Here is a 144,179-nt window from a genome sequence, read left to right as displayed (position 1 = left end):
AAAAAAAAAAACAGGAATGAACAAACACTGGTCATTAATATCACTTAATATCAATGGTCTCGATTTGCCTAAAAAAAAAAAGACACAGGCTAACAGAATGGGTATGAAAACAGAATTCATCCTTCTGCTGCATACAAGAAACACACCTCAACCTCAAAGACAGACATTACCTCAGAGTAAAGAGTTGGAAAAAACACTTTCCAATCAAACAGACTTAAGAAACAAGCTGGTGTAGCTATCCTAATATCTAACAAAATAGACTTCAAACTAAAATCAATCAAAAGAGATGAAGAAGGGCATTTCATATTCATCCCAGAAAAATCCATCAAGAGAAAGTCTCAATTCTGAACATTTACGCCCCAAATACAAGGGGCATAAATACACCTACATTTGTAAAAGAAACATTACTAAAGCTCAAATCATACATCAAACCCCACACACTAATAGTGGTAGACTTCAACACCCCACTCTCACCACTGGACAGATCTGCCAGACAGAAACTTAACAGAGAAATAAGGGAACTAACAGTTATTATGACTCAAATGGACCTAACAGACATTTATAGAACATTTCACCCAAACACAAAAGAATATATATTCTTTTCAGCACCCCATGGAAACTTCTCCAAAACTGACCACATACTCGGTAACAAAACAAATCTCAACAGATACAAAAAAAATGGAATAACCCCCTGTATTTTATGGGACTATCATGGCTTAAAACTAGAATTCAACAACAACACAAAATGCAGAAAGCCTACAAACTTATGGAAACTGAACAATGCTCAACTGAATCACCACTGGGTCAAGGAAGAAATAAAGGAAGAAATTAAAGAATTCTAGAATTCAACAAAAATGAAGGCACAACACACCCAAACTTATGGGACACTATGAAAGCAGTGCTAAGAGGAAAGTTCATAGCACTAAGTGCCTACATAAAGAATTTGGAGAAATCTCACACTAGCAACTTAACAGCACACCTCAAAGCTCTAGAACAAGAAGAAGCAAACTCACCCAGGAAGAGTAGATAACAGGAAGTAATCAAATTAAGACTGAAATCAATAAAATAGAAACAAAGAGAACAATATAAAGAATCAATGAAACAAAGAGTTGGTTCTTTGAGAAAATCAACAAGATAGATAGACAAACCCTTATCCAAACTAACCAAAAAGCAGAGAAAAAATATCCAAATTAACAAAATCAGAAATGAAAAGGGGGATATAATAACAAATACTGAGAAAATCCAGAGAATCATTAGGTCAGACTTCAAAAACCTGTACTCCACAAAATTGGAAAATATAAAAGAAATGGACAATGTTTTGGATAGATACCACATACCAAAATTAAATCAGGATCAGATAAATAATTTAAATAGACCTATAACCTCAAGGAAATAGAAGCAGTCATTAAAAGTCTCCCAACTATAAAAAGCCCAGGGCCAGATGGTTTCAGCGCAGAATTCTACCAGAATTTCAAAGAAGAGCTAATACCAATACTCTCAAAATTGTTAGAAACAATAAAAACAGAAGGAATATTGCCAAACTCTTTTTCTGAGGCTACAGTTACCCTGATACCCAAACCACATAAAGATGCAACTAGGAAAGAGAATTACAGACCAATCTCCCTCATGAACATTGATGCAAAAATTCTCAAAAGAGCCAGGCAGTGGTGGCACATGCCTTTAATCCCAGCACCCAGGAGGCAGAGCCAGGCAGATCTCTGTGAGTTCAAGGCCAGCCTGGTCTACAGAGTGAGATCCAGGATCAGGCACCAAAACTACACAGAGAAACCCTGTCTCAAAAAAAAAACCAATATGTATATCTTGGGGTAACTCTAACCAAACAAGTGAAAGACCTGTATCACAAGAACTTTAAATCTTTGAAGAAAGAAATTGAAAAAGATATCATGCTGTGAATATCATTCTGTATAAATAAAACACTGATTGGCCAGTGGCCAGGCAGGAAGTATAGGCAGGACAAGGAGAGAGAAGAATTCTGGGAAGTGGAAGGCTGAGTGGGAGAGACACTGCCAGCTGCCGCCATGACAAGCAGCATGAGAAGATGCTGGTAAGCCATGAGCCACATGGCAAGGTATAGATTTATAGAAATGGATTAATTTAAGATGTAAGAACTAGATAGCTAGAAGCCTGCCACGGCCATACAGTTTGTAAGCAATATAAGTCTCTGTGTTTACTTGGTTGGGTCTGAGCGGCTGTGGGACTGGCGGGTGACAGAGATTTGTCCTGACTGTGGGCCAGGCAGGAAAACTCTAGCTACAATATCAGAAAATGGAAAGATCTCCCATGTTCGTGGATAGGTAGGATCAACATAGTAAAATGACAATCTTATCAAAAGCAATCTACAGATTGAATGTGATCCCCATCAAAATCCCAATGCAATTCTTCACAGACCTTGAAAGAACAATACTCAACTTCATATGGAAAAACAAAAAACTCAGGATAGCTAAAACAATCCTATACAATAAGGGAACTTCCAAAGGCATCACCATCCCTGACTTCAAGCTCTACTATAGAGCTATAATAATAAAAACAGCTTGGTATTAGCATAAAAACAGACACATTAATCAATGGAATCCAATTGAAGACCCTGACATTAATCCACAAGCCTATGAACACCTGATTTTTGACAAAGAAGCCAAAACTGTACAATGGGAAAAAGAAAGCATTTTCAACAAATGGTGCTGGCATAACTGGATATCTACATTTAGAAGAATGCAAATAGATCCATATCTGTCACCATGTACAAAACTCAAGTCCAAGTGAATCAAAGCCCTCAACATAAATCCAGTTACACTGAACCTGATAGAAGAGAAAGTAGGAAGCACTCTTGAACACATTGGCACAGGAGATCACTTCCTAAATATAACACCATTAGCACAGACACTGAGAGCAACAATTAATAAATGGGACCTCCTGAAACTGAGAAGCTTCTGTAAGTCAAAGGACACTGTCAGTAAGACAAAAAGGCAGCCTAAGAATGGGAAAAGATCCTCACCAACCCCACATCCAATAGAGGGCTGATCTCTAAAATATATAAAGAACTCAAGAAACTAGATAGCAAAATATCGAATAATCCAATTTAAAAATGGGCTATAGAGCTCAACAGAGAATTCTCAATAGAAGAATCTCAAATGGCTGAAAGACATTTAAGGAAATGCTCAACATCCTTAGCCATCAGGGAAATGCAAATTAAAAAGACTCTGAAATACCATCTTACACCTGTCAGAAGGGCTAAGGTCAAAAACACAGATGACAGCTTATGTTGGAGAGGATATGGAGAAAGGGCAACACTCCTCCACTGCTGGTGGGAATACAATCTTGTACAGCCACTCTGGAAATCAGTATGGTGGTATCTCAGAAAATTGGGAATCAGCCTACCTCAAGACCCAGCAATACCACTCCTGGGCATATACCCAAAAGATGATCAATCATACCACAAGGACATCTGCTCAACCATGTTCATAGCAGCATTATTTGTAGTATCAAGAACCTGGAAACAACCTAGATGCCCTTCAACAGAAGAATGGATAAATTAAATGTGGTACATTCACACAATGGAACATTACACAGTGGTTAAAGAAAAATGTCAATGTCATCATGAAATTTGTAGGGAAATGATGGAACTAGAAAAAAATCATTCTGAGTGAGGTAACCCAGAAAGACAAACGTAGTGTGTACTCACTTATAAGAGAATATCAGATGCAAAGCAAGGGATAACCAGGCTATGATCCACAACCCCAGAGAAGCTAGGTAAAGAGGAGGACACTAAGAGGGACATACATGGATCGCCCCGGGAAGGGGAAAGGGTTAAGATCTCCTCAGTAAACTGAGAGGGGGAATAGAGGGGAGGGGAGTTGGGAACATGGGAGAGAGATGGGGAGGGAGAGCAATGAAAGAGATATCTTGACAGAGTGTATCATTAAGGGAATGGGGAGAAAGCTGCAGCTAGGGAAAACCCCAGGAACTCACAAGATTGTCCCCAACTATGACTCATAGCAATGGTGGAGAGGGTGATTGAACTAGCTTTCCCCTACACTTAGATTGGTATCTACACTAATTGTCATCATAGAACCTATATCCAGTAACCAATGGAAGCAGATACAGAGACCCACAGCTAAGCACTTGGCCAAGATCCTGAAGTTTAAATGAAGAGGGGGAGAAAGTGTTGTAAGAGCAAGGGGGTGTGTCAGAATCATGATGGGAAAAACCACAGAGACAGCTGACCTGAGCTAGTGGGAGCTCATGGACTCTGAACTGACAGCTGGGGAGCCTGCATGGGACCAAACTAGGCCCTCTAAATGTGGGTGAAAGTTGTGTGATTGATGTGTTTGTGGGTCTGCTGGCAATGGGAACAAGACTTATCCCTGGGTACAAAAACTGGCTTTTTAGACCCTATTCCCTATAGTGCGATGCCTTACTCAGCCTTAATGCAGGGGAGTGGGGCTAGGTCCTTCCCCAACATGGTATGACAGCCTGTGTTGACTGCCCAAGGGAGGCCTTACCCTCTATGAGGAGGGGATGGGGGTAGGATGGGGGGAGATGGGGGGAGCAGAAAAAGGGAAGGGAGGGCAACAGGAGTTGGCATGTAAAAGGAAAGAAAAAAAATTTAATAAAAAATTATATACGAATAAATAAATGAATAAATGTCAAGATCTGCAAGATGATGATTAAGAAACAACTACACCTGATAGAGAACACACCACAACCAAAGGCACTGTCAGACACTAAACAGAACAAGACGACTAGGAGGAAAACAGCCAAGGTTAAGATATATTTTGTTTCATGTTAACTTGCTGGTCTTTTTTTAACTGTAGTAGTGTTGTCTGAGTTGCTAACATTGGGAAGCTGGGTGAAAACTGTATTATGCTCTCTGTGCTATTTTTGGCACATCCCTGTAGGTATGCAATTATTTCCAGATAAGGCATTAAAAAGCAGGGAAATAGATCAGAGTCTCCAAGTGACACCTTCATTAAAGACTTAAGCAAGAAGCACTTTGGGAGTGTTAGTTTGACTCTTTGAGAGCAGAAGAGAGCTGAGAGGTGGACACTTTGCCTCTGTAGAGTCCTCAATGCTCTGTCCAACCCAGTGACATTATGCTTTGATTGATGTCATTTCTGCTTCTCATACATGTTGTCCTTTCTCACATGAGGCTGTGAAGGTGACTAATACCAGGAAACGCATGTCACTTCTTTCTGACTGGATCAGGGCACCATTTGTCCAATGTCATTTTGGAGATGCCCATCTCTTGACCCTTAATCTCCAGCCAAATCAGGCAATCACCTGAGATATCTTTCTCTTCCTCTTCTTTAAAAAAAAATTGTCAAAATAGAAACAGTTCACAAATCTTTCTGTCAAAGTGTATAGCCTAGGCTAGCCCTTGCCATGAACATCTGAGTTTGACCTTCAGATGAACCCATATAAAGAAGGAAATAAATTACTGATTGCATAGAATTGTCCTCTGACTGCCACACACGTGCATACCCTGACACACAATAATAATAAACTTTTAACAGAATGTGTGAACTTCAGCATAATTTGAGCTGCTTGGTTAGGGGGTATAAACTGATATTTTAGGAGTATCTTGGCTTTTTATAGACAAGAGATATGTTATTAAATGTTCCATTATAAGCTATCAAAAACAAATAAACAAAAAGGCCCTGACTACTGCACTTGACAATTGCCATAGAGCATCCTCACCATGGCAGATTTGGCTGTGTTGAGACAATACCAGTGACGGTGGATTCGACCAGTGAAGCCCACACCAGCATGGCACAGCTCAAAGGTCTACAAAGATCCCTCCTATCCCCTGTAGGAGGAATACAGCCTATCACAGGATCCTGTGGGGTGATTACTGTGTCCAGGTGGTTCTGTGCCTCTTATTCTCAAGGCCCCATTGCGATTCAGAGTCCTGATTCCATACATGCTGAACATGCTTCTCAGCCCGTGGATACAGACAAGGGATCATCTCTTTCTGCATGTCCTGCAGACAAGCTCCACTCATCAAGAGGACTGTCTACACAGTTTCTGAGCTGTTGTGGAAGGCATGCAGCTCCTGTAACTTAAGAGTTTTCTGGGGATACTTTGAGCCATTTGGTCCAGGCTCTTTTCACACATTGCTGCCTCCACCTCTGACCCCTCTGCCCACCTGTCCTGGCCCTATGGTGGGCTAGTGGGCCTCTTCAACATTGCCCTGGGTGATATTCCTACCTTCCAGCCTTACTATTAACCAAAGGGGGTCACAAAGGTGTGTCGGTGACTTAGTTTGCTTTCTATTGCTGACCAAAAGCAAACTGGGGAGGAAAAGCTTTATTTGGCTTATACATCCATGCCACAGCTCCCCACTGAGGGAAGTCAGAGCAGAAACCAGGAGGCAGAACTGAAGCAGATCCTCAGAGGAGTGCTTCTTACTGGTGTGATCCTTAGGCATACATTCAGCTACTTTCTTATACCTACCTGGACTACCTGCCCAGGAGAGGCACCACTCACAGAACTGGACCTTCCCACATCAATCATTAATGCAAAACACACACACACACACACACACACACACACACACACACACACACACACACACACACACACACACACAAAATGTGCTACATAGACTTGCCTAGCTCAATCTGGTGGAGACATAATTTCAGTTAAGTTACATTCTTCCAAAATGACTCTAGCTTGTGTCAGGTTGACAAAGAAACTAACCAGCCCACCTAGTAAGTAGATGATTCCCTTGATAAAAAAATAATTACCAAGAAATTACTAAGGAAATGCCCTACAGGCTTGTCTACAGCCTGATCTTATGGAGGCATTTCTTAACTGATGCTCTCTCCTCTCTGATAACTCTAGCTTATGTCAAGTTGACATACAACTGACCAGCATAGTTACCCAATCTCAAATGGCCAGCCCTAAACAAATATACACATGAACAACAATATATAGACTCAGCCATGAATAGATAGATAGATAGATAGATAGATAGATAGATGATAGATAGATAGATGATAGATAGATAGATAGATAGATAGATAGATAGATAGATAGATAGATAGGGAGAAAGACAGACAGACAGACCGACAGACAGACAGACAGACAGACAGACAGACAGACAGACAGACAGATAGATAGATAGATAGACAGATAGATAGATAGATAGATAGATAGATAGATAGACATAACTAAAGAATCATCAAAGAAGAGCTCAAAAATTTAAGGAGTTGGGGGACATGGGCATGGGGGGAGTCAGGGGGAAAGGAAGGGTGGAGATCATATCAATATAGCACTCATGTATGAAAATTTCGAAAATATTAATAACAAAATAAAACCACTGAAATTGTCTATCCTTTTAAATTGTTCTCTTGGGTATTTGTTGCAGCCTTTGCTTCCAATAATTCTGGCCCTTCTCTCTCTCTTCCTGGACCCCAAGTACTGCATGTAACTTGATAGATAGTGGGGAAGCCAATCTAGGAGGCCCTCCTGTTGTTTGTAAGAAGTGTTTAGGCCTCATTAGGAAAGGCTGACCAGAGTTTTCTAGTGTTTCCCCTCTGAAGCCCAGGTTCACGAGGCAAGGCAGCTCTGTCCCTTCAGTATCAGGCCGTGAGACCCCGAAGCCACCCTCATTCCTTCAGAACCATTTGCAGTCTCTTGTGTGATCAGAGGCACAGCAATGGTTGCTGTATGTAGATTTGTCACTAGCTCTTGGACACATGATGGATTTAAATCAGATCTCCCTCAGGTAGCTCCTAGCACCCATCTCAGGTAGAGACACACACACCGGGGCTCACATCCCAGACTCATTGCTTACTGACTGTGTGGCATTGGGGAAGACACCTAACCCTTTGTGAGCTTCATAGTTTCATGTCATCTCTCCTCCCACTTTCTGCCACTCCACATTAGAACTGGGGTGACTACTCCTGCTGACCAATTTATGATAGCCACACTGAATAATACTTTCTTCACTTGGTGGTGAAAACTGTGCCTCAGATGTGTGTGTGTGTGTGGGGGGGCTCTGTTAGGATCCTGCCCTCACTCCTGCACATGCGCAGCTTGGGGTCTTGTATCTTACATCATCGGGGGCACTGATGACTACGTACGCATGGCATGGTCACACAATCTGCTCCTTAAAAGCCGGATGCAGACCCCACGCTCTCTCTGATCTCTGCTCTGCTCCCCACCCCCCACCCCCACCATCTTTCTCTCTCACCAGGCCTGGTCCCCTCTCCCCCAACTTTTCCTCCTAATAAAGCTCTGAATACTGATACTGGGTTCTGTCATGACCATGACCTTTCCACGCTGCAACCAGGGCTGCCACCAGCGCTGATTATCATCCTTTGATTCTCACTCACCCATATGGGCATGTATAGGACCAGAAGTTAACATCAGGTTGGGTGGAAGGTGTAGGTGTGTGTGTGTGTGTGTGTGTGTGTGTGTGTGTGTGTGTGTGTGTGTGTACATGCACATATACATGAGAGAGAGTGTTCAGTCACCCATGTGGATATGTATAGGGCCAGAAGTTAACACTAGAATGCCTTCCACAATGACATCTCCTCCTTATTTTTTGAGACAGGGTCTCTCACCGAACCTGGAGCTCTCTGTTTCAGTTAAACTGGCTAGCCAGCAAACCCCCAGGATCTGCTTCTCTCTGCCCTTCCCTCTCCCACTGTCCTGCCCAATGCCAAGGTTTCAGACACACACTACCATGCCCAATTTTTATATGTGTGCTCGGGAGCCAAATCCAGGCTCTCATGCTTACACAGCAAGTACTTTACCCACTGAGGCATCTCCCCAGCCTGAACTTGGCGTTTTGAGTTTCCATTCTTCCCAGTGAGCAATCTACAGTAAGGTACTCTCGGTGCTGTAGTGAGAGGCAGCTGCCAGCTTGTCATCTAGGTACCCCTCCTGAGTCAAGAGGCATCTGCATTTTGTTGTAAATCTCCTTGGGTTTCTTTCTACATGCCTCTTGGGTCCTCTATCTTTGTCAAATGTATCTGAAGGCCAGGAGATCATGAATGTCACCCAGTAGCGGAAGAGGAAGGAGCAAATGAGAGTTCAGCAGGAACAAGCTCTGGCTGCCTCTGTAGGACATCTGTCTCCTATCAGCTTCTCCTGGATGGGGCTGGGCAGCCATCAGTAGTAAGGATAGCCATCCCAGAGGCTCAGATTGGCCCACTGTGGGAATAGGTGACATTGGCAATCCCAGCACTGCTGGCCTGGCCCTCCATGCTTAATAAAGCTGGCTGTCAAAACCTATTCCATTCCTAAATATGGTGCAATCCACTCACAGACCTGGGAGGGTGAGGGCAGCCAGATCCAGCTCTTAAGCCACTGGTTTTCAGCATCAAGGAAATTGCTCCTCGGCACAAACTGTTGAGGAACTGATAACAATCTGTTGCTGAGGTAACTATTCTTCCAAGAAGATCAAGTGGAGAAATTACTCAGATGGACAATAACGATGTAATTTCGAACCCCTTGGCCACCTGGCTGCAAGTCAAGAAGTGGAGCCAAAAGCCTGTGCACACAGTTTTCTCTGCTTGCAATTCTCTTAAGAGTTCAGGCATGGGAATCTCGCCCCCCTCCCCTCAACCCTTACAGCCAGAGGGAGTAGCAGCATTTGTCACCATGCCTGGGAAAGAAAAGAGGGCCTTTGTAAAGCGACTGGAGCCGGCTTCTGAGCCAAAGTCTCCCTTTCCCGGCTCTTGTCAATGCTCCTGCACAGGGGAGCCCAGGGAACAGCCTGTCAGTTCTTCCCAGGGCTGAGAAAGTCAGGCTTTCTGTCACCTTGGCTGGGCTAAGGAACTTGGATCACTGGTCACCAGCCCAGGATTTATACAGAGAGGGAAGAAAAGAAATGGGAAACGTCGGCCCTTTCGCTGTTTGAGAATAAGGGACTTTCAGAGGTGGAGGAGACTGTGGCGGTCCTCAGTGGAGCCGCTCTGTCTTTGATTGATGAGCGATGGGGCCACACTACAGTCACACAGCTCAGGCCTAGGGATCTTGCTTGTCTAGAGGCAGCATCTGTGGGTAAATAAAGGCTCTAGACTGATATCTCCATGGTGAGCTGGTCACTGCAGCTGCCCCACTTTGGCAGTTCAGCTCCTCCAAGCTCTTCATCCACCTCCATCCAGCTGCCATCATCATCCACCTCCAGCTGCCACCACCATCCACATCCAGCAGCCACTATCATCTACCTCCATCCAGCAGCTAAGATCACTGCCAGCCCAGTCCTTCATAGCTGGTTCCAGAGGGACCAGATCCCTTGAAGAACAATTGCAAACTCTTTGGGATGGTATTTAAAGCCATCTGATGGTGAAAAAGAGCAGCCTTTAGAATTACCCAGACAGGGGCTCAAAATTCAACTCTTTTCTTTCACTTTATATTGGTCATGTGACTGAAGTTTGCTGAGCTTGAATTACCTCTTCACAGTAAAATGGAGCTAGCAATCCACCCAAGGAAAGTTTTAAGAATCCCAGAAGAATCTGCAGGGTGTATGGAATTGGCACAGAGAGGCATCTGGTAATTGGCAGCTGATTCCCTCTTGGTCCCTCTAACTGACCAGGCTGTTTGGCAGCTCCCAGGAAAGTCATTTGGCCACTAGCTGTCTGTTTCATTTGGTGATTCTGGATGTAACTGTTTCTCATTTCAAGCAAATTTAGTCTCTGAAATGTTTCTGGACCATCATCTGCATGCAGAGCCCATCCTGAGCTCTGGGATTGAAGAACCTGCCACTTGGGAGCCCAGGGAAGGCTGTAGGCAAGGTAAAAACACCAACCAAGGAGATCAGGTGAGGGCTAGAGTACGGCATAATTTAATTTGTCACCTCTCCTCTTTCATTCCAGCAAGAATTTGAGTCCCATTCCCACACCAGGGGTCTAGAGGCCAGGCAGAGAGCTGCAGTTGCCCTGAAGGCTGTTAAGGCGTAGAGTCCATGTGGGACAGATGTGCTGGAGGGGACACCTGAATCAAGAGCGCATCAGACTGTCAGTCACGTCACAAGTCCCAAGGAAGCCTTGAGCAGGAATTTGGTGCATGTGTTTTATTAGGGGGGCCACTCTCAAGACGAGGAGCTTGGGAAGGGAAGTCGAGGCCAGACGTGCAGTCTCAGCCAGAATCTAGCTCTGGTCTTCACATAGGTGCTCTGGAGCAACAGCAGGACTGAGTTGACTCTGTGAGACAGAGCAGCCCTGTTCCTATGCTATCTGCCAGTAGCTCTGGGTTCCAGACGATGTGGGACACCTAGACCAAGACAACTGTGGAGAACCGGCAGATCTGAGCCCTAAACAGCCCTTTCTGCCAGCAGTCCTGGAAGGCCAGTGGCCTGCCACCATACTGTCCATTCAGAAGTTCTAGCCCAAAGAAGCTAGACGAAAGCACATCCATGGGTACAGCCACAGGACATCTGGAAACAGGGGTGTTAGAATCAATCATACCTTGGTCTTGGACTGTGTAGCTTCCAGAACTGTGACAAGCAAAATGTTGCTACAATTGCCAAATTTGTGGTAACATGACAGCAGCCAAAGAGGCTCAGTGTTGGGAGAAATGATACCATGCTCTTGCTCTACTGTGTGCTTCAGTTTCTCTTTACCTGGCTCTTTGTCAAGGCGGTGAGAGCAAGCATCTTTGAATGGTGAGAAGAAGTCTCCCTCCCAGACCAAGAGCATGCTGCTCTAAGGCAAAGGGCCCCTCCCACCTCCTGACCTCATGTTCCTTTCCTAGGGTAACTCACTGGGTGTGGGAGAGCTCTCATTCTGACCCACCTGTGAGCTCAGGGTGACCAAGCTGACACTGCTATTGTCATGAGTTGGGAATCCTTTGATCCCTGACACGGCCTCCCAAGTTCTAGTTGTATATGTGCACAATCATGCCTAGTTGAGCAGCCTGTCTTCTGCGAGCACACATGTAACTGTAGCAGGCCAGCTCCTTGGATTGCAAGGAAAACCTCAGCCCTTCCATAGCCCTTGGCATGTGGCATTGGTCACTACCACTTCCAGTAACAACCTGTTTATTACTGTGCCCACAAAAGTGAAAAGTCCCTCTCTTGGGCTCTTGCCAACTCTCATAATACCCATAGATCTCTTGGTCTGTCTTGTGGCTTTCCTACTGTCAAACCAAATAGTACCTTGTGTTTTCATTCCCGTTAGGTATCTCAATGGAACTTCTTGCCTCTAGCTTATGGATGGCAGATAGTCCCCACACAGCAAAGTCTCTGACACCCTGGGATGTCCTCTACCTACTCTCATGTCCCTGACTCTGAGTTCTTCCTCACTAGAAATATGCACAACAAATGAACTTTTAATTTCCTAAGTGTGTGCCCTGCTGTGTCATCCCTCCCAGCTGTAACTGCCTCATTCTCCAAGATGTCATTCTAGAGCCACAGTTGGAGGGGACTTCCCTGGGTCTACTGGCTCAATTGAGCTCCCTGAACTTACCATTCTTCAATGTGCACTACACATCCAGTACCACAGTGCTCACCCCAGTGGTGAGATCCCTGGAGAAAAGACCTGATGTCCTGTGCACACAAGCATATATACTATGCTTAGCTGGGGGAGCTTCTCAGCAATTTGTTCAATTTTAGTAGATTAATGGATAGATTTTTTTCATTCAGTTCTGAGCTCATGCTGATTGGTATGTCTATGTCTAATACCATAAGCAACTCAAATTCCTGGGAAAACATTTTCTTCTCACTTCCCTCTGTCAATTCGTCATCTCTGAGTAGGTTGCAGGAAATGAATTTATTCAAGACTCAACAAATATTTATGGAGTATCTAATAACATCTCCACCCTGGTACCTGGATGGTGTCCCAGTCAATGCATGAGTAGAGAATGGCGCTCTGACTTTATTTACAGGCTGGGAGGCTACACAAAACCTTTATTCAAACCCTGAAATACAAGCTGCCAAGTGACTGCTGTGAAAAATCTGTGAATCCAAAGACTTCGTAATAAACATATGGGTGAAGGATGGTTCTTTGACAGATCAACTTAGAATGCAGATTGCTCCATCCCTCTTTCTCCACTCATCAGAGCCCACTCATTCTTCCAGAATGTTCCACAGCTCAGCTCAGGAAAGGGCTCTCTATAGACAACAGGAAGGGCAGCAAGTCTACATGCTGGACTGATCTCCTGAGCAACAATGCAGGAATCCTATGTGAGGAGAGGGCTGAGCTTCCTTGGCAAGTTATTTCAAGGTCTTTCCAATTCTACCTTAGTTTCTTGGGAAACAAACATGGACTTCTGGGTTCTCTTGCCAATTCTGTGTTTCTGAGATGGAAAATAACATGGTGATGGGGTTAGGGGTGCATTAAATTTTCAACATACCACCGAGAGGTCCGGTAGGATCTGTAGTTTGAGACATAGGTTTGGACATGGGTGATAAAATTTTGGGAAGGGGACAAACTTCCTCGCTACCCATTCCTTTGTCTCAGCCCCCAACTCCTGCAGGCCCTCCCTGGGAACCTGCAAGCCAGAGAAGCAAGGAAGCCCAGGAGACAGGAAGGGGATCTTCAGCTCTGCACTCTCCTTCTTTTCCTTCAAATTCAGTCTTCCAGTCTCATCCCCAGCTCTGTAGAAAGCCACCTCCTGTGGCCTCTCCTCTTCCTCTGTCCCCATTCCTAAGAGACTGAGCAGATTCTAGTGGCTCACCCTGCTTTCCTCCCTGCTGTGGGCCAGCTCAGCACCCCCTTCTAGCCCAGCTCCATTCTTATGTGTCAGCTCCAATTACCTAGAAACACATTCTCTCCAGAACCCCGAGTGGCCACACCTGGAGGGATCTCAGAAGCATTCCATATCAGGCAACCCAGTGGTGAACCCTTTCATCTACAATGTCCCACCTGCAAGATACGCTAGGGCATTAGTGGCACAAATCTTGTGGGTTAACCAAGCAATAACTGATTTGGTATAAGGCCCACTCCACAAGACGGAAGGGCTCAGCAAAGAGCGGTAGCAGAGTACGATGATTCACAGCATGGTTCATAAAGTCAGTCAGGGAACCATCTGGTGCTGTTTATTGCACTTGCTAGTGGGGAAACACTGATAAGAAACTTGTATTTCTTTCAACTACTTTTTCTCAGCTGTGAATCAAAAAAAAAAAAAAAAAAAAAAAAAACCAAACCCTAATCTGCTTTAGTCATATGATAGACATCTACTGATAGAATGCCTTGGTCACTGAAGGGCTCTCATAGGGCTGAGCATGGCAAAGATGGCTCTGGCAGGTCTTGCCCTTACCCCGTACTCCCTGCTTTGCAAAACTGTTAGATTACATTCCTAAAGCTAGCCACCAAGGTCTACTCCCTTATTTGGCCACTTCCTCTTCCTGAGACTGACTACCAATGGTCAGCTATCAAAGTATTGAAGTTCAGCAGTCAAAAGCCCCCTTTTGGCTGCCGTAATTAACATGTCCAGTCAAAACAAATCAACTCATCCAAACATGGAGTTTCCCCTTTTCCTTTTATAAACCACCATTTGCCTATGGGCCACTGTCTATTTCCTCTCTATCCAAGGTTAGTCCTTTGTCCCTCTGGGGCAAATATCCCTTCTCCATCTCCCTTGTTCCCTTCCCCTTCTCTCTCATCCTCTGTCTCCTGTCTTTGTCTCTTATTCCCTGCCTCCTTTCCCTCTTGGGCAAATAAATCCCCTTTGTGCTGAGAACTTGGTCTTGGGGTGTCTTGTACTGACTTCGAGGACCTTTCAGTCACAAGAAAGGAATCACAAAATGATCTTGCTTGGTCAGCTGGTCATCGCAGAGAGGAGGGAGAAAAAGAATGTGGAGCTGAGCCCTATAAACATCCTTTGGCTGGATAATGGCATCCTGTAGCTGAGTCCTGGGAAGCCCAAGGAAAGGCAGAGTACAGAACGACCTTCGCCACTCATAGATGCAAACACTACCTTCACCCCGCCCCTACACAGGGTCACTGCGGCCTTTCCCCACACAGGCACCCTGTCCCTGGGAAGACTGTTTGTCCTTCACTGTTTTGGAATAAACAGTCCAGCCTACGGAGACGAGGCTCTAGTTTCTTTTTTGCCTTTGATCTTCTTACGCTGCCTGAGATCTAGCATCTACTGCCTCAATTCCCTTACTCCTCTTGAGCCGCTGGAACACTTGTGTGGCTTTCTCTGATGCCCGGGCAGCACTGTGAAGAGGAGCTGGCCTTTGATCTGTGCTGCTGAGAGGCTTCTTTACAGAACAGGGAGTATATGGGTGCGAGGACTTGGTCTTGCTCATCTCTGCTTGAGAAGGCCGATGATTTTATTTTCTGCTTTCCTCTACCCCTGACCAGCTAAAGATGATTGTACTATCGTTTATTCAGAATTCTTTCCTGCCCCACCCCCCAAAGTTTAATCTTAACTAACTATATTATTTATTTTTTCACGTAACTGTGACAAATGTTTGCCTTGCGCGATGGGAGGGGGACGGGCTTATTTGGGCTCAGTTTCCATCCGTTATGTTGGGGAAAGCATGGCGGCTGGAGTGACTTGGTTTTTGGTGGTGGGAGCTTGCAGCATAGCTTACCTAGTTGGATCGGGAAAGAGAGAGCTAGATTTGAAATGGAACTGGACTGTAACCCTCAAAAGCCCATCCCTACTGGCCTACATCTGTTAGCTGGGCCACATGCCCCAAAGGTTCCATAACCTCCCATAACAGTGCCACACCAGCCAGGACCAGGTGTTCAAACATAGGAACCTGTGGGAGAAATTTCAGACTCAATCCATAAGACTAGAGAAGACACAAGATGTTTGTGATACTCTGGAAGCAAGGCAGAGGAAACAGGATCTTGTTGGCAGGAGTAAACAGGGCAGGGTATAACCAGTGGGTAAGTCACACTGTGTGGAGAAAGGCCGTAGGGCCTAAGGAGATGGGACAGGAAATGGAGCAGGGAGGCCCAGCAGGCCGGTCATTGCAAAGAGTCCTGAGAGAATAACCTTAGGTATTTTCTATTTGCAAATGACGTTTTGAAAAGGTGTAACAGGTTATGAATCTCTTTCTCTGTTAATATTTTTTGCAACATGCAAATCAAAAATATAACCTGATTTCAATTAAGTTTAGTGGTTTTGGATTGACTTTTCTTTCTTATTTTTTTAATAACTCTCACTGTACCCCTGAAATGTGTCTGGTTTATAACCCTCTCTCCTGAGCTAAGATATTTGACATATGTCAGGCATTCCAAATGGTAGTTTAGACTGAATGCTTCACACTGTGGCTGGGTAAACATGACTATATCTTGTTGTCTGAGTCACTCCCATCATCACAGCCACAGTGATGCCACAACAAAGGCAGCTATTGTAAAGGGCACAGCAGTTTGGAGCGACATACTCAGTTTGATAACAGATTGCTGTGGGGCAGATCTTCAGCCCTCAATAATCAGCAAGAGGCTGCCTTTTTATCAGATGATAACAGCCTCCCAGCCAATTACTCTGTATGAAGATAACCAAATTCTCCTTCCTTCGGCCTGGAATTGTAACTAAGGTATTGGTCTCATATTAAGCTGGATCCTGGAGTGGGTATATAAAGCCCCTGGGTCATGAAGCAGCCATTTGGGTCCCCCATGCAGTTCAAAGCAGTGTAAGCCTGTCTGTCTGTAGAAAGAATGAGGAAGACAAAGAAAGCAAGAGAAGATGTGACAAAGAGACTCATGCACTGGGTTTCTCAGAGATCGATTTCCAGATGTCTGGCTGGCTGAAGCCAGTTTGAGGCAGGCTGCTCTGACATACAACCAACTGAGCTTGACCAGACGCATGACATTAGTATCTTGAGCCTCAAGGCTTCAGCATTGCTGGCTGTCATTCTGCCAGCTGTTGTGTGACACTATTCCTGAGGAGACATGAACATGTCTACTTACCCCAAACAGGGAAACAATGACAGACCAAAGTCCAGATACCCCCAAAGTTCAACTTTGTGAACCAGTAAGCTATATTGGGCTTGCTTACAGGAATATAGGCAAATGATTTACTTACAGGATCAGAAATGTCTCAAAGACAGCTGTGTCACCAAGAGCCCACAGTTCCTCATGTTGTCATGACCCCCAACTATAAAATTATTTTCATAGCTACTTCATAACTATAATTTTGCTATTGTTATGAATTGCAATGTAAGTATCTGTGTTTTTTGATGGTCTTAGGTAACCCCTATGAAAGAGTCGTTCAACCTCCAATATGATCACAACCCACAGTTTGAGAAACACTGCCTTATAGCTTGTATATGTTTGGGGAGGGAGGGGCCTAGTGAATCTGATCAATTTCATGGACTTCCTGAGCATAATGAGTGTCCCTGCAGGATGTAGTGTTTCACCTCCCTTAGCACAGCCTGTTGTTTCATTTCCCTGTAAATATCCTATGTCTCAAGGAGCTTCCTCCTCAGAACATTGTTGTTTTATATCCCCTTTAATGTCCTGTGTCTCAAGGAGCTTCCTCCTCAGAACGTTGTTATTTTACATCCCTTTTAATGTCCTTTGTCTTAAGGAGCTTCCCTTTAGAACATTGTTGTTTGACATCCCCTTTAATGTCCTGTGTCTTAAGGAGCTCACCAAGGCCCCAGCCCTGGGCATTGCAGAAAAACACCGGCGAAACTCCACCAAACCACAAGGGCTTCCCAGGCTGCTCCGTTACCCTGTCATCACTTGGTACTTCCACCTTAGCCAGGGGAAGAAAACAAGAGCCCCTATCAGCTCCATCCCCACTTGACACCAAGGAAATGAAAAATCAGAAAAATACCTTCTTCTAAAAGGTCATCAATATTTTTGTAAGAAGCTTGAAAACACTTTTTGAGGGTGTTAAAGATAATCAGACAAGAAAATAAGCGTTAATGAGATGCTAGCTTTGGCCTCAGGAAAACTGAAGGTGAAAATCTAAGAGATTTTCTGAGGAATCCATGAAACTGAAGCAGCCATCCCCTCTTATAACAGGACTGACACTAACTGGGCCAGTTTTTTTTTTTGGTGGTGGTGTTTTCTTCCAGAGGCCAGCTTGCTAAGACCTCTGTTTCATAGTATCCCACCATCCTATATTGACTCATGTCTGGCTTTAATCAGACCCTCAGGAAGTGTGTCCAGTCTGGTAGCCAGTCAGGGCCCTACCCGGCCACAAGCAGGAACTGTTCTTGCTATTTTCAGTCAAACAGACCCCTGACACTGCAAACAGACCCTGGCACTGCAACCACATGACCAGATTTCATGAGCCAATCATAAAGTGATTCCTATACATAAGGGTCTATACCCAATCACTTCAAAGTACACTTAACCACAGCCAGAATTCCCCTAGCTGTGCTTAAAAGGAGCCTGCAAGCTTCTCTTGGGGTCTCCATTTTACTACTCTGTCAGATGGTTTGACCCCTGTGTGCTGGAATTTTTGCTCTCAAGAATTAATCACTCGTGTTGATCGCATACGTATCTGGTGGTCTTTTGGGGACTTTTTGTGGACCCCAACAAAAATGAGTCAGTGCTGTCTGATTGCCAATATTTGAAGTTGGAAAAATAATTAATTTTTTCTAGTGTGTTTTTATTCTTATCTGATAGTAACAGGGAAAAAATCCCCACTGGTAACTCTGCACCCCCGTGTTCTGAGTAACTCTACCCTAAGTGGGGAGATGCTCATTGTGCCTTGGAGTCCTTCCTTTGAAAACAAAGCCGGAAGTTCACAACATGAGCTTGATTTGTGTGTTTGTGCATTTGTTGGGGGAAGGGGCTCTGCAGACTTTCATGTGTGGCAAGACTCAAAACTGGAAGACAAGTCCTATCTTGGACTAGGATCACAAGAATGGAACTTAGGTGGGCTTTGAAAATCTGTTCTCATGCTGGCCTTTGGCCCCTGGGTGTGGGCTTGTGTGGATGTGGTTTTTGTCCTGTGCCCAAAAGCTCAGCAGTAACCTTGACTGATTGAATTGTGAGGGACTATGATTTATGAAAACGTTATGTGACAGAATGCAACATTCTTAGATTTAAAAATCCATAATACTAGATACTTTTTAATTATTCTAAAATAATTTTCTATAAAATACTGAAAAAGGAATAAGATCTTCTTACTTATTTGTGTTCTTTGTGTGGTGCTAGGATGAAACAGTTATCATTCAGAACCCCGGGTGACCTAAGGTTCCCTGCAGAACTCCACTTCACACCTCACAGACCTTCAGGCCCTGTGCCCTTGACTCCTGTTTTCACTGTGGGCTTTGGAAAATGACATCACACGCCCTGCTCTCTCTACTGAGCATTACTTTTTAAAGATGGGGGGGGCACGAGTGTGTGCCACATGTGTGCGAGTGCCCAAGCAGGCAGTTGTCAGCTCCCTGACACGAGTGCTGAGAACCAAACTCTGGTCCTCTGAAAGAGCAGAAAGTGCTATTAACTAAGGACACACCTCTCCAGCTCCTTAATTGGGCATCTTAACATTTAACCAACACCTATTATGTTTCTCAAAAGCCCCTCAACAGGTATAAGTCCCTTTTCATCTATGAGTGTGTGTGTGTGTGTGTGTGTGTGTGTGTGTGTGTGTGTGTGTGTGTGTGTGTGTGTTCTGGTTTGGTTTTGTATATTGGAGCTTGTTTAAGACTTTTTTTTCTAAAGGAGTATTGGTGCTAAAAGTAACCTTAGAAACCCTTCAGAACACTGAGGAGGACAGAGATGTTTTTCAGCTCCTTTTAATGTGTTTACATTTTCTGAAATTAAAATATAATTACATTGTTTTCCTCTTGCCCTTTCCTTTCTCCAGCCTTCCCCATGCACCCCTTGCTATCTCCCATATCGATAGCTTCTGGTTCTTTAATTGTTGTTTTACACACACACACACACACACACACACACACACACACACACACACACACAAACACACACACGTAATATATATGTACATATATATATATACATTTACATATTTAGGAATATATGTGCATATATATATTCCTAAATATATAAATACAGCCTTCTTGGTCTGTATAATGTTACCCCTGTGCATATTTTCAGAGCTGACCATTTGGTACTGGATAACCAGTTTATGTGCTCTTCCCTAGAGAAGACTATCTCTCCCACTCTCAACATTCCTTAGACGCCTGTAGTTTTTTTTGTGAAGGACTGAGGACACATGGTATTTCCCCTTTCACGTTAGCAGGCCTACTGGTGTCCTCCTCGGTGAGATTTCAAGGGTGTAGCTTCCCTGCTGTAGCTAGAAGACAATCTCCCAGCAGACTTGATTCTCTGGTTCTCAGACTCTTTCTGCTCCTTCTTCTACAACGGTCCAGCCTGAGGTGTAGGAATTGTAGATGCATCCATTGGGGCCGGGCATCCCAAGGTCAGTTGTTCGGAAATGTAGTTAGGAATCATGCTAGTTTAGTTAAGTGGTGATTGTAGGTTCTTCTCCAAGATCTAGCTCTTTATTAGAGCAGGGAGTTGGCCAGGATTCACCTGAAACCTGAACTTCCCTTTGGTTGAGTGGGCCTTAAGTTCAATTAAAGAAGCTACATTGAAAAGGTGGCTAATTCTCAAAATTGCCTTAATTTGCATTTCTTTAATTGCTAAGGATGAGGAACACTTTTTGGCATATTTCTTGACCATTTTTATTTATTTATTTATTTATTTATTTATTTTTATTGAAAACTCTGTTTAGATTCCTAACCCATTCTTAAATGGGGTCATTTTATCTTTGACTCTTTGTTTTTTGAGTTCTTTGTATCCGGATATTAATCCTTTCTCAGATATACAGCTGGCAAAGATTTTCTCCTAGTCAGAGGATTTCTTCTTCATGAAATTGATGGGTTCTTTTTCTGTCAGAAGCTTTTTAGTTTCATGAGGTCTCAAAATGGCTAAGATCAGCAAAACAACTTAAAACAAATTCTGGTGGGTTTGTGGAGACACAGGAACCTTCCTTTACTGTTGGTAGAAAGAAAACTGATAATCCTTGGGTCTGGAGAAATGGCTCAGAGGTTAGAAGCACCTGCTGCTCCTGCAAAGGACCCAGGTTCAATTCCCAGCACCAGCTGTGGCTCACAGCCATCTGTAGCTCCAACCCCAGTGTATCTGACACCCTCTTCTGACATTCATGAACATGGTGCACAGACATACATGCAGGAACACGACTTACCCGTAAGATAAGTTAAATAAATACAGTTTAACAAAAAAAAAGAAAGAAAGAAAATTAGTAATCCACCCTGGAAATCAGTAAAGTGAATCCTCAAAAAATTAAATATAATGACCCAGCTATATACCACTCATTGGCATATGCCAAAGGTCTTGACATTTTACTCCATAGCTACTCTATTCACAATAACCAGGAAATAGAAATAATCTAAATGTTCCTCAGCAAATAGACAACGAAAATGTGATATATGTGTGTGTGATGTATATATATACTGTTCAACTGTCAAGAAAAATGAAATTATGAAACTTGCTGGCAAACTGTGGGAACTAGAAAAGGTTACATTGAGTGAGGTAGCTCAGACCTAGAAAGACAAATTCCACATGTTCTTTCTCTTTTGCAGTTCCTGGCTCCAAATCCTCAGATGTGAGTAACAGCGTGGAGTAACCATGGAAACCAGGAAAGTATAGAGTGACCATAGTTGGGGGAGGGCAGGAGGGGAATGGCCCCATACAGGTGATGTGAGTGGGAAACAGAATGATGGGCAGGGGGCTGCAACTGGGGAGGAGGAAGGTGGTCAATACAAAAGGAGAAGGCGGGGGTAGGGACAGACAACACCAAGATTGTGAAGAAACCTCAAGGAATCATCTTATAGTTACCTAAAATTATACACCCTACATATTCTATTCATCTGTGAAGAAAATGAAATTTGCAGGTAAATGAATGGAACAGGAACATGTACTGGGTGAGGTAACCCAGACCTAGAAAAACAAATGTTACATGATTTTCCCCCCTTTGCTTCTTAGCTTTTTACATGTGATCGTATAATCTGGTGTGACCTCAGAAACCAGGAGAGTAAAAAAAGACTATGGGGGGGTGGGAAGAGTAGGACACAGGAACTATGAAAGAGGAAATGAAAGAGAAAAACCAGGGCTTTGTGGAGAAGAGAAGGGAGGGCAGTACTGATGTAGAGAAGGAGGAGATTGAAAGAGCACAAAGGGTGATTGAAAAATCCACGCAGAATCATATTGTTTCGTGTTTACTTAAAATTGTGTGTGTGTGTGTGTGTGTGTGTGTGTGTGTGTGTGTGTGTGTGATTTAAACAAAGTTATGCCACTAGGGGTAACAATGTTCCCCTAGGAGTAGATAGATATCTAACAAAATCTCCAGTTCCGGGCAGGGAAAACTCCCTCTGAGTCATTGGTCAGAGAAATCCAGGCGCCTCCCACAGTAACAGAAGGCATTGCTATCGTCGCCTCCCAAAACTCGAAGGTAAGACCCTATTGCCACAGACACCATGCAATTTATACACAGGACTTGGAGAAAACAAGCAGGAACTGCCCTGGAAGCCTCCTCCCTAAGCACTGTCCAAAGGTGCTATGCAGGCTGCCAAGAGAGAAAAAGCAATTAAAAGTCCTATTCAGCTATAAAATCCAGTCCTGCAGTTACTTTCTACTGCTGTGATCAAACACCATGACCAAAAGAGACTTGGGGAGGAGACAGTTTGTGTTGTTTATATGTCCTGATCACAGCACATCATAAAAGGAAGCCATGCAGCAGAGGCCATGGAGGAGTGCTGCTTACTGGCTTGCTCTTCATGACTTGCTTAGACTGCTTTATACCACCCAGGACCACCTGCCCAGGGATGGCACTGCCTTCAGTGAACTGGGCCCTCCCATACCAATCATTAATCAAGAAAATGCCCATAGCCTTACCTACAGGCCAATCTGATGGAGGCATCTTCTCAATGGAGGTTCTACTCAGATGACTCTAGTATATATCGATTTGACAAATCAGGACACCTAGAAACCACAACAATGACAAGCATGACAAAATATACCCAAGGGTGCAAGAGTGGCACTTGTATCTCTGGGGTGACCAACAGCCACCTAATTGCACTTAAGGCCTGCTCAGTAGGAAAGAATTATGCCTGGTACTGTAAACCTAGCCAACTACTTGGGCTGGGGAGGTCGTGGACCCTAGAGAAGAACCTGCTGCTGCCATGTTCCTAAACTAGTGCAATTCCCAACTGCACATTAAATACTTGACTTAGAGCCACAGATTAGAATCGTTTTTCAGCAGATGAGGACCACCACAGAAATCCACAACTGTCAAAATGCAATTACAGCTGACCACGGGACGCCCATCCCTAACTACATCTACAGTACAAGCCCTACATCTAAGGCTCAGTGCAGCACGAATCTTAAAAGTTCTTATTAATAAAAATCAAACCTGGGGCTAGGTATTGGAGTGAACGCTGAATGATCAGAGAAACAGAACAAGTCACAGCCACCTCACCTTGCCAATTGCTCAGCTGATCCTGTTTCCTCAGACTGGAAGCCTCTGAGTCCTCATCCAGAACGATTCTCAGCTGAACTGCTGCTAAAAGCCTAAAAGCTTAACCAGCCAAAAACCTCTAGTTCCTGGTCCTCACACCTTATACAACATTCTGCCTCCTGCCATCACTTCCTGGGATTAAAGGCTCTTGTTACCACGCATGGCTGTTTCCAGTGTGGCCTTGAACTCTGCCTCTGGAATTCTAGGATTAAAGGCATTTGTGCCACCATTTTCTGGCCTCTATATCTAGTGGCTGTTCTGTTCTCTGACCCCAGATAAGTTTATTAGGATGTACAATATATTGGGGAACATAATATCACCACAGCTCAGAGGACACTGCAGAAAGGATGTGAGAGCCAGAGGACCAGGACATCTGCTGTGAGATCGTGCCTTCTACAGATGAGAGCGTGCTGTACCCATGAAACTGTAATAATGGTTACCAAACAAGAGCTGTCAATGACAACACCAGTTGACATCCCAGTGTAGACAGGGAACTCTCACAAGGTCCCACCCCTAGATAAAGAGATTCAGGCAGTTACTGACTGCTAAGAGAAAGAGAATCAGTCTTCTCCAGGGTTGAGCCCCCAGTGGGTTATCCAGTCCAAAAAGATCATCCCTAAATACATGTACATGTATATGTGCAACAGTAAATGACTCAGGAGGTTGTATTTATATATACACATGTGTATGTGAACAGGAGTTGAAGAAGAGGTCATGAAAATGAGAGGGAGTGGAAGGGGACTCGGGAAAAGTTAGAGACAGGAAAGTATGAGGTTGGAATGATGACAATACAATACTCATATAAAATTCTCAAAAAAGAATAAAATAAATGTTTCCTTTAAGAAAAAGCAGGCTGAGCCGGGCGGTGGTGACGCACGCCTTTAATCCCAGCACTCGGGAGGCAGAGCCAGGCGAATCTCTGTGAGTTCGAGGCCAGCCTGGGCTACGAAGTGAGTTCCAGGAAAAGGCGCAAAGCTACACAGAGAAACCCTGTCTCGAAAAAAAAACAAAAAAGAAAAAAAAAGAAAAAGAAAAAGCAGGCTGACACAAATGGAAATACCTAGTTTCTCATATGAGTTGTGAGAGAGGAAAGGGTGGGTAGATGGACTGGGAAAGTGAAGAGGGAAATAAAAGCCAGCCTGGGAGACCAGCAAAGCACCATGACAACAATTGGGTGTTGTCTGGATCACTCTCTGTACTATGGGATGGGAGTGAAGCGCCAGACAAGGTGGCCCAGACTCTCCCTCTGTTACCACCATCCCTGGACAAAATCTGTGTTGTTCCTGGTATGGACAGTGTGAGTAAGAGAGGACTGTGTCGCCAGCCAGGAAGGTGAAACCACATGAAGAGATCAAGGAAGGGCCCAGAGGTAGCTGGAGGCAGGGGACAGATGGTTTGGGGGCAAAAATCTCCATTCTCATGCCTCAGACATAGCAGGGTTCATATGAGGCCTCTACTTTATGTAGGAAAAGAGTGGGGTTTATTTTGCACATTAAAAAATTGGTGATTGGAGAGGCTGAAGAATCAGTTCTCATCTGCTTTGCAGCTCTGCTTCCCGAAGTCTTTATCCTTCCTTTCTACCTCTGCTTTTGATGTCTGTTGTCTTTGTGCAGAAATGGTATATTTCGCAAACTTGGTAAGAGCAAACGAAGCCCAAACTTTGATCTTTCTCTCTTGTCTCTCAAGATGCACGAAGCAGCTACTAAATGTTGCACTGTTTTCTCAGCTGTGCCCAGTCACAGACATTTATGTGGACAGTGAAGGAAACAGCAAGGGAACAAAAACACAGGCAGAGGAAGCAGGGGACAATTTGCTGTAGGTCCTCAGCAGGCACCCTAATAAATCCTGCCTTCAATTTACTATCATATCATATATTTGAAGTGAGATCTCCCTCTGTGTGTGTGTGCATGTGTATGCATATGTGTGTGTTTAAGTCTATGCATGCATGTATGTGTATATGTGTGTGCATGCATGAGTATGTGCATGAATGCACGTATATGTATGTGTGTATGTGTGTTCATGTGTGTATGTGTGTGTATATGTGTGTGTACACTTATTTAATAGAATATCATAACAAAGTAAAAAGACAATCATGGCATGAGAGAAAATGTTTTTCTGGATTTTATGAGTAGCCAAAGGATTCTGGAAGCTGAGGCAAAAGACTCTTGATAGACATCCTGACACATTCTATAACATGCAGAGACTTGGAAACACACTAAGGAAAAGAACTGTTGATCACATGGCCTCATTTGTCTAAACTGTCCAGAGCAAGCAAGTACCTAGAAACAGAAAGGAGCTCTGTGGCTATCAGGGCTTGGGGTCAGGGTCATGAGAACGAGTGCAGGTAAGTTCTAGTTTCCATGTAGAATAATAAAAAAAAATCCAGTGTTAACTGTGGTAAAGAGTCTATGAATCGTTAAATAACACTTTGGATTGTGAATTGTGTAGTATATCTCAGTAAAAATGTAGGGGAGATGCTATTTTCTCATGTCTAAGCACTTGGGTTTCTCTGTACAGTTACCACTGAATTCTAGCATTATATGTTCAGACAATGTTGTCAAAACAATTTCTTCGGACTAAATTAAAATGTCTTGTGACTAGTTTATAATCACTTGTATTACTTGATTATGGTTTTTGAAACACAGAGCACTTAGCATGTCTGGTGCTGAACTGAGTGCTTAATAGGCTGCAGATCTGCCTCATCTCAGGGCGAAGGTGCAGGGGCCGCCAGAGTCCAGCCCTCCAGCGTGTGAATGGAGGATCTGGGAACTGAGCCCAAGCCACTCTGGCTCCCAGAAGCCTGCTCACCCCTCTGTCACATGTTCTTTCAGAATCAGCTTTTCTTTATGCAAATGACCTCTCCTTTGAGAAGAGCGGTGGGTCATTGGGCCCCTCGAGTCCAGCCCGTACAGCTAAAAGACCGTTTTCCTGAAACATTTCCTTCTTCACGTTTTGTTTCAGTTCAGCAGCTGAAACTCAACAAGTCAACCAAAGGGGTAGAACGAAGAAAAAAGCCAAACTGGGGCCTGTTGGGGCCCATGAGATGGCTCAGCAGGTAGAGGAGCTTGTGAGCAGACCTGACAGTTCAAGTTCAAGCCCCGACCCATCCCCTGGATCCCACAAGGTGACAGGACAGAATCCACTCCAGAGAAATGTCCTTGACCAACACATGTGCACTGTAGTGGGTGCATGTACCAAAACATTCTCTCTCTCTCTCTCTCTCTCTCTCTCTCTCTCTCTCTCTCTCTCTCTCTTTCTCTCTCTCTCAGAGGGAGAGAGAGAATATCAAATAATAAATAGTTTTGGAAGTAACTATAAAGAAAAAAGGCAATTGTTCTCTCTAAAGGTGTGGGTAAAAGGAGAGAGCACACAACACAGCTGGGCGATGGGTTGAGGTGGTTCTTTTGTTTTATTTAATTTGGTGTTTATATGTGCATGTGTCTTCATGAGTTTATGTGCACCACATGCATGCAGGTGCCTGTAGAGGTCAGCAAAGGGCATCAGATCCTCTGGAACTGAACTTACAGGAGGTGGTGGTTGTGAACCACTATGTAGGTGCTGGGAACCAAACCTGGGTCCTCAGAATACTCTTAACTGCTGAGCCAACTCTCCCGCCCTGGATAACAGGCTGACCAGGGAAAATCCTATCAGTTCACAGAAGTTAATCCAAATCATACTTTTACTGCTGTGAAATTGTTTAAAAAAAAACTTGCCTAAATAATCCAAAAACTCCTCCAAAAGAAGAAGGCATAATTTGACTAGCTTTTTTTTTTAAACTAGGGGAAATGAGCAGGTCTTGTTCTACCTAACATTAAGCAATGTTACAAAGCTGTGCCAGAGTTGCTAGAAACAGGGCTGGGGAGTCAGCAGTCAGTAAACTGTAACCATGTAACCATGTAAAACATATGTAGCCATGAGGACCTGGGTTGAGATTCCCAGCACCCATGTAAAACGTCATACACAATGGCCTATGTCTATAATCCCAACACTGAATGGGGGAGAAACGGACAGATCATACACACATACATCACACACAGATACACATACATAGCACAAACATGCACACACAATGCTAAAAGCAGGAGTAGAAAGTTGGAACCTATTCCATAGGACTATGTGGAAGAGGTTCCACAGGACTGTGTGGAAGAGGTTCCACAGAACTATGTGTGGAAGACGTTCCACAGGACTATGTGTGGAAGAAGTTCCACAGGACTATGTGTGGAAGAGGTTCCACAGCACTATGTGTGGAAGAGGTTCCACAGGACTGTGTGGAAGAGGTTCCACAGCACTATGTGTGGAAGAGGTTTCCACAGGACTGTGTGGAAGAGGTTCCACAGCACTATGTGTGGAAGAGGTTCCACAGGACTGTGTGGAAGAGGTTCCATAGGACTGGATGGAAGAGGTTCCACAGAACTATGTGTGGAAGAGATTCCACAGGACTATGTGTAGATGAGGTTCCACAGGACTGTGTGGAAGAGATTCCACAGGACTGTGTGGAAGAGGTTCCACAGAACTATGTATGGAAGAGGTTCCACAGGACTGTGTGGAAGAGGTTCCACAGGACTATGTGTGGAAGAGGTTCCACAGGACTGTGTGTGGAAGAGATTCCACAGGACTGTGTGTGGAAGAGGTTCCACAGAACTATGTGTGGAAGAGGTTCTACAGGACTGTGTGGAAGAGGTTCCACAGGACTGTGTGGAAGGGGCTCCAAGGGGCAAAGCTTGAGTGACAAGCCAGACAAAATCAGCGTTTCCATCACAGGAATGCGACAGCGTCACAAATGAGGACCAGTCAGTGATTAGAGAAAAGGGTGAATCAGACCCTCACTAGTCAAAACTTAGAAATTTCAGTATACTAAAGGCACTTTTTGTTGTTTTGTTTGTTTGTTTTTATTGTTTTTCTTTTTTTCAAGATAGAGTGTTACTATGTAGCCTCGGCTGTCTTGGAACTCACTATGTAGACCAGGCTGGGCTGGAATTCACAGAGATCCGCCTGCCCCTGCATCCCAAGTGCTGGGACTAAAGGTGTGCACTACCACACCCTGCTTAAAGGCACTTTCTTAGAAATTAAAGACAAATGTCTGATGAGGGAAAACTTTTTACCAAATATGCTACATGTCTGATGGTTTTCTTTGTCATAGGCTCTTATGAGACAGTAAGGAATCTGCCATCTTTCAATAGACAAAGGACACATCAATAAGTGGGCTTTAGAAATTAAATATAAACCTATAAAATGAAGGTCAATCTTTGTACTAATGTAAAGTAGGAATAAAAATGATAGCCATCAATCCAACTGTCAGAACGGGCAAACTTTGCTATGTGTTGGGTTTTTGTTTTTAATTTGTAATAAATAGTTTTGCAAAGTTTTAGGGTAACGAAGTTTTAGGCTAACACTATGCTGATGTTATCTTGGATATTCTTTCTTTAGAAACCAAAAAGGGAAAGAAATGAACACCCAGATAAGAGGTTGCTAAAACACCTAAGCACACATCCATATAACCGCTGCCCAGTCGTTAGGAAGTTGTCGAACAGAACTGGCAGTGTGCTAGCCCAGCCTTCCACAGAAGGCTGCTGGGGTGGCTTCCGAGTGTTTATCTAGGTTGGGGCAAAATCATAGTTGACGGGTCATTTCCATCTGTGCTGTAGAAAGCTCTATGAGGACATGGAAAGACGTTCTATGTCTGCCTGTAACTCAGCTCCAGGGGATCCAATGCCCTCTTTGGGCCTCCATTGACACCCACACACTGGTGTGTACATACCACCCTCCTGCATGGAGACACATCGATAAACAGTGAAATAAATCCTTTTTCTTCTTTGAAGGGTTTTTAGGATTGTTTTATTTTATGTGTATGAGTGTTTTGCCTGCATGTGTGTCTATGCACCACATGTGTACCTGATTCCGCAGAGGTCAGAAGAAAGCTCTAGATCACCTGAAGCTGGAGTGACCGATCACTATAAATCTGTCAGCCACCATGGGGGTGCTGGGAATGGAACCCAAGTCCTCTGGAAGAGCAGCCAGTGCTCTGCACCACTGCCCTGTTGTTCTGGCTGTGAAACCTGTGGTTTGCAGCCACGCTAGTTTCCTAACTTTGTCAACTATGGCCTGGTTTTTGTAAGATGCTATCATTACAGGAAGTTGGTCTAAGAGCAGATAAGAATTCTCTGTGCTACCTTTGTACCTTTTTGTGAGTCTGAAATTATTACAAAAAATGTGTAGACAGGGAATACACACAAAGCTTATTCTCAAGCAAACCTTGAATGTGGCACAATGCTGTTGGAGATAATTTCTCCAATCGTCCACAAAGCAGTCAGTTCTAAACAGATACTAATAGTGAAAAACGATGCTAGTGCAAGACCATGATGAGCAATATTACTTATATGTCATGTGTTTTCATGTTCCCTTCCACGAATGTGTGTATGAACAATTACTTCTAAAAGTAAATATTACTTTAAAGAGTATTTAGAGGAGAAGTGGCTGGTTCTGGTTTGGATTTGGGACAGACCCCCAAGGCCAGTGGACTGCCCCATTTTCACCCAGGCTGGCACCAAAAAGACAAAGAAATGCCTGCTGGAGAGGAAACAGAGAGCTTTCCAGGAAAGCTGGGCATTGCCATGCAAAGTGTGTCCAGCTCTGACACCACAGCGGGACAAAAAAAGCCTTCAGAACTGTTGGCAGACACGCACTTGGTGCATGAGCAAGACAGGCATGGTGCTGCCGTCTCTCTGTCCTTCCTGCTCCATCAAGGAGGCAAGGAAGGTTTGCCAGGCTCGCATGGCCGGCCGCCAGTCCCTGAAATGGGGACAACTGAAACATGATCTGGATGCCAGTGTGAACAGGACAACTGTGGTGAGCATGGGCAAGGCAGGCAGAGCCGCTCCTGAGTGGCTACTCAGGGGCAGAAGGGAAGGTCAGGACGTACAGACAGTGAGGTCCTGCCACCCATCTTGTGGACCCTCTGTGCTCCAACCCAGTGCTAAGATTAGGGAAAAGCAGCGAGTTTACCCTGATGGCACACAGCCTTCTGGGGACGATGAGATGCCTAACCCACAATAAAGGTATAGAGTGATTTCAGTGACAGTTGTAGGAAATGGGTACAGAGGGGACTGTGGGGGCCAGTCTGAGCAGCCAAGTACAGCCAGATGGTGTATCTCTTCCCCACCTCCAAAGGCCTCAATAATGTCAGGTCACCCACAGAGTGTATGCTTTCTCCCACAATCAGGCTGAACTCCTGTGATCAATCAGAGACCAGGGATTTAATTTCAAATTCGAACTTCAGTCACTCTGCAACTCACAGCCCGGGACTTAGACAAACAAACAGTGGTAAGTCTGTCATGTTCCCTCTCCCAATTCTGGCAAAATGGTATGTATCCATTTATCATTTCCTCCACTTACCACACCCATGCTTAAAACTCTGGGCCACAAGCACCTACTGTGCTCAAGTTAACAAAAATCCCAAGGAAGCCAAAATGTGCACAGATGCAGACTACAGCCTGGCTGTGGAGGAAATGGAGATCCACCTGAGGTACACCCCAGCCAACAGTGTGACAAACCCTAGAGAGATCCCAGGCAAACCGGATACATTGTATCTAGTGTAATATGGACACAGGTTTTCTAGATTTAAACAAAAGAAAGGAGGGGGGAGGGAGATCAACCTATGACAAAGGTCAGATTCTCAAAACCAAAAGAAAAATTTAGAGCCAGGGAGATGATGCATCAGATAAAGGCACTTGCCCCCAAGCCTGATGACCTGAATGTAAACCCCAGGATCGAAGTATTAGAAGGCGTGAGCCAACACGTCATCCTTTGTTGTCATTTGACCTCAGTACTTGTGCTACATAGCACATGCATGAGTGAGCATGTGTGTGTGCGTGTGTGTGTGTGTGTGTGTGTGTGTGTGTGTGTGTGTGTCACACACATGCACTCACACATACACAATACATAAGTAATATTTAAATAGTAAATAAATACAAAAAAAAACTAAGCAATTGCTTTGGGTTTTAAAAGGAACAACTTAGAGTTTGTAGTGAGTTTGTGAAATTCTTTCTGCTTTCTGCCAAGCTTTTTCCAAAACACAGAAAGCCTGAGTATCCCTAGAACTCAGTTTTTGTTCAGGCTGCAAGAGACCAGATTAGGATTTTGTTAGCGTGAGACATTTTAGACAGTGAAAAAGGCCCTGTTCATAATCTTGCTAAGACAGCAGATCATGAGGTCTGGCTGTGCCAAACTCAGACACGTCTCACCTCTTATGCAAACAGCCAAATTCTAATCCTTCCTCCTAGGGTCGGGGTAGTCAACCAAGGGCACACATACGCTGTGTTCATGCATTGTGCAGTGGTTGATGAGTGATTTTTTTCTTTGACATTACAATGGCAACAAAGAAATAAGCTTTGAGCAGAAACCACACTTCACATTTGGAGCTTTGATTTTCTTTTCTAGGTCAGTGATAGGAGCCTCTTGTTATGGTAAGCAGCACTGAGCCCAGCTCCCACTTACCAGGGCAGCCAAATGAGCCGCTTCACTGTCTTGCCAAGCTGCTAAGTTTGGTAGTAGATGCTTGAGAGTCGGAATTCCCACTCTACCCAGAACAAGGGATCTTCTGTGACATGTTCATGGAGGCCAAGCGGAAGTCTGGTTCCTTCCCTGGTAGAGATTCGCCAGGGCCGTAGCCAGAGCTGTGCTAGGAGAGTGTTACAGCAAGTCATCTAAAACAGACTGGCTGGGGCCACAGCCTCATCACGTAGTATGTAACGCCCAGTTTCCAATTGAAAATTCACTGATGTATGAAGAACTGAAGCTCTCCGACCACAGTGAGAAGAGGCGAGAACTAGCCGTCCATACCTGCAGTTGGCTTAGTGAGACAGCCAAGGAAATGAAGCTCTGGGCATGCCTCTGTTAGATTAATTGAGGTCTCACCCAGAAAGTGGGCAGCACCTTCACACAGGCTGGGGTCCTGGACTGAATGAAAGTAAGGGGGGAGCTGTGCAGCAGTCACCCCTCTCTGCTTTGGAGCAGAAGCTCTTGCTCCCTTGGAAATTACAAGGCTCTGGGTTTGCTCCCCAGCACCGAAAGGGAGACGTATAGAGAAGAGGGATTTTAAAGAAACCACAATAAAACACAAAAAAGAATTTTAATTTTTACCCCACAAAGACTTGTTCTAAAAAAAAAAGAAAAGACAAACCACAGAATAGAAGATATTTGAAAATCATATCTCCAAAAACTGATGAACATCTACAGTACATTTTTTATAATTCGCAAAATGGCACAATCCCAAAGAAAACAGACAAGTAGGAAGTGGACAAAGGCATGAAGAGACATGAGGAAGACATACAGATGTCCACTGAGACCTGGACAGATGGGCGACATCATTAGTACAGGACTACAATGGGAACTTGTGGCTCTCCGGTGCCCCGGCAGAGTGTCCAAAAGAAACCACAGTGTCAGCACGCAGCAGCTTCCAGGGAAGACAGGCTGCATCACTCCTGCATGGCTAGTGAAACAACCACTGGAAAAAGTCGAGAAGTTTTTTAAAAAACTAAACATTCATTCAATAATTGGTTTTCCAGGCATTATCTCAGAGAAACGTGTACGTCCATATGGAGACTTATGCATAACTTTTATGGCAGATTTATTCATAATAAATAGTCCTAAGTGGAGACAGCTCAGATGTCTTTCAATGGGAGAATGATTAAACAAACTGTGGTACTTCATACCATGGAATACTACTCAGTATATCACTTATGTGAACAACCCTGGGATGTCCCAGAGAATCATGTTGAGTGAGAAAATCCAACACAAAGTGACATACTATATGATTCCATATGTGTAACACTCTTAAAAGGACAAAATTATGAAAACAGACACAAGATTAGTGTTTTCCAGGTGTTAAAAGAGGGGGTGGGTCAGGGAAGTGGTGGTGGTTTGAAAGAAAGTGCCCCCAAAGGAAGTGGCACTTTTAGGAGGTATGGCTTTGTTGGAGTAGGTATGGTCTTGTTGGAGGAAGTGTGTCCCTGTGGGGGTGGACTTTGAAGTGTCCTATGCTCAAGCTACCCCTCAGTGTCACCGTTCACTTCCTGTTGCCTGCAGATCAAGATGTAGAACTCTCAGCTCCTTCTCCAGCATCATGTCTGCCTGCATGCTGCCATGTCCTGCCACGATGATAATGAATTAGACCTCTGAACTGTAAGCCACCCAATTAAATGCTTTCCCTCTAAGAGTTGCTGTGGTCATGGTGTCTCTTCACAGTGATAGAAACTCTAACTAAGACAGAGGTAGAACAGTTATACACAACAGTGCAAGGAACTGTGCACTGACAGAAGGGTGCTGTCTTGACTATTGGTACCAACACTCTTCTTGCAATGCTGTAGCGACATAGCAGGGGCTCTGGGGAACACTGGGTAAAGGGCACCCAGACCTCTGAATTAATCACGTTTCTTACAATGGCATGTGAATCTACATTTATTTCACAATCAATAAAAAGCCACACGTTATAATTTCAGTTATATGATGTCCCGGTTAGGCTGTTATCACAGCCTGGAATCATACAAGAAGAAAACTTCCAGTGGGGAATGAGCTAGTTCAGGCTGGTCTCTGGGCATGTCTGCAAGGGATTCAGTTATTACCTGATGTAGGAGGGCCCAGCCCACTGTGAGCCTCGCCATTCCTCAGGCAGGGGGTCCCGGGCCATATAAGCTAGAAACATGAACAGAATTCCTCCATGGTTCCTACCTCTCATTCTCACCTTGAAGTCCCCTGACTTCCGTTAATGAAGGGCTGTGAACAGGAAGCTGTAAGATGAAATAAACCCTTTCCTCCCTAAGTTGCTTTTGGTCAGAGTGTTTTGTCACAGCGGCAGAAATGAACCTAGAACACATCGGACATGCTTAGAGACAAACAGATCTGGCTCCTATTTGCCAAAAATACATGAAATCCTGCTCTTGCTGATAAGTCCTGAGAAAAACTGTGACAAGGCAGAAATTAAAAAGAAAAAAATGTAATTTTAATCGTGAAGAATTACAAAAGTTTTGTTTGTTTGTTTGCTTTTATGACCGATGCTTGTTGATGTAAGTGGTATGCTTACTCACCTACCAATTATGAGCAATTTGGCAACATCCCAGCATACCTGTTCTTTTGTGCTCTTTAGTATTCTTCAGAAGTCAAAGTTCTGGAAATGCATGCCACAGAAATTCCCAGACAAGTTCATTAAGATATATGCACAGGATGTTTCTTTCCTGAAATAACTTAAAGAGATAGCTCCAAAGTAATCAAAATCAGTCAACAAATATTGAAAAGATGAGTGAGTGGCCTGCAGACTGACACTGGAAAATGAACAAGATGTATTAAGTTCAAAAAGAAGCAAATAGCAAAAGAGTATGTGTAGTGTGCTCTTACTTTGTTTATATCAAATGTTGGCCCTTTAAGATAATAGATACAGAGAAGTAATTTTAAAAGAGCATTTCTACAATAATCTTGGAAGGATTTGTGATGGGCTGTCATGTCCTGTGTAATTCATCTCTGTGTGTTCAAGATATCCTGAAGCTAGAGTTACAGTTGTAATCAGAAATAAGAAATTCTGAACTGATCATGATACAGGGCCCACGGACCTCCCACAGGGGCCTCAACACGATGCTTGGGAGACAAGTCCTTCCTTCTTGAAAATGGGGGATTTCTTCCCTTGTGTTATTGTTCAAAACACCACAAAGGGATACTCACAAACCAAGCTGGTCTTCAGTTCTCAATCAAGATTTTCTCCCCTCAGGCTAGTCCTGTCACCTCGACTGGACAATCCAGTTGACCTGCAAAGGGCTGAAGATGAATTTGATGTTCAAGTCAGGGCTTAGGGCACAGGGATGATTGTGGGGTTTCATAAAACCACCCCCAAAAGATAAGGCATAATATCTACAAAGTGCCAGTCAGGAGCAAATGTGTAGAAGAAGTACTAAGGCCCCTTCTGGCCCTTCACTTTCTCAGTGGCCAGGTGAGAAGGGCTAGGTTATGGAAGGGAGTCTGAAGAGCACCGTCAAAAGTCTGGTGTGGTGTGTTATGACTCCACACCACCTGCTGGCCTTCCCCTCTGGAGTCCCAGGAGAGCTCTTAGGTGAGTCACTGTGTGACTTGGAAATGGCTCCCGGAAGACTGCAGGAGGCAAGCAGATGTTTGACGACAGGAACTCCCCAAACTCTTTAGGGCAAATGACACAACATGACATCTCAGGACTATGGGGCAAGGACTGCCAGGTGTTATCAGATTCTGTCTGATAGGCAGCCCAGAGAACAGAACAGGCAGAGGCAAGGCTGAGGGATCCTTTGGGATGGGTGAGCAGCAGCAACCAGGCAGCTAGAGCCACAATGGAGAACCCTGTGTTTATGGACAGAATCTCAACAAATCCAGGAAAGAACTCTGTGTTGTAGGTGATAGCACACTATCTAACACCATATATGGTGGGAAAAACAGAGCCACTGTAAACAGTAACCAGGGACACAAAACGGGAAGCCAATTTACGGCATCCCTGACCCTCCCCTCTCCCCCAGAGCTCTACCCCTGGAGGGGTCAAAATGAAGGCAGCTGGGTAGAAAGTTGAGCCCCGCTACTTCACCAACTGAGATCTTTCTTAGGCCTTAGAGGAGAAACTAGAGGACCCCTCAATGTTGGAAGAATCCAAGACTGTGATATAACATGGAAGTGAACTTTTCTGGACACTAAACTGGATCTGTGATGTCACATGGATGTGAACAATTCTGAACACTGAGCTGAGCCAGAATGTAAGAAGTCAACTGTGTCGTGTAGTTTCCTGTTAATGTGACACACACTAGAATCACTTGGGAAGAGGGAACCACCATGGAGAAAAATACCTTCATCAGATTGGCCTGTAGGCAAGTCTGGGGGACATTGTCTTGACTCATGGTTGATGTGGGAGGGCCCAGCCCACTGTGGGCTGGTCGTGGGTCACAGAAGTAAACAAACTGAGCAAGCCATGGAGAGCAAACCAGTAAAAGGCGAACATTCTTCCATGGCCTCTCCTTCAGTTCCTGCCTCCAGGGTCCTACCTTAGGTTCTTGTCCTGATTTCCCTTTTTGATGGGCTGTAAGCTACATGATCAAATAAGCCCTTCCTCCCTAAGTTACTATTGGTCAATGGTTTATCACTGAGCCACAGAGCAGCAAACCAGGATACAACTTAGTACCATAGAGTGGGCTATTGCTATGACAGACCCAACCGTATTTCTTTGAGGAGGATTGTGGAAGTAACTGGAATTTGGAGCTGGAAAAGCCATTGCATTCTCAGAGATTACTGTGCTGTTATGGGATCCTGGAAGATAAGAATGCTAAGAGAGTACAGACGACGAAGCATTGGCTTGTGAAGTTTCAGAGGAAAGCAAAGATTCTATCAGGGTCAGTTGTGTGATATATTTAAGAAAAAAAAGTCTGTGATTTCTGGCCAACCGGATCTGAGAAATCAGCTGTGATTAAGAAGAAACCAGCTCTGCTAAAGTAAAACTTGGTTTTCCTGGGGCAATTGATGACTCTTAGCTGGGGTTGAGAGACCAGTGTAGTTCAGAAGAGACCAGTATCACTGCGGCAAAATCTGGGAGTACTTCTTCAGCATCAGCACACAGAGGCTGTGGTCCAGAGGGCATCAAGACTGTATCTCAAGCTGTCACCCAAACTTACCAATGTGTAAAATTCTCCCACATGGTACTGGCTCTGAAGGTAATAAAGGGGTCATGGAAAGAAGCTGAGGCTTGGTGAGGCCAGGAGAGGCCACTGGTGAAGGTGTGACTTCAGCTGCCATGGAGAGCCCAGCGTGCTGGGGATGCCAGGCCCGTGGGACAACACCAAGGACAGCAGCGGGTGTGAAGTGGAGCTGGTCTGAGCAACAGAGAAGCCAACCGGAACATTAACCAAACGTTGGCCCTGAGCATGAAATCACAGCTAAGTGTCCTGGGGCCAGGGGAACAGCTCCACAGGGAAAAAAGTGCTTCCCTCCCAAGCCTAGAGACCCGACTTTGATCCCTGGGACCTGCATGAAAAGCCTGATTCAGTGGCACACATATGCAACCCCAGCATTCCCACTGGGAGATGGGAGGCAGAGACGTGACGGCCTCTGGATGCTCACAAATCACCTAGCCTGTAGGACAGCAAAGTACAGCAAAATCGGTGGGAGAGAGCCTGCATCGAGGGGGAAGGCAGGAACCTACTCCCGAAAGTGGTCCTCTCACATCCACGCAGAGCCATGCAATGCACACTCACGCACTTTAAAAAACCAAGTGGCTCGGCTCTTTCCAGGCCTGAGCAGGGAGAGGACGGAGAGGGCTCCCTCCCAGACCTCCTGGTCTGGTGGGGGTGAGGGGCACAATCAACCATGAGTCTCTGGCGCCGGCCACCCAGCGAGTGCCACGCCTTGAGGCTGGGGTAGGCAGGACTCAACCACATGTGACTTAGCCCGGGTGTCCGATGGTCAGGCACCATTATGGTACTTGAGGACAAGGAAGTGGAAGAGAGAGAGAGTCAGAATCGTCAATGGCCTGGGAAGACAGGTGGATCTGAAGAGGTGAGAGTCATAAGGAGCAGCATGTGATGATGCAAGTGGCCTGCTAGCCATGGGAGTCCAAGGTGATGTCCAGACTTGGGCTATCTATCGCCAAGGGCCAGGTCTTAGTCTGAGGCCCTGAAGCCACCGAGGGGGCCTGTGTTGGTGTCTGTGGTTCTTTTCTCCACTGAGGGCTGTGCAGAGGCCTGTAGTCTGAGCCACCACTTGGGGCCATGTTGATATCTGAGGACCACGCTGCCATGGGGGCCACGCCAATGTAAGTGGCCTGTGCTGCCACCTGGGGCCATAGTGACATCCAGGCCCCAGGATGCTGCTGAGGACCATGTCTGAATCAGTAGTCCCACCACAGCCCAGGTCTGTATTGATGTCTGTGGCCCATGATGCCAGCAAAGACTGCACGGATGCCCAGGTTCTAGGCAGCAAACCGTGGCCATGAGGGTGTCTGAGGACTGTGCCACCACTGGGGCCAAGATGATCTGAGTGACCTGCCCTGTCACCTGGGGCCATGGTGTCATCTGGGCCAGGGCTGCTGCCGAGGGCCATGTCTGGGTCTGTGACCCTATAGCAGCCAGGGTCTCAGTTGAGGTCCACGGCTCCTGTTACCACCGAGGGCTGTGCAGATGACTAGGGTCTGGTCTGTCATTTGAGATCATGTTGGTGTCTAAGGGCAATGTTCCCACCAGAGTTATACTAGATCTGGGTGGCCTGTGCTGCCCCTGGGGCCATGGTGATGTCCAGGTTGAGCTCCTGCTAAGGGCCATGTCTAGGTGGTCCTGCAACAGCTGGGATCGGTGATGATGTCCACAGCCCATGTTAGCACAGAGGGTCATTGGAACTGTGCCATGTTGAGCCAACCCTGCCCTTCACTGGCCCTGGGATGGCTGGCCCTGCCCCATGCTGGATTCTGCAGCAGGAGGTGGCACCCCTCACTAGGGAAAGACGGCCCTACCCCTCACCACAGGCATGCACCTCACCTGGGCAGCTCACTAGAGCTGACCCTGTGGTCAAGGATGAAGGTGAGCTGACCCTGAGTGTGTGAGAGCAGAACTGGCTCTGACCCCTCACATGGCATGTGTGAGGGAAAGATGCCCTCCCCCCTCCACCCCTTGCTACCTGCAGCAGGCAAGAGAGCTGACCCCAGGCTCATGAGAGTAAAAGAACTGGCCCTGCCTCTCACCAGCTGCAGCACGCAGGAGAGCAGGCCCTGCACCCCACCCCGCCTGGGCAGCACTCTAGAGCTGACCTGTTGTTGCGGAGCAGGTGAGCCAGGCCCAAGACATGACAGCCAGAGAGCTGGACACCTCCCACCCACCTCCCTGTATGCCCCCTGTAGCAATCAGGAATGAGGGCTCTGAAACTCTCCTGGGCAAAACAGTAGAGCTGGCCCTGGTGGTGTCAGCGTGGGTGGGCCAGATCTGAGGGCCTGAGAGCAGAACAGGCCCTGTTCCTTGCTGTTTGGGTGAGCTAGCTGAGGCAGTGCTGGAGAGTTTGCCAGGGTAGTGACCATGGACGAAAGCTGGTGGGCTGGCCAACCCAGCTACCACCCCGGCCCAGAAGCAGGGCTATGAGTTGGCCCACCCCAACATCCACCTCATCTATGAACTGTTGGAGCATGTGAAGGGGACAGACCTACAGATTCAAAACAGCAGGATCTCCATGACACAGGGCAACAACAGGATATCCAAGAGGAGCCCCAGTGAGAGCCCATTATCGGTGCTGTAGCAGAAACCGGTGGCCTCCAGCCAGATCAGTGACGTGTGGCAATGAACACTTGTAAGTAAAGATGAATGGACTAAAGAGTAAACTGTGTGACTCAGCAGACCACACTACAGTTTCCACAAGAAGATTCTTCTTTCTTTCTTTTTTTGTTTTGTTTTGTTTTTGTTTGCTTGGTTGGTTTGGTTTTGGGGTTTTCTTTTAAATTTTGTTTTGTTTGTGGGGAGGTTGCAAGGGCAGAGGGCAGCTGCAACAGAATGGACAGATAAGTGGGATGATAATGCATGATGTGAAATCCACAAAGAATCAATAAACTGTTTTTTTTAAAGCCAGATAAGTACTCCTAGTACCCACAAGTCATGGTTCACTCAGGCACCAAGAAAAGGAAACAGCAGATGCTAACAAACCCATGAGTTACGTTGTTGATTAAGCTGTGGGAGAGCTCACAGATTCAGGGGTTTCAGATAGATCTGCACGCTGACCTGCAGAAAGCAAACCCCAAGTCTGTGTTCACCCACAAGGAGAAAAAGAAAGGCAGTAAAGACAAGTCATGCTGCCTGGGGGATAAATCAGACCACTGAGGAAAAGCTGGCTTCAGTGGGCATTTCAAGGTGGAATCAAAGTTTGCTAGTGGAGAATGGGGCAAACCATGTGTCAGGAAAAGACAGGATGTGCACAGAGGCATGGAGAGAGTTCATTTAGTTCCAAGTGGTCCGATGTGTCTATAGTCCAGAGTGCCATAGGAGAGAGCAGACTGGGAAGGAGGTAGACAGTGAGCACGCAGGAGCACAGGAATACTGGTGTGTGTGTGTGTGTGTGTGTGTGTGTGTGTGTGTGTGTGTGTGTATGTGATGTGTGTGTGTGTGTGTGTGTGTGTATTCATCTTTGTGTATGTGTTTGTGTGAGAGTGTATGGGCTATGTGAGGGGATGTCTGTGTATGCCTGTGTATGTTTGTGTGAGTGTGTGTATGTGCTTATGTAAGAGTGTGCAGGTGTGCATATGTCCTTGTAAGGTATTTAAAGAAGGGTAGACAAATGAGAATGAGAACTCCCTTGAGCTTCAGGGATTAAATCAGCTAACAGGAGAATCACAGCCTGGAAGAGGAGACTGGGAAAAGCTAGTTAGGAAGCTGACAGTTTCCAAGGCCAAGACAGTGGCTTGTGATTTCTGTAGCATGAATCCAGGCTACTCACAAAGTCCAGGGCTGAAGTCTTGGTCCCCAGCCTGTCATATTGGAAGGTAGTGAACACTTTACAAATGTGGACATAGTAGGACATCTTCACATCACGGGGAATGTGTCCTTGAAGGAGACTGTTAGACCCCAGTTGTTTTCTCTCTCTTTCATTCCCTAGCCTTTAGGTCAGTAGTTCTGATCTACCTCAAATTCCTGCCTTGATGAACTGCCCCACTGCAGACATAAAAGCAACAGAAGTTACGTAGTCATGGGATGAAACCACCAAAACAAGAGCCGAAGTAAGGCCCATTGTGTTGCATGTTGATTACCTTAAATATTTGTTACAGTGGCCAAGTGCTGACTGGGAGTATCCCCAAAACTACTCAGCTGTGCAGTGGGGTGACTATGTATGTATGGATTCTACCTCAATTACAGAAACAGTGAAGGCCTACCCTAAGATGATGGAAGACAGTGGAAAGAAGGGAAGAGATGGCAGGACATCTTAAGCAGTGCAATGGTCTTAAAAGATCAAGCTCATGAAGCTAAAGATGCTCCAAGAACTGCCATTCAACTGCAGGCTCTTGTCTGTTTTCCATGCCCACAAAGTGGGGTGTTATTTTCTTAGCAGCTATATAATGGGAAGACCTCAGGGAACTCTCCATAGGGCCATAGGGAGTGTGACTCCCTCACACTACATGTTAGTAACATTTTTTCCTTTCTCTTGAAATCTGATGAAGTTGACAGGCCTCTGTTGGCTGCAGGGGTGACAGGCTGTAGTAATATTTTACTTGTTCATTATACATCGGGAACTACACAAGTCTATTTATTTATTTTGAGGTTTTTGAGACAGGGTCTCACACGACTGCCCAGGCTGTCCTGGAGCTAACTGATTGAGAGAGAAAAGTTGGGCATACACTACTTCCTTCTGCGGCTGCCACCACACGGTCATGTATTCATGGCCCCAGGCCCTGAGATGAAATCTGACAGCATCCATGGGTCAGAGATGAGACAGTGTGCTCTCGCATGGATGGCAGGGATCTTCTCAGAGCTAACAGTAGCAGTACGGACACGTGGGGAAAACCCAGGCCTCCTGGTTGATCCAGTTCCACTGTGTAGTTGGATCCCCTCTGCGCTCCCGGGAGGTCAGCAGAACTGGTGCTTTGGTCTCCTTTTATGGAAACAGTCACAGTGACTAGTTCAAGGCCACAGCCGCAGTTCAGAAGCAGCCTTTTAAGTCCCTGTCTCGTGACTGCGGGTGAGTGCTGCTGCTGTGGCCTCTTCATCAGGCCTGGGCCTCTGCTAGGTTGTCCCTCATTTGTGCGTCTGAAACCACGGCCCTTTGTCTCTATAAACCCCCTTCCGAGCCTCCGTCTCCAATATAAAACACATCCCATCTACCCTTCTAAGTACTTCAAGTGCGCAGCTCTGCGATGTGAGTTACCTCATGTGGCTGCACCCCTGCCCACACCACTTTAATCATTTAATGGATTTAAAGTAAAAACCACACGAAGTACGGCCTTCAGAGGATGTCATTTTTCTTTTTCACAAAACAAATGGAAATAGTTGTCTTGTAATATTCATAAGGCAAAACTCCCCATGCCCATTTGTCTTCTCTGTCCTCCCTGCAGCCCTACTGGACCAGTGCCTGCTTGGTCCCTTCTGGATAGTGCTGTTGTCAGGCTCTTTGTACTGAGAAGAGCCTGAAAGAAGCACTTTAAGAGGCTAAAATGTTAGTTTGTTAAGGTCTCCAGGTCATAGTAAGTTGACTCCTCATCTGTGTGCCTGATTTGGGGCTGAAATACACACCAGAAAATCCCTATCTTGTGGAAGATGACTACTTACCTCCTATCTTATGGAAGATGACTACTTACCTCATGGTGGCCATAAAAGGGAGACAACCAGGGGCCAGGAACTGGGTACACAGTGTGACATGTTTTCCTGCACTTCTCCCAATGGCCAGCTTCCTCCCACAAGGCTCCACCTCCCAACAATGTCATGGTACTACAAGTTCATCAAGGAATGACACCTGCTTGGGATATGTTGACACCAGACCAAAACTTTCATGTTTTCCCACTTTCCACAGAAGAAAGCCTGTGCCTTATAGATTAATAAGCTTAAAACTTTATCCAGTGATTCCAGTGTGTGACATACCTCACTGATTCAACATATACCCCCAAGTCCCTTCTCTTTCATTTCTTTATGAAGATTGCAAAATCTAAAAACTCACTTTCATAGTCTTTCTTGAGACTCTAAATGATTTCAGCAAATGTCTTAACAATCCTTATATAAAGAACAGAAGCAACTAGACATCTCTTTGTATCTTAGCCAAATACGTAATGCCAGGAACTATGCAACAGTTTTGTGTTTGTGAAGCAGAAACCATGAAAACATGGCACCATTTCAGTAACATCATTAAGCCTCATAACCAGTCATGGATTGTCTGCTTCCAACCTTATCGAGGAAAATACCCCTGCATTTATTAAACTTGTTAATTTCTTTTAATCACTACTATAGGGTTATATATACTCCTACCCTAAAAGTAGGAGGAAAAGAAAAGAAAATAAAGAAAGAAAGGAAGGAAGGGAGAGAGAAACTATTATGCTGCAAAATTAGTGGTTATCATTGACTATAGAAATCATTTAGTCATGATGCCAACAAGAAAATCCAGAATTGGGAACTTCTATAGGACAGAGAATGATTTTTCATTAATTTCATTTCAATTAATAAAATATAAGGGAGGGAAAAAAGGAAACTGACTGATTAAGGAACCAAGAGGTATATCAATAAATGCAACTCTACCTACACAGCACCTGTTTAAAATGAATCTACAATATGATAATCTTATCAACATTGATGGTGTAGCTCAGTGGTAATATACTTGCTTAGCCCAAATAAGACCTCAAGTCTGGTCCTCTGTATGTCAAATAAAAAAATAAAATAACACAACAAATACAAAACCCAAACAAAATAAATAAAAACGAATTTTAGGGCCAATGAACTAGCTCAATGGGAAAAGGCCCTTGCCACCAAGCATCACAACCTAAATTTGATCCCTATGATCTATATGGTGGATGCAGAGAACTGGCTCCCCAAGCTGGCTCCTCTGGCCTCCACACTCACTACATGGCCTGGGCACAAGCACATACACACATAATAATAAATAAATAAATATAAATTAAAAATTTCTAAAATATTACCAGAACAATTCATAAAATTTGAACATCATGTGTTGTTGAAGGCTGCTGTGTGGAAATTTCCTCTGAGGTTAAAATCTTCCATCTTAGATAGAAACTTCTTAGGATATAAGATGTAAAAAGGAAGTGAAACAACAGGATATTTTAGGATAGGATGTTTAAAAAGAGGTAAAAACAAGATACCCTACAGGGAGGTGAAACAGTCCATTCTGTTGGGAAACTGGTTAAGACAGGAAACAAACATTTGAAAATAGCTCCAGGAAGTCCCTAAAACTGACCAGATTCATTGGGCCCCTCCCACCTCAGGAGGATATAAGCAGTAAGCACCAATGAGAGTCATTCTCAGATAAGCCAAGCTACAAAGAAGACTCTCAGACAATCCCAACCCCTTGAAAGAAGTAGACACCAGCTGAGCTGCCTGGAGAAGGCTCAGACCAACTGAGCTATCTGGAAAGGACACTCTCCAACCTGTTGAGCTGCCTACAGGCTGTGCAGTATGCTCCAGGATTCTAGGTTTTGTGAGCTGTTGCCCATACTTCGGTGGACCTTTGGTGGTAATGTGGCTGTCTTTGAATAGTTTCTGTTCCTGTAAGTAACTTCACCCATATTATTGTAAGTAGCCCCAACAAAATTCATCAGTTCACCATGTTGAACTTTTGTGCTATATATACTTTGATCTGTCATCAGTTTCAGGGTGAGGAGACATTTGTTCACAGCTCCTCAGGAATAGCATCACACAACAAGAGTTGCTGCTTGTAATGGACTGAATAAAAATGGTCCCCAAGGGCTCATCCTCATACGTTTGCATGCCTGTTCTCTAGTTGAAAAACTGGACAGATAAAGAGGTGTGGCCTTGCTGGAGTAGGTATGTCTTTGTTGGAGGAGGTGTGTTGCTGAGGGTGGGCTTAGAGGTTTCAAAAGCCCACTCCAGACCCAGTGTCTCTCAGCCCACTTTCCTGCCTGTCTGCCTGCCTGCCTGTCTGCCTGCCTGCCTGTCTGCCTGTGGGTCAGGATGTAAATCTCTCGGCAGCTGCTCCAGCACCATGCACACTGCCATGCTTCCTGCCATGATGATACTGGACTAACCCTCTGAAACTGTAAGCCAGTCCCCAAATAAGTGCTTTCTTTTGTAAGAGCTGCCATGGTCATGATCAGTCTCTTCACAGCACTAGCACAGTGACCAAGATAATATTAGTTTTTCAGAGAGAACAAAGACATCATAATGACCTTTTAAAAACTTGGTCTCCAGGGGTTCACTTCAGTTAACAAAAAGAGGAGTAATGGAAGCATGATTCACACAGCAGACTTGGGTTACTATCATTAATAGGTGCCCAGTTTGGTGAGTAAAAGTGAGAAAAGAAATCTGAAATGTGTACAGCCTCAAATTATCTCCCCAAACCAGCACAGGGGAAATCGACCTTACAGAGAAACCTGCAGTTGTTCCTGATTTAAGAAGCTGTTGCTGCTGCAACTATTACGGGAAGCTCAGTGATGCACAACACATGTCATTTTGCAGATTTGGAGATCCAGAGCAGAGAAGATGAGGAGGAGGAAAGTGGATTTTCTTCCCTTTCTAGTTTTTTTATTTTTAAAAACCTAAAGGATATTCATGAAAACACAGGCATTTAGTAAGCTTGCCATATACAAAACAGGACAAAAAAACACTATTTGTATTCATTTACTGAACAATGTTTAAAACACAAGTTTAAATACAGAATTTATAATGGCATCAGAATGTTTTCCAGTGCCCAGAAATTAACTTAATGAGTGATATGAGAGATCTGACTGGCGATTGGATAAAGCTTTACTGAAACTACTAACAGCCTAAGTAGGCTAAGGAATATGTCACATCCATGTGATTCTTAAACATCTGGCCTCAGCATCCATCTACATCCTAAAAATTGAAGGACCCCAAAGAGATTTTGTGTGTTAAATCATCTGTTCACTATGCCAAGTTAAAATTGAGATTCATATTTTAAGAAGATACTAACTCATTGAAAATAACGGTAAACTTATTTCAAACTAACCTGGATAATATTTGGGTAAGAAACAGACGTCTTTTTAAAAAGTCAGTTGACTTCCTTGCACGTGACATAATACAGACCCCTGAGAAGGATGGGTCCTTCTCCACCCAACCACACCAAACAAGTCTCTTGTCTTGGAACAGGCCTGCTTCCTCCATGTTGGGCCCACTTCGAAAGGGTCAATCCCTGTCTGAATATAGCTGGCTGCTTCTGGATTAGGCCCACTTGGCCAGGAGCCGTAGTCCCATAAGCAGGTCTGGCCCTCTTCCGTTTGGTCACCTCGCTTTCTGATGGGAAACTGTAAATCTGTGATATTTTGGAGTCTCCCACTTTGGTTAGCAGAAGTGGGTCAAAACGAAGACCTCTAGTCTAGACCAGATTACCTGGAGGGGTCGCCAGCTCGCGACACACCCTTTGTCTCTGCAGGGCTGACACTGGGAAAGGGGAAGCCACAGGGGTGGGGCTGCTCTTCTCAGTTCTCGCTGCTCTCCAACACCAGTTGTACTAAAGCCTATTGCCTATATGAGCCCTTACACTGGGGATGTCAATAATCATTTTACAGGTCAAGAAATCCAGACACAGAGACATGCGGCCCCTTACCCAAAGCTTCATGCTGAGATGCATGGCAGAGCATCTTGCTTGAAGCCCCTGGGGCATACCTCCCAGCTGCTGTCATAAAATGCGTAGTCAGAGACAATCGATCAGAGTCTCGCTTCATGGGAGACTCTAGCTCCAACTACAATCTCATCCAAAAAGAAAAAATAATAATAATTCCTTAAAAACAATTTAAGGGCTGGGGAGATGGCTCAGTGGGTAGGTATGGTTGCTCTGCAAGCACTGGAGCCTGCACTCAAATCTTTAGCACCCATATAGAAAAGCCAGGCATGGCTTCATGTGCATGTAACACCAGCTTTGCAGGGACCAAGAAAGGTGGCTCCTGGGACCTCCCTGGTCAGCCAGCCTAGCAGAAACAATAGGCTTCCATTTCAGTGAAAGACCCTATCTCAAGTAACATGGAGAATAATAGAGGAAGACACCAACATCTACTATATACATGCTCTCTACACGCATGTGCAAACACACACGCTTATGACATACATGTAGATGAAGATATTAGGAACTTGTACTGATTATGACTACAAATACAAGGCCCGCAACTCAGCATTCTCCCTCTAGAACTATGTCTTGGAGAAATTGGAGACACGTACACATTTGTTCACAAGGTGTACACTGGGACATACTTATCCTAGCGGAAAGCACCTTCGTGTCCAATGACAAAAGGCAGGTGCATCACAAATGCAGTTGTTATATCCATATTCACTGTGGAGGTGTCTGGAGTGCTCGCCCACGCTACCCCACATCTGATCTCCGTGAAAGACTGCAGTGGGATGCTTGCAAAAAGACTGCAACACGCTTGAATGACTTGAGAGCAGGTGATCTATTGTGGGAATGACTTGAGAGCAGGTGATCTATTGTGGGAATGACTTGAGAGCAGGTGATCTATTGTGGGAAGAAAAGTAAGAGTTACAAAACTAGCTCTAACCGAATGGGGTTAAAATTAATGCTTGTGATCTGAAGAATTTTCCAAATTATTTCCATCATAATCATCCATTACTTTTTTACAAGCCTGTCTAAAAATAATACAGAGTCAGGGTGTCGGCCCATGTCTGCAGACTGTGTGATCCCGAAGTGTCAGGCCTCCTCAGGAGGAGGGGCCGCTGATAAACAAATAGGAGAGTGAGGAGAGCTGGTGCCACGGCCAGCCAGCCAATGACCCCTGGAGCTGACCAGGAGAACCCTGGACAAAGTGAGGCGATCAGAGGCCTGCCCACTGCTCTGAAGTTCTCCCACTGCTGTGGGTCAACAGGGAAGGCTCCAGGCACTCCGGTCAGCACTGAAAACAGTTACAGAGGCACACTCTGAATGAGACCAAAGGTCTTGGTCCAGCATCCACTGTCTGGCTCTTTCGGACTTCTTGACTGTTTTCCATGTTCCACAACCCTTCCCTGGAGAAAGGCCATTTTTTCCCTAGCTTTCTCTTGCACTGATGAATGTTTCCCTTCTGCTGGGCACATTGCAGTTTTCCTTCCCCATTCTCACTCCTAAAATATCTGTTTGCCGTCCTAAGCCAAAAGACGGTGGTGAGCTGACTGGTGAGGGGTTAGTCCACCTGCTCTGAGTTTAGTTAACTGCCAGGAAGAGCAGCCATAATATGTACCACTTATCAGCAGTTACGTGCTGTTCACAGACATTGCATCCCATTTAATCCTGATACATTGTCATGGAAAGATAGCAGTGGCTTTTCCTTGTAAGGAAGACAACAGACCCAAGATTTGATTAAGTTAAGCAACTCTTCCAAAGTCAGTAAATGGTGGGGAGTTAATTCAAAGCCAGGCTGGTCTGTGTCACTCACAGGGCACTCTCACACCCATGACTTGCCCACATCAGGGAGGGAAGCTGGGCAGGTGAGATCATCCATGTTTAACAGGTGGGGAAGCTGTGTCTGGTTTCTGGGAAATGGGGGTAGTGATCTGAGAATCCAGGCCTCCTGGATTCTCCAAAATATGTTGTGTCATGGCTCCCTGAGTCTGCATTCAGACCAGCCCAATGTTCTGGATGCTCTGTGCTCTCAAGTACCTTTCTGAACTCAGTGCCAAGGAGAGACCCTGATGAAAAAGTCACTCGGTGGATGGAGCTTCAGTTACCCAGTGTACGGCATGTCAGACACAATCTTCAGGGATTCAGAGAGTTCTTGGGAAAAGCAGCCACCAGAAGTCAGGCCTAAGCAGATCAGAAGGCTAATTTTAAGGAGAAATAAGCAATAGTGCCCTTTCATAAAAAGCACAAATAAGCAAAACCCACTGAGGTCCTGAGGATGATGAATGGAAGTTTCCTTATTACCCCTGTTGTTTGGAACCGAAGCTACTTGGAGGAGTCCTGCAGGCTCCATGTGTGTACAGGCAGAGAGCAGGGCCTGTGGAGGTCACTTCCCTCCCACCCACCCATGCATACCACACTTCTGACCTGTGCCTGTGTTGTGGATGCCAAGGCAGACAGCCCTGGGCTTCATCTCCTCCCTCCACTCTGTTCAAATGTGTTGGCTTCGGTGTTTACTCTTGGTAAGTGGCAGCTAATGTCTCGGGAGAGGCGTAAAGTGGAATGTTCAGAAGACCTTCAAGCCAGGTCATTTGCCTGGCTCCCCCTGTTCCCAGGCTGAGGTCTCAGTTCCCATTCAGTTCAGTCCCTGAACTCAGCGAGGTCCTGTGTCCTGCCCAGGGCATGGCGGAAGGAAGATTCTTTTACCAGAAGCAGAGCTCCTGCTGGAGGAGCTGCATTGAGAAACTCATTATATGTCTACTTTTACATGCACACTGTAGGTCTACTTTTATATGTACTTGATAGCTGTTTCCTTTGCCTGTGATATTCTTCTTGGAAGACGGGCTTTGGGAAGTCACTTTTGATTCATTTTCATACATGGGGCAGTGGCTGAATCAAAAAATTAACTTTTTTCCCCCACAGGTGGTCTAGACGAAGACTAAGTAAAATTGGTTCACATTTTTTGGAGCAATCCATGCTTCAAATACATGGGAACTCAGCCATATTTTTAATTTATCTATTAAGTTTTTATTGTGAAAGGAATCACACTGTGAGTGAGTTTAAACTAAGTCGTCTGTATTTATGTACTAACATATTCACGTATGTGCACACAGGTACGCATGCTTATGGAGGCCAGAAGCGAACGTCGATGCCCTTCCTCTGACATTCTTCACCGTTTTTGGAGAAAGGGTCTTTTGCTGAACCGCAAGCTTGTGACTCAGTTAGACTGACCGGCCAGCAAGTGCCGGGAACCCTCTTGTCTCTGCACCTCTAGAGCTGGAATTACGGACACACACCTGTAGCTAGAGTTTTCCTGCCTGGCCCACAGTCAGGACAAATCTCTGACATCCGCCAGTCCCACAGCCATTCAGACCCAACTGGCCATGGGCCAATCAATGATTTATTTATTGACCAATCAACAATATATTTGACATACAGACCATCTCATAGCACACACCCCTGCAGTGACGTTTGGGTGTGGGTTCTGACTGGTCTGATTTCGATCTCCACCCCTGTGCTACAAGCACTGTCCTGGCAGCCATCCCCGAGCCTATGCAAGAGTTCTTTAAAAGTTAATTATCACTAATATTTGTAACAACGTTACCAACAAACTCTCTGGTATTTACCCTTTAAAGCATGGTAAGTCAACAACTTTCAGTATATTCAAAGTTGTGTGGCCATTTTAGAACATTTTCTCTCTCCCTCCCACCCCCACCCCTGTGAGGAAAATCAGTGCCACAGGCTCTTGCACATGTGAAATAAATGCTCTATTACTTAGCTACATCCTCAGTCCAATATTAGTTTATTTTTCATTACCTGTGTATTCTTCAAATGCTTCTTTCATGAAGCTTAATGTTCATCATGTGGTAGCATAGGCCAGCACCTTGTTCCTTTCTATAGCCAGGAGCATCCCATTGGGTGGCTGTACTACATCTCAGTTGACAGATTTTAGGGTCTTTCCACTCTTTGGCTATTGAGAAGAAGGCTGACCTGAACTCTCATAAGCACATTTGTTATGAACATGTCTCCAGTACATCCCAAACAATGTGATTAAAATAATCGAGTAGCTAGGAAGATGGCCCAGCAATTAAGAACACTTCCTGCTCTTGCACAGGACTGGAGTTCACAAGCACCTGTAACTTGAGTTCTAGTAGATCCAACATCCTCTTCTGGCCTCCATGGACACCTGCACTCAGGAGCATATACATGCCCACAGAATTTACCAGCCTGCAATTTCCAACTAACCTCTAAGTAGTGCGTTTCTACTTTAGCAGTCAATTATTTTCTCTGTCTCACATCCACTAACACCTGATAAAGCTTCCCCTCTGCTGATGTGAAGTTTGATGTTAACGAGTCACGAATCATCCTTGGTGAAAATTGGCTGGTTACAAATGTGAGAACCAATGTCTGGATTGCCAGTTCTGTTAATGTGTCAATAGGCCAGCGCCACACCATCTTGATTTATGGATTTGCAGGTCTCTCTCACTCTGTTCTTCCTTCTCATTGCTGTTTGAGCAACTCTGGTGTCACAGCTGACTCCAGGTATCACTGTGAAACATCTGAGGACAGGGAACTTCCGGTGAGGAACTGCCTCCTTTGGATTGGCCTGTGTGGCATTTTCTTGACTACTAACTGATGCAAGATGTACTACTGTGGGTGGTACAACCATAGGCAGGTGGGCCTGGGAGGGATAAGAAAGGGAGTTGGATGTGAGCCTGGCAGCAAGCCAACACGGTCCAGCATTCCTCCATCGTCTGCTTCTAGCTCCTGACCCAAGTTCCTACCTTGGCTTCCCTTCATGATGTGTTGGAACCTGTAAGCCAAGTAAACTCAACTCTCTCCTTCCTCAAGAGGTTCGGGGTCAGTGTTTCACTGCAGCAACAAAGAGGCGAAGTAGAAAGTTTGGGCTCCTTGAGTTTTGTTAGCGTGAAGAACAACTTGCACAGCTTTGTCAAGAAGCCAGCAAGGCGTTCCCCGAGAACTGTATGAGATCTACGGACAGCTCTGGGAAAGTGTTTCCACGTTAACAGTACCTAGTCTTCTGATGCATGGACAGGGCGTCCCTGTCTGTTCATTTAACTTTGGCAGCGTTTGTCAACAACTTTTGTTTTTTTTTTTTGTTTTTTTTCGAGACAGGGTTTCTCTGTGTAGCTTTGCGCCTTTCCTGAAACTCACTCTGTAGCCCAGGCTGGCCTCGAACTCACAGAGATCCGCCTGGCTCTGCCTCCCGAGTGCTGGGATTAAAGGTATGCGCCACCACCGTCTGGCTTTGTCAACAACTTTCAAAAGTTTAGAGAGTAAATATATTTCTTGTATTAAATTTATTGATATTCTATTTCTTAATGATGTTAGAAATGGATTTGTTTTCTTTATTAAACACTTTCTGATCATTTCTCGGTTGGCTTACTTCCCTCAGAAAGAGTCTTTTGGAGAAGACAGCACTGAGGGCTTAATGCATCTTTGTGGATTAGGTGGTATCACCAACACTGGTGACCAGAACTGCAGTCACATCCCATTCTTTCAATAATCCAGACGGGGCCCCTACTTAAGGGTCCACACCCAGGACCAGCCAGGACTGGCCAGATGTGGCTCAGCCCTCAGCTCTGTTCCGCTAACACTCACACTGGCAGACTAGGTTTGAGCTGCAGAGAGAATTTCGCTGTGGGGTGAGCAGTACTCCATGCTCCAAGGAGAACGACTAATCTGCCTTTAATGTTAGCCCGAGAGAAACCAGTGAGCAGATCCTGCCACACAGAGGCTTCCTGTGTTTAGAAGACCATGTGAATCCACCCAGATGCTGGAGTTCATGAAACAAAGGTACAAGCACACAGGTGCCGGAAGATCTCTAGAGCCAGCAGCTCCCTGCTGTCTGCAGTCCTCGAATCCCTCGGAGGTCACTGCCCATCATGTCTGCCTGGAGATAACAGTGGGGACCTTTGTAGAGGCTTGCCCTAGCTATATGCTGTCGTGGAATATTAAGATGGGTTACATTCATTTATGCTGTGGATTTAAAAAAAAAAAAGATACGAAGACCTGTTACATTTGTTTGATTAAATAAAATTAACCTCAGGTCAGGAGGCTGAGTCAGCAGCTAGCTGACAGGAAGTGGTGGGGAAGAACCATGTGTAGCTAGGGTTCTTAAGTGGGAACTGAGCAGAAGGACCCCCTGTTTTGGGGGAGACACGAGCTAGGAGAGAAGCTTGGCTACTTGCTATTCAGCCTCTAGAAAAGTAAAATTTCACCTCAACCTTTGAATCCTGGTTTCTATAGAGGGATAGAGATCTAGATAAAGTTCGCTTTAGGCCATGATAGAGCCGGTGCCTGAGGGAACGGAAGTCCCACCTGGCTACAGCCAGTGCAGCCGAACCATTACCGGTAGCTGTCCCGAGTTGCAATTGCCAATTAGGACAGCAGTTCTTAAGGGGCAGCTACTGAAATTAATGAAAAACAACAATATGTCTCACCTTAGGAACCATCACTGCCCAGGCCCAGTGGGTTGCACCCCCTTTCTCCATCACTACTGAGACCCGGGGGTGCCTCCCACTTTCTTTATTTAGGGATTCACATTTGTTCTTGGGCCTTGTATCCTACTCAAAATAGTTGAGCTATCTCTTCAGGGGGTAGGGGGAAGGCATGGGGAGCAGGGTACAAGGTATAATCCTATGTAGCCCAGGCTGGTCTTTAATTCTCCATCCTCCTGCCTCTCAAATGGTGAGATCTCAGGTGTGCACCATTGCTCCTGGCTTTACAAGCATTTCCCAGCATTCCAGGTGTCACTGCAAACACAGACAATAGTGTGTGTGTGTGTGTGTGTGTGTGTGTGTGTGTGTGTGTGTGTGTCTGCTCACATGTATTGGAATTTAAGAACATCATATCCGGCTTGGGTCCAGCTTTCTTAATCTCTGGCTACCAGATGTGGGAGCTTTTTGGCATTTCTTACACCTAAGAGTTTGATATCAAGAAAACCAAAACCGCCGGGCGGTGGTGGCGCACACCTTTAATCCCAGCACTCGGGAGGCAGAGCCAGGCGGATCTCTGTGAGTTCGAGGCCAGCCTGGGCTACCAAGTGAGTTCCAGGAGAAGCACAAAGCTACACAGAGAAACCCTGTCTCGAAAAACCAAAAAAAAAAAAAAAAGAAAAAAGAAAACCAAAACCACCAGAAGAAAAACACTTAAGCAGTTTTCCCTGGGCCTAGCCTGCTGGACCTCAAGCCCTCGAAAACACTTTCTGTGTTATCTTTGCCTTCCACTGAAGGTCCCCCCAAGAAAAGGACAACGCAGAGCGGTTCCCTCTGATTTATCTCCAACTGCTTCAGGCTGCCGGCCACTAAGACAAGACACTGAAAATCATTTGAAGATTAAAAAAAAAGTATTTGAGGATTCCTCCTTTTTATCACAAAAATCCCTGTGTGTGGATGAGGATGGATGGGCCCTGAAGAGGTCCTCTAGGTGGGGGTTAGGATAGATGGGCCCTGAAGAGGTCCCCTAGGTGGGGTTGAGGAGAGATGGGCCCTGAAGAGGTCCTCTGGGTGGGGTTAAGGATAGGTGGACCCTGAAGAGGTTTCCTGGGTAGGGATGAGAATAGACGGGCCCTGAAGAGGTCCTCTGGGTGTTCAGACCAGGAGTTCTTAGAATGGAGCAGCTCCTCCTGTATGAGGAGGGCTGCAGCACACCACCACCCCAGTCCCAGGGCCTCACCTCTCCACCTGCCAGGGCCTTGCCAAGAACGGGGCTCCAGCACAACTCCACAGCCTCCATGGGGCCTACAGAAGGCCCTCTCCACAGCTCCCCACAACCCTGTACCTCACATCCCTCCACACCTTTGTCCTGCGGCCATCTTCCTCTCAGCAGCCATGCTTGCTCTCCCAGAGCTCCTGACTTACTCTTCCCCATCCCTGAGAGACAGACAGGCTCAAGGCGGCTGCCCCTTTCCTGGTCACCAAATCACAGCACATTTACTCTGCTGTTGAGCGTCATGACAGGACAGCAGCCTTACAAACACAAAGGTGCCTCCACTCTTTTTCAGGCCACAGGTGGGTGGGATGGTCAAGACCATAGACACAGCCAAGTCTAGTTTTCTGTTTGGGAGGAAGGATAGCTTGTGTTCCTTTGCAATGGGTCATAAGCCTACCTGACCCATCCCCACAGGCATGAGCAGGACTTAACTTGGGACAGCCACAAAATCAAGCAGCTACAGTCTCCGTCGCTTGTGCGTTGTACTGAAACTGAGCACATGGTACATTCTAGACATTCTACAAATCAGAGAACAGGGCATAAGTGAATGCTTTTTGCACACAGATGCTGTGGGTTAGAGGGAAGTCTTCATTCTCTAACTGAGGATCGTGGATTTATCCATAAAGTCACGAAACTTGCAGCAGTTCAGAGCACTCTCTGCTCTTCCAAAGGACTGGAGTTCTGCTTCCAGCACCCTCAGCAGCAGCTGACACTCCAGTTTCAGCAGACAATGACTAGCACATGCACAGCTACACACACATACACATAAATAAATGATAACAGACATCTTGAATGAAGAAGCAATGAAACTTGCCTTGGGTCCAGCGACAGAGGCAGGACAGGTTTGCCTCTGACAATCATGTGGATGTGCTCAGTGGAGTGGACTTTTAATCTCCTGCCATCTGAAATGTTGCATTAAATTTGCAAAATCTTCTGGTGAGATGGAAGGATGACCCTGTGTGCATGTGAGCTTGGCATCACCGGATTATTCCAACATCCCCTGTGTCCTGTTTCCTTCTCCCCCTCCCCCTCTGGACCCCATGCCTTCAAAACCCAATTCCACCAAAGCTCTAGGGGTTGGCCCTGGGGTTATCCTATCCTGCACTGGCTCCCCCGACATCTGGGATTGCACAGGGCCAAGTACTTTCAGAAAGGGTTGACAAGGAGCTAGGGTTACTGCTCAGTAGTAAAATGCTTGCTGGGGACATTTAGGACCTTGAGTCTCTCTCTCTCTCTCTCTACACACACACACACACACACACACACACACACACACACCTGCCCACACAAAAGTTGCCAAGATCATCTTCCCGGAAACCAGTCCTTTCAAGGAATCAATTCTCTTTGGCTATAAAAAGTTCCTAGTAAATGGAAGGCCCTGGAATTGAACACCCAGCAGTGGGTAGCCATGCCCTGCCTTCACACACCTGCAAGAGAGAGTCCTGGGCTGTGAGGTCTACCCCTGGCCAGGCTTGACTTTAACTGAATGAATTCATGCTTATTCTGAAGCCGCCTAACTAATCTATTGTTCTGTGACTTGTCCACATGCCTTGGCTGGGTTAGTTGGCCGAAGCGGGGCACACCACACATGCGTTGTACATGTCCATCTACGTAGACAGGTTTCCTTTGGTCCCGAAGGATGGTCCCTGTGAACCGCATCACAGCTAGCACGTTTTTTCTCTGAAGCAGCAGCTGGACCAACACAACACACGGCAACAGTGTTTGACAGCAGTTGCTGGTTTTTACACAAGCGCTTCCACTTGGCAGACAGAAAGACAGACAAGAGGAAAACTTGCCTCTCAGAGAGCTGGAATACAGAATCAGGGCAGGGCTTTCCGTGAACCAAGCGTGCGGTTCTCAGAAAGGACTTTTTTTTTTTTTTTTTTTTAATTTATTTTAATTTATTTTGCAATACAATTCAGTTCTACATATCAGTCACGGATTCCCTTGTTCTCCCCCCTCCCGTCCCCCTCACCTTCCCCCCAACGCCCCCCCCCCCATTCCCATCTCCTCCAGGGCAAAGCCTTCCCCACAGACTGGGGTCAACCTGGTAGACTCAGTCCAGGTAGGTCTAGTACCCTCCTCCCAGGCCAAGCCAAACAATCCTGCATAGGCCCCAGGTTTCAAACAGCCAACTCATGCAATGAGCACAAGATCTGGTCCCACTGCCTGGATGCCTCCCAAACAGATCAAGCCAATCAACTGTCTCACCCATTCGGAGGGCCTGATCCAGTGTGGACCCCTCAGCCATTGGTTCATAGTTCATGTGTTTCCATTCATTTGGCTATTTGTCCCTGTGCTTTATCCAACCTTGGTCTCAACAATTCTCGCTCATATAAACCCTCCTCATTCTCGTTGATTGGAGCAAAGTGCTAGAGAGGCCCACAGAAATCCACAAAGATACCCATACAACAGACTGCCGGCAATGGTCGAGAGACAGCCCGAACTGACCTACTCTGGTGATGGGATGGCCAAACACCCTAATTGTTGTGCTAGAAACCTCATCCAACTACTGAGGGATCTGGATGCAGAGATCCATGACTAGGCCCTGGGTGGATCTCTGGGAGTCCAATCAACGAGAATGAGGAGGGTTTATATGAGCCAGAAAGGACTTTTACTTCTTGGCTTCCAGCAGCCTTGCTTCAGCTGCAGGCTCTCACTGCCCAGCCCGGGACTGAAGCCCGACGGTTCCCGAAGGCTGGCGCCGAGGCTGCACTGCCACCTAGTGGTTGCTGGCAGCTTGCTCCAGCTCTCCCTACCATCTCAAGGCAAGACACCCAGCTGCACTGGCCGACTTTTACACTCCCAGTTAATGTCAATAGACATTTGAAACCAAAATTACGACAGTGGGGACCCAGAGTATGCGTTTGCCATGCCAGTCTTCCCATTAGTGCTTGTCAAACTCAAGCTGAGATCTCCTTATTGAAGAAGCTCTCATCCTGTAGGCATAGGGTAAGACCACCAGGACTCTTAACCCCGGTGTTCAACTTCCAAATCACCAGATAGGTGATTTTCTGCTGTGGGCATCACCTCCTTCAAAGTCACTAAGGAGCTGGTGCCCATGTCCCTTGTCCTTGACTACAGCTTAAAATGGGACACACACAGTAACCGATCTGTTGCCATTATGTCCAGCACTCCAGCATCTCCCTGGCTGAGTGTCCTCTTTCCAGATCATTTCCACTGGGCAATCTAGCCCATGTACCCCTCTCCACAGCAAATGCCTGGTACAGGCTGCTGGCTCTCTCCCAGCTTTGCCACATGAGAGTGTGAAGCCAGAGGGAAACCGATTGCCAGGCAGGCCAGTTAGGGACTGGTCAAGATGTTTGAGGCTTCACACGCACACACAGACAGAGACAGAAACAGAGAGAGACAGAAACAGAGAGAGACAGAGAGCGAGACAAGACAGAGTCATACAGTATTTTTGTGTCTACCTTCTTTCACTTTTGGCATTATAGTTTCAAGATTCATCCATGTTGTAACTTGCATGGGCCTCAATCTGAGTATATTAAATTCTGAGTATATTTTCCTGCTCTGTAGTCTTTGAGGGGCTCTTCTACTACCTCATTTCATTGCCGGTTTTGACTAGTGCAGTGTCAACTATGTGCACAGAACCTATGCCACCATCCCAGGCTGCCTCTCTGGAGCATCCACACAGGACAGCAGAAATGTTGGCTCATAAGCAATTCTCCTTAATCTCTTGAGGATACCAGATGGTCACTCTTTATATATGCTTGTCCATGATGCTCTGTTTCCAGTCGGTTTCTTTGGTAACATTTAAATTTTTTCCTTTCTCTTTTCTTTTCTCTTTGTGTGTGTTTTTGTTTGTTTGTTTGTTTGTTTTTGTGTATGTTTGTTTTAGTTTTGAGACAGGGTTTCTCTGTGTAGCCCTGGCTGTCCTGGAACTCATTTTGTAGACCAGCCTGGCCTCGAACTCAGAGATCTGCCTGCTTCTGCCTCCCGAGTGCTGGAATTAAAGTCGTGAGCCACCACCACCTGGCCCTTAAATTTTCTTTCTTAAACAAAATAATTGGTTCTGAAGTATGGAAGCCAAAGGGTGGGACCAGACCCCTTTTTGACCCTCATGTTACCCCTTGTCCTGTCTGTGCCCTGGGAAGCTGCCCTAACCCCACCCAGGGCCCCAACATCGCTCCTCCATAGCAACTCCTGTCTGTTTGGGAAAGACTTGTAGAGATGTTCACTGTAGCAGCATCCATACCTGAGAAACTACTAAGCAGGTAATGGACAGGACATTGAGGCAGCAGCCCCCCAGTGCTCAGCTCTCACACAGCCCCTCCCATATGGAAGAGCTGAGGTGAATAACCAATAACACACTGGGAAATTCTGTTGTATGACTTCCCAGGCTGTGTCAAGAGATGTGGTGGCCTGTGTATTGCTCTTTCTTGGATCATTTGCCTGGGCAAAAACACACAACCATGTCCAAAAGACAGTCAAAGCAATCCTACGGAGAGGTTCATGTGTCAAGGGACTGATTGAGTCCTCCTGATGTCAACTTGCCAGTGACATGTGGTCCTGCAGCCTTATTCAAGCCCTCGGCTGACCAGAGCCTCAGTGGACATCCTCACCAGAGTCCCTACCTAGAAGCATCTGGCCATTAGGCGCCACCCTTCACATTGGGATGGCAGGTGCTGCTGCAGCAAATGCTGCAGCCACAGAGTTCTGTTGCAAATGCTGCTGCCACAGTTCTGTTGCAACTGTTGCTACACAGTTCAGTTGCAAATGCTGCTGCCACAGTTCTGTTGCGACTGTTGCTACACAGTTCAGTTGCAAATGCTGCTGCTACAGTTCTGTTGCAAATGCTGCTGCCACAGTTCTGTTGCAAATGCTGCAGCCTCACAGTTCTGTTGCAAATGCTGCTGCAGCCTCACAGTTCTGTTGCAAATGCTGCTGCTACAGTTCTGTTGCTAGGGCATCTATCACAGTGACACCGAGTATTATACGGCCACACAACACACTAGTAGGCGTCATTTACAGAAGGGTTAAATGGCCATGCTGGAGTTCTCATGGGTTCTGAGAAAGTGTCTGAGTGTGGCATTTGGCACGTGGAAAGCATTCCATTCTTGTTGCTGTATTACTGACTCTCCCCACCCTCACATTTTTAAGCTCTCTTTCCCTTGGTAAATAAGTGCTTTCCCAGTTTTGTCTAAAGTGACACTTCAGAGCGAAGGATGGGCCTGATAGTTCTTTCAGTACAGCTGGAGAGAAAGACCATGTCCTGCCCAGGGTGATCAAGCCCATCTTGCCAGAACACAGATCAGGGAGAATTCTCAGTTGTCTTCATGCCATGTTCCAGGAAACTGACCATGTGGGATGGTCTAATCCAGCACTAACATGTGAGGGGTTCAGATGGGGAGATACAGATTCCAGTTCCTGCCCAGCAACTCCAAAGTAAAGAAATTCATTTTGGTGTCAAGAGTGAAATAACTGTGTTCCTACTGATTCATGTGAGCTGAAGCTCCCTCAAAATATAAGTCATCACTTATATTGAGTCTACAGACTGATTTGAATGGTCTGATTGTGCCGGACTGTGGTGGCACACGCCTTTAATCCCAGCATTTGGGAGGCAGAGCCAGGTGGATCTCTGAGTTTGAGGCCAACCTGGTCTACAGAACAGGCACCAAAACTACACAGAGAAACCCTGCCTTGGGGGGAAAAAAAAAAAAAGGAATGGTCTGATTATAGAGAGTTGAAATGGTTTTGGTTTTGGTTTTTTGGGCTTTTTTGGGGGGGGGGGTTGTTTTGTTTTGTTTTTTGAGGACTAGAGTTGAAATGTTACAGACCAAGAGCCAAAATTACCTTAAGCTATCTTTAATATTCTTAATGGTCTTTTATCACCCCTCTGTCTGACCTGACATTCTTTTACCTTAGCAGGCTAAACCTTTGGAACGTATTCTCAGCAGACCAAAAGCTAACATGTCATCAGATACCAGTGAAACCTGTAAAGCTTGCCTGTCTGATGTCCTCACCAATGTATTTGGCATATGCATTACTTAAAAAAACAAACAACTATTATTTATGATGGGGGTGCACATATTATCACAGCATACACGTGGAGGTCAGAGGACAACCTTCAGGGAGTTGGTTCTTGCCTTCTGCCTTGAAGCAAGGCCTCTGTTCCGCTGCCACACTGCCTCCTCTACCCGAGGCCTCTGTTCTGCTGCCACACTGCCTCCTCTACCCGAGGCCTCTGTTCCGCTGCTCCCATGCCTCCTCTACCCGAGGCTAGCCGGGTCTTGAGCTTCAGGGCACTCTCTCATCCTTGCCTTCCGCCTCACAGTAGATGTGCTGGGGTGACAGATGCATGCCACCACACTCAGCTCTTCGGGATTCTGGACCTCACACTCAAGTCAGCAAGCTTGCAGGGCGAGTGCACTGCTCCCTGAGCCCTCTCCCCAGCTCCTGCACCAATGTGTAACATTCTGTTCTGTGGCTATAAGTTCGTGCAACTACCTCAAGGGTAGATAGACCCTGTCACTCAGAGCAACTCAGATGCATTTACATTTGTCCCACGGTACTCTCTGGACCAAGAGGGCCAGCTGGCTGTGCCAGTGCCTAACACAGGGCTTGGAGATGGCCCACTGGAGACTTCTGCTGTGACACACAGCTTCTGCAGCACATCTGCAGGCCCTGGGAGCTGAAGACCCCCATGCCACCATTCTGGCTTTAGGACAGTAACAAGAACCCTTTCCAGCTTTGGATTTGGCTGCGAAGTACTTTCTCCTACACAAGGCCTGGAATACATAGCTTTTCAGGCATGTCTGCCAATTCCCTGACAGAGGTGGGGCTTCAGCTGGAGGCTGTACCTTCTTGGCTTCTTAACGGTAGGGTTACCCTTCCAAAGTAGTCTTATGGCACCCGCCTCCTTGGCTCCTTGTTTCTTCTCCTTAGTGTCCAGCTTTTCAGTGTGTTTACCTGCGGTTCTGTAAAACGGGACCATCTGTGAGAAGCTATAGGTACAAAGAGAGGCACTGTTAACAAAAATAAAAAAGAAGTTAATAAGAACATGCTTTGGGGTGATGAAGGACTTTCGGTGATGGTTTGTCCTACAAGTAAAGAGTGTTCCAAAGTGGAAGTATAAATGGGAGTCAGAGGTAAGGCATGTGGCAAGAAGGCTTGTGAAGCAGGACCCCCTAGCCAAACGCACATGATTAAGTTCACCACAATTACAGCTTATCAAAACTGTTAGAGGCCAAAACACAAAACACTAGTGTCAAACTGAAACCCAATTCTCGGCTATAAGAAGTCTCTAAAGTTTCAAAATCCAACCCTTAGAACAAGTATTTTACTTTAGTCCTTCACAAAATGAGCTATTTGAATCTGATAATGCCTCCTGCACCAAGATACAAACATCTTGTGCTAATTTGTATGATTTACCATTGAGCTTTGGTCTCCCCTTATCAGAAGCTGCCTGTTCTCACGGGTGGTCACTGCTGCTGGAGAGCTTTGCAGTGACCTCAGCCTCATTTGACAGACAAGTATTTAAAACTCTTGGTAAAACTTGACCTTGTGGTGTTAATAGTCTGGGTTGGCTGAAAAAAAAAATGAATGCCAATCTAAAACCAGCCGTTGGCAAAAGTGACTCAAGTTTCTGGCTTCCTTCATCCAAAACATTCTTCTAAATTTAAGACATACCCATTCTGAAAAAGCATCTAGCTCCGTGTAATTATTGGGCATCCTACAGGAATGGGAAATGGTGGTCTGAGCACTATTGTAAGAGGGCTTTGAAGATAACTAACAATTCAGAATTGATTAGTCTTCCCAGTGAACTTACGGGAGATGATGAACTAGATGAATAAGGGAAAGCTAGAACCATGTGGTCTCACTTACTGGGGAACAACACAGCAGCCTCTAGTTGGCCTTAGAGAAAAGGACACCTTCAGGTACTTCTTAACCACTTCCCAATGCAGCTTTGGAGAGTGAGCAAGGGCATATCTATGTAGACTCCATAAAAAGGGTCACTCCTCTTCACTCCCAATTGAGATCCCCAAGTAATGGGATTCCATGGAACTCAAGCCCTCCTGAAAACATTCCTATTCACTGTCACTATTGTGAGTATGTCACATATTTACATTCTATACTTGGAGCTTTTAAAAACTGTCTCGAGGTTTTTGGAATTTGCCTGGATATAATCTTTTGTGTGTGTGTGTGTGTGTGTGTGTGTGTGTGTATGTGTGTGTGTGTGTGTGTGTGTGTGTGTGTGTGTGTGTGTGTGTGTGTGTATGCACCACAGTGCAGCATGGAGCTCAGAGGATAACTTGAGAGTCATCTCTTTCTTTCTAACATGCAGGTTCCAGGATCAAACTCTGTCTTCAGACTCAGTAGTGAGTGCCTTCACACACTCCACCGTCTCTCTGCCTTCACCCATTGCACAATCTCTGCCTTCACCAAGCAGGCCCAGGCCACACAAGCCAGAATGGGTGAGTGACCTGCCTACCAGAACTATACCCCTCCCTGGACTCCATCCCCCTTGACCCTTCACCAGGCCAATACCACCCTAATTTGTCCCTGGCCCTGTGGCTGCTGGGTCCTGCCCTCAATCCCAGGGGACTTCTACCACTGAGGTACAGAACACACCAGCCACAACCACCCTCATCAGTGGACAAGCAGCCCTTCCCCAGAACTCCAGTAGACTCCATAGGCCCAGACATAACCCACACCAGCTGGAAGAACAGAAGCCATAGCCCCACATACAGTCCATACCATTCGAAAGAACACCCTCAGCAGCTCTACTGGAGGCCAGGCTGTATCTAGAGATCCAAGAAGACTTCAGCTTTACTGGAGGCCAGACCAAATCAAGGGACTCAAGGCCCCCAAAACTCCAGTGGAGACATCCTACTGGACCTGAAGACCCATCAGTTACCAGAACCCTTGGCCACTTAGGCCAGAAGACCAGAGCAGAAACAGAAACCAAGGAACAAAACACCCATTCAACAAAGACAAAGAGAAGAATCAACATCTAGACCTATAATCATCCCAGACCAAGATGCCTAAATGTCAGTGTAATAACATAATAACAGAAAGGGCAGTAAGTCCCCACCAGAACCCAGTTATCCTACAACAGAAAGTCCTGAACATTCCAACACAGTTGAAGCACAAGAAAATGACCTTGCCGGGCGGTGGTGGCGCACGCCTTTAATCCCAGCACTCGGGAGGCAGAGCCAGGCGAATCTCTGTGAGTTCGAGGCCAGCCTGGCCTACCAAGTGAGTTCCAGGAAAGGCGCAAAGCTACACAGAGAAACCCTGTCTGGAAAAACCCAAAAAAAAAAAAAAAGAAAGAAAAAGAAAATGACCTTAAAAACTTTATGAAGATGATAGAGGTTCTTAAAAAGGAAATGGAAAAATCCCTTAAAGAAATGGAGGAAAAGACAACCAAAAAACTGGAGGAAATCAACAAATCTCTTAAATAATTCTAAGAAAAAAAACAGTTGACAGAAACAAATAAAACTGTTGAAGACCTAAAAATGGAAGTAGAAGCAATAAAGAAAATACAAACAGAGAATTATGGAAATGGAAAACCTGGGTAAGCGAACAGGAACTACAGACACACGCATCACCAACAGAATACAAGAAATGGAAGAGAGAATCTTGTAGGGGACCCACCCCCCACCTTTTTTCCTGGGTACTCTTGAGGAGTGAGAGATAACAGATTTAGATAGAAATATAGAGAGGAGAGAGACAGATAGGAACACAGGATAGCCTCAGGGGGGCCTGGATCCTTATCCACAGGCCCCTTCTGTCTCTTCTCAAGGGCTTTTAAAAGGGAAGCCAAGGGGTGCAGCAAAATACCTCCCCCTAGCACAGCCAAATGCAGACCCTTCCAAACACCTGGTAACCGCACATGTGGTCAATCCATCCCCGTGGGCTCCCACAGGCCCCTCCTCTTAATTTTTTTAAACAGTCCTTCAGGCCCCTCAGATAAGACTGTGCCTGTTTTACGTCATCATTTTCAGTTAGACAAACCATACCCATCTTAAGAGATATACTTTCCATCAAGCATACTTGTGTCTTAGGTTGGCAGCTAACAAAAACATTGCCCATCTCTGACTACCAGCCTCTGGCAAGAGAGGGTACAGGGCTTAACTCAACTCTGACTCAGGAGCTTGCAAGTAGTTTGAACAATCCAGTGATCCCTAGGTTGCCATATCCCCCAGTAAAGAAGTAGAGGATGACCAAGATGGAATGTTCTTTTTTGAATGGGTCTTAAGATGTCTATAACAGCCTTAGCTGTGCCAAGCCCTTTTTTTAAACTCAATAAACTCTTGATGCAAACTGTATCAAGTAAACTGCATCAAACTTAAAGATTCCCTTAGCCTCACCAAACCCTAGTTCATTAATAACAACATAATTCTGGTATGAACATTACTATACATATTTACAACTAGCATGACTATATGCTATATGTATTTACAATTTTTACAAACTTTCATTCAAAAGCAACCTCTCTATAGGACTACCTTGTAAACTTTAGCAAATACCTAAAACAGATCTCTTAACAGAACTATTATCACTATACATATTTAAACTTACATTCTATAGGACTACTTTATAAACCTTAGCAAACATCTAGAAGAGATCTCTTAACTGAACTATTTACATTATCTTCCAACAAGACAGAGTATATGAATCGAGAATCACCACAGTTAAAATTGCAGGTGTACTCAAAACTGCTTCATTTTTGAAGTTCACAGTCAGTTTTGATAACATCCTTAAAGTTCCCCTGACAGTTGGAAACCAGAGCCTAATTCATCAATGGCTCTAGAGTCATTGTATCCAACTCCCTCGACCCTGGAATTTGGTGAGTGCTGTTGCTATGGAGTTATAAAACTTGATGCTGGTGGGCTGTAACACTCCGGACAATGCCATTCCCCCAAAGTCACCTTTCCTGCTGGCCCTTCCAGGAATTCCAGAACCAGCAGAAATTCACACAGTATACATGGTTACCATTCGGGGGCTGTCCCTTCACCCAACTCATTGCAGCTCCCAAGTGCCACAATTCAAAATTCAAAAAACATTGCTGGAACTTCACTCAGTTACATCAAACTTTCGGTTCACTCTACTGAAAAGCCTGGCCTCAGGGAGAGGGTGAAATTACCATACTGAGCTGCAGTAAAGCTCTTAGAAAAAACTTCCTGCACTGCCTTTAGGCACCATCTAGCCACGCATCAATTTGCTGCTAGTCAAACAAAAGCTATGTGGCTCTGACCTCTGTTTCCTTTCGGTTTTTATGAAATAGTGACAAAAGCTTTGTCCAAAATTCTTCAGCAGTCGGGGCCCCCTTAGCATTCTGCTTTCCCCAGACTGCAAGATGGAACCTCAATATTGGGAACATTGATTCAGCTGCTTTCACTCCAGTTTCTCTAGAAGAGCATCATTGGAGCTGGCATTCTGTTTTACATGCCTCACCAAACTCTCAGACAGCCAGCAAGCTCTTAAGGGTACAATTTTTCACCCTTCTTAAATTTTTAAAGCTGATTTTTAAGATTACTATGAGCTAATAATGCCTTGTTAGCCCAATGTTTCTGACAAGGTTATTTGTTCACAGAAGCTGTTACTGTCCAAAGAAGTCAAGAACATAGATGTGTTTTATTTATCATGAAATACATCTGACACATCTTTCATTAGCTCAATCTGAGGAAGAACATTTTCATGCTTAGTATTTTCATTCATTCCCTAGCTTCTCACAAACATCAGTGCATTCACTAACCAAGTATTCTAATTTAGCATTGTTTTCTTATAGAGAACTTTCAAGTGAAATGTCTCTATTTTGTAAGACAGCTAGATTTTCTGAAGTTTAATCCCCATCTACAAAGCAGTTATTCCTTTCTGAATAAATGCTTCCTTGTTCCTCATTAGATTTGCAAGGAATTACTCACTAAAGGCTTCAAGAGGCAAAGAAATTCTTTATATGCCTGTAAGTTGTTTCATACCTAGAGCAATTTTCCAGTGTACAGAGACTGCTTTCTTTTGCTTTCTTAAGGGTTTCAAAGTGGCTTGTTGATAAACAGTATTAGTATTTTTTTAATCATCTCCTGAGAGGCAAGCTGTTCTCTTGATCCTAGTTCTCAAGAGGTAAGGCTAAGCTTTGTAACATCACTTGGAAAAGAAACTGCATTTTGAGCTGAAAAAAACAAACAAATGAAAAAGTTTTGGGGCAGTATTGCCATTTTGAGCTGAAAAACTACATTTCCCATACTGCCTTTCTCTATATTGTCCCATTGTTTCAAACGGTGTTATGGACTAAATTTCCCATGCTGCCTATTATGTATGCCACACACCCATTTCCATTTATATGGTTTATTTTCGTACTGAAAACCAAGATCAAATGAGCTTTTTTTTTTGCCACAGGTTTATGTTCTTCCTGAGCTGGCAATAATGGGTATATTTCCTTCACCTGACACTTTTCATGGAGCAAGTTGCATCTGTCCACCCACACGCATTTGGACAGGTACTTTGGTGCCAGAAGCAAAAACCCCCTCTGTGCTTGCTCTTCAGTGAAAGAAAAATACTTAAAGCTTTTTCAGAGAGATTTTTGGGAACTCAAGCCCTGCCTCCCTCATTACAGGGAGGATTTCAAAGCCTCCACTGCTTCCTCCACACCAGCAGCCCCTCCCTGATTCCATACCACCTCTGTTGCAGCTCCACCTTGGGGGAAGCTGTCACTGCTTCGGCCTTCTGCCTGCACTTTCTTGATAGGCTCTAGCCACAGGGAACTCTGGCTGCCAGTTTTCCAATACTGGCTTGAAGAAAAGACAGGATTAGCAGAAAGGATTTGCCATATTCCAAGAGGTTTTTTGTTTTTTCTAGGGCAATTATAGGTGACTTTCCCATACTGATGTTATTTTCAGGTGAATCTAATTTTTGGCCTTACAGAAAAAGAAAAAAATCTGAGAAAGTAAAGGACTGAAAAGCTTTTAGTTTTTTAGAGAGATATTATGTTTTTCAACAAGAAAGCTTTCAGTTTTTGAGAGAAAGATTATTAAGTTTTCCCCAAAACTTCTGTTCTCTAAACTTTTGACTTCATGGCCAAATGGAGACTAATTCTGATGGCATGATGTTTTCATACAGTGGCAGTGGCAGTGTAGTGAAAAGTTTTATTTCACCTGAATCTGCCTCAGGGAAAATTCTTTCCTCTGCCACTCAGGACTTGATTCTAAGCTGTCTCCAGGTAAAAAAGCTTTCATACGAATCTTTTTCTGCCTGTTTTTTCTCATCTTTGATAGATTTTTCTGATTCTTCCCCAGGATTTTGCATTCATAACCCCATAGTTGGAAAATCAAGGACATATTTTCTCTGTCTTGTTACTTATCTTAGATTTTTTTCTTAAACTATATTCCTACATTCAACTCTTATTCTAAATTTCCTTCCTAACACTATATTCCTATATTCTACTTTTATTTTTTCCTTAATTTTTATAGATAGAAATTAAGAAAGAGAGAAAGAGACCTAGATAGAAAGAAAGATATACTGTAGCCTCACTTTTCAACTTCAGCATTCCACCATCTAACTTTCACTCCCAAGAATAAAATACCGTCACCTTTATTTTTCAATTCCTTATCAGCATGCCTTACACCTGCAATGCCCTGACACTGCTTTTGACAAGTCCCTGGTCCCTGTTCATGGTATCATTTGTGGGGGACCTGCTCCCAACCTTTTTCCCCATGGTACTCTTGAAGAGTGAGGGATAAGAGATTTAGATAGAAATATAGGGGGAAGAGAGATAGAAAGACAGGATAGCCTCAGGGGGGGCCTGGATCCTTATCCACAGGCCCCTTCTGTCTCTTCTCAAGGCCTTTTTAAAGGAATGCCAAGGGGTGAAGCAAAAGACCTTCTCCTAGCACAGCCAAGTGCAGACCCTTCCAAACACCTGGTAACCACACACATGGTCAAGCCATCCACTTATGCAACCCTGCTGGGTAAAGCAAGCTCAGATCTCACTAGGAAACCTCTGTGGGCTCCCATAGAATCTCAAGTGTTGAAGATACAATAGAGGAAATAGATTCAATGGTCAAAGAAAATGTTAAACTAAAAGATTCCAAACACAAAACATCCAGGAAATCTGGGACACTATGAAAAGACCAAACCTAAGAATAATAGGCATAGAAAGAAGGAAAAGAATTCCTGCTCAAAGGCCCAAAAAACATATCCAGCAAAATCTTAGAAGAAAATTTTCCCAACCTAAAGAAGGACATATAAAGGTACAAGAAGCATACAGAACACCAAGTAGAATGGACCAAAAAAAAAAGTCCCCTCACCACATAATAATCAAAACACTAAATGTACAGAATAAAGAAAGAAAATTAAAAGCTGCAAGGGAAAAAGGCCAAGTAGCATATAAAGGCAGACCTATAAGAATTACACCTGACTTCTCAATAGAGACTCTAAAAGCCAGAAGAGCCTAGACAGATGTCTGCAGACTCTAAGAGACCATGGATGTCAGCCCAGATTACTATACCCAGCAAAACTTTCAATCATCATTGATGAAGAAAACAAGATATTTCATGACAAAGTCAAATTTAATCAGTATCTACCCACAAACCCAACTCTACAAAAAGCACTAGAAGGAAAACTCCAACTCAAGGAAGTTAGATATACCCACAAAAACACAAGCAATAGATAATCCCACACCAAAGGGAAACACACACACACACACACACACACACACACACACACACACACACACACACGTGCACACACACACCACCACCACTATCACCACCAACACCAACAACAACAAAAACAACAAAATAACAGGAATTAATAATCATCAGTCATTAATATCTCTCAGTATCAATGGACTCAATTTGCCAATAGAAAGAAACAGGCTAATAGAATGGATATGAAAACAAGACCCATCCTTCTACTCCTTACAAGAAATACACCTCAACTCCAAAGACAGACATTACCTCAGAGTAAAGGGTTGGGAAAAGATTTTCCAATCAAATGGACCTAAGAAGCTAGCTGCCATAGCTAACCTAGTATCTAACAAAATAGACTTCAAACTATTAATTAAAAGAAATGGAGAAGGACATTTAATAATCACCAAAGGAAAAATTCACCAAAATGGTGTCTCAATTATGAACATCTCTGCCACAAATATAAGAGCACCCACATTTGTAAAACAAACATTAATAAAGCTAAAATCACATATTGAACCCCACACATTAATTGCAAGAGACTTCAACAACCCACTGTCACCAATGGACAGGTCCTCAGACAGAAACTAAACAGAGAAATAAGGGAACAAATAGATGTTATGACTCAAATGGACCTAACAGATATCTATAGAATGTTTCATCTAAACATCAAAGAATATACTTCCTTCTCAGTAGGTCATGGAACCTTCTCCAAAATTGATCACTTACTCAGTCACAAAGCAAGTCTTAACAGATACAAAAAAATTGGAATAATCCTCTGTATCTTATCAGACCACCAAGGATTAAAGTTGGACTTTAACAACAACACGAAATATAGAAAATATACAAACTCATGGAAACTGAACAACTCTCAACTGAATTACCCCTGGCTCAAGGAAGAAATAAAGAAATTAAAGACAACATATGAAAATCGGTCAATGAAATGCACCATATAAACAAACTGAAAGAAAAAAACCACATGATCATCTCACATGCTGAAAAAGTCTTTGACAAAATCCAGCATCCCTTCGTGATAAAAGTCTTGGAGCATCAGGGATACAAGGAACATACCTAAATACAATAAACGTAATATACAGCAAGCCAACAGCCAGTATTAAATTTAATGGAGAGAAACTCAAAGCGATTCTACTAAAATCAGGAACAAGACAAGGCTGTCCACTCTCTATATATATCTATTCAATATGATACTCCAAGTTCTAGCTAGAGCAATAAGACAACAGAAGGAGATCCAGGTGGGTACAGATTGGAAAAGAAGTCGAAGTATCGCTATTTGCAGATGAGATGATAGTATATATAAGCGACCCAAGAAATCCTATTAGGGAACTCCTACAGCTGATAAACACCTTTAGCAAAGTAGCTAGTTACAAGATTAACTAAAAAAAAAAAATCAGTAGCCCTCTTAAATACAAATGATAAAAGGGCTGAGAAAGAAATCAGGGAAACAACACCCTTCACAATAACTGCAATATAAAATATCTTGGTATAACTCTAACCAAGCATGTGAAAGACCTGTATGACAAAAACTTCAAGTCTTTGAAGGAAGAAACTGGAGAATATATCAGAAGATGGAAAGATCTCCCATGTTCACAGATCGGTAGGATTAACATAATAAAAATGGCAATTTTACCAAAAGCAATCTACAGATTCAACAATCCCTCATCAAGATTCCAACACAATTCTTTACAGAACTCAATAGAAAAATATTAAACTTCATATGTAAGAACAAAAAATCCAGGATAGCTAAAACAATCCTGTACAATAAAAGAACTGCCAGAGGCATCACCATCCCTGATGTCAAACTCTACTGCAGAGCAATAGTAATAAAGACAGCTTGGTATTGGCATAAGAACAGACTCACTGATCAATGGAATTGAATAGAAGATCCAGACATAAATCCACACACCTATGAACATTTGAGTTTTGACAAAGAAGCCAAAACTGTATCTATCAGGCTTTTTCTACAGAGCCACTAACCAGTTCCCAAATCAATGCATAGAGACTTATTATTAGTTTTGAATGCTCAGCCTAGCTTAGGAACATTTCTGGCTAGCTCTTTTAAATTAACATATTTCTCTTTATCTACTTTTGCCTTGGGACTTTTTACTTTTTCTTACTTTCTTGCTGTCTCTATGTCTGATTGGTTGATGACTGTGTGGTTTCTAGCCCCAAGCTTCTCCCTGGTTCTCTTCTCTCTTCTTCTTCATTCCTCTCTCTCTTCATTTTGAGCCTAGGCTTTTCCTATTTATTCTCTTTGCCTGCTAGCCCACCCTATCCTTTTTCTCCCTAGCTATTGGCCATTCAGCTCTTTATTAGACCAATCAGGTGCCTTAGGCAGGCAAGGTGAAACAGATGTAACATACCTTTACATACTTAAAAACACATCCTTACATCATTAAACAAATGTAGCATAAACAAAAGCAACACACCATTACACAGTTAAAGTAATATTCTGCAGCACAAATGAATGTAACACATCTTTGCCTAGTTAAAAGAGTATTCTACATTTCTCCCTTTTTGTCTAAAAAAAGGAAGGGTTTTAACTTTAACATAGTAAAGTTATATACAACAAGAACAATTATCAAGTAAGGATTACATTCATAATATCCAGTCTATTTGTATTTGGCAAATTCAGAGAAAATACTCCATTATTTATTTTGTCTTGGTGAGCCCAAAGTTTTGTATCTAATTTACCTTCTATCATAACTAAAGAAAAGTATAAAACTGTAACTCTCTAGTCTTCAACTCCATCAAAGACCCCCAGAAGGATATATTACCTTAGTAAACAGGAAGTACAGTGCAAGACACTTCCAAACCTACAGAAACAAAAGACATCTGGCTGCCTGGACAGTCACTCAAGGTTCCTCTGCAATGTTGGGGCATCCAATCCTAAGCCTACAGGCCTACAAGATCTGGCAGACTTTTCTATGAAGCAGAAATTTTGAAGGACTGTCCTGCCTTATCTTGGCAAAGTTCAGCAGTCTTTTTCCTTTGTGTCCTGCTTGTACAATTTGTGTACAGCATACTGTCAACAGTCAAGAAAAGAGCAGTTTCTTGTTCAAATAGCTAGCTTTGCCACATTGAAAGCAAACTCTACATGGAGGTTCTTTGATGCCTATCATCTTCTCTGAAGTTAATTGGTGCTGTGAGGAGCAGACGCATCTCACTGTTATGAAAAGCCTTAGGTTGTTAGACATCTTAAATGCCATATTCTGTAGGTCTTTGAAGTGTTTGAAGACCATCTACCTAAATATATCTGTTTAACCTTGAAAACACACCTAATAGTACAAGTGTGATTATTGTAGATGACTACTAACCTGCATTTCTTAATTATACATTTTTAAATGAGCTGCATGATACCCCAACCAAGAGTAGAAACATACATTTAATGTAACAAAAATAACTTCAAATTTGTATCAATATACCAAAATTCATACCAATTCACAATATTTGAGGTTAATAGTTATCTTTTTATCTTATATTCTTATATCCCCATTAATGATGACAAACATCCATAATTCACCAAATGACCAAAAACCACCCACCCCACCTCTTGGGAATGTGGGCATTGTATTCTATAGACTGCTTCCTGTTGTTTGAGGACATTGGCATCTTTGGGGGAACCTGAGAAAATTGAGATAATGGTCAACTCCTGGGAGAGCTGTTACCCAGTCTCAGTGCAATGGAAAACTGCAAGGCTTATCTGCAGTCCTGGCTAGAATAATCTGTGAGGCTGGACCATCTCATTCAGCAGCCTTGAAGCTGTTCTGGATGCAGAACTCTGAGGAAACTGCAGCAGAGGCATTCTGAGAGGCTGAATCACCTGGGCCACCTGTTTTCATTAATGTCTGGTCCCTTTGCTCTGAAAACATACAATCTCTCAAAGGTAACATACATATCAAATCAGTATTACCACAAGTATGGACTTTGTGTTGTATATAAACCAGCCAAAGATGATTTTTTTTATGTTTGAGCAGGTAAAATATGTCACCGGTCTTGTAGTTTTTCTAGGATTATTTATGTCTGCAGCCAGAATTTTCAGGGGGTCTTCCCCAGTCAAACCTGATCACTATTAACCTTGAATGAATCCACAGTCTTTCATTTCTTGTGGAAACAAAAGCTTAACTTCTTCCCCAAAGCAATACATTTTTTTACTTCCATTTTAAGACATCCATAAAATATCTAGGTTGGTTTATTTTAGCAGTCCCTGTTACAATCCTGTTATCCCCCAACAGCTGTCCTTTGCTCATTATCATTAAAAAAAAATTAAGGACAACACAAAACCATACAGGATTGAGACTCCCTGTGTATTTCCCATCTCTACATGGCTTATTCTTTATTATTTTACTTCTTTCTTTAAAGATTATATTTTTTTTTTTTTTTTTTTTTTTGGTTTTTCAAGACAGGGTTTCTCTGTGTAGCTTTGCGCCTTTCCTGGAACTCACTTGGTAGACCAGGCTGGCCTCGAACTCACAGAGATCCACCTGCCTCTGCCTCCCGAGTGCTGGGATTAAAGGCGTGCGCCACCACCGCCCGGCAAAGATTGTATTTTTTTAACCACTTATTTTTTCTATGATTGTCTATACCCTTTTTCTTTTCTCTCTTAAGCCTATGCACATTTTTAAACACACTGTAACCTGTTTAGAGGTTTTTCCCATCTGGATCTGTCTTTACTGCATACCTCTAGCCTTTTCCCTCTGCATGAACAAAACAAACTGTTAAGCTACCACTGTGTCCTCTGCTGCAGCTTTGGTGGCTGGCTCCATCCCACTCCTCGAGTCTGTGAGAGACGAGCCTTAAGCTTGCAGCCCAGTCCGGAGGTGCATCACCTGGAAATACACTGAACCCCCAGCTCTAGGAAGTGGGTGCCCCACATTGTGGCAGGGATTTTTACTTAGCCTGGTGTTTCTACTTAGGTACTAGTTTCAAGTACTCACTGTACAGCAGAGCCTCTTAAAAAAAGACATCTTCCCCCCCTCTTTTTTTCTTTTTCCTCCTTTTTTCTTTTCCTCCTCCTCCTCTTCTTCTTTTTTTAGCTTTCTTGAGCCCTACATGGAAATACAGGTCTCACACTGGAATTCCAAAATGTACCAGACTTTTTCTTTTGGGCCACCAAACAGCTCCCAAATCATGACATAGACATTTACTAGTTTTGAATGCTTAGGCACATTTCTGGCTAGCTCTTTTAACTTAAATTAACCCCTTTCTCTTTATCTTTTGCCTCAGGCTTTTTTTTTTTTATCTTCTCTCAGTTTCTTGCTGTCTCTATGACTGGCTGATGGCTACTTGGTTTCTGGCCCCGGGCATCTCCCTCATTCTCTCCTCTCTTCTTCTTCCTCTCACTCCTCTCTCTCTTCTATTTGAGCCAAGATTTCTCCTCCTATTTATTCTCTCTTCCTGCTAGCCCCACCTAGCCTTTCTCTGCCTAGCTACTGGCCATTTAGCTCTTTATTAGACCAATCAGGTGCCTTAGGCAGGCATAGTGAAACAGATGTAACATATCTTTACATAATTAAACACATTCTTACATTGTTAAGCAAATGCAGCATAAACAAAAGTATCACACCTTTACACAGTTAAAGAAATATTCTGCAGCATAAAAAAATATAGCATATCTTTGCCTAGTTAAAATAATATTCCACAACTATACAATGGAGAAAAGAATGTTGATGGGAATGCAAATTTGTACAGCCACTTTGGAAACCAATATGGCAGTTTCTCAGAAAATTTGGAACCAATCTACCTCAAGACCCAGCTATACCATTCTTGGGCATATATGCAAGGGACGCTCAATCATACCACAAGGACACTTGCTCAACTATGTTCATAGCAGCTTTATTTGCAATAGCCAGAACCTGGAAACAACCTAGATACTCCCCAGTAGAAGAACGGATAAAGAAAATGTGGTACATTTACATAATGGAATATTACTGAGCTGTAAAAAACAATGACATCAGGAAATTTGCAGGCAAATGGATGGAACTAGAAAAAAAATTATCCTGAGTGAGGTAACTCAGACCCAGAAAGACAAATATGGTATGTACTCACTTATAAGTGGATAATAGCTATAAAGGATAACCATGCTACAGTTCATAGACACAGAGAGACTAGGTAACAAGGAAGGCCCAATGGACTGGAGGCAGATGGGCAGCAAGGGAAAGTGCTGAGATTACTGGAAAGGGGGCTTTATAGAGTTGGGAAGAAGCCTGATGCAAGGGAAACTCCCACAAGTCTACAAGGATGGCCCAGCTAAGACTCCTGGCAGCAGTGAATGCATAGCCGGAACTGGCCATCCCCGTGATCAGATTGGTGACTACCCTGATTGTCATGGGAAAGCCATCATCCAGTGACTGAGGGAGGCAGATTCAGATACCCATGGCCAAACATTGGGTTGCACTTTTGCTCAGAAGTCCTGCTAGGAGGAGGGATTGTAGGATTCAGGGTTGTCAGGGACATCACAAGAAAATCCACAGAAACAGCTTAGCCTGGCTCATGATAACTCAAGAGGCTGAACCAACAAACAGGGAGCCTGCATGGGACCAACCTAGGCCCTCTGCATATATGTGACAGTTGTATAGTTTGGTCTATTTGTGGGACTCCTGACAATGGGAGCAGGGGCTGTCCCTGGTGTTTTGGCTGACTCTTGGGAACCCATTCCTTATGCTGATTGCCTTGCCCAACCTGAATAGGGGGAGGTGCTTAGTCTTATGGCAGCTTGATATGACATGCTTTGCTGATGCCCATGGGAGGCCTGCCCCTTTCTGAGCAAAAACGGAGGAGGGGTGGATTGGGAGGTGAGTGGAGAGAAAAGGAGGGAGGGGAGGCTGTGTTCAGGATGTAAAATAATTAAAATTTTAAAAAAGAATGTTGAACTTTAAAAAAAAGGCTTGTGTTTAAAAATAGGACATTGGAGAGAAAAAATACACAGAAACATTAAAAAGACCAAAATTATAAAAATAAACATATATGGGGAACTTGTGACCTAAGTCATTACCTTAAGACTCATGTTCCCTCACTGGGCTCTCAAGGTATTTTGTAGCAATCAGCAGAGGACTAGAAAAAAGACCATCTAACACTGAGATTTTGCCAATGAGAAATGGGGGACATCATGAAGTGACTCCTGTTGTGAAACAAGAAATATAATTTGGTTATGCCCACAAAATCTATGGAGCCCTGATTTCTCACAGGCCTAGGCTCTTGTCTCTGCCTCTGTCACTCACACTTAATACAGAGAAGAATAATTACTCTGGGAAAGTAGTACTTCCCAAACTGCAATATAGTGAAAGTTCAAAATAAGGCAAACTTGATTATCAGTCACAAATAAGAGTTACAATAATCTGAACATTGAAGACCAATCTTTTCTAGCATTAGGAAGTCACTCCAAGTTATAGTGGTAGAATCAAACTGGCCAGAAGCAAAACTGAAATGGAAAGATTAGTGAATCAATTCAAATACTCCAAATAGAAATCAGAATACAATTTACTGTAGACATAGAGGTAAACACAGTCACTCTGGTTAGATGACACACACTGTAGAATTTCAGGTTGGCTAGGATGCTGGATTCCCACCTCTGATACATTTTTTTTTCTTTAGGCTACATTGAGCTCTTGGGATTTCTAACTTCAGATATAATACTGTTGTGTGTTGCATGTAAATTTTACATGAGTAGTGAAGGTGGAGAGAGTTCAGACCCAGATAACAATGGACAACTCCATGATTTATAACCTCTTATTTAGTATTTCAACAGCTACTTCTCTCAGGAATACTCTCCTGCCTACTTGGCCTCAGTCTATCAGTTAGGAATAAGTTTTTCTCCCCATGTAATATAAAACATGTGGCTTCTGCTTACACAAAGTAGGATGCTTGGAACAGGGAAAACCATGAACTGAAGTTTCCCAGAAAAGCCACACCTCTACAGAAGTCAATGATGGCTCAAAGGATTAACACACCACGCTCAGTGATATGAGCTTCATCTCCAGAAAACACATGATAGAAGGAGAGAACCAACTCTTACACGTTGTCCTCTGACCTCCATATGTGGGCTGTGGCACATGTATGCCCTACTCCCACAAGTAAATGTTTTCAAAAAAATTTCCTAAGACTATAAACTGATTGACAAATTGAAGTTTTGTTTAAGAGTTGGAATGTTATAGGTCAAGAGTCAAAATTACCGTGGGCTATATTTAGGCCCTTTCACAGCCATTTACCTTCTACCTCTGTATCTGACTTGACCAATAATACCTTTAGAATGTATTCTTAGCAGACCATTCATTAGCTTCCACCAACATGAAAGCTAAGTGTCCTTGAGATATCTAAAACCTGTAGCAGAGATTTCCCTTTTGCTGTGGTTCACCTACCTGATGTACCCACAAATGTACTACTGGCTTATGGCTCTAAATGCTCATGAAACCACTTCCATAGTGGAGTGTGCCAATTGGGCAATCTGAATGTATGTCCCAGTCCATGATTGTTTATATATGACTCAGAATAAACCATCTTTGTCTCCCGTTGGAGCAAAAGCTGTAGCTGTGCATCATTTGACTACAGAGATTGATCCTGGAGGAAAGAAACCTGGTAGATTCTACTCCCACCTCAAAAGCCATAATCTCTACCTTTGGAAAAGCAAGGTCAAAGACTTACACAGTGCCAGGGCACCCATCACTTCACCCAGCATTTGCCAAGCTGCTTACACTGGCGTATCCAAGAACATTGGAACTTTTCTATGCTTGCACTCCATTCCCATTTGAAACAGGTTAAGTTCAAGTTAGCCAAGTAGCCCCACAACCAGGAACTCCGTGTTCTGTTTACTTGTAAATATGAAAACTGGCCCTTGTCATACCTGGAAGTCGGGATCTAAGTGGGATCCACCCTGGAAGGAGATTTGTTAGCAGTGCCTAACTCACCACAAATCATACCCCCAACTTTACAGATGTGCCCACACACCCATGCAGAGAAGTGCCCATACTATCTTATGCTCACTACTAAAAGGATTCAGGAAGCCCAGGTGGTATCAGCTCTCAGGGGGTCTGTGAGCTGTACTGAACCCAGAGGTTCTGCATGGCCAATAGGGTTTCCTGCTACCCCTTGTGAACCAGACAGAGCAAAGTCTCCTTTGACTAACTGTCCTTTGCTCAGGCCAAGAATATTCCTCATTCTTCCCATGAAGCTCTCAACATCTAAAGAATACAGGAAATGCTCAGCCCCCACTTTTGGTGAAAACCATTTACACAAAAGTAAACATGGCTAGCATCATAAATGGCAATGTTCCTTCCAGAGATGGCTAGTAAACCACCAGCCATCTTACACAGGCCATTTTCTGACACCCAACCTTAATTTCTTTCCTCTTTGGGACAGTTACCTGATTTCTAGAGTGTCCTACTGTCAAGACAGAGTTCAATAACTCCAAAAACCTCAGTTAAGAGTGCTTGCTACTGTTCACAGAGGACCAACTTCAGCTCCCAGCACGCACATCAGGTGGCTCACAATTACCAATGACTCCTGACTGCAAACTTCAGAGGCCTGATGCCTTCTTCTGGCCTCCAAGGGCAGCCAAATACACGGAGCATATATACACACAGACACATATATATAAAGCAAAACAAAATACTTGAAAAACAAACAAAAGGCTACCTTCTGTGTGCAAAAAGGCCAGTGTAGATAGAGCAGCACGCTGAAAATGGACCATCTCCTGAAACTCAGAAACTACTTGCCAGTCAGTCAAACCCCAAGGTCTGCAAGTCTCATTAAGTCATACAGTAAAACCCTGAACAAGCAAAGGCATGAGCTCAGGATTGGAGCCAATGGAAACAGTGACTAATGGTGTCCAGTTCAGAGCTGAGATCTGGAGCCACAGAGCACCAGTGAGCACCAGTCTGTGCTAATAACTGAAGAACAGCAAGTCTGACAGATGAAACCAGGTGATATTCTGAAACCGGTGCACATGTTGTTGGGTGAAGGACAGGAACCTCTGCTTATTTATCAAGGCTTTTATTTGAATGTACCAAACAAGTGTTCACTGCAAATCAAACAGGACGACAGTGTCTTCAACAGTGCTTGCTTAGGGACTAAGTAATAACTGAGTCTCTACATACTACTGTCAACATATGACCTAAATTCATCGCTCCCAAGTAGCATACTGAGTGCTAAGCTTACCTTTCACTACTTCAATGTTCACAGTAACTTGGCGGTACATTTTATAGCTTTATACATCTATACACACAACTGTGGGTGTATCCTCCAAAATACTTTATTAAGGAAGCAGGACTGGGTTTAGAGCCGAGGACCTAGTAGGCAACTTTTAAGTCAACAGTGTTCTTGCAGCATTAACAGCAACAGTGCATTTTCCTTTCTTCAACCTGACTTCCCCTCCTAGATCAGAATCAGAGTGCACAGGCAAGAAGGTGACACCCAGACAATGAGCTTGAGAGGCAAAGCCCTGGCCCCTCTTCAGCTTTCAGGATTGTAATCTGAGCTATAGAGCAGTATGTCCAATGGAATCTGATAAACTGGAAAGAAAACAATTAGACTCACCTCCACCAGGTGGCAGTAAAACTCTACTACCAGTGTTTAGGCAAGTCAATGGAATCCGTGCCTGCCTGGTCAACCCCACTTGATAGCAAAAAGAAAACCAGAAACCAGACACATACAAACACCCAGCAAAACAGCTGCCACAGTGCTCAAAACTCAAGAGCTAATGATCAAAAGGCCCAGTAAATCTCCACGGACTCCTTTATATGACTTGGTGAAAGCCTGGGCCTGGGTAAGGCTCTGGGGTACTTTCATTAAGGGTGGTAAAATGAGGGAAGTCTTATCAATATTTTCATAACACACAGACTACACGACAGTGGCTTGCAGAAGCAACAGTACGTTGTTAGGCAGGAGACCTGAATATTTTTCATTTCTCATTCTTCAAATGTATTAAATCAAACCTTTTTTAAAAGAAGTATTGGTCTCTCAATACAGCACTAGAAAAAACCAACCAACCAAAAAGAGCATCCAAACAAAGATACTCACCATAGTTATTCTACTGCAGCACACACTGCAAATCTTTTTTAAATTTACTTACTTATTTTGGACACAAAGTCTCACTATTAGCCCAGGCTGTCCTGGAACTCATCATGTAGTCCAGGCTGTCCTCAAATTCACCATGTAGCTAAGGCTGACCTCACACTTAGAGCAGTAATCCTGCCTCTGCTTCCTCAAAGCTGGGAATATGGATATATATCACCATGGCCAGATATCGCTATACTTTATTTTTAAAAAGCTATACATAACGTTTTATGTTTTCCAAAAGGAGATGGTATTTTAGTATTAAATAAAACACATAAGGTAATTTCAAATTAATGAAGGCCATCTCTTAAGGGTAAATGATTATTGAGTTTTCCTAAATGGTGTTTTATGGTGATATTTTATTTGTGCCAAAATGTGATTTTATTTGTATGTTAATAAAGTTGCCTGGGGATCAGAGCTAAGAGCAAGCCATTAAGCAGAAGTCTGGTAATGGTAGCACAAGCCCTTAATCCCAATCACATGGCAGGCAGAGTCTGTGTGTTCAAGGACTCAGCCAGCATGGTGACACACACCTTTAATCCAAGTACAAACCATAGAGATCTGGAGGTCAGTATAGATAGGCAGTGACGAGAAAGTCATGTGGTTGGGTTTAGAGCCAATGAGAAGGCAGAACATAAAGGCAATAAAAATACAGACATACAGGAAGTTGGTCTCTTTCTCAGGGGAAGGACGGCAGCGGCAGCAGAACCAGTGGGTGGTAAGAAGGTGGTCTTAGCTCTTGGCTACTGCTCTCTGATCTGTGGGCTTTTAACTCTGCATTTGGCTCTGTGTTTCTTATTTAATAAGACCTTTTAGAATTACATCTACAGTGTCTGAAGGCCTTGTAAGTTCTACTTTTAAAACAGCCACCTTGGAGTGAATTTTTATAGAATGATTCTATAATATGAACAGTACTTCTAATCAAATGTTTTAAAACCCAGAACTAAGTATTTCTGAAAAGCAGTAAACATCTTTCAAGCATTCTGACTTAAGTCTTTCAGGCTCTGAATTAAACAAAAAACACTAGCTAATTAGAATGATCAATTACCTTGGCTTTGGTCATTAATTCAAAAAGCTATTTTGACTTTAGTAAGAAACTGCACTACACTCTTAGAAAAGAAAAGAAAGACCCAACAGTTGCAGGACTTTCTAGAGTACACATAATCCAAATAAGAGTGGAAAAACACTTTTAGAAGTAACTTATTAATGAGCATTAGTAATAGCTGAGCGTGCTGGCTCTCTGAGAACTGGTCCATGCATATGCTTACCAAGATGGTCATGCAGCAGACCCTCAGAGGGAATTCAAGTGTCTTCCCAACCTGTCAGTTTACTACAGAATATGCAAGACACCGCACATGTTACATCACAACATTGTTTATTATGTGAATTTTTTTTTACAATACAAACAAAAAAATACAGGTATGCAATATATGGATACAGCTAAATGCAGAATGGTGACTTTTTTTTTTCTTCTTCAAGAGGCCATGATTCCCATTTCTAGTAAAACAAAAGACTGAGTATAGGTAGAAACAGGTTGGTCGTTAGCTTCACAATTTGCCTAGAAATGATCTACAAATGCATTTCTCCTGCTACTTACCAGAAAGTGTAAAAAGGGAGTTAAAGGAAAGTTTCCTTGTTGGTTCCTACCATATGAAAGATGCTATATTCTATTTAGCAGGGCCAATATATGGAAAATATCTAAATTAAATGTTATTACAAAAATGAAGCAGTAATGAGATTCTGGCTAAAGGGGCACTAAATGAGAATAATATATATATATTTAAAGAATCCAAAACAAACAAACAACAAAAAAAAAAGGCTGTTATAAAAAGCTCTAGGTGCACTGTAAGCATATAGGTTTTTTCCATGTGTACTTTTAAACAATGGAAGTGTCAAAAATAGGGTCCACTGTGTTAGACTAAATACATTATTGTATAGGCTGCATCGAATGGAACCTCTGTATTATAATTATCATAGAGAAGCATAGCTTGCATCATATTATGGCAATTTATCCTCAATGAAAACCTTCCAGAGTCCTTTTATTTTAGAATATTCTGTAAACAATCAACCCACCAGAACATGATTGTACAACAGTAAAATGTTTTCTTGCATTAAACTGAAGACATCTTTTTAATTTAAAAAAAAAAAAAAAGAAAATGTAGAAAGGTACTTAGAGCTGTTAATTTCTAAGTACACAATATCCTAGACAATTCAAGGCATCTTAATCTCCTTCGAGAATAACAACAAAAAAATAATTTTTGTCATGCTGTTAAATCCATCATTATGGATAAAATTGGTGCAAATTGGTCAAACGGATCCAACAAACACTGATGTCCAAGCTGGCATATTGGCAACTAATACATAACTGGTGGTCAATAGAGTTTAAAAGATCTTGCCTTTCTTCTTGTTCTTTTCCAAGGTTCTAAATGATTAAAAGAAAACAATGAAAATGAGTCACACTATAAAGCCAAAAGCAACAAATGGCAGAAGCAGCTAATCCAAATGGAACTATGCTGGAATTTCAAACAATACATTTTCATTGAAAAGAAAAAAAATCTAAAATATTTAGAAGTAAACAATGAACCAATGTTTATCCATATTAGTATTTTCTTAGACAATCAAATGTTTGACAAAATTCCAAAATAAGCAGTAAAAGACACAGTGAAGCTCCACTTTATTCATTTTAACTTACAAGAATTTTTTTCCTAAAATTAAATTGTAGAAAATTTAAAATCAACTCAGGTGCCTTTTACTGCCATCTGCATTCTTAAATGTATGTGCTTTGACAAATGTATTTTCCTCTTTGGACAGAAAGCTCATAAGAAAGTCCAACAAAAATGGTTAAGTGTGAAGAAAGTGCCTCACCAAGAGAGTGTGTTCGAGACTCCTCAAAGGGACATCTCAATTTTAAATGACACTAATGATCAAAAGAAGAAACCTAATGTAGAAACACTATTGAGTTTTATACATAGTAAGAGGATAATTAGCTGTATTACAAATTAGATGTGTCATATTTACCTTTAAAGAATGTATTCTAAAGATATAATTGAAGCATCTCCTAAGGGCTGGGGAGCAGAGCTCCTGTCTAGTATATGCAAGGCCTCAGGTTCAATTCCAACACCCCAAAACCATCTTATCCAACACTTGAATTGAGGAGGTTAATAATCAATTATGATATGCTAACTGTAGAGACTGTTAATGAAGCTTCTCAATCATAATTATAAAAATTAAGCATGAAAAACATTTGGATTGAAGAAAATACTACTACAGTACACCAAATGAACCTATTCATACAAAAACATTTATCCATGAAAACAGCTGGGCTTGGAGATTATGATGATTTTAATGAGAATGCCCTCAGAGGTTCACATTTTTATTTGAATACTTGGCACCCAGTTGGTGGAACTACTTGGGAAGGATCAGGTGTTGTGGCCTTGTTGGAGGAGGTGTGTCACTGGGAGTAGGCTTTGAGGTTTCAAAAGCCCAGGCCATTCCCAGTTAGTTCTCTCTATCTCCTGCTTGTGGGTCATGATGTGAGCTCTCTCCTGCCATGATGGCATGTACTCTAATGAGCACTTTATTTAAAACTGTAAGCCCCAAAATAAACTCTTTCTTTGAAAAGTTGGTCACGATGTTTTATTACATTAATAGAAATGTAACTAAGACCGAGATGTATAATAGTCAATGGATTTTTAATTTTTAAAAATAAATAGATAAAAAATTCTTTTAAATATCAATACATCTATTTCTTGGCCATCCTGATATTAGTTACCTTGAAGAGTTCTGTTGCTCTAAAATGCGTTGCTGAGCTTCCCAGTTTGCTTTCTCTTCTTCAAACTGGCGACGTTTTTCCTCTAATTCTTTGTGTTGTGCTTCTAAATTCTTTTTCATTTGCTCATGGCGCCGCTGGAGCTAAATTAGAATCATAGATGAAACAACTGCTTAAGAAATTGAGACCAGATACGTTAGTGTCAATATACACTTGTGTCACAAGGCCAGAGTGCCACCTGGAAAGCACTGCTGAGATTTCTCCCACTGCAGAATCTGCCACCCAAGCTAATAACTCCAGAGAGTTACCTCAGAAAACAGAAAATAACGACTTTTTTTATAAAAGCAACAAACTTATATTTGTGTATATTTTATTATAGATAACTGTTATCTCATCATTTTTCTTAATTCACAACAACAATGGTGGTTGAATAGGAAAAATCATTATTCCTTCTGCTTTACAGACGAGGAAACAGCTATGGACTACAGATCAGAGGGCGACAATATAAAGGATTTAATCCCAAATCTCCTAATTCCAGGTTCAGATATCTAAGCCAGTAGCTAGAGAAAGTAGTCAGTGAAGGACCTGTAAGTACAAATGGATCCTGGTAATGGATAATGTCCCATAATTCCTGTAAAGGGGTGGGTCCCAAACATTATCCTTCATAAAATTTTACCTGGGATGCTGGCTAACAATACAGAATCCTAAAGCTTAATGTCAATCCACTAGATTAGAACCTTCAGGTGTTACATGGAGAGATCTGGATTTTCAATCAACAGGTAGGTCCCAATGATTCTAATGCTGGTGGTCCTTCCAAGGCCAAGAACTAATGCTGTACAGCTAACAGGTATTAACTACAGAAGCAAAAGCTTATATCTAATGGATCATCAAAAAAATACCTTCAATGCAGCACTAGCCAATCTGTTTCTGAAGAAAACAGTTAACAATTGAAAAGGACAAAAACAAAAGAAAATAAAGCTGATTAAGTCACTACACCAGATGCTCAATGACAGTTGAGATTACTCAGTTGCCCAGGAATTATATGCACTAAAGATTTATTGGTAAATTAGTACCTTGGATTTGAAGTTTAATATAATTTTGCATACAATTTGTTTTATTTGTAAACCCACAAAACCCCAACTTTTTATTTATTACTACTGCAAAGATTTCATCTAATTCCTATAAAAGGAAATCACATTTATTCCAAGGTGTGTCAAATCTGAGGTGAAACCTTCTTCATGACAGCAATTTACTAAGAAAACTGGAACACAAGAGAATGTAAATTTTGTACCAGAGTTGGTATAAACCAATACAAAGCAATCACATACACACAATTCAGAACAGTACTTTCCTCAGGGAAAGAGAGATGATATGTAAAGGAGAGGACACACAGGACTGAAATGAATTCATAGAGCTCCATTTTTTAAGCTGGGAAGTAGACTTACAGCTGTCTGCAAGTAAGTAATACTTACAATTATTTTACAAATGAATAATTTTCTAAGTAAACGCACAGTTCACAATCAGTTATTTCCAAGAAATCCTTGGGTCAGATGTATTGAGGAATAGAAAAATTTTCAAGGAGTAAAAAGCAACAGCCCTGAAAGCTGGCTGCTCAGATGGTAAACGTGGCTGCCCACAAGCCCTGAGCACCTGAGTTCAATCCCCAGACTCCACATGGTAGGAGGAGAGAACTGGTTCTCACAAGTGGTCTTCTAACCTCCATATCTGTGCTGTGATATCCATTTACCCAAACACAAATAATAAATAACTACATCTTATAAAAGGATATAAATTATGTTTAAAATATGCTTCCTGAAGTTATCGAGGGCAGCAACCATAATCAAAACATACACATGCTGTCTTTACGCTGACTTATGCAGCTGTAGCATTGACTAATATATTTTATATCCTTCCCCTCATGTGTATAAATAAGTGAGGATAGACAGTAATACCTACCGTATACATCCATAGCATGGACTTACAATATATGTCAGAAACTTGGGACTGCGTATGACATACTATGCTGCTAAGTATTAGCAGTTACGTCTCAAGTATTTGCAGCAGAATGGATTCAGGAATAAATTATATTAAGCAAGGCTAAAAAGGTTTCTACAATTTATTTGCATATACTAAATATATTTACATATGTAAATATAAGCTTTACAAACTTTATCTCAGGGATGTGGGTAAGCATATTGGAGTGGGGTTCTATGAAGTAAGAGGAGTAGACATATCTAATAGAAAAGCATTTGGGGAAAGGAAACTTGGCCCAGCTTTCTTCACAAGTCCTTCCCTGAGAAGGGCGCTGTTACTGGCATTTACTGGCAGGTGACATAAATGCTAGTTTGTTTAGGAAATGACTTATAATTTTGTTTCTTATTGTTCATTATAACTAGTAATTCATTGAAGGTATTTTGACTATTTTGTCCTTCCACTTAGTATACTGTATCTAAGCCCTTACATACTGAAATAATGTAAATTTACAATAAAAATAATACTTTTATTCCTCTACTTTATTAGTATGTTAAGTTATTTTTGAAAATGTATAAAGATATAATTTACATTTCAATAAATGGACTATTTAAAAGAAATCCTGAAAGGTTGTTAATTAAGCTGATTACCTCTGCTTCAGAGTCCTTCAATTTTTGAACTTTTTCTTTGACCTTCATCTCAAACACCTGTTCCATCTCCATCTCCATCTTCTTCATCTTGGCTACGTGTTCCCTTCTTTCTTCTTCCATCTGTGCCAGAGGGCTCCTGTCACCAACATTTAAGAAAAATCATTAAGGTCTATAAGGGAAAACTGCAATACTAAAGTCTGAATGGGCTGATAAAAACAATGAGATGTTGTAGATGCCATTATCATTCAGATGCATAAAAATATTTACATCATTTTAGACAGAAATTCCAAGTCTTATGTAACAGATGGGTAAAGAATCCTTCAAAAACTGTAAAATATAGGGCTGGAGAGGTGGCTCAGTGGTTAAGAGCACCGACTGCTCTTCCAGAGGACTCGGGGTTCAATTCCCAGCACCCACATGGCAGCTCACAACTGTCTATAATAACTCCAGTGTCTGACACCCTCACATAGATGTACATGCAGGCCAATGCACATAAAATAAGTTATTAAAAAAAAACCTGTAAAATATAAAATGTGCTCATAACCAGAGGTTAACAGAAGTTTATCTAAATCTCAATCTCTACAAATTATTACTATGAAGCAAAGCCTAAAATAAAATGTTAGGAAGGTATAAATCTTGTTGCCCTCAGGTCTAAAGATGACTGACCTGGCTAGTGTTTATGTGACTTGACACAAGCTTGAGTCGTCTGAGAGGGGGAAGCCTCAATTGAGAAAACGCCTCTTATAACGTCATTTTCTTAGTTAGTGATTGATGGGGGGAGGGCAAGCCCAGCCCATTGTGGGCAGTGCCACCCCTGAACTGGGGTCTCTAAGACGGTAAGTTGAATAATCATTAAGGAGCAAGATAGCAAGCAGCACCCCTCCCTGGCCTCTGCATCAACTCCTGTCTCAAGGTTCCTATCCTGTTTGAGCACCTGCCCTGACTTCCATCAATGATGAACTGTGATATGGAAGTGTAAGTATAATAAACCTGTTCCTCCCCAAGTTGCTTTTGGCCATGGTATTTTATCACAGCCAACAGTAACTCCCCCCCCCACCCCCCTAAGACAATAATATATTTGAAATAAACTGTAGAAGGAAAACCAAAAAGAAACATTCCCAGAAAAAAGAACTACAGAAAGTCATGTGATTTATTTTCCTTAAAAAATTATTCTCAGCATGAGGAAAACAAAAACGTAGCTAACCAAGTCAGTATAGAGAGAACATATTTAGTTTTATTAAAACTTCAAGTATTACAATCTCCTCTAAGATTTACTGATGTCACAACTATATTCATTATACTTTATTAAGGTAACTCAATTGAAATGCTTACGTTGACTACCATCCAATACCTAAAACATCATTTAGGTTACACAGACTATTTCTAGGCTCTTTATAACTAATGCTGACGAAAATCTATTCACTTAAATATTTTAGTGTCTTAAGTTTCAAGCATGTTCAGTGAGTTAATAAACATGCTTGAGTAGACATTAAAGAGTTAAATAAAAAAAATTAGTTCACTCTATGGACATTAAAGTTCATGGTTTCAAATCTCTTTGCTGCAAAATTGTGTTTAAATTTTTCATGTTGATACAGTCTACTGCTCTTGCTCTAGATTGCCCTCCAGGGGTAGAAGCTAAGTTTCTATGGTCGAAGACATAATTCACTTAAGACACAGGGGCCAGAGACTCCTGAGCTACAACTGTCCTGAATGCCTCCTCCCTGAGGACAAACTTTCATGGTACCAGATGCTACACAAGTTTTCAAAGAAGGGAAATAACCAACAGTCCTACCTAGGTATGATGCCTATGAATCAAAACAATGACCAGCATAATATGACAGCCCTAAGAGCGCAGCAGCGGCATGCATGCCTTGATGGATCAACAGCTCTCTAACTGATCTGAAGACCTGTTCAACAAGAGGGAACCTATGCCTGGTGCTGGAAACCTACCCAACAACCCAGGGAAAAACCTGTCCAGCAACAACCTAGTGATGGAGAACCTGCAAGAACCACTTTACTAAAACAGCATACTTCTTAACTACACTCTAAACATTTGTCCTTATATCCACAGGTAGGTATAGTTCTCACTCCTCATCAAGAGACAGAGACCATTAGAGAAAACCACAACTAATCAAAATGCAGAGCTGTAGAATCCAATTCCAATGGATTGACCTATAAAGCACTCCTGTTCCCAGGGAATCAGCAAACATTGTGCAAAGGGGTGAGAGGCAGATTGTAAGAGCCAGAGGATCAGAGTTTGCTATGAGATGGTGTCTCCTAGTACTATCAGAAACTATATTCATAGTCTTACTAACATGACTGCTTAAACATGAGCTGAACAAGAACAGGTATGCCAAAGTGATGGGGGAAAGCCCATGAGGCCTCCACCCTACACAAAGAATTACAGGCAAATAAGGACTCCTGAGAGTGGGAGAAATAGTCTCCAGGGAAGAGTACATACACTAGGTTATCCGATACCAAATGGTCAGCTCTGAAAACATATATAGGAGTAACATCATACAGACTGAGCAGGATATATTAAGGAATATATGTATATACCTATATGCATGTGTTGTGGAATATTATTTAAGTAAGCAAAGATATATTACATTTGTTCACACTGCAGTAACTGGGTAAAGGTGTGTTACTTTTGTTGATGCTGCATTTGTTTAATGATGTAGGGATGTTTGTTTAGATCTAGGCTCCAGAGAAGAGAGAAGGCCCAAGAGAACAATGGACATGCCCAGGGCCAGAAGCCAAGCAGCCCTCAGATAGACAGAGTCAACAAGAAAGTAAGAAAAGGTAAAAAACCCTGAGGCAAAAGGTAGATAAAAGGAAACAGGTTAATTTAAGTTAAAAGAGCTGGCCAGAAATGTGCCCAAGCTAGGCAGAGCATTTAAAACTAGTAAGTCTCTGTGTCATGATTTGGAAGCTGGTTGGTGGCCCAAAAGAAAAAGCCCGGTACATGCATGTAACAACAATGAAAAATGAGATCATGAATTTGAAAGAGACCGAGGAGGCTAGTAAATGGGAGGGTCGAGAGCAGTGGTTCTCAACCTTCCTAATGCTGTGACCCTTTAATATAGTTCCTCATGCTGTGTGACACCCTACCATAAAATTTTTATTAATTACTTCATAACTGTAATTTTGCTACTGTTATGAATTATAATGTAAGTATCTGTGTTTTTCAATGGTCTTAGGCAACTTCTATGAAAGGGTTGTTCAATACCCCTAATAGGGTTGTGATCCACAGGTTGAGAACTACTGGTCTAGATGGAGGCAAGGGAAGAAGGACATGGTATAATTATATTACAATCTCAAAACAGAAAAAAAAAATTTGTGGTAAGATTAAAACATCAAGTCAATTTATTTATAGGTATTATTAAACAGCAATTCCTGAGATAAAAAATTTTATGTTGAAAAGTATTTACACCAAAGTTTTTACACTAAAGTTTGTACAGACAAAGTATAAAGATCCAAGAATCAGGATCTTACCATATATAAAACTGTGGTTTTAGGCTATCTGACCATCATAGCACTCTATCCCTATCAAGAGGACAAGCAGCTAGACAGAAAGGACAGAGAAGAGAAAGGAAACAAACAAGAACAAGGAACAAGGATGTAATGATGTACTGCTGTAATTTAGATGACTTTTTTTTGGTAATCAGCATAAATAGGAAAAATGTTGAACTCAAGGGTATTTCTTCATACACAGAAAAACTCCTTATATCTATGTACAAACCTGTGTTATGTTTTATCAATTTAGGAATTAAGCAAAATTCTGAAGTCAAACTACACCAGACATACTGTGTTAATAAGCAGAAATCATCTTACCCCAATCAGAATGGCCAAAATCAAAACAACAAATGACAGCAGATTCTGGTGTGAATATGGGGGAATGGGCCACTTAAGTCACTGCTGGTGAGAGTGCCAACTGGTACAGTCATTATGGAAATCAGTGTGGAGGCCCCTCAAAAACCTGAAAATAGATCTTAAAACTAAATACTGCTGTGCAACTAAATCCTCTTGGACATATACCTAAAGGACCTATATCTCACTACAGAGGGACTGCTTCTCTTCATTCACTGCTGTTCTATGAACAATGGCCAGGAAATGAAAACAGTCCAGATGTCCACTATCTGATGAATGGATAATGAAATGTGGTACATTTACACTATTAATGAAATCTGCAGACAAGTGAATGGAACTAGAAAAATCACCCTGAGTGAGGTAACCCAGACGTAGAGAGACAGACAGGGCATGGTTTCTTTCATAGGTGGACATTAACTTTTAAGCTTTAGAGATGTTTCATGTAAAATATCCCCAGAGGTTAATGGGAGGGAGGAGTTTTTCCAAGGAAGCTGAAATACAATGCAGTGTTATAAAGAGAGAAAGAGGAGAAACCTAACAGGAAGGATTAAAGAGGGGTATGGGAGGGTAGTGTAGGAGGAAGCACAGAGAAAGACAGCTAACACTAAAGGTCTGAAAAAGCCATGTAGAAATCTACTGTAGACACTTTCTAAATATACATATAAAAAGGTTTTAAATGAAGTTACCCTATAACAGGGGGCAATATTCCAACTAGACACTTATGCGACCAAATAACCATCCCCAGGGCCAGGAAGGCTTTTGACTTATTGGCAAATGGGGCCCCATAAAATTTCCTAAGCTCTCAAATTACAGGATATTGCCAATGCTGTTATATGCCCTCCAGATTTGTTGGTAAGACCCTATTGATGAAGACATCACATACTTGAGTCATAGAACATGGAGAAATCTAGCTGGTATTCAATTTGGAAGTTGAATCCTCACTAGGATAATATGCATGCTACCAGGAGAAAAGTCATCAATCAAACCCTCCGAGCTACAATAATAAATCCACCACAGACCAAAAGGCACCCCAAAGTGCCCTTTCCAGCTGAGCCATCTTACTAGCCCAAAAAATTGTTTATAACTTTCTCTTCAAAATATATATTTACCTGTTTTGTTTTGTACTATGTGAATTATAAAGATGACCAGCAAAAGGCAAGAAAATATACAGTTCTTTACTTAACAACAGAAAAATAATCATTCCAACAATTAAAAGACATAAAACTACCAAGACAAAATTTAACAGCATAATTTTCTGCTATTATAAATAGAGAATATCACTCAAATTTCATAATGAATAACAAGAATTTCAGACAGAAAATGACGTATTTACCATGTAAACACTTTTTTCTGTACAAAAATATATACGTACTTAGTAAGTTGTCCTTTATTCTTGTTGTTATCCACTCCATTGTAAGTCACTGCTGCTAGTTTTCTGCTTCTATAGTTCTCATAGTGTACATTATTAGTAACATCTTTCAAATCCTGCATGTGTGTTCTGTCATAAACAGCAAGAGGTTACTACTCATGTTAAAGGCTTTGACACAATTAACAATTTCACCAACACAAAATATTAAGCAAGACAACATTTATGTGTTTTCATTTACAGACAAAGCAGAAAAAGACAAATAAATAGGTTTAGGTTCCAAATGAGCTTTCAAGAGCCATGAATCACTCAAATTACCGAAGAAGAAATTTTCTACCAAAAAAATAGTCATTTCCAATAGTTTAATTGAGAAAGGAAAGTGGATTACTACTGAAGCTCATAATCTAGCAGAAATTGTTTTCCTTTATACAATTATTAACAAGGTAACATAGTTTTCACAGGTTAATTTATATAAGAACCTTTATCAAGTTGTTTACCAACTAGGGAATCTTGTTTTTTGTTTTTCTGAGATAAGGTTTCTCTGTGTAGCACTGGCTTCTCTGGAACTCCCTATGTAGACCAGGCTGGCCTCGAACTCATAGAGATCCTCCTGCCTCTGCCTCCTGAGTGCTGGGATTAAAGGTGACCATGGCCTGACTCCAACTAGTCAATCTTAATTTAGAGTAACCTTCTGTTTATCAAAGCTGTCCAGTGAATGTGCTGTTTTGGGCAACTTTTCTATCATATATAAAATCAAGACATGGGATAAAGTATACAATTTATAGGATGACACAATTCTTTAATGATTAAAGATGATAAAGACTAAGTAATAATCCTCCCTTTTCTCATTCCCCATTACACTCTGAACTTCCTCTATACCACCTTTATTATTTTACCACAACTTGCTTTGGAAGACAAAAATAAAGATAGTGTCTTGTGCTTCCTTACATCCAAATCCCATCCATTATAAAGAACCTTATCCCACATCATGAACACAAAGTAACTTAATTATCTGGTTTACCTTCTATTATCTGACATTTCTATGCAGTTCTCTAAAAGTTTACTTCTCTTAGTACTAGTTTGGGTTTTCCAGACTCCTTTCTTTGTAACCCGTCTACCAATACACTGGTCTTCTCTTCCAGGCTCAATACTCCTAAGCTTCTACTGCCTCTACTTCAGTTAAGTTGGGCAGTTCCCAATTCCTAGAACACCTGGCAGGTGAAATGGAACAGCTCATGCTAATTTATTAAATCTTTTGGGACTGGAATTAAGTCGTAAGTGTTAACAAATTATGTATTTAACTATATTGTGAGCTTATCTTTAACATAAACATGTATCTCTTTTGTATTCTTGACACAGATAAATACCAGATAATAGGATCTTTTAAAAATATAATAATTACATACAGAAGATAAGATAAATAGTATTTTAAGAATGTATCACTGTGTGAGTGTCTCCAGATGGAGACTAAGGATAATTGTATGATGCTAACATGAAACAGTATTTTTAGCAGGGTGTGGGGATGCACATCTGGAATTCAAACATTTGGGAAATGGAAGCAGCAGGATCAGCTCAGCAGGCCAGCCTCAGCTACACAGAAAGTTTAAGGCCAGGCTGAGCTGCATGAGACATTACCTAAAACTACACTAAAATTAAAAACTAAAGAAAAAAACCCCAGTATTTTCTATAATTTAATACACATTTAATTGTTCTATCATTAAGAAACATTATAATAAAGTAAATTTATAAATAAAAATAAGATACTGTTGAACTCCTATATTAGTGTCAGTTAGCACAGCGACTATCTATTCACTAAACTTCTGCTCTGCGACTGTCTTATTCTGACATTTACAGGCTGGGTATAAAACTGCATTTACTTCTATTCATGTTTTATTTTTTCCAATCCACTCCTCCATCTGGAAAATCAACAGAAGTTTTCTCCAGTTACAGGAATTTGCTTTTCTAAGTTTCCACTGCAGATATCACTGCTCTCTCCTCTCCTTATGTTCTTTTTCTATGTGATTTCTGTGCCACCCATCCCTACACCCTCAAAATAGTGTTTCATCTTTCTTCTTCTTCAGCTGCTTTCCTTGGTTTGCCTAGAGCAGCCAGTTCTTACTTAGCCAAAATGACCCTTTTTTGAATTTACATCTTTCTTAGAAGCAAGTGTAATTCCTAACTTTAGCCTGTAAGGTAATTACTTGAGGCTTAGACTGACAATGACATTTCCTTTCTTCAAATATTTATTAAATAACCAGTAGGTACCTTCATCTTAAAGACAGCAGCTACATGAAACACTTATCCTCTTTATAGCAAATTACTAGAAATTTTATTTTTATATTATGTGTATGGGTGTTTTGTCCACATGTATGTCTGTGTATCAGTTACGTGCCCATTACCTGTGGCAGCTAGAACAGTGTACTGGATCCCCTGGAATTGGATTTAGAGATTTGTGAACTACCATGTGCGTGTTAGGAATTGAACCTGAGTCCTTAGGTCTTTAGCCAGTGCTCTTAATCACTGAACCATCTCTTAAGCCCAATACTAGAATTTATATTTTCATACATGTATGAATTGTCTTGCTGATGCACTTATTAAATCCTCGTACAAGCTGGTCAATTTCCTCTGCAATACTTATACTAGGGACTCCTCCTTACCAGTTCTGAGGCTATGCACATTCAAAGTATCTTCTGGGACCCTTCTACAATGTTTTGAGATATGTAGGTAATTACTGATTATATATTTTAAAATACACAAGAAAAAGTGATGTAATACAACAGTGAAAAAGTGATGTAATACAACAGTGTTAAGCAGAGTATATTTAAAATCCAGATGGAACATAATTATGTATTTCAACAGTCCTTACAAGCTGTCATGAGACATTGTGTTTGTTTGCTTGTTTGTTTGTTTTGAAACAGGATCTCAGATGTTGCCTTGGGTGCTTTGGAATTCATGTACGCTAGGCTGAACTCCCAACTCACAGATGTCCACCTGCCTCTGCCTACCTAGCACTGAGATAAAAGGTATTGCACCACCATGTCCTACTGAATGAGGTACTGTATTCTTTAGAAGTTGCTCTATAAGAATCAAAACAAGAGAGAACAATTGGTACTAGAACCTAAAGCATGTATTCTAAAACTACTGTGAAGGCTTCCCTTCATACATACTTGATATGCTCTTACAATGTGAAGCCTAGTAACCCCATTTTTTTAACCTCTATTCTATCATCTACTTCCTGACAGAGAAACCTGGTCATGTGTTCCCTTGAAAAAGATGCTGAATTCTTTAATGTCAAACTTTCTCTCATTGATTGTATAGCTTCTGAGGGAGCAGTTTGAGTTTTGTAAAACACCCTTTTCATTATGATAATGACCCTGCTATTCCATGATTTCCAATTATCATTCATAAATGTGTTACAGTCTCTACAGTGCAGGTGAGATTCCTGTGTACTGAGAAAGCGAAGAGTAGTGTGAAAATAAATACATCAACTTATGATGTACATCTCAAACCAAAGCTTCAGGAGAGTACATGGCAAGGGCTTGGGGAAAACAAGATAAAAGAAGAAAGTGAATAGACAGAAAAGAAAGGGATATAATATAGATTAACATGAAAACACTCTATCTAGCTCATTTTGATCACCTCTCTGCTCCGATCTTCTCCAATTCCACTATAATTTCTGCTCTGCTGCTACTACTCTAATTCAAGTCCTTGGGTTTCTCTAATCAAAATATTCCCTATGTCCTACTCTCCTAACTTCCCTTCTCTTTCAGTATCAGGAAATGTAGTTTAAAGAACTAGTAGGAAGACTGGTTTTGCTTATAAAGTTCCAGTACATTAAAATGCTCCATTTACCAGCTACTAACCTGTGTACCTTTAACACTCAAAATACTTCTTTTTCTCCATTGGGATCCTCCCCTCAGGGCTCGGGGAACTCCATAGAAAAGGGAATGAGGAACTGTGGGAACCAGGGGATTCTCCAGGACACCAGGAGAGCACAGCCCGTGAAATCAAATATGGGAGTCCCAGAGATTGAAGTGGCAATCACAGAGCCTGCATGGGTCTGAGCTAGGTCCTCTGCATGTATGTTATGGTTGTTGGCTTGGTGTTTTGGGGGACTCTGACAGTGGGAATGGGGGTGTCTCTGACTGTTCTGCCTGCTTTTGGGACCCTTTTCCTCCTACTGGGTTGCCTTGCCCAGCCTAGTATTATTGTATTTTGTTGTGCCGTGTTCGGTTGATGTTTCTGGGAAGTCTGTTTTTTTTTTGAGGGAAGACTGGGTTATCAGGGGTGGACTGGGAGAAAGGGAAGATGGGGGGAAGTGGAAAGGGTGGAGGAAGAAGAAGCTGCAGTCAGGACATATTGTACGAGAGAAGAATAAATAAAAATTTAAAAAAAAAGACTGTTGACCAAAAAAAAGTATGAGACTAATTTTTCTTTGTATTCCTCACTTTATAACCTGCTTTATATTTTTGCTAATGACTTTGAACTTGGATAAACAATGTAAGTCACTGCCACGCATTATTAATACTTCAACAGGAGAACAAAGATGTCAATTTAAAGTAGCTCCACTTACAGAGGCACAATCTTTCCAACTAACTTTATTTAGGGTGCTAAAAAAAAAACCTTTGCTATTTTCATTTTTGCTCATACTTACCTTATCAACATATTTCTTAGAATTGTAAAATCACAATGTTCACCATTTTCAACTGTAGAAAAAGAAAACAGACCACACATATTAATTTTAATAAAGCTTATCTTTTCATAGGAATAAGGAAATAAAACCAAGGAAAAATATTTAAACTGCCTCCATGAGAATTTTATTAAACTTTAATACCATCACAGAACTCCAGGGAATAATAGGCAAATGTACCCTAATACTACTATTGTAGCATTTTAAAAAATACTACTTTTGTGTGTATGTGTGTCATATGTATGTGCATGTTATCTATGAAGGAAAGGTTGACATCAGCTGTTTCCTCCACTCTCAGTTTTATTTACAGAGGCATGATCTCTCAACATTTTATCTACTAAACCACCTCCCCAGCCCTTCTTCATGTAGTTTAATCCTAAGTGATAGCCATGTAATAAATGAGCCCTCTAGAAATAAATACTGACAATCTGAAAGAAGAAAGATGTACTTCCTCCTTATCAGTACAGAATATATTTATTATATGATAAATTAAAAAACCTTAGCTGGGAGGTGGTAATCCCAGCACTCAGAAGGCAGAGGCAGGTAGAACTCTGTGAGTTCGAGGTCAGCCTTATCTACAAAGCAAGTTCCATGACAGCCAAGGCTACACAGAAAAACCCTTCGTCAGAAACAAAAACAAAACAAAACAAAAAACAAAAAAAAACCTCCTTAGGACAATCAAAATGAAAAGGCTAGTCAAGAGCTCTAAGATTCTTTATTTAAAAAAAAAAAAAAAAAGACAGAAAACAAACAAACAAAAACACTAAATGGACATAGCAAGGAAGTGGGCAAAACAAACAAACAAACAAACAAAAAATCCCTATAAGTAAAGCAATTGTTTCAGAGCATATTTCTAAGAGACGTGAAAGTTCTAAAGCCTTAAGTCAGTAATTGCAGGTCATCTGGCAACAAAGTTGAGGGTCCTTGGGCAAAATAAGAGATAAAGACAGTAACTTGGCATGATTTTATAAAAATTATACAATTATTCAAATATATCAACACATATATCTAAACAGCAACTCCAACTAGTACAGTATAGATTAAATATTAGACTAAACTAATATAATGAATACAAGCTTATAGTAATATTTCTATTGCTAATAGGATCTCTGGAGTTTGATGTCATCACTAAGAGTTTCTTGGCATTGAAAAACCAACAAACTAGTAAAGTAACTGAAAAAGTTGACCTTCTCCTTGAGGAAAGAAGAGGCACTGGTCATGATTGTGGCTGGCTCTCTCCAAACTGCTCAGTTTCCAAAGATTCACTAGATCCTAGGAAATTACCTGAGAGCAAGGAAAACCCCTGCACTACAAGCATGCTTTCAAACAAGACAGAAACTGGCTTGATGGTGGTGCAGGCATAGTCAAGTGGAGCAATGACAACTGAAAGCCCAGAGTGCATCAGACACTGTATAATTTATATTACATACACTACACATTTCAGCACCTTCATGAGACCTTACACTAGTTACCACTGAAAAGAACCTTACCTTCAGCCACACCCCAAGGATACTGCCTTCCTCTGACTCTTTTGCCATTAACTTCGATGATAGTATTACTACCTACCACAGCAAGAGGTAAACGATCCTATAAAACAAAGTGTTATTGTAAAGAGTTCTCTATAGTACTCATGATGCAATTATAAATAATTTTCAATAGTCAACACATTAACAAAAAAAAAAATCATTTGGATAGTTCCTATTTTAACTCTTACCAGCCAAGCAATAAATATTCAGGAAATTGGTTTTTTGGTTTTCGGTTTTTCGAGACAGGGTTTCTCTGTATAGTCCTGGCTGTCCTGGAACTCACTCTGTAGCCTCAAACTCACATAGCTCCGCCTGCCTCAGTCTCTCAAATGCTGGGATTAAAGGCAGGCACCACCATGTCCAGCTTAGAAATTGTTATTCAAACAGTATTACCACCAAGGTAAAATGATGGATAAAATTGCACTTTTGTTGACATTTTAAGAATAATATGGTATGCATTGGTCAAACTGTTAAATTTTACTTTAAAAATTGTCTCATATGGAGAGATATAGAATAAAAAATATATTGGTATTTGGGAGAAAAGCAAAAGGGGATAAGATCATGCATGAATCTATCTGATCATTAACCTTAACAATATGAGGTACAGGAAATATTCTATTTTCTAAACTGTAACTTCAGAATCTCAAACTCACTTTTGGAATTGTATTCATTCATTTTTAACACAGAGTATAACTTTTCAATATTTTCATTTTCAAATATAGAAGAAGCTATTTTGTAAAACCTCTAAAATTCTTCATTCATCAGACATAAATATTCTAGCAATTATATAGTAATTGGATTATGCATGTACATAAGACCAACATTCACTAAATCACTTTAGCTCCAGATACTCAAAAACAATATTTTTTTTTGGTATTTCGAGACAGAGTTTCTCTGTGTATCTTTGCACCTTTCCTGGAACTCACTTGGTAGCTCAGGCTGGCCTTGAACTCATAAATTAAAACACACAAACTTAGAAGTCAGGTGTGGTGGCACACGCCTTTAATTCCAGCACTCAGGAGGCAGAGGCAGGTGGATCTCTGTGAATTTGAGGCCAGCCTGGTCTACAGAATCAAGTTCCAGGACAGTCAGGACTACACAGAGAAACTGGGCCTGGGGGTGGGGGGACGACAACATGGATGGACATCGACAACATATCAAATGGTTTTCTTAAGAAGAAAAAAAAGTATATAAACTTGAAACCAGTTAACAGAAAACCGTTTGTGATGGTATTCACCCACCTACTCCGTGCAATGCCCTGCTCTATGTGTTGCTAATCAAAGGTAACTGTAAAGTTCATAAACATTAAGAAATATCCATGTTTGTTTATGTAAGCCAACTATTTTAAAAATGACACTTTTGTTCTTTCACATTAGAGTACCATTAGAAGGCCGAAACACTTCACTGCGCATAGAAAAGAACCTACCTTTATCTTCTTAACCAGCTTATTCTCTTCTTCATCATCCGTTTCTGGAAATTCATATATTTTAATTTTATGTTCTTGGATTTCTTTCATTATCTAAAACAGAAGTAGAGAAAGGGCACCACATATAATATTGACATTAGCAGTATTTTTCCTAACTCTTTCCTGGATTTTTATGAGACACCTCAGTTTCTGGTTCTTTGTTATTCACATTTAAATTCCAAAACCTATTACTGGGGAACAGGGAGAGGTAGTAAAGGTGCTTCCCATGCAAGTCTGGAAGATTTATAAAGGTAGAAGGAGAAAGGCATAAAGAAACAAACCAACTCCACAAAATTATCCTCCAGCATCCACAAGTAGGACATGGCATGTGTACCATCTTCCCTACACACACACACACACACACACACACACACACACACACGTACCATCTTCCCTACACACACACACACACACACACACAGAACAAGATGAAATTTAAAATATGTTTAAATTCAATTACTTCAGAAGTATCAGATGATCCTATGGTTGTCATCCCAAAAAGAATTCTAAAAAGAAAGAATATTCTAGAATGTCATTTTTCCAGTTAGTCTCTATTAGAATGGCGTTTTGTCATTTGTTTAAAGTGAATGAGATCCTTTCTCTTAATGTAACTTTCTATAAAAGCTAAAGCAACAGAGTTTAAAGTGATCTAAAAATAGTAGAAAAGGGTAAGTAGAAAACACAACATTAGCCCCAGGAGAGGGTTTACACTCTAACAGAAAAAGTCATTACATGAACAAGTGTACATACATAAATCAAAGCCTAGACAAGCAAGTAAGGAGAAAACACACACTAGAAGTAAAGAACCTTAAGACTTAATAGTATCAGAAACTACCTAGTTCAAACCAAATTATCTTGTCCAAGAGGATTTGAAATTCACAAGTGAATACAGACATCCAAATAACTGTCACTTACCCATACAATTCAAACTCCAAAAACAACCTTCCCCTGGTTGTACTTTTACTACAGTGCTACTCTCACAGCAACAGTCTCTAACAGCAATATAAGGGCTGTAAACAAAATGAGTTATGTGACTACATACTAAACAGAAACAAACAGAAGCCCTGCATGGTGGTACACACCTGTAATGCTAGCACTTGGGAAGCTGAGACCAGAGTACTGAGAGTTTCTTGTTAGCCTAGGCTGAAGAGTGAGAGCCTATCTCAAAGAACAAGTTAAAATGGCCATCAATAGGGCCATGTCTTTAACAATGGACATGTATCTACTTTAAAAGCAAATCAATGGACGGGTGAGGTGGCACACACTATTAATCTCCACAGTCAGAAGGCAGGTGGATCTCTGTGAGTTCATGAGGCCATGTTGGTCTAACTAGTGAGTTCCAGGCCAACCAGAGCTCCAGTGAGACCCCATCTCAAAGAACAAACAGTGAAAATAAATACTTGGCATAGTGACTCATGCTTTTAATACCAGCACTCAGGAGGCAGGGGCAAGAGGATCTCTGTGAGTTCAAGGGCAGCCTGGTCTATAGAGTGAGTTCCACACAGTGAAGACTACATAGACAGATACCTGTTAAAAAAAAAAAAAGAAAGAAAGAAAGAAAAAGAAGTAAATGATGACTAACTAAGAAATAGATACAACAGCTGTCACAAGATAGTTGATCACACTGTATGAAGAGACTCTGTTTTACCTCACCTGCCTAAGGAACCTTCTGATTGGTTTAATAAAGAGTTGAATGGCCAATAGGTAAGCAGGAGAGGATAGGAGGGACTTCCGGGAAGTAGGAGGAACTCTTGGGGGGGTGGGGGGGATCAGAGAGGCAGGTGTTCACTAGTGAGACACAGAGGAAGTTGGACATTGTTTACTGAGGAGAGGTCACGATGAGCCAAGTGGCAGAATGTAGATTAATACAAATAGGTTAGTTTAAGTTTTAAGAGCTAGTTGGGAACAAGATTAAGCTAAGGCCAAGCTTTCATACTTAATAAGAAATTTCCCTGTCATTATTTGGGAGCAAGTGGCCCAAAGAAAGTCTGACTACAAACAATCGCTAGCTTTAACAGCAGTGGTCCTTAATCAGAAGTTACACATTAAAATTACATAATTGAGCATTTTTAAAATAAGTGCTAAAGCCCCAACTTCCTCTATAGAACTAATTGGTAGGGATTATGTTCAAAACTTATTTTGAAAAAATTCCAAATGATTTCCTGAGTAAGAAACATGACTCTAAGCTCACAGAAAAGAAACTTGAGGCTAGAAGCACAATACAGAGGTAAAGGATATGCACCAAAGGCCTTGGATTCAATGATGAGTGAAAGAAAAAAGGAAAAGGCATGGGGAGAACCAGTGGCATGTGATCAATCTGAAAGTAGAAATCATTACTAATCCATCCTTTTACCTCTAACTTCTCAGAATAAATCCATAAAAAGATACAGACTACTCAAGGCAGAAACTTAAGAGGTAAGACAGGAGAATTGCCTACTCACAGAGTCTAGTCTGGGTTATAGAGACCCCATCTCAAATAACAATGAAGAAAGAAGAAAAAAGGGAAAGAGGAGGAGAAGAGGCAGAAAAAGAAATGAGGAAAGAGGAGAGGATGGGTAAAAAAGAAAAGAATGAACAGGAAGAAGAGGGGGGAAAAGAAAGGAAAAAAGAGAAAACATATCTGTGGTGAAAATATTAGTAGCAAAAACTGTATTTAAGATGCCAAAATTCGTATGAATTTAACACCACTTCAAGAACGTTTTTCATTTTGTAACAAGTTTCAAGGTATTCTAAAATTCATATTTGAAAGGTTTTAAAAGGTATTTTGTTACATAGAAGCTTACAAAGATAATAAGATAACAAAACTCTAAGGCTTATTTTGAATATAATACAAAATTGTTGTTATTTTTTTTAAATATTGACCTAAAATAAAAAATAGACTATTGGAATAGACAGACTTTCAGAAACTTAATTTAGATTTCATAAATGTCATATATAACAAAGCAAATACAACAAAATGAGAAAAATTTATCATTAAGAATATTATTACAGCCTGGCAGTGGTGGCGCACACCTTTAATCCCAGCACTCAGAAAGGAAAGGCAGATGGTTTCTGTGAGTTTGAGGTCAGCCTGGTCTTGAGTTCCAGGATAGCCAAGGCTACACAGAGAAATTCTGTCTCAAAAAAACAAACCCCTCCCCCCAAAAAAGGGAGGAGGGGAATTATTATTGCAATAATAGGGCATGAGTTTGGGGAAGGTAGCTTAAATGCATGTACATATGTGTGTATATGAATATACACATTAATATGTATTATCTTCTAAGTACATTTATTTTATTAAGTAATACAAACAAAATTAAGATTCAAGAGAAAATAGAAAAAGCATATGCTGTGAGGACAGCACTTACTTGGATAGTCTCCCCAAGTACATGAATGGGATTGTCCTCCCACTCTAAACTAAAGCTAGAAGATAAATAGACTATACTGCACTAAAAATAATAACAGCATTAATTAAGCGTGGTTGGAAACCCAAAAGTTAATTCATTCTTGCTTACCTGTTTTTTAAACTGTTGGCATTCCTCTGGTGTGAGTGTGTCTGCTTTGGCAATTAGTGGGATGATATTCACTTTTTCATGCAAACGTTTCATAAATTCAATATCCAATGGTTTAAGTCTGAAATATATAGTATTTAATATGACTGAATCTATCTGTTTGAAGAAACAGATTCTTCACATTAAATACAATAAGATACTTTACTTATCAGAAACACTCTGAAGATGTATGTACTGGGTCAGCCAACAGGCAGAACAAGACTTTTAAGAAGCAATAGAGTAGTTAAGAAGGCTTTTTGACTCTTGCCTTTGAAACATCCTGGTCATTAAGTTTTGTCCTAAAGAGGAATTGGAAAAAACCAGAAAGGCTCCTAACAGAATTTCCTAGAACCAGCTTTATATTTATTAATGTTTACAAGATGGGTGGAGTTTTTTGTTTCCCCCGAGAAAAATGGTAGTCCTCTTTCAGTATATATAATTCTTGCTGTCAATTATCTTTCTCAGACAAAATGCTAAAAAGTCAATCTTCAACATGCCTCTCTGTCCATCATAATCCGGCTTTGGCTCTATACTTTCAAGACCAAATACTTCCACTATGGCACTTACCATCACTAATTTGCCCAGAATGCAGCATCTAAAATATTATTCCCTCACCTGCTCTTCTAGAATCCTTAGGACTCTCTCTATAAGCTAGATCTTTAACATGTGATTTCTTCAGAATTCTCTGCTAGGTCACCTTCAATTTTTAACCCTATATTCTGTATGACTAGCATCACTACAATCATTTAGGGCCCAAAATTACCAAATCTATACCCACTCAAAACTTCACTCTGATGGTCAAGACACTGTCTAACCCAGTAGTTATGCTCCCACAATATGCCATGTTCCTCAGAATCAAGACCTCAATCTGAATCTCCATTTTTCTCTCCTCTTCTATGTTTCCTATCTTAGTGCACGACACCACGATGTATCCAAACACTTAACCCCAAACACCTAGGATTGTTGGTTCTTCTATCCCTCATTTCCTAAGATATACCAAGACCTGCATGAAAGACACATATGTACAAACACAGACTCATTTTCAACACTTCAGTTCAGGCCACCGAGATCTCCACAGAGGACAACTATGTAAGCCTTTCTGGTTTCCCAGCACACCGTGCACACAACTGCCACCTCAATCTGACAGAATCATTCGTTACTTGTCTATCTACTGAAAGCCATATTCCTTAGCTGCTGTGGCTCACTAAGATTGTGAAGACAAATATTCTCTCCTTAACCACCTTTCATTCCAGTGTGCCAGGATGACTTAACTTCTCACAGTTCCTTAAAAGTTCCATACTTGGAAGTGTCATAGGTTACATCCTCTGCCTGAACATTCTTCAGTCGCATATTCCTTTTATTTTGCTTCCCTCATCCTTATTCATTCTTTTGGACATGGCCGACAGTTGAGTTTCTGCATGGAATCCTTTTCCAGATGAAGAAAGACCTCTTCTAAGTGGTCACAGTACTTTATGTGCTAAGCACTAAAACATTTGCCCTGTGTTTGTTTTTCCCATTCTAACACTAAAAGATCCTTTTAGTTGAGTGTTTTTATCTCATTCATCTGTGTTTTTAGCACCTAGCGAAGGTACTAAAGGTCCCTAAATATTTGTTGACAAAAGAAGTAAAATGCTATCATTTTTTACATGTCCTTTAGAAGCCATACTGGAGACTGAATCTACATATCTAGAATGTTCCAGAGACTAAAATTAATGCACCACAGTAATAAGTCAAGATAATGGAAATATCATTCCAAAGGGCATTCCTTAACTGTATAAGGAACAATGAGAAAAATGGAAGTCTGAATTCTGTCATATTTTTATTGACTGATACTTACTTAGTAAGTAGTATTTTTAAAAATGATTAAAAACAGGACATGTGAGGCCCGATGCAGTAAGTATTCTCTTGTATGGTAGTAAGGCCAACTAGTATACAATCAGAACAGAAACATGAGGTAAGGAGACAGATGAGGAGAATTTAGGTTTACTTCCTACTTCGATTCTCTTTATCTTAAACTATGGAATGTTCTGGCAGTCAGAACATGAAGCACAATAGAAAAAAATATGGCTGGAACAACGTCCATCATCTGTACTATCTGTAAACATATTCGCCTCACCACTGCCAACAGAAACTATCCTTAGGACCAAACTGAGATTTGCTTCTTCTCATCCTTATCCAACACTAAATAAAAAAGCTGTGGTCTATTCAATCTTAGATAAGCAAATATTTATGCACCATTTCCCAGTTTATGCTCATGAATGCCCACCACTTCATTAAGGAATTATATCACAGGTTTGTAAAGTGTTATTCCTATTTAAACAGGAACAAAGGTAAAATTCAGTTTAAAACTTCAGTGAATCTTAATAGCAAACAATACAAAACATCAACATCAAATTTTCAGTTTTCATACTTACACCAAGGATTTTATATTTAAAATCAAAACATAAGCTCTGCTTTAATTCTATTATTTAAAACTATGTATTTAGCATATGGTATTGCTGTGGGATGGTCTGTATGTCAAGTGTGTTGCTGATTGGTTAATAAATAAAGCACTGATTGGCCAGTGGCCTGGCAGGAAGTATAGGTGGGACAAGGAGGAGAATAAAGCTGGGAAGTGGAAGGCTGAGTCAGAGAGACACTGCCAGCCGCCACGATGAGAAACAGCATGTGAAGATGCCGGTAAGCCTAGATTAATGGAAATGGATTAATTTAAGCTGTAAGAACAGTTAGCAAGAAGCCTGCCACGGCCATACAGTTTGTAAGCAATATAAGTCTCTGTGTTTACTTGGTCGGGTCTGAGCAGCTGTGGGACTGGCAGGTGAGAGAGATTTGTCCTGACTGTGGGCCAGGCAAGAAAACTTTAGTTACATGGTATCACAAGTTTTAGGAAGAAAGATACTTATAATAGGTATGGCAGGGACTTAGAAATCAGTGTGTGAAGTGTAAACCAAGCTCCTGCAGCTGCAGCACTGGGGAGATGGGGCAACCGGGGGCGGGAGCTCACAGCACATCCCAGGACAGACCGCTTTAGACAGTTGAAATAAGATAAAGTAATACATAAAAACAGGACCAAAGAACACTGAAACCAGTTTAAAAACTAAAGTGTAGGGAAAATGGTAAAAACTTCAATAAAACTTTTAAATGAGTATATAAACATCAGATGCTTACAAATCAACAACAAAAAAAAAAGAAAGAAATTAATTCAACATGTTGATTATATGGTGGTTGTAATTTTTCCTCTATCCATTTAGTTTTCTAAGCATAAATTAATAACAAATTCAAGGTTGGGCAGCTGTTTTGTGTTTTAAGGTAAGGTCCTATATAGCCTAGGCTAGTCTTGAACTTACTATATAGCCAACCCTGAAGTACTGATTCTCATTCCTCTAACTCCCAAATGTTGGGATTACATGCACCAAAATGTTCAGTTGAACAAATTAGTTTTTAAACAATAGAAAGACCTTTACATATAACTTTTAGAAGATAAACCCACATTAAGAGAAAAGATTATTTTACTTCAAAGCCTGTAAAAAAATAAAGGTCAAAGAACAAATATTAATTACACATATTTTCTATATAAAACTCATTGAGTAACACTGATTTTTGTCTTAAAGTGGCAATCAATATTAAAAGGATATAATGGCATTTTAATATCTGAAAGCTAGCTTTTAATAACTGCAGTTACTAAACAGTGAATAAGACAAATAAAGAATAAAAACTGAAATTTAAGTTGCCTAACATCCAGTAAGGACACTAGTAGGTGATTGTGGAAGGTACTAAGACTATGTTGTACAGAATCAAGGGACTCAGAGAAAAGCCTGATGCATTTACCAGATTGTATGCAATTTCAGTCTATAGAGAGCAGGTCATCTGTAATTCCAGATCAAATTCACTGTCTTATTCTTTCCACTAACCTATAAGTATCATGTATCAACAGGAAAAACTCTGCTCCATCTCTAAAAGCTGTTAAGCTGAGCTACTGTTCAGGAATAGGCACAGGAAATAAAAATGTCCCCTGTGACAAACAAGAAATGCCTTAAAGCCATGCACATCATTGAAATCAGAATTTCTTTTCTTAAAAAAAAAGAAAGAAAACAAAACTCTTATTTCCTATGTAATTTTAAGAAATAAAAATTAGCCCCAAAGGATGATAAGAATGTGACTTCTTGAGAATCACTAACACTTGGGAAGAGTCTGAAAGATTTGTTATAAAGTCACTCATTTCTATTAACTGTAGATGGCTTTACTAGGCTGACTTCTAGGAAACTGCTAGTAAAAAGCTAAACTAAGGCCAAGTAGTACTAGCACACACCTTTAATCCCAGCACTTGGGAGGCAGAGGCAGGCGGATCTTTGTGAGTTCGAGGCCAGCCTGTCTACAGAGTGAGTTCCAGGACAGCTATGGCTACATAGAGAAACCCTGTCCCCCCAAAAAACAAAAGCATAAACTCAAGAGCTACCTAAGTGCTCATAAAAAGCTCTATGTACAGTGTGTGACAGTTGGGGGTTTGGTTTTGGTTTCTAAGAAGTGGACAGGGGTGAAGAACTGGCTGTCCTGAAGATTGAATACAGGACCTTGAGCTGAGCTACATCCTAGCCCATGTTTTCTTTTATTTATTTTTATGTATTTTTTTTCTTTTGGTAGGGTCTTGCTATCAACAAAGACACAGCCTAGGCTGGTCCTGAATTTGCAATCTTCTAGCTTCAGCTTTCTAAGTGCTAAGATTACAGGGATGTGCCATCAGAGCCTGCTGGCACATCACATTTCTAAATTTTTACTATGGTTTTATTTTTTTTGAGCCTTATAAGTAGATGTGCTGGCTTAGTGATATAAATGTATAAACTTCTAACAATACTATACCATATTAAGCACAAAAGAAACTTTTCCAACCTTACCACAAAAAATAGTAATTACATATTATGGCTCCCTGTACTACCAGAGTGGAAAATGTGCATCATACTAGGCAAAAGAGATCAAAAAACAACAGGAGGGAATGAGTTTACACTACTCTGAGTACTGGGCGACAACACCACTTAGTTTATGTTATATAACAGTCTAGTTCCTTCTGGTAAAGAGTGGGTAGAATTACAATGATTAGATAGTTAGGTTATGCTGTGACTTATCATCCCCCCCAAAAGACTGATGAAGAGTAATGGAAATATTAATAGCTAATGATGACACATAACTACCCAAAATAGAAGAGTACAGAGTTTTTGTTCCGTTTTTAAAGAAGAGGTTAGTTACTATCAAACAGATCAGATCAGATGAATGTCTTAATACTTAAGTCTGAACTACTAAAAGAGGATAATACTGATGTAAACACAGTAATCTGCATATTAAAGTGTAATGAACCACTTAGAAAGAAACAGCATAAGAAAGCAGTTAGCACTTAAGCTTTGTTTCTATTATTATTACCTTTTCTGTTAGGTTTATAGTAAATTTCCTTGTCTGTAAGTTGTTACCTTGGGGTTTCTTAGAATCTCCATAAACTCAATAAGTACTGCTGCCTTTCTGATAGCTCAACAAATCAAAAAGCATGGTTTCTAACTTGCTCTTACAAAAGCATAGTTAAAACAAAAACTTCAAAAAACTATTAGTTATAAGATCTCAAAAATCTGCCTGGAAATTGGAAACTCTTCTTTTTATGAAGCAGATGCTACCTAGGTCTTAAACAGGTTGTTCCAAGCCCCTTTTACAAGACATTAGGTTCTTTTATAAATGATCTAGTTATATGTACTCCACAGACACATTCTTCTAAAATATTCACACAATATAAACAATGAATAGCAAAGCATCAAGGTACTGACCCATGTCCTGAAGGAGCAATGAAGTATAAACAACACTGAACCCTGTTATCGGGCATCTGACGTCTGTTCACTCGAGATTCTGCATTTAAGTAATCCTCAAATTTACTATCAATGTAGTCGATGACAGGCTGCCAGCTGTACAATGCAGATAAACAGAACAATTAAGTTACAATCCTACAAAGGAATGAACCGTTTGACAATTAAAGGATAATAGTTGTAATTTGATTTAAAATATAATTCACCACTAGAAAACATCTTAAATTGTTCTACATACTGATTTAGAAGTAGGTAAAGTTAGGCTGGGGAGATGGCTCAATTGGTAAACGGCCTGCTTTGAAAGCACAGGGACCTGTGTTCCGACTCAGAACCCATGTAAAAAGCCAGGCATAGTGACCCATGCCTTTGGCCCCAAGCTTGTGGGAAGGTATGGGGCAGAGACAGATGGGTCCCTGAAACTCACTGAGCAGCCAAGCTAGCTAAACTGCTTAGCTTTACCCTGTCTCAAAAACTAAAGGTGTAGAGCAATCAAGGAGACACTAACCTAGACCTTGGGCCTCCACATCTGAATGAACATACACTACATACATACGTATGTGTGAAAACAAGCACATACACACACACACACACAAAATAGATTAAAAAAAACTGCATGAAATATATCTTGATTCATTATTTTTAACTTTCAAATTTAAAATATGAATTGCTCTGTGTCAAAGCAAAGTTCTGGTAATTAATTAGTATATTATTTACATTGATAACTATATCAATGCTAAATATTTTATAATCTGAAAACAATTACATCCACAGTTTTAAATTTCCAAGAAAGATTAAATAATACAAAAACCTCATGATTAGCTTACTGGGTATTTTAAGAGTTGAGAAAAATGTTAATTAACTGCAACTCAGAATCAATATGAAACTCGAAGAAACAGTTTATAAATACAAATATAAGATTACTTTGGACTAGAGTTCCATGAGTGTTTGATTCATCTATAATTTACTGAAAAACCAGAAATCTAAAATATTAGACAAGTTAGGGTGTGATGTAATTTAGATAAACAAAATTTTAGTAAAATGCTTTGTTATAATTATATATATCAGCATAAGAGGTATTATTATACAGCATATATAACAATATTGTTATAGCATATAATAATATATGCTATATAATATATATTATATATAAATTACATATATATGTACACGCACCCACATATACTAATATAAGAGGTAGTAACTCCACTGTATATAAAGAGAAATCAGAGGCTGAAGCAAGAGGATTTAAGTTCTTAACCATCTTGAGACCCAAAGACATCATGTCTCAAAACACCAAAATAGAAAAAAAGACACAGAAACAAAAAAAAAAACAAACCAGTCCAGGTAGAAATATTTTCAAGTAAGAGATACAGCAAAGTTGGTATATGAACCCAAGTCTTAATCATTTAAAACTTAATGATTCTCACTGTTAAGTTTTTTGTTGTTCTAGGTTTTTGTTTCTGTTTATAAGGCAGGGTCTCACTGTGTAGCTCTAGCCTGAACTAGCTATACAGACCATGCCTGCCTCTGCCTCCCAACTGATAAGATTAAAGACATGTGCCATCGCATCTGGGTAATTAACTACACTGGTATTTAAAGTGACCTGGGAAACAATGGGGACAAACATTTCTTACCAATTACTATTATCCACTGCATCTCCAAATCCTGGGGTATCAACTATTGTCAGCAGCAACTGAACGCCACCTTCTTTGATTAAGACTTTGGATTGCTCCACCTGTAAGAATCATTGGTGTAAATGTTAATTATATATTATGTGAGTTGTTTCCTGTAACAAGAGGCAAGGACACTCAAGTTTCTCAAAACCAACTGGAAAGCTGTTTACAAATTAAATCTAACCACCTACATGTTTTCTGTCTCTGTGTGTGTGTGTGTGTGTACACGTATGCATGCAAATGTGCATGGTGTGGACACATATGTTCACATGTGTGCAGGTGCAGGTGTACCTATATGTGCATGGTTGTGGAGGCTCAAGGCTGATGGGGAAGTTCTTCATCAATTGCTCTTCATCTTATGCACTGAGGCAGGGCCTCTCAATTGAACCCAGAACTCACTGACATCACTAGTCTGGCTAGTCACTTTTCTCTGGGCATCCTTTGTCTCTGCCACACTCACTAGGTCTTCACAAGGGTTTTGGATGCAGACTGCAACTCCAGTCCTCACATTAGGATGGAGAGCACTGAGCCGTCTTCCCAGCCCCTACATGACCGAGTAACTAGGATAGCAGTTACTTGAAAGAAAAACACATGTAAATAGTATGACAAACTCATACTTCAAGTGTCTTCAGAAGTTTTAAAGTATTGTAAGAAAAAGAGCCTTAAACTACAGCTTTAGTTCCTGACAGAATTTATGGGTTTTTTGCAAGCCCCAGCTGTATGGCCAAAGGTATATATTATCTGTCCAAAGCAATATGCTGTGATAACTATAAACCACCAACTTTCAGGTGTCTAAAAGAAAGCAATCACTGTTTCAAGGAGCAAAAATACTTTCCCCAGAGGCTCTGATGTATTGGTAAGCTAACTAAAGAAGCCAAGACTTATACTCAAACTTTGAGTGTCAAATGCCTAAAATGACATTAAGACTACCAGACTTAAGGTGGAAATGTGATCAAAGGCATATGAAAAGCAGCTTCAGCAATGTGTTGAATAATTATTGGGTTGATAAAGTTTGATATACTTTTAAGGACTATGCAAATGAGGATGCCTTTTCACTCCCCTCCGGCATTTGTTTATTTCTCCTTCCTCCTTCCTTCCTTCCTTCCTTCCTTCCTTCCTTCCTTCCTTCCTTCCTTTCTTTCTTGGTTTTTCGAGACAAGGTTTCTCTGTGTAGTTTTAGAGCCTGTCCTGGATCTAATTCTGTAGACCAGGTTGGCCTCAAAATCAGAGATCCGCCTGCCTCTGCCTCCCGAGTGCTTGGATTAAAGGCGTGCACCACCACCACCTGGCTCCCTCTGGCATTTCTAACAGACATTTGCTGATCAATAAAGAGACTGTGAAGCTGAGGCTAGGATGTTTGGGCAAGAGTCATTTGCAACAATATTCAATAGCACTTCTGAGGTGACAAAATTGCTTCACCTTTACTGTCCAATACAGCAATTCTTGGTTATGTGGTTACCTATCTCTTGGAATGTTAATGAGTACGATCAAGGAATTGAATATTTAGTTTTATTTCCTGTGAATAAACTTGAATAGCTCACACGTAGCTACCAAACTGAACATTATATGCTTACTGCAATCAGGAGTTTTTTGATAAAAGTAGTTTATTTTCAGAAGTTACTGAAATTGGGGAAAAGAAAGCCAGTAATTCAGACATGCAAGTCTATAGGAAGGCATGTTTCCTATCTCTTAGATAATAAGCCTTGGACTTATCTTGCAGATCATTATTCTTCAAACTGCTTTGATCTTAACTTATATGATCAGTGAAAATTGAGTATCCCAAATATAAACATATTTATCTACTGGCAATCTGAATATTTGAAAGTATTAATTAAATATTAGTAAGTATGAAGTCTATATAGATTAAAAACTAAATACCAATAAACAAGAGTTTTAACTATTCATCAGTGTTATATTATCAAGAAGTTCACACTTTGTAGTTCTTTGGTCAAAGGATAATCTGATCAAATCTACATTTTAAAATATCTTGAATTCATCCTCAGCTCTTTTATAAGAGTTATTTATTGATGATATGTGTCATTAAAAAGAAATAACCAGAGCCAAGAATAACGAATGGCTCAGCAGTTAAGAGGACTTGTTGCCAAGGAACCAAGTTTGGTTACTACCAGTCACACGGAGGCTTACAACTAACTCCACACCCAGGAGACCTGACACCCTCTTTTAAACCTCTGAAGGCACCACGTTACATGGTGTACATACACATCACATACATATAGTAAGACAGATCTACGTCAAACAATTTCTGGCTTTCTTATTAACGAGACCTATTACTCTTTCAGTAATAGTTATATTAACATACCCTAATACGACAGCTTATGTTTTACGACTGTTTGTATTAACAAAGATTAGGTACTGGGCTATAAGTAAAGTGGCAAAGTGATTATTTGGCAATTTCAAGGCCCCAGGTTCAACCCTTAGTACATTTAAAAAAATGTTCAACTTGTTTATTGACTTGGTAAGAAAAATGAAGCTTTTATGTACTTTGATGAGTCTGTCTATAAAGATAGTTTCCATTTCTAGCCTATGAAATTTTGGGTATCCATACGTGATCAAACACAAAGAAGTCAGCAACAAATGGCAAAGATTCAAAAAACATTAACATAAACTAGTGCCATTCATAGGATCCAATTTTACCCTATTATCTGGTTTTGCAAGTATCTTCATGGGATCCATGGAAAACAAACTAATTCAAGCCCAGGAATTTCCACATTCTCTAACCATCTGCTCCAAATGGTCACTTTCCCATGCACTCTTCTTAAGCAGGTCACTTCAGCATGTTTCAAAGCATAACCCATAGTTCTCTAACACTACATGCATAACTTAATGCCAAAGAAACGAAGTTATACAAGAGAATGAAGCAGGGGCATTTTCTACTAGAAACTAAGTAAAACTAAATCTCATATCATTTATGTGTGCTGTTGATTTATTGAGGCATCTTTGGACTCCCTACATCCAACAAATCAAAGATACCACTATTTCTAATATTGTAGCTTTTCAATCTAGGAGCAAGTCAAGCCTTCAATGATTACTATTCAGCTTTATAACCAAAAGGACTACCAAGTACACTAAACTTTTTAATCTAATGTTCTCAAGACATTTATTAACATAAACAAAATGTGTTATTTAATTAACTGCATACCATGCTGAAGAAAAGGTTAAAAATTTCTGTCGAGGGTTTATCCCTTTACCCATACTTCCTTAAGAAGCAGCAGTAAGGCCAAAGCTCTGAAGGGACAGCCTGGTACATCTACTTGGCTCAAAGACAGGAAGCACTCCATTTACTACCTCAAATGTTTCCTTGGGAAACATAAAAAGTGAAAGAGACTGGGTGTGATAGCCTAACACTGTAATCTGAGCAGCCAGGAGGTCAATTACAGGCTAGCATAGGTCTTTGGGAATAAATGCTTCCTTCATAATCATTTCTAAATATCCGCTCTTGTCCTTTCTGCACAGCTCTCACCCATCTTCACTGCTACTGCCTCCCGCCACCACACCACTTCACTAATTCCCAAAAGCATCTTACTAACAGCAGCATTGTTGTTATTTCATATTTCCTATGTTTTCCCACTAGAGATCCTTGAGAACGCTGTGTCCGTCATTACTGTAAACCCACCTAGTACGTAAAGCACTGAAATGTTCATGCAAATGACTGGTTCAAAAGAGGAGTGGTATCTATAAGAACATTTAACTGGGCTCTATGAAAACTTTTCATGAAGTCTATAAATATAAAGCATTTTATTCTAAGAGTATAACCTATTGCTTGTGATTTTTCTCACCTCTATAAATTGCATAGCTACCTAATCTGTTCACAAGACTACTAAAGTGATTTACTAAACTTCACACCAAGAAAACATTTTACAGTACATCAAGATAAATTTGCCAATCAAGAAACTAAGATTGAAATAAACTAAATCTCATATAAAAGATAGTTCCTCCCCAAGAAAACATAGTTCAATCTTACAATGACAAAAAATTCCATTTTTAAAAAACAATAAAAAATGTAAAATAAAATGAAATAATTACATACATATACTATTATATAGTTTGTTAAATAAGTACATGGAGAGTACAACTGTCTATTTTTCCCCTTCATTTAATTTTTATAATCTACTGTGGAAAATATATAAACCAGGACAGAAGTAACATGACACTATTGCATTCAATCTGAAATATCCTTGGAAGTACTAAGGAGAAATACTTCCCTCTCCAACCTTCTCCCCGAGATAAAATGAAAGCAGTTTACAACAATCCAGAAGTATTACAGAGCAAGGATTCTTAAATACTAAACTTTGTGACTACAACAACTTGAGAATTTAAAAGAAATGCAAATTATTTGGATTTTGCCTCCATCTGGTGTACACTCACACTGAGAATCACTAGTATAGAGAAAACCATGCCTGGTGGCTACTCACATCTGGCCATGCTCAGCAGAGGACCTCAGGCCAATATAGGAGGTTAGGAATTAATCTCAGAGTTCAAGTGAGACCTTCACTTGAATCAGAGCCACTGAGGAACAGAGACCTCAGAATCAGTTCTTTATTAGTTTAAATACTTAGTAATCTTCCAAGACTATGAATGTCAACAGATCTCTCCCGGAAAACACAAGTCTACTATAAATGTAACATTCAGGAAGAAGACTATGACACTGCCTATTATTTAAGGTTTTACTCTTTGGCCACATCATAGGAGAGGATTTTTCCTTTATTTTCTGACAACTAGAAATGTTCTAAAAATCCTTCAGGTCACAAAAGTCACAGACATTTGTCTTTCAAAACTCTGGACAGTATGCCTATATTGGTCTCTATGTATGAAATGTGATATAATAAGGGTAGATCAATCCCTCTACTGAGACTATTTATTACTTCAAGATCATCTGCTAGACTACTGGACTGCTGTGGGATGGTCTGTATGTCAAGTGTGTTACTGATTGGTCAATAAATAAAACACTGATTGGCCATTGGCTACGCAGGAAGTATAGGCGGGACAAGGAGGAGAATAAAGCTGGGAAGTGGAAGGCTGAGTCAGAGACACACTGCCAGCCACCACGATGACAAACAGCATGTGAAGATGCCGGTAAGCCACGAGCCATGTGGCAAGGTATAGATTAATAGAAATGGATTAATTTAAGCTGAAAGAACAGTTAGCAAGAAGCCTGACATGGCCATACAGTTTGTAAGCAATATAAGTCTCTGTGTTTACTTGGTCGGGTCTGAAAGGCTGCGGGACTGGCAGGTGAGAGAGATTTGTCCTGACTGTGGGCCAGGCAGGAAAACTCTAGCTACAGGGGTGGGAGAGCCAACAGGCTGCAAAAGATGATCACATTCTAACTATATTCAGGCCTCTTGAATGACTTTTGCCCACATATGTCATGTTCTTCCCTGAGAGTAAATGAGCAAAAGTTACAGCTTTCTAAATAGATTCTAACTGGGAATAAGACATCTGCAATGCTTAAAATGTCAAGGATTCATATGTAGATAAAGAACACCTGAAAATAAGGAAGAAAAAGACAGGAAATACTAAAATGACCAAAGCAGTTCAATGAAACCTAAGTAGCCAATTAGTAAAGCAGACATGCTCAACTGAACTACAAATGGAAAATACATGAAAGCAATCAAGTGTCTTTGTCTTTCCACATTCATATACAACAGGATATTTATATGAGTAAAACACAGAAACCCAAATGTTTATCCAAAACAAAAAAGGACATGCTATGATATATTTCTACACAACAATACTACCCAGCAATGAGAACTAGTACAACAAGCATGAACAAGTGAGAAAAAGAATTCTCGGAGAAAGAAATCTGTTTCAAGAATAAATCCACATGAAGTTCAAGAACATCCAAATTAATCTAGAGAGGTGAGGTGTTTGTCTTTGGGGAGGGAGTGACATAACACTGGAAGAGGAACATATGAGAACTTTCTGGAATGTTGAAAATGTAGTACACATTAACCCAAAATCAGGTTGCCCAGATTTATGGATATATGTGAAAATCCATAATACTTATGCTTATGTTTGTGCCCTTTTTTTCCTCAAAAAGGCCTTTTCATAACAAAGCATTTTCAGAGCAAACTTAGTAAAAAGGACAAAGGAAAAATATGCCACACAATATAGAAAATCAGTGATGGCAACATCTTATGAATCCTTTTTAACAGATGTTTCCTCAATTTGTAGAATAACAGAATAATGAAGACTACAATCTCTCACTGAATATTTTGTCAAATAACATGTTAAACTAGATTTCTTTGTGTTAAGTCCCAAAATTACTATGTTAATATTTTCATCTATTAAAACAGAAGTTACTGGGTGAATGGATAGAGAGCTAAAAATGAGGGGTGGAGAGAAAACAGTCAGTAAAGTATTTGCCACAGGAGCAAAGGGACCTGAATTTGATTCCCCAAAATCCATGTAAAAAAAGCCAGCCATGTGCAGCAATGTGCATTTGCAATCCCAATGCTGGACAGTGGAGACAGGAACACACCTATGGTTCACCAGCCAGGTAACGTAGCCTAAGTAGCAATCTCCCAGCCAGTGGAAGACATGTCTCAAAAAAACAAGGTGATGGCTCCCAAGGAACACCACCTTAGATTGTCATTTAGCAAAACAAACCAGAAGAAAACTGCTAACTTATAAAACTATAGTGTGCTGTTATTCATAAAGTACTAGTAAAGAACAGCTAATCCTTTTTTGAAGAACCGATTAGTCTATTCAACTAACAGTCATTAACCACCTAGAGCATGTGTGTTTGTGTACACATATGTGTATGTGTGTGTCTGTATACAAACAGTCTGGATTTGAAACTTGTCTCATTTATTTATTACATGATCTCAGGGCACAGCCCAGCAATCATATTGGTAAAATGAGATATTACTACCATCTATCACATGGAGTTTTAAGACTTGTAAGAATCAAGTAAATAAACATCTACAGCATCTACAGCAGTATCTGGAAGATGGTAACAGTAACTCAGTGTTTTTTGTGCAGACTTGGAATTAGCTATCTACAAGTTAGAACAATAATGAGAACTCAGAAAATTACCTAACCAAGAATAGTTTTTATAGGTCCATGACAATATCTAGCAGATTATTTTATACCAAATACATCTGAACTTAGAAGTCTATACTGTAGACTTCATTAAAAATTTCCAAGTTTTCTGATCTTGAACATTAAGGCCTACGTTGAAAAAGGTAAGTTTTTCTTCTTTAGGATTAAAATCTTTAATATTAGTCAAAAAATAAGCCATGTAGGCTCACATTCTTAGGAACACTTTTCTGTAGGCAAATTAAAGGTTACATTTTATTCCCTCTCTCAATCAAACAAAGTCTAAATGAGAAATAAAATATTTCTTCATAAAACTACTCCTTAATCAAATGACCAAACTGCACCAGGCACTATGATATGTGTGTTTCTGCCCATCCATCTTGTACAGTGGTCTAATCACTACTTCAAATCCAGCTCTAAACCCGCAGGCCTCAACAATGTGATGTATCTTACTTTACAGCCCACCAATAAGCTTTTAATCAATAGTTGGAACAGTGCAACCAAACAAAAGTATACAGTGATCCACATAAGTACATTTAAATTTTTCAGTAGGCACTTTGAATATGGTTGATACAAAAACAATGAGAGAGCAGGGCAGTGGTGGTGAATGCCTTTAATCTCAGCACGGAGAGTGAAGGCAGAGGCAGGTGGATCTCTGAGTTAGAGGACAGCCCAGGGCTACCCAGAGAAACCCTGTCACAAACAAAACAAAACAAAAGAACAATCCAACAAACATCAACAACAAAAACCAATGAGAAGTTACATTCCTTTCTCCATGCTAAGTGTTCAAAATCTGAAGCACTTTTCACACTTGCAGAATATCTCAATTTGGAATACATTCTTAAAAAAAGCTCAGGAACAACACGTAGCTACAAGCTATTGTGCAAAAGTGCAGATTTAGAGTCTGAGCAGCAGTTCTCAACCTGTGGTCACAACCCCTTTTGGAGTCACATATTAGATATCCTGCATTTCAGATATTTACATTACGAATCAGAATAGTAGCAAAATTACAGTTATGAAGTAGCAATGAAAATAATTTTATGGTTGGGGGGGTCACCACAACATGAGGAACTATATTAAAGGGTCGCAGCATTAGGAAGGTTGAAAGTGATTGAGTCTAGACCTTTTTATAAAGTGTGTTCCGACAACCAGCAGTAGCCACACCACTTGGGGTCCTGTTAGAAATGCAGAAGTCCAGTCCTACCTCAAACATACAAGATCAGGAACTATATTTAGTAAGATCTCAGCTCATCAGCATGCATAATAAGACCAAGAGGTGATAAACTGAACCATATATGGCTTGGCAGTCTGACATAATTACTACTGCCATTTAACTATCTTATGGTACTAACTCACGGCCAATAGTGGAAATGTTTTATATATGGCTGTCCAAAATAAGAACCATTTAGTACATGTGGTTAGCACAAGAGCACTTGAGATATGTATGATGCAATCGAGAAACTGCATTCTAAATTTTATTGGTTCAACCTTAGGCATATGTGCAAAGAGAGTATCAAAACAGACTACACAACCCTAGGGTTATTACTATATCACAATGTAATTTCTAAGAGGATCATCAGAGCAATTATCGCAGGCTCTAATCAAGATAATACCTCTGATCATGTATATATGTTTTTGTTTTTAGTTTAATGAAGTCGTGTTTACCACTTTCCTCTTCAAGTCAAGTATGAATCTACTTCTAGACACCAAATAAAATGAATTTGTTGCGTGTTGACATAACTGTTATTAATTAACAGCAATACCATACATACCTGTACAGTCTTTTTTATTCTATGAGAAGGCCCTGGATATTCTGGAGAATATAAATCTGTGAGGAACAATGAGTTGATTAATGTTGACTTTCCCAGTCCAGATTCACCTGAAAGAAACAGAAGAAAAACATGTCAAATTCAACCAATTTATACAATGAATATAATAATGCTAGTACTTCCCTAGTTAGTGACATTCAAAATATACCAAAGATTCCATATTCAGGCTGGAGAGATGAGCACTAAAGAATAGGCTCACCCACTACAGTCCTCCACTCTACCAACTGAGCTATCGAAGGCTCCGCTGTCAGGCGGATCACTGTGAGTTCGAGGCCAGCCTGGGCTACCAAGTGAGTTCCAGGAAAGGCGCAAAGCTACACAGAGAAACCCTGTCTCGAAAAACCAAAAAAAAAAAAAAAAAAAAAAAAGAATAGGCTCACAATCAAAAACATCAAGACTCCGTATTAGAAAATAATGGTTTTTTTTTTTCTTTTTATTTATTCTTCTCTCATACAATACATCCCAACTGCAGCCTCCCCTCCCTCCACTCCTTCCGGTTCTGCGCACCACCTCTCCTCCCCAGATCCACTGCTCCTCCGTTTCCCTTCAGAAAAGAGCAGTTCTCGGAAAAAATATGTTTGTCCTCAGTTTCACATTGAGTGATGGCTAGGGTAATCACTTCGATAGGATCTGGAATCACCTAGGAGACAAACTTCCAGCTTATTTAGATTATGTTAACCTCTGGGCATGCCTGTGGGGGATTATTTGATTTGGATAACAGAGATAAAATGACTCTCCTTAAAAGAATGGGGGCTAAGGGGAGACATCACCCTCTGGGGTTAGGTGCTGGACTGCATAGAAAGAAGCTAGGTAAGATCAAGCAATCAACTTTCTCTGCTTCTTGACTGGATGCAGTGTGACCAGCTGCCTCAAGCTTCTGATACCAGGCCTTCCCTACTACAAGGACTGTGACCCAAAATAAACCCTTCTCAGGTTGTTTTTGTCAGGGTTATTTATCACAGCCACAGGAAAAGATGCTAACCAAATAAGATCCACACTGTCAAAGGTTTTTAAAATAGATGTTTAATAATTTACCATCCATGTTTTTTAAGAGTAACATTTCTAATACTGTAACTGACACTTAAAAGAAATGTTTTAGTGACCAAAGATAGTCACATTAAGAAAAAAAAATTAGCTGTATGTATCACTGCTTCAGTGAAATGAAAAGTAAAAGTACTAAGCTTTATTATAGACAATACTGAATGACTAAAGATATTAAAAATTAGCAATCTGGGACTAGAAAGATAGCTTAGTAGGGGTTAAGAGCACATAGTGCTCTTGCAAAGGAACCAAACAGGTGCCCTGCAACCATGTCAGGTAGCCTACAATTGAATGTAACTCCAGCTCCAGGGTTGCAATGGCTCTAGCTTCAAAGGCACCTGCACTTCCATGCACATGCCCAACAAAGAAGAGAAGAAGCTAGGGCGTGATTTCTACTGTGATTACATACTCTTTAATTTTTTATGTTTTGTATATAGTAAAGAGCATACAGTTCAGTTTTACCAAAACACAAATAGCTTTAAGGTATACATTATACAAGGTTGAATACATTATAAAATGGAGTGGTGACTGATATAACAGTTAGTGCATTTATTTTTACTAATTAATATACAGTAACACGCATGTTTTGAAAAAAATAACTTTACATATGCAGGCTGGGTTCTGTTTACAATAGCTCACAAAAGAGGTAAGATCCTTACAGCTATAAAACATCCAGAACAAAGAGCAGAATGGTGCAAGTTCTTCACTGATATTTACATGTGAGTTTTCTAGACTCGGATAAAGCATTGTACAATTGCATGGTATCTATAAAGGAGTCACTTTAGAACTAAGAACACAACCAGGCTAAAAAAGACACTCTACGCAAAAGAGGTAGAATAGCCACCCTAGTACCACACAAAATAGATACATCAAAACTGTCAAGACAGTCAACAAAGAACTTTGAATGTTGATAAAAGTATCAATTCACAAAGATGTAACACTTATAAACATATAGATAGCATACAGCAAAATTTCAAAGTATGTAAAACAAACAGTAAAAAGTGAAGAAATAAATAGTTCTATAATTCGACACTTCAGTCACAAACAGAACTATAAGAAGGAACCAAACTGAAGCCATTTTGAAAAGAACTTTCATTTTGAATTAAGGGTCAAACAAAGTTTAAGTTCCCAAGACACCTCCTCCCCCAGACCTCTTCAGACCTCCCTGGGTAACTGACATCTTGGTTGACAAGGTGAGACATGAATTGTGGGCAAGGCACCCACCACATTTGGGTAAACCAACCAATGAGAAGATAAGTGCACCACACAGAGAAATGTTCCTAGGAAAATCCCTAATCCCTGAATCCTGACTGGTGGAAAATATGTCTGTAACTTGGCACAGATGTTTTGTGGTTTTCAGGTTTAAAAACTCTAACATTCTGGCTTGGGGTCACAGTTCAGCTCCCAAGTCTCTTCTGCGGGCCTGATCAATCAGCAGTGGCTTGATTGCAGTAAGTTTTGTCATCTGCATTGACTTGGTGTGTGAATTGTGTTGGCTCCAAGTGGACCCCATAACAGAACAACTAGATGGGCAATAATCTAAGGAAACAATAAGACCTGAGCTACATTATAACCAAAGTAGGCCTAACAATATAGAGAAAACACTGAACCCAGGAGACTAACTAATACACGTTTTTCTTAAGTGTAAAGTAAAACATTTTCCAGTGTAAAGTAAAACATTTTCCAGGAATGACTAAAAGTCTTCCTTTAAAAAAACTGAAGTAAGTTCTTTTTTGTGGCATCTCCTAGGTGTTTCACTGTGTCAAGACGAAGCTACCTGCTGTCAGAAACTCATTCAAGTGGACAATGAACGACCTCTGTAAATTCTACGAGAAGCACATGGCCACAGAAGTGGCTGCTGATGCTGAGTGAGTGTTGGTCCGAATCAGTGGTGGGTATGACAAACAAGGTTTTCCCATGAACAAGGTGTCTTGACCCATGGCACAGTGCACCTGCTGTGGAGTAAGGGGCATTCTTTTATAGACCATGAAGAACTGGAGAGCAGGAGCACAAGTCTGTTTCCAATCTAAGTATTCTCAACTTTGTTATTTAAAAAAAAAGAGAGAGAGAGAGAGAGAAAGATATGCCTGGCCTGACAGATACTACTGTGCTTCATTGGTTGGGGACTAAAAGAGCTGGCAGAATCTGAAAGCTTTTCAATCTCTCTTAAGAAAATGATGTCCACCAATATATTATCAGAAAACCCTTAAACAAAGAAGTTAAGAAACCCAGGAACAAAGCTCCCAAGATTTAGCGACATGTTACTCCACGTGTCCTGCAACAGAAACACAGGTCTACTGCTCTGAAGAAACAACGCACTGAGAAACAACAAGGAGGAGGCTGTAGCCTATGCTAAACTTTTGGCTCGAGAATGAAGGAAGCCAGAAACACACTGCCAAGAGACATAAACTGTCCTTGCTGAGAACTTGTACTTCTAAGTCTGAGTCCAGTCAAAAACAAGTCTTCAAGAGTAACAAACAGGCCTTGAAAAGGAAAAACTGAAATAAAAACATGTATTTTCTAATCAAAACTAAATAAAACTGAGGCTATGGAGACAGCTCGGTGAGTAAAGTGCTTTGCAGTGAAAACATGAAGACCAGAGTTTGATCCCCAGTAGCCATGTAAAAGCAGAGACAGGAAGGTCCTTGGGGCTCACCAGGCAGTCTAGGTTCAGTGACCAAGGAAGACACCTGGTGTCAACGTCCAGCCTCCACACGCATGCTCACATGAGCACATGAACAAACACAAAATAAAAATAAACTGAGAAGTTTACACATATTTAGAAATTAATCAATACACTCTCATATAACCAAAGGATCAAAAAGGAAACTATAAAGGGAAGTAAAATATAAACAGAGAAAAATGAAAATGACAACACAGTGTGCCAACCTTATCGCACTAAGAAAGGCAGTGCTAGGGAATTGTCAGTTGTAAATGCTTACATAAAAATGATGATCGGATTGAAAAACAACCATTTCAGCTTATGGATCTAGAAAAGAATAAATTAAATACAAAACGAAATAATGGCTATGGCAGACTTCCCCCCCCCCCCCAAAAAAAAGAAAAACTAGAAAAGAAAAAGAAAAAAAAATTAACAAAACTAAGTGAGCTGTCCAAAGGGCCTTCAAAATTAAGAAGCCATCAACTACACTGAGAATAAAAGAAGAAAAATTCAAATTAATAAAATTAGAAATAAAAATTGGGATTATTACTATTATTACTAATTTTACAATAGAGTTCCAGGCCATCCTGGGTTATATAGTGGATATAACTTACAAATGGCCATGTATGTTTTCTAACATCCTAAATATACCTAAATATATATAATATACAGTGTCTGTAATCAAAGGAATTCAACTAAAGTCAAAACTAAAAACTAATCAAGCACTTAACCTATTAATTGCCCTACCATTCTCTACCACCCCTATCTTTTTCTTTCCTTTATCCCTAGTTCTGGATCTTAAAACTAAGCCATGAAAATGTACTAAAAAAATGGGCTTCCTTAAGTCAGGCATGGTGGTGCATGCCTTTAGGAGTTGAGGCCAGCCTGGTCTACAAAGCAAGTTCCAGGACAGCCAGGGCTACTACACAGAAAAACTCTGTCTCAAAAAAACCAAAAAAAGAAAAAGAAAAAAAAAAAATTACGCTTAAGACTGACATGTAATTCATAGCTTTATCAGGTACATTCCTTATATAGGATTTATTTTCAAGACTTTTTATTTCTTGGACTGGATATAAGATTTACTACTAAATATGATTTAGTGAGGTATAGAACTCAGCATAGTGGAAGCCCTCATGCCCAGCCACTTTTCTAGGGAAGCATAAATAGAGATATATTTGAGCCCACTGCCATCAAGAATGAGACACGTCTCATTGTGACCAACCTGACATTGGTTCTTGGTGATGGTGGTATTTTGCTTATGCTCTGTTTGAGACACTGTCTCACTGTGTAGCCTGGGCTGGCCTCGAACTTAGAAATCTTCCTGCCTCTGCCTCCCAAGTGTACCACCACACTCAGCCTGACAATGGCTTTTAATTAATTTTTTTTTTTTTTTTTTTTTTTAAAGATTTATTTATTTATTATGTATGCAGTGAGTGTTCAGCCTGCAGGCCAGAAGAGGGCACCAGATCTCATTATAGATGGTTGTGAGCCACCATGTGGTTGCTGGGAATTGAACTCAGGACCTCTGGAAGAACAGCCAGTGCTCTTAACCTCTGAGCCATCTCTCCAGCCCTTTTAATTAATTTTTAAACAAAGATTTGCAATCAAGAATTCTCTAGATATACTGGCTCCAGTGTTACTCAACTGAGTATTAATATATACTCATTACTCTGGGCTACACGCTGCTTGGATAAAAGCATAGACCCACGATAGCTCCCAGAGCTGGCAGTAAGCATACCACCACCATGTCGGGAAGCTGAGGTGGGCAGAGCCAGCAGCCATAGCTGCTGCAGTTTAAAGCAATAGATTCACAATAAGACAGATTCAGATATAATAGTTTACAATATGTGTAAAATATACGTAGGCTTGAAAGAGACAAAAAAGGTGATATATACAGTTATAGAAACAAATACATAGTTTTTAAAAATAAAGTCTTTAAAGAGACAATAAAATTAATATAAAAAATAAGCCACGTAAAGATGAATATTACACAGAAAATCTGGATTGTGTTGTCTTTGGGATTTTTTTTTTTTTTTTTTTTTTTTTTTTTTTTTTTTTGGTTTTTCGAGACAGGGTTTCTCTGTGTAGCTTTGCGCCTTTCCTGGGACTCGCTTGGTAGCCCAGGCTGGCCTCGAACTCACAGAGATCCGCCTGGCTCTGCCTCCCGAGTGCTGGGATTAAAGGCGTGCGCCACCACCGCCCGGCTTCTTTGGGATTTTTAACTGCAGAAAAACATTTGATTATAAAAGCTGTTGAGTTATGCCAAAATGTATATTTTAAAGGTACCTTGACTTCAAAATTTGGATGTAAGGATGTGTTGCTTTGGAAAGGAGACTCTGCTTTTGTTTCTACAGAAAGTCAGAGGCTATGGATTTGTTCCAGATTAAGATACATCAGGTTTGACCAGCCAAGACCCCCTGAAAGGTCTCTGATGACACCATGGCCCAGATGATCCAACATCCAGAATGGTTTGAAGGCAACTGGCTCAGACAATACAGCCTCATGGACTATTCCATAATTTTAAAATTTTCTTTGTGTCCCCATAAGATACAGCGTCCCCCTCCAGCAGGAAGTAGTAAGAGAAGCTACGCCCAAATTCCCAAATTATATGTAATTTTACTTTGTTAAGGTTAAAACCTTCCTTTTTGAAAAAAAAAAAGAAAAGGGGAAGTGCTGTGGGATGGTCTGTATGTCAAGTGTGTTGCTGATTGGTCAATAAATAAATCACTGATTGGCCAGTGGCCAGGCAGGAAGTATAGGCGGGACAAGGAGGAGAATAAAGCTGGGAAGTGGAAGGCTGAGTCAGAGACACTGCCAGCCGCCATGATGACAAGCCACATGTGAAAATGCCGGTAAGACACGAGCCACGTGGCAAAGTATAGATTTATAGAAATGGATTAATTTAAGCTGTAAGAACAGTTAGCAAGAAGCCTGCCACGGCCATACAGTTTGTAACCAATATAAGTCTCTGTGTTTACTTGGTCAGGTCTGAGCGGCTGTGGGACTGGCAGGTGAGAGAGATTTGTCCTGACTGTGGGTCAGGCAGGAAAACTCGAGCTACACATTACTCTTAAATGAGCCTCTGCATGGATATTCATAACAGAAACAGACTGATTTGCAACCATGAGCAAGTAAGCTAATCTAATACCTTAATGTCACCTATGAAATGAGTTCCTATGATAGGATTATGACTTAACATACATAACAAACATATGCCTGACACATAAATGATGAAAAAAAAAAGTAATGTGACTGTTAATCTTGGTTGTCAATTTGATTGGATCTGAAATCAAGTAAGAGCTATGGCTCTGGGCAAGTATGTGAGAGACCTTATGATAAAGAGGGACAAAAAACTGCATTCTAACTGGGCACACATGTACTATTTCTAACCCAAGGATTCACCAGAAGGATTAACTGAGGTGGAAAACCTCCCTTCAGGGTGAGCAGCACTTTACAAGAGTAGCACAGAAAGAAAGAAGTTGGGGGGGGGATGCTTTTATACCTGCTCTCCTTGGTTATTTGGTAAGTGCTTCTACCACGGGACTGTTCACTGACACTGGAACACAGCAGCAGGCCTTCAGCACCACACTGGAACTGCTGAGGCAGCCAACCTTTTGGATTTATCAACTACCAGGTTCTCAGCCTCTCCAGGATGCAAGTGACTGTTACTGAACTACCCAGCTGTACTCATGTAAGCCAATCTAGTAAATCCTCTTGTTTTATATATATAACACTGCATTGGTCTGTTCCTCTAGAAATCCCTGACTAATACAACTGGTCTCTCTTTTCCTAGTTGGAATACCCCTTTAATCCTTACCTCAATTCTAGTCTCAAAATTCGGAGTTAGCATCTTACAAAAGACAGTACCCTTATACTTTTAAATTTTTATTTGATTCTATTAACTTCTACTTATTACCAGGAAATGCTGCATCTTTTTATGCTTATTTTATTTTATCATACAAATTATAAGCTACTTGAAAGAGAAAACAAAAGAAAGCTAAGTATATTATTTACTTTTCTGTTGCTGTGATAAAACACCAGGACCAAAACAACTTAAGGAAGATTTCACTCGAGCTATGGTTCCAGAAGGTTAGAGTCTATGATCAACGGGAAATCATGGCAGCAGGCATGGCTGGAACAGCAAGCTGAGAGCACACATTTTGAACCACAAACATGACGCAGAGAGGTAACAGGGAGTAGGTGAGACCTTAAGCTCTCAAAACCTGTCTCCAGTGACATAGTTCCTCCAGGAAAGCCCCGCCTCCTAAACTTCCCCCAAACAGCACATAAAGTGGAGATCAAATGCCTAGGACTATTAGGGACATCTCATTCAAGTGACCACAGATGACATTCTACTAAACACATGTTCAAAAGCTATTCTTTAAACTAAAATTCTAATATAAAAAATTCAGTTAGTGACATCTCAAAGGTTAAGATGAAGTGTTTCTTCATATGTAATTATCAAATTGCCAACCTATAGAAGACAAAGTCGACTCAACCCATCTGTTTAGACTCACCTCTGCTCCAGAGCTGCATGTACAATACTTCTACCCAACCAGAATCAATCAGGTTAACTAACTGTATTAGTTACTCTGACATTGCTGTGATAAAACACCACCAACTAAGACAACTTTCAGAAGAAAGGGCTTACGAGTTTACATGGGCTTTCAGTACCAGAGGCGTAAGAATACATCATGGCAGGGAGGCCTGGCAGCCGAAGCAGGAGACTGAGATCTCACATCCTTAACCACAAGCTTCACAGTATACAGAGCAAACTGCAAGCAATGTAAAGCTTTAAACTCTCAAAGTCTTCCCCACAGAGACTTCTCCAGTAAGGCCACACCTCCTAAACCTCCCCAAACAGTACTATACTACCAATTGAGAAACCAAATGTTCAGATATGTAAGCCATTTTCATTTAAACCAACATTATTGAGTATAAAATTGCAATGCTTTAACCACATGAACTGTTAAAATAAACACAACTTCCAGGATGAAAAAAAAATTTAATCAAAAGGAAAAAAATTGTGGTAATCAACACAGAGAAATTAATTCTAGTAACTTAATAGCAAATTAAAAGCACTGTGGTAAAGCATGATTAGCAAAACAATATACACTGTGTAAGTCCAGCATGGACTCAACTTTGTCAAGAATAGTTCATCTAGTATCTTGCTTTCACCTTCTTAAAACAAATAATAGGAAAATGTAACACAGTTCCTTTACACTCATGATTTTACTAAAGTCTAAAGTCAGCTTGTAGCCAGTGAAAATAGTCACTTAAGAATAAGACTGCCGCCGGGCGGTGGTGGCGCACGCCTTTAATCCCAGCACTCGGGAGGCAGAGGCCAGCGGATCTCTGTGAGTTCGAGGCCAGCCTGGGCTACCAAGTGAGTTCCAGGAAAGACGCAAAGCTACACAGAGAAACCCTGTCTCGAAAAACCAAAAAAAAAAAAAAAAAAAAAAGAATAAGGCTGCCATTGAAGATTAGTAATATGGTGATATTTTATTTGTACTGAAATGTGATTTTATTTGTATGTTAATAAATAAAGTTGCCTGGGGGTCAGAGTTAATAGCAAGCCATAGAAGAAGCCAGGCAGTGGTGGCACACACCTTGAATCCCAATCTCATGACAGGCAGATCTCTGTGTGCTCAAGGATACAGCCAAAATGGAGACACACGCCTTTAATCTCAATACCAACCACAGAAGACCTGGAGGTCTGTATAGACAGGCAGTGACGAGGAGGTCATGTGGTTGGGTTTACAACCAATGAGGAGGCAGAACAGAAAGTCAATAAAAAGACAGATACACAGGAAGTAGGTCTCTTTCTGAGGGGAAGGACGACAGCAGCAGCGAAGGGTAAGAAAGGGTTTTTAGTATCAGCTCTTAGCTACTGCTCTGACCTCTTGAGCTTTTAACTCTACATAGTAATCTTACCCAGGTTGTAAAAGTACATATATATATAATGATGACATTAACCAACTTATATGAAAAATAACCCTTAACAATATCTTCAAATGGATTATAGAGCACAGCAAAGTGTTCACAGACTGAATTAGAAAACAAGGAGAGGGCTGGAGAGATGGCTCAGAGGTTAAGAGCACTGGCTGCTCTTCCAGAGGTCCGTCCCAACAGCCACATGACGGCTCAGAACCATCTATAATAAAATCTGGTACCCTCTTCTGGCCTGCAAACATACAGGCAGGCAGAACACTGTATACATAATAAATAAATATATCTTAAAAAAAGAAAAGGAAAACAAGGAGAATAACATTTCCCTGCAATATCCACACACAGAGTGCAATTCTAAAGGCAATCATTTGAATTACTACCTTTTATCCTACCTTTCCTTTCAAAATTCAAAGCAAATACCTGCTTACCTTAAATGCTCATGTGACAGCTTCGCTGAAGGTGATTAGCCAGAGAGCACACAAATACTGCAATACTAAGTAGCTATTGGATGCCTTTTCCTCTCTTAGCATCACCATTTGCAGAGAATCACCGTGTTGTTCTACTCTATCACAACTGTCCATCATTTCTCAACTTTCAGTCTCTACCAAAGAGGTTGAGGGTAAAGGAAGGAGAAAGAGGAGATACAAATCCTATTATGCAACTAGGCTAATTGTTAAATGTTTCCACATAAGATAAAATACAACATACATTCACTAAAGTTATTTGAGATATTATTTCTTAAATTCATCCAAAGTTGATTAATAAAGACAAAACTCCAGATTAGTAAGAAATTATCTCACCTACTACCATAAGTGTGAATTCAAATCCTCTTTTCACCGATTTTCTGTAGACTTGATTTGGGAGGTTGGCAAATCCCACATAGCCCTCAAGGTTCTTCGGTTGCTGAGGAAGGGAAGAAAAACCATGTATTAACAAACATTTCAAATTCCCTCATTCTGTTTATATATTTTTTTTAATTATACAAACTGTTTTTTAAAAATTATACACATTAGCTGGGCGGTGGTGGCGCACGCCTTTAATCCCAGCACTCGGGAGGCAGAGCCAGGCGGATCTCTGTGAGTTCGAGGCCAGCCTGGGCTACCAAGTGAGTTCCAGGAAAAGGCGCAAAGCTACACAGAGAAACCCTGTCTCGAAAAACAAAAAACAAAAAACAAAAACAAAAACAAAAAAAATTATACACATTATTATTCATAGCAAATTAATAGTTTACATTGTCATCAATAAAAACATTAATTGTAGAATGTACAGAATAAATTGAACATAATTAAAATAAAATGGTTATTAAAACCCAAGAATGAAGAATTACAGAAACTGGTTTCAGAGCAAAGATTTCATTTGACAATAAGTTTCATTTAACAAGGAACTGAACAACCATCTAAAGCAACAAAATAACAAACAAGTTCCAACTATGAAAAAATTCAAATTCCCTGACTAATTTCCACACTTATGAGTTTCTTGCAATTGATCTTGACTCATGAAATAAAATAAATATTTGTGCTTAAAGCAATTCTTTTCTGTAAATCTTGAAGATTTTCAAAATCAGTCAAGAGGCATGTCTCTTTCAAGCTGTAATCCCAGGCCCACTTGTGTCCCATGATCTTTTGCCTCCCTCTTCATGGAAGGAAATATATCCAGGACTTAAAGTAAACCACAATTATGGAAGCTAAATGGAGTTTTGATTCTCTGATGACCCAAACAATCATTTCATGAGTAATTTTTAAAAATTTAATTCTAAATTGGTAAAGTAAGTCTGATTCTTAATTGAGTCACTGGTTAAAAAAAAATACTGTTCACAGTTACAAGATCTGAGTGAGTAGATGTACTGCTTCATTTTACTTTAGAAATAGTCATCTTTAAATATAGTGGCAAAATACTCTCAAGAAGCACATACATCTAAGTTTTTGACACATTTAAATTCTAATGATAAAACAACTTGTGATATAAAAGCATTACTACAACACATCTGGGTTTAAACAGCCAGAACTCTCCACTGGTTATCACATTTATAGCTAAACAATAATTTTCATCCTTTCCATTAAAATTAACTAATTTTTAAGCCAAATGTTGGTAAGCCAAGCTAGCCCATTCAATTAAAAGCTAATTTTGAACACAACCAGCAGACTGACTGGAATACACTATTTTAAAGTCAAGTATCTGAGAGCCTATGATGAGTATAGCTAAAGCTATGTTAAGTTATACGTTTCTGTAACGGTCATATTTCATCTAATTACAAGTTAAATTCAACTTAGACTATAAACAAGGTTTTGTATAAATTACGTAGTGTACTCACAGCTACTTTGTAATGGAAACATTCCCATCATTCCAGTGTTCCAGATTCCAAAAGAATAAATTCACAGAAGACAGCAAGTGAGGAATTTCACAAAATGTAGTGGCACATTCAGTTCAACCGGAGTAGCAGATCCATTGGAACACAGCAAAATATAGAAAAATTAAAGTTACTTACATGGAACTCAATGACTTAAAAGTAAATTAATAAAACAAATTAAAATAAGACTCTTTCCTATGCATGCCAAAGTAATAGTCTCATATTTTCAGTAGCTTTTATATTTCCTTTAGAAATATAAAAAATCCTATCTTTTAATAAAGGCCAGTTATTATACTGTGTCTTAGAGGGAATGCTGCAAAAGAAGTAGACATATGAAGTTTTGGAAAGGTGTGCTATGAATTTCATACAACTTTTGTGTTGTCAGTCAACAGCCCAGCTTAGACAACACAAACATTTTAGTTAAAATCTTTTCATACAATGCTGCATTTCAAATTCTGTGAACTCAGACTTAAAAGAAATGTAGATTATAGCAAAAAAAGATATGCCATAACATACGGGAAAATTAGATAAGCTGCGGGCTGTGAAAACTGGAAGAAAACCTAGCACAGAGAAGAAAACACAACAGTAGGGATAACTCCCTGAGAAAGGAACAATTTTACACTTGTGCAACCTACTTCAATAACTTGAGGCAGTAAAGGTATTCTTGTAGTTTATACTTGAAGTAATTAATTTAATAAGCGAAAACAAAATTTCAAAAACTGCCACACACACATACACACAGCATGCACAGAATTGAAAAATCTTCCGCAACTATCCTTTTCTTTTGCCACTTCAAGGAACCCACCAGTCAAAAAGGCATAAGACACCCAAGAGTATGTACCTGTGTCTTATTGTCTTTTCTCAAAGTCTTTGGTTCATAATCAGTACTGTTTTAGGGTTGAATTAAGAAAAGGCAGGAAGCATTCCAGCCAACAGGAAGAAGCATAAACTAGGAATAAATCTGGTACTTTCAGGAACAAAAAAGGAGGTATGTGATGTATAACAAAGGAAAGAGACAAAAGGATAGGAAATGAGGTCATGGAGGCAGGTAGGCAGGGGCCAGATCATGTGGGACTCTGCCAAAGTAAGAAGTCTGAATATTATTTGACATGGGGGAAACCACTGGAGGGTTTTGCACAAGCAAGTGACCTGATTAGCATTTTAAAGATAACTTTCACTGTTAAGTGAAGTGGCTTAAGAACTAAGAAGACTACTTCAATAATCCCAGAAAGAGTAGATTAAATTAAGCTATTAGGAAGCAATGAGAGATTGTAAGGATTCAAAATATATTTTCGAAGGTAGACTTGATGGGGGATTGCTAATGAATTTTACATCAGTGAAAGAAGAAGAAACCAAGGATAACCATTGGCTTTGATTTGAACAACTCGATGGTTGGTGGTAATTATGAAAACAATGTACAATGGAGGAGGAAGATTGAGTAGTGAAAGCCAAAATCGACAAAAGATTTAAGCATGTTAAGTTTGGGCTGTCTACTATATTCAAGAAGAGATGTCCAGCTGACAATTTTAAGCATATGACTAAAGAAATTCCAGGGTTGGCTGGTGCTGAAAATAAGTTATCTGCACACAGATACTGGGAAGGGAATGGATTCCCAAAAAGAAACTATAAATAATAAAAAGAAGCGGATCCAGGGCAAAGCCCTGGAGCACTCTAACAATCTGGGCTGACAATTAGGCTAAGAAAGATCTGCCAGGAAGATTCCAAGAAAACCAAGCTGCCTGGATGACTGCAAGGAGGGGCAGCCTTTCAGCTGTGTTGTACCCAATGAAAGAAAATACGTCCATAAGATTTAGAAATAATTTTACAGCTACCTTTGAACAAGGCTAGTCTTAGTAACACAGCGAGGAAGTGGTTGAGCTGATTAAAAGTATACCGTTCTACACATATATTTACTTTAGTTTTAAATTTAAACTATTTGGAACATTTAACTTACTAGGCCCCGTGTGATTAGTTTCTGAAAGACAGATTGTCTCTACAATCCTAACAAACTATGAATACACAACTGGTAACCTCCAAAAAAGTGAATGATCACACTTTTAAAACAAATGTCTTCAGAAGAAATTTTGTCCAAAGACAATTGACAAAGTAGTTTGGCTACTGCTGCCAAACAAACTTTCTCAGATTTTGCAAGCAAGCATTCCAGAAAATACAAAACCTAACATCTGGAGCACCTGGCTCCAGCACAGAAAACCTGGCACCAAATACAGTTTAAAGAATATACTAGCAGTATAACACTATTTGTTAACTAAAGGAGATAATTTTTTATCTCTTAATAATCTTTCCTTACCCTGAACTTTAAAAACAATCTACAGGCTGGGCAGTGGTAGCACACGCCTTTAATCCCAGCACTAGGGAGGCAGAGCCAGGCGGATCTCTGTGAGTTCGAGGCCAGGTACCAAAACTACACAGAGAAACCCTGTCTCAAAAAACAAAACAAACAAAAAAATCTACAGTCTTTAACTCTGAAAGTCTTAACCACCCACTGATTCTTTTCCTGAACAAACAAAATAGTCACAGTGCCAGAATGAAATATAATCTCTGGGCAAAAATAAATAAAATAAATGTTACATGTATACATATATATGCCCACACATACATATATATGTATTTGTGTGTATGAGTAATGTAATTATGATATTTATAATCACGAAAATATAAATATATGATTTTTCACTTAGGCTCCCACCAAAATACTCTGGGGTTATGAAGGTACTCACTGATCTCAAGCCAGTTGTATAAGAAGTAACACTGATTTCTTGTAATAGCTTGTATTTTCAAAATATTTTAGCTAATAGATACAATTCCTATATCAAATTCATTTAAGGGAAAGTAAACAATTCTGTTGATTGATAGAAATAAGATACAGCACTACATGCGTCTGTATTGAATTTATTTAACTCTATTTCTAGGAATCAAAAATACTTTAAGAATAAGACAGGGAGGAGGCAGAGACAGGCAGATCTCTGTGAGTTCAAGGCCAACCTGGTCTACAAAGCAAGTTCCAGGACAGTCACAGCTGTTACACAGAGAAATTGTCTTGAAAAAACAAAGAATTTCAGTTAAAAAAACTAAAATGGTTAAGAATAACAGTGTATAACCCAAAGTACCACAATATACCCAGAATTCTATTCCTCCTTTTGTAATTGCAATTAAAAAAAAAATACATTACAAAAACACAAAGATTACATCAATAACTTTAAAAAACATTTGGTCTTTCCTATACGGTTTTAAATTCAATCTTTGGATTTTAGTATATATGTACATTGCATATTTTTATATTTTTGTTTGTTTGTTTTTGTTTTTCAAGACAAGGTTTCTCTGTGTAACAGCCCCAGGTGTTCTGGAACTCGCTCTGTACACCAGGCTGGCCTTGAACTCACAGAGATCCGCCTGTCTCTGCCTTCCAAGTGCTGGGATTAAAGGTGAGTGCCACCACTACCTGGATACATATTGCTTATGCAATGACAAAAGTAATTAAATTTACCTCCAAAAGTTACAATTAGTTCTAAATATTAAAGAAAAAAAAAGGTAAGAGTGCCCAGCTGCAGTCCCACAGCAGAATCAGTTCAGTACTTAAGCTCAATGCCAGCCCAGGCAACACAGTGAAACCTCCATTGCAAAAATAATTAACTCTTAAATTATGAAAACCAATCACAGATTGTAAAAGGAGAAGATATTACCACAGATATTTATTTGTCTACTACTTAATGCCCCTACTATTACATAATACACATAACTACAACTCTCAGGCACTTGCTTAGTCAAATTCCTAAGGTCATACAGCCAAAGAGAAAATGCTGAAGAACTTCATCCACTATTTAAATGGTGTAAATATTTTTATATAAATGATCTAAAAATACCTATATATGAAACAATATAACACGAACACTAAAAAATTACAAGATTATAAAGTCATAGCTCCTACCCTAAGTATTTTAAAGGTTCATGTGCTATTCTGCATACCTCCAACTACAGTTTTTACTCCGATGGGCAATCTTTAAAAATGTTGTAAATTTATTATGTGTATGTGAGTACAGACATGTGGATTTCATGGCTCTCATGTCTGTCAACATTTAGGAGTCAGTTCTTGATTTCCACAATGCTGTTGTGGGTTCTCTCATTTTTGATGTTCTGTTGCACACTTTAGGCTAGTGATACGATTACAGGTATGACTGATGTATTGATGAACTGACATTCATTTTTACTCTCATTCCTATGTATCTTCGTGTGTATGTGTACATGTCACATGCACATGCATGCCCACAGAAGCCAAAAGAGGGCTCCAAATCCCCCGGAGTTGAAGTCACAGGTGGCTGTAAACTGCCCAGTGTGGGAAGTAAAGAGAATCCTCTGAAAAAGCAGTAAAGTGCTCTTAACCACTGAGCACTCTTCCAGCCCCAACTTGCATTAAATTTTTATTGGATGGTTTAATGGACTATATACCAAGGTGCTAAGCCAATGGATTTTTATAATTAACCTGTAGGAAAAGTGCTAAGTCTTAGATTTCTAATTTCAGGTTTGAGCAACTAAATGAATAGTTATCATTTATTAATACAAGTAATATTAATACTGATACTATTACTAATACTAATACTAATTAGTTAATGCAGAAATCATTTGAATTTAATGTACCAACTGGACTTTAGAGAAGACAGATATTCTAGCAGGCAGTGGACTATATAAAAAGAGACATTATAGCTAGCTGGTGGTGGCGCACGCCTTTAATCCCAGACTTGGGAGGCAGAGGCAGGCAGATCTCTTGAGTTTGAGGTCAGCCTGGTCTACAGCAAATTCCAGAACAACGAAAGCTACACAGAGAAACCCTGTCTCGAAAAACAAAACAACAACAAAAACCAGAAATTAAAATGACAGGCAGATATTAACATTTTAAGTCATTGTTTAAATGGTATGAATCTAAATGCAGTATACAATGAGAAGCTGGCCAAGAACCAATACCAAAATCCCACCATCACCATCTAAACAAAGGTAGAGGGTAGCACAGAGTCAAGAGAGGGCTTTAGGATCAAAAAGAAAAGCTGGTTATTGGTACTTATTTAAATGCTATAGAAAAGATAAAGAAAATGAGTGACTGAAAAGAGGTTCGGTGAGGACACAGATGTTTATACAGTGAAGGAAGGGGTTTCCTCAATACCTGGAACAGAACCACCTTCTAATCTTAAGAGGGGAAAGGCCAGAAGATTTTTCAGAGACAAAGATGTGAAAACAGCAACAAGAACAGGGAAAAAGAGTAAGGAGTCATATCTGGTGGCACAACTATTCAGGAGGCTAAGGCAGGAAGAATACAGGTTCAAGGCCTGCCTAGGCTAAAGTGACTTCAAGGACAGATTCAGTAACTTAATGAAACCCTTGTCTTGAAATAAAAAGTTAAGAAGGCTGAATAAAATGTAAGTTAACAGTGGAAAGCTTAGTATGCACAAGACTCTAGTGTTCAATCCAGAGTAATGCCAAAGCAAAACAAACAAACAAAAAAATGTTAAGGAACAGAGGGAGGATAAGACAGTAAAGCAATATGGTCATCTAATTAATGCCGAAGACCACAAATCTTTGAATGTGAACTTGAAGTCATGTGATCTTTTTTCCCAATAGCAACCTGTAACTTGAGCACAAGATAGCAAGTTTAGGATTTATCTGAAACTATTATTCTCTGGAAAGAACATACAAAAGGACAAGGCTCAAGAGAGCTGGCACACAGAGCTGAATTAAGGCACCACAAATGTAGAAATGAGGAAACTATAGAAGGAACATTCTTTTTAAGATTTAACAAAAAAGAAACACAAGTCCCAAGACCCATAAGGCCACTAAAATGATAGCAGAGGTTGAGGACATGCACAGTGGTAGTGTGTGTGCTCAGCACATAGATGTCCTGAGTTTTCCACTACATTTATGTTGTGCGATTGACTTTGTTCTCAGAAGGTAGAGGAAAGAGGATTCACAAGCTAGGAACCAGCACTATCTACAAAGCAAGTCCCAGGATTACATAAAGAGAATTTGCCTCAAAAAAAAGTGGGGGGGAGGGGGCTGTTTCTATAAATCTGCTAAGTGAGTACACAGTAAACTGTAACTCGCATAAATTCCTGGTAGGAATCTAAATGCTGCTTCTAATTGGGAAAGTCTTGTAATAACTTAAAAAATTAAATGTGTGTGCACGTGCATGTATTTGAGTCAGACCAAAGAAATAAAACCATAAGCCATCATCATTACAGTATTTTTTAAAAGTTAATTAACAGCCAGCTAGACAGCTCTGTGGGTAAAGGTGCTTGCTGGCAAGCATGAAGACATGAGCTCAATCCCCAAAACCCACACACTGGAAAGAGAACCAATTCCTACAAGCTGTCCTCTGGCCTCCACAAGTATGCCCACACCCACAATAAATAAACAAACATAAAAAATGAAATTAAAAAGAATAAAAATAATCTAAAAGAACACAGTACCCCGATTTTAACACCAGTGTTGTTTTGCTAGCTGGACTTGGTGACAATTCTTTTTTCTACTGTCTCCCAAGTTATTTCCAAAGAATCAGAAGCATCTCCACTTTTAAAAATTCAAAAGGGGGGCTGGAGAGATGGCTCAGAGGTTAAGAGCACTGACTGCTCTTCCAGAGGTCCTGAGTTCAATTCCCAGCAACCACATGGTGGCTCACAACCACCTTGAATGAGATCTGGTGCCCTCTTCTGGCCTGCAGTCACATATGCTGTATACATAATAAATAAATGAATTAAAAAAAAATTCAAAAGGAATGAAAATGAAGTCATGTACATCAAAAGCCACCATGGGTTACCTTTTAACACGTAAATCAGACTTTTTTTTTTTATTTTGACAAACTCATTAGACTACAAAGGAAGAAACCTTAAGATTAACCATGATGAGACTACAAGGGAAGTAGATTTAAAAAAAAAATCATCTAGCCGGGCAGTGGTTGCGCATGCCTTTAATCCCAGCACTGAGAGGCAGAGGCAGGAGGATTTCTGTGAGTTTGAGGCCAGCCTGGTCTACAGAGTGAGTTCCAGCACAGCCAGGGCTGTTACACAGTGAAACCATGTCTCAAAAGACACACACAAAAAAGCTATAATATTAATAAAGTGAGACAGATAAACAGCTGCTTAGTTGTATATTAACTTCAGCAGAATTATACATCCCAAGGATCTGACAGTCTTATGGCCTCAAGTCATAATATTATTTCACAATTTGATGAGAACACAGAAGGTACACATGTCAAACCTGCAAGTGATAAAAGCTAAAAAAAGCTAAAAACTACTGTGTAAGCCCCTTAAGACTCCAAAGTAAAATTTAATATGGAAGTGTGTGGAACCAAATCATGTGCCTTTTTCCTCACCCCAAATAAAAAGACAAAGTTTTCATGAAGGTCAGAACTCTAGCAGAACTTCAGAAATAAGAGATGAGGGACACACTTAAGTTCTCCTAACTTAAGAAAAAAATGAATAAGCAAAACTACAGCAGCCCAAAAAGAAAAGGTGGAAGGAAGCATCTCAGTTAACAACATTCATCAATAAGAAAAGAACATTGACCTAAAAGGCTACCTTTAAGATTCATTAGCATACTTATCTAGAATGTAGCACCAGGAAAGGCTATGTGAAAAAATAACGTTCAGAGGGAAGTAGCAACAACAGTTCAAGGGATCTGCTTCTCCACCTTATAAAGAGTGCTAAAGGAAATGGAAAATAAACTACCAAAAACTCAGTAAAGCCTGAGGATTGCCTCCAGAGGATGATATAATATTAAAGAAGAATTACCCTCTGATCTCAAGAAGCCAATGAGAACTTCTGAACACCACATTCAGCTATGTAATAGTAGCAGCACAACTTTCTCTAGTACATCTGATAGATGGACCACTTCATCCATCAGAAACACATGCAAGCCACAAGATCTTACATTTTCTGTAGCCACATTAAAAAAGCAAAAGGAAACATGTAAAATTACTTGTAACAACGTATTTCACCAAAGAAAGATGTTCAAAACATTTGTCTCCACATGCAATCAATATAAAATTAACAAGATATTTTATATAGAAATATGTGCTTCCACATCATGATCCATATCTTCATTCAAACTAACTGCATCTATAATGTTCAACAGTCATATATATGTTACTACCATATTGAACAGTTCAGGGTTAAAAAACCAACTAGTGAAGACTGCAGGGTGAGCTGCTTCCATGATGAGACTAAATGATTGATCTTCCAATCCTAGGACCTCATGAAAATATCATAAGAATAAGATTATCAAGTATATATCCCCAAAATTTTAGGGATTAGCTGTAGTCTACTTTAACTAGTCAGTCATTATGTCTTTTCTTCATTCAGTATATGAGCACTCTGTATTTTACTGTAGTATTCTCAACAGGAAAATTTTGTAAGTGAATGAATTCTTTCTGTATTTTTTTTAATGCTTCCCTACTGCATTCCCGTGAGAAAACAAATATCTGATTTGGGGGCTGGGGAATGGGGATATGGCAGACCTAGCATACTAATGTAGTTACTGGGGAGTGCTTTAAATGTTTGCATAAAATTATTAGCTAAATTCTTAATAAATTATAAGAGTTTCTATAAAATCATAAGCTAATTCTACAACTAAAGATTTGAAAAGCCTACTATTGAAGTAATCAAAATAATTTAATACCTCAAAACAGTAAATTCTAGTGTTATGGCCTTTTTTCCCTTTTTTATTTTTAGTTTGGAGGCTATAGAGTTCCTAGGAAGCTTTTGATGAAAACATACACCTAGACCCCTGCCTAAAAATAGGCAATTAAAAATCCTAGCAATAGAGCCCAAAATATAGTATTTAACTATAAACCTAGAAACCTATAAGTAACAGATATTATTTAAAGTTCCACCATAGGCAAATTATTTATTAAAGTAGAGCCTTAGGTACAACACACTTAACAGATTTGTTAGTTAGGAAGAAATCAAAAACAGTAAAATCAATGAAGAAGCTAGAGGAATGAAGGTCCTTGGTTTATATTAGCTAGACTCTAATTCGTTAAACACAATCTCCGGTAACCAACCGGACTTAGAAAACCCACTCTTCAATCAAACTAGCAATGAAACCCCACAGCTGTACTAAAATACGTTCAACGCAAATTAAAAGTTACTGTTAACTGAGCTAGTGAGGTGGTACATGTCTGAAATCCCAGCACTAAGCTGTGGGGCATGATCAGTAGTACTTCAAGTTAGCCTCTGCTATGCAGCATGTTTAAGGAAAACCTGAGTTACGTGACATCCTAGCAAAAAATTATCAAATATCAAACAAAAGTTCAAATGACATTCCCTTTAATCCTGGCCAGTACTAAAGTGGATGATCATTTCATGCTATATTTGCATGTCTATGTTATTATTTCTACATGTTAACCAAATATTTAACTTTCCTAATTAGAGGATTATATCTCTTTAGCAAATCTAAAGTTATTTTAAAATTTTAAGAAAGAGGCTATCACTATACAGTCAGCTTCTGAGCAGTTTATGACAGTACAGTACTCATCTCCCTGAAGTAAGCCATAATTACTCTGTATTTCACCAACTTTTGCTTTCTAACAAAAAAACCCTAGGTGCGGCTGACTAATTTCTACATGTTTCCACTAATTCTACCACCTGTGCCAAGTTTTCATTTCTCCAAACTTGAACAAGAGAAATCAATTCACCATTCTCAGCATCTTCAGTCAACAGCCTAAATGGATTTGGTAGCTCTTTTATTTGTATACTATTTTACACAACATCCATAGAACAAGAATTATTCCTACTTAAATTTATTTTCCTTTGTAGTTAGAGTTTTCCTGCCTGGTCCACAGTCAGGACAAATCTCTGTCACCCGCCAGTCCCACGGCTGCTCAGACCCAACCAAGTAAACACAGAGACTTATATTGCTTACAAACTGTATGGCCGTGGCAGGCTTCTTGCTAACTGTTCTTACAGCTTAAATTAATCCATTTCTATAAATCTACACCTTGCCACGTGGCTCGTGGCTTACCGGCATCTTCACATGCTGCTTGTCATGGCGGCGGCTGGCAGTGTCTCTCACTCAGTTTTTTACTTTTCAGCTTTATTCTCCTCCTAGTCCCGCCTATACTTCCTGCCTAGCCATTGGCCAATCAGTGATTTATTTATTGACCAATCAGAGCAACACATTTGACATACAGACCATCCCACAGCATTCCTTTCACCCAGTACCCTAACTTTACAGGACATAACTGAGAACCAAACATGTAAATCTAGCTCAATGCTTAACAGGCATAGAGTTGACCTTAAACTGGACTTGAGGCCTGTGTCTACACAGGCAAAATCAGATCTGGTACTGTAAACATGATCAAAACATGGCTAGGAAGTCCGAAGCCCTAGGGGAGAACCTATTGATGTGGTTTTTCTAAATAGTCATGTTGTCAAACTACCTTTTAAATATTTAAGTTTATATAATTTGTACTGCTCCAAGTGTGGTCAAAGAAGCTTCTTATTATAGTGGGTATGGTTAATGCAGACACTCACTCGCATGTTACTGTTCAAAGGGCTGAGAGTAAGTGACTTCATGCTCAGCTTTAGATGGGACACCTGGATCAACACCTAAGGCTAGGAACACGGGGCAGGGGAGTGGGTAATGTAAGAGGTGCAGGATGGGGAAGAAAGATGTGAAATGATGACCTTTAGATATGGCATGATGACTGTTCACACGAACTCACAGCAGTGTGGTTACCTGCACAAGACCAAGACGCTGGAATCAAAAATTCCAGCCTGGAGTAGGGAGGGGCTCAGGAGAAGAAATGAAGAACTGCTAACAGCTGATGACCACTGGAGGAGGGAGAGTCACTTGGAGGAAGGAGTACTAGCAGGTTTCCCCATATGCCAGTGGCTAACCCCACACCTGTGAGCACATGGGCAGCAGTAACTGGAGTCAGTGGATTAAAAGATGACAGCTAGATGACAGACAGAAATAAGAAATTATTCAAGAAATAAGGAATTATTCAAGAAATAAGCCAGGAAATAAGAACAAAAGATAGGTAGATATAGCTACGAAGCAGAAAATGTAAAAAGCTATATATAGTTTTAAAATTCATATTATATTATTTAATAATCCATGCTACATATAATTCATAGCACAAAACCAAATATACCAGACAGTAGTTTTTAAAAATCTAGAGTATTCTACTAAAAGCAGAGGAATAATCAGATTATATATAACAAACAGCTCTTCCCAGTAACATAAGAAATGTAAATTGCAAGCTTAAAGCACTAATAAACATCCCCAAGAATAAATGAGGAAGGGGGAGAGGTTTGTTAAACATTCTCTTTTAAAAATTCTATTTATAATTTCAAATTCTAAAGCTACAAAATATCCAGAAACAGAAACCCTAAGGGTGCAGTAATGGCAAGCACACCTAGGTGACAAGCAACGGCTCTCTAACTGGACTTAAGACCCACTGAACAAGAGGGAAACAATTCCTGACAGTGGAAACCAAGCCAACCCAGGGCTAGTGAAGTCATGGATCCTGGAGGAGAACCAAAAATTGCCCTCTTACTAAACCAGCCTAATTCTTAACGACATTTAAAATATTTACCCTTACCTCCAAGTGCAGTTCTCACCTCTCATCAAAGACACTTCTCTGCAACAAAAATCATTACAGAAAACCACAACCAATCAAAATGTAGAAAACAAGAAATTGTGTGATTCCCAGTCCAATGATTCACTGACAAGACAATTCCTGCACGTAAGACTAGGGATCATTTTGGAAGAGAGAGTAAAAAGTTTATTAAGAGCCAGAGAAACAGGAAGCTTGCTGTGAGGCTGCATCTCCTAGAGATATCAGAGAGGCTACACCCATGAAGTCTCATCAACATGGCTGCCTTAACAAGACCTGAAAAATGACAACACCAATGGACATGCTAACATGGAATGAGGAAAGCTTTCAGGGCCTCAAGCCTGGTAGGAACTATGGGCAACTAGGGAATGTTGAGAGCAGAAATGGTCTTAGCAATGGAAGAACACTCCAACTGGTTATCCAATAACAAGCCACCAGCCTGAGATCACACACATACAGATAACATTATAGAGACAGAGCAGGTTGTATTTATATATTTAGGGTGAGGGAGAGGGAGAAATGATATAATTATAATTTCAAAAAATAAAAATCTTATAAAAAATACTTTAAAAAAAACAATAGGAGTATTACTGCAAAGAGGTGCAAGAGAGTTATTTACTCTAAGCTTCTTCCACCACAAGGACGAGCACTTTTCTCCTTAGGAAGTCACATCTAAGGCACCAACTTAAAAGCAGACTTGGCTATAACCAGCTAACGAACCTGTTGGTATTTGGATATTGACCTTACCAGCCTCCTACACTGTAAGAATTGAGTTTCTGTTCTTTATAATTGTTTCAATCTTAGGCATACTGTTATCACAGCACAAACAGACTAAAACATCATATAATAGATTTACACAACAATATAAAATAAGAATGATTTTTACACACTGATAGTCTAAATAGACTAGCTGGGGAAAATGAGGCAAGAGAGAATGTATGTCATAGGGCAGGAAGTCTATATGATTTTTAATTCTATTTTAAATCCTTCAGAGTACATACAAGAAACTGTTAGAGTAGGTGACCTGAAGAGTAGAAAACTGACTGACTTTAAAGATAGGAGGAGGAGCTAGGCACGGTGGTGCCCACCTTCAATTCAAGGGGAGTCAGAAACAGATGGATCTCTGAAGCGCATTAGGCCACCCCGGTCTACATAATGAGTTCCAGGCCTGCCCAGACTACACAGTAAGACACTGCCACAAAAAAAGGTATGAG

At 41.0% G+C, this 144,179-nt stretch overlaps 1 protein-coding gene and 1 pseudogene across 1 annotated transcript; one reads left to right on the top strand and one right to left on the bottom strand.

The window, feature by feature from the left end:
* Positions 1–81,460: 81,460 nt before the first annotated feature.
* Positions 81,461–131,325, bottom strand: Septin7 (septin 7). The gene is made up of 13 exons (XM_052755053.1): positions 131,307–131,325; positions 129,796–129,898; positions 119,287–119,393; positions 110,414–110,514; positions 108,744–108,878; positions 102,904–103,021; positions 99,371–99,463; positions 97,909–98,005; positions 96,383–96,434; positions 91,735–91,860; positions 86,493–86,628; positions 83,875–84,014; positions 81,461–82,524 (listed from the first exon to the last, which is right to left on the bottom strand). Exons 2-13 carry the CDS (start codon positions 129,803–129,805, stop codon positions 82,485–82,487), a joined length of 1,155 nt encoding a protein of 384 aa, XP_052611013.1. The 5' UTR covers positions 129,806–129,898; positions 131,307–131,325; the 3' UTR covers positions 81,461–82,484.
* On the top strand, positions 119,726–124,429 carry LOC128120843 (40S ribosomal protein S6-like; annotated as a pseudogene).
* Positions 131,326–144,179: the final 12,854 nt, after the last annotated feature.

This window comes from Peromyscus californicus, unplaced genomic scaffold, assembly GCF_007827085.1.
Source record: "Peromyscus californicus insignis strain IS unplaced genomic scaffold, ASM782708v3 Scaffold_11__1_contigs__length_118956290, whole genome shotgun sequence".
In the NCBI taxonomy this organism is placed as follows: Eukaryota; Metazoa; Chordata; class Mammalia; order Rodentia; family Cricetidae; genus Peromyscus; species Peromyscus californicus.
This window is presented reverse-complemented; position numbering and strand designations above follow the sequence as displayed.

Excerpts from the sequence above, each read along its gene's own strand:
- Septin7 (XM_052755053.1), bottom strand. Across the intron at positions 108,879-110,413 it reads GCAGTGGATAATAGTAATTG|CTGGCAGCCTGTCATCGACT; the intron begins GTAAGAAATGTT and ends TGCATTGTACAG. Across the intron at positions 82,525-83,874 it reads GAGCAACAGAACTCTTCAAG|AACCTTGGAAAAGAACAAGA; the intron begins GTAACTAATATC and ends TTAATCATTTAG.